Below are 144,179 nucleotides of genomic sequence, written 5' to 3' on the forward strand. Positions count from 1 at the left end.
TCTGGATCGAAAAATATTTCTTGGAAGTGGAAATAAATCGTCTGAACTCTTTTAAAAGTTTACTTAAAACATTTAAGGACGACAAGGCGGTATACAATACTATACTTAGAGTAAGTCGGTAATAAGCACACATATCTATTGTTCCTACACACAATACTTCATAGTGTTTCACGTTGTATAAATTAGAATCATTTTATAATTCCAATACTAAATATCACTGTAGGCATTATACACAGCTCCACCGCGTAGAGTGAAGAATGAAGATACTAACACCAGCAGTAGTGACCACGCCCTCTTCCCGAGGACACCCACATTACATACTCTTTTCATAAATATTCTATATTTAATGTAATCATGCAGTATATTTCAAGCATTATCTAGTATTCTTATTTGACTGAATGAAAGGATCATTATAATTATAAACAGGGGAGCGGTCACAGAAGGTCCCAAGGGCGTGGTGACTGGCAGTAGCGGTATCGTGACCCCGCCGAATATATAAGAGCAGCGTCTTCCTACCATCTGTACATTAGCTCACACACCGACCCCAGACATGAAGGTTCTCGTAAGTGCCTCTCTAGTTTTGTCTAGTGAACATGTGAACAGTCTTCCTGACAGTGCTGCCATTTCGCTTTATGAAATACTGTACAGCTTTGATCTTATTCACAAGTCGGGAATCGTTACCACCGCGCCACAAGGACAACAAAAGCAATCTTACTGTTTTATTTCACACAAAGTCTGTTTATTAGTTTTTTTTAAGCAACGTGAACCTCCATCGGGCAGTCCCCGATTGTTTGTACACGCAAAATATGTTTCAGAGAAGCTGCAAGATATTCGCAGGTTTTTACACTAAAAATTGTACCATCTGTCCAGTATACACTAAAACGGTGGAAGTATGCCACGTCGTAGGAGTACGTGTTTTACAGGAGTACATTAGTCTGGGGGGTCCAGGTGTTTGGACTCAACAAGGAAGATGTCGCTCAGATAAACATTTCCATAGCCTAATATTATTGAGCTAGCACATGTGTATACAACCATACCAGTGGTCAAATAATATTAATTTTAAAAAGAACTCCAGTTCAGTCTTGCCTTCTGTTGCAGTCCACCCCCCCTCCCCCCGTTTACACGAACACGATGCGATGGTTAGTTAATAAGTTTAATTACCATTCATTTAAGGTTTTCTTTCGTCGCTATCCATATTTATACCGAACAGCGTTTGTAGGTTTTCGTGATCTCTGGCAATTTTCGAAAACAGTAAGCCAAAATTTAACATGGAGATCGGGATGCACCACGTACGTCTTCCCCATTTAAAATGGATAGTATAGTAAAGTACTGTAATGTAGATGATATTCTACCTGCAAAGGGAGCCAAAACGTCGATCACACCCCAATTTCTAGTAGATTGCAGCACAGAAAAGCCGGTAGCCAACAGTTGGTGCACGATCTGTTATGTTAAGGGATCATAAGTCACCCACTTTTTTATAGCATCACATCAGTAAGGTAACCATAGTGGTTTGAATTAATGATTTTGTTTTTATTACAGGAGTGGCGGGAGATGGTAAATCTAGTTAGGGAGCCTGGAAAAAGTAGTTCACCTTACTTAGTATGGCCACCACTGGTCCAGTGTACTGGGTTCCCCAGATAGTAACAATAAAAGACATTGGTCTTAACATGTATCATCAGAGTATCATACAAATGACTTGTATCTTCAGGTACTCATTGCTTTGGTGGGCGCCGCGTGCGCCGCCGCTCTTCCTGCGGATGCTCCGGTCCCCGTGACAGACACTGAGGAAGTGATGAAAGCCAAAGCAGAGTTCAAGGCAGCCTTCGAGGCCGCCGCCGCCGCTGCTGCTGCTGACGAGGTCCCACAGGTGATTCTTCCCGAAGGCGCTCCCCTCCCTGTTGAAGACACTGCAGAAGTCGCTGCTGCCAAGGCTAACTTCCAGGCTGCTTTTGACGCCGCTGCAGCTCGTGCTGAAGCCGCCCCCGACACCGACCTGGATGGTAAAATCTCCACCTACACCGGCCTCCTCTCCACCATCGACGGCAGACTGTCTCCCCTCTACACCAACACCTTCCCATACGGTGCCTACGGTCTTCACGCTCCTGCACTTGCTGGAGCCCCTTTGGCCTACAGCGGTCTTGGCTTCCCAGGTTATGGCCTCCACGGTGGTTATGGTAATAGCCTCTTCGGTGGTTATGGCCTCCAAGGTGGCTATGGCCTCCAGGGATATCCTTTCATCAAGTTTGCAGCTGATGAGGCATAGACCTCCTCTACTTGGTTACCTTGTCACTGTGTGAGATTTTTGTCTTGTATATAACCTTCCTTTGTAAATATCACTGCATTGTAAAATCACTTCTTAAACAGCATGAAAAACAAACATTATTCAAATGAAAATTTTGTACTAAATTTCTTCAAATTAAAGCTGCAAACGTTTTATTTTCGTATTCCATCACCCTGATGCTCTATGTTTTAACGGTATTCAAGTACTTTAAATATGAAAATCCTTTTCGAATTTTAACATTTATCTTTATTACTTTTAAGTCACTGCAGGGTTGACATTATACTACAGCAGTTTATTAACTATTAATTGTCAGGAAAGTGACTTAAGATTATCTCTCATGTTATTTGTATAGGCGGATATCAATACAGTACATCTGACCAGTCATTATCCATCAATTACACTTTGTTTACACTTAACGTGAGTAACAATTGTACAACTGTTCCCTGGTGTCAGTCTCCACACTGACGAGAAGACAAACATTTAGGTAACTCGTGTTGTCTTGTCAATACGTTGCTTGTCAGTGTTGTGTCAACCTAAAGATCGTATTGCTATATAGTATTCCTCTTTTTGGGAAACTTCTGGCCGTCAACGATAATGCAAGTCATCATGATACATTTAAATGTAAATATGAATAGTTTCATTTAATGAAAACCTACCCAAACGTAACCTACTGTAGAAATAATCTGTCTATCTTATGGTGAAAAAAAAGTAGGTCCCATAGGCATGACTGCCCGTTAGGGACAGTTTGGATACAGCACATTATACTAAGCCTTCAGTTCACAAGGAGGCAGCATGGCCGGTACTGCACTCAACCGCATTCACTTCTAGTTATAAACTTGGGTACCCATTTACAGCTGGGTGAACTGGGAGCGCCCAGGAATCGAACAACTGACCCCTGGAACGGGAGGCGAGCGTTATCCACTAGACCGCCGCGTTCATCTTATGATCGTAAACGACTTTAAAAGAAGCAAGAGCACATTTTACCATGTAACAATTAATTTCCACAAGTTATATAAAAAACAATAAAAAATTATACCATATTTGACGAAAACGCCGTTTGTTTTTTAAAGCTTAGTCGACGATTATCTCTTATCTACCCGTGGGTTATAGCATACGAGATATGATGAAATTTACATCATCAAGAGTAGCTTGACCGCCAAGAGTGTACTCCATAGGGAACTGCAAATTAACAGATCAGCCAACAAGCGCCTTACTGTTGTTTTAGAGTCTAGATGGGTGGCAAACAGGTGGAGGGATTACACCTGTGCTTGACCCTAAAATCCACCCCTCAGCAGGTGGCAAACTGAAGAAAAACAGGTGGTGTCAGGGTGCAGGACCCAGATCAACAAATATTATTTTGTCCTGATTAGCTTTAAGACTGGGGGCGCTAAAGCTCTGAACTTCCTGAATGAACTGGGCTTCACACTTACTGAAGTCACTAAATACCCCAAAGTTAGCAGTTACATATTACAGCACCTCAGCCCCGTGATGTAGAAGTGGAAGGCCTCTTACATACTTAACTACAGGGAATCTTTGAACTATGATGCTTCTTTTAAAAGTTATTTCGTGACTTGCCACAACAAATAAATAAATGTAAAAAATGTATGATTAACAAAATGTATATGCAAAGTGAACCATAAACGACAAACTTGTATAAATTACTAACGCTGCATCTTGTTTAACTACTATATATACAGTTTAGTATATTCCGTACTGTAGAAAAGTTGGAATATTTAAATCTGTCTTTGTACTGTTCTTTTAGTTGTTCAGATTATGTTTCAATTTCCATGTTTTAATATAAGTGGGCAATTGTATAGTGATATTTCATCTACTATATATATATATATATATATATATATATATATATATATATATATATATATATATATATATATATATATATATATATATATATATATATACATACATACATACATACATACATACATGTATATCACTCATCCGATTATGCATTAATAATTAAAATCACCTCACATATTACATTCTTGCCAAATATGAACAACTATAATTTATTGGAAATCAGTGTATATACCTGTACGAAAATTTGATTTTTTAAGTTGCAGTTTATTGCAAACAAATTACGCCTAAAAAGGGTAAGATTACATTAGCTTAATAATAATACTATCAATTTAGAGTGTTACTAGTATTCTTATCTACAAGATTGTCCTAACAAACGAATCAGTTTCAATTATCAAAGAAAATACATATACAGTACAGCATGGAGAAATTATCACTACTCCGCAACTGTTCCTGTTTATAATGAAATCCACACCGGAGAGAGCGTAAAAGACTTAGTTCTACGCCAGGAGGAGCTCCTTACTCTGGCTTTCTTAACTCGGATCAGCACCGTTAACTCACCACAACCACCACTGATCGCGACAAGAACAGTCCCCTTCCAGCCATTGTTAAAATAATCAGCGTTTAGTAAATAAATTGTGCCTGCAGTCCTCGCCTATTTCTATTTATTGTAACTTCGCTGAAATCTGTTAAGCGATTCTCCCCTATGTGAGTACGTTAAAAATGTACCACAAGTGTATCTTAATTTTCAGTTTATAGCCGAAATAAATTTCAATAAACAATTCATTTTATTATTATTATTTATTATTATAAAAAAGCCACGTTTAGGAGAAACTCTTGCCTACAAGTGGTATACATGATCAAAGTAAATTCGTAAATGGTCCAGGTGAGGCTATGGTTGTGGTGTTCCTGAACTGAACGACATTTCTATCGTCTAGTGTGGAAATACAACGCTGAAGTTCTGGGTGTTAAATTCTAAAATATGAGTCCGAGAAACTGATATTTAAAATTGAATTGAGGAAGGTGACTACTTTACAGTTATTAAAAACAATTGAATGGCATTTTCAACTCCCTAATTCGATTTTTTTACCAAGACAAATAGAATATTTAAAAATCACTTTCGATTTTTTTAACCGAGGCGAATAGAAATATTAAATTCTAGAGATAAATTCTGGATCGAAAAATATTTCTTGGAAGTGGAAATAAATCGTCTGAACTCTTTTAAAAGTTTACTTAAAACATTTAAGGACGACAAGGCGGTATACAATACTATACTTAGAGTAAGTCGGTAATAAGCACACATATCTATTGTTCCTACACACAATACTTCATAGTGTTTCACGTTGTATAAATTAGAATCATTTTATAATTCCAATACTAAATATCACTGTAGGCATTATACACAGCTCCACCGCGTAGAGTGAAGAATGAAGATACTAACACCAGCAGTAGTGACCACGCCCTCTTCCCGAGGACACCCACATAACATACTCTTTTCATAAATATTCTATATTTAATGTAATCATGCAGTATATTTCAAGCATTATCTAGTATTCTTATTTGACTGAATGAAAGGATCATTATAATTATAAACAGGGGAGCGATCACAGAAGGTCCCAAGGGCGTGGTGACTGGCAGTAGCGGTATCGTGGCCCCGCCGAATATATAAGAAGAGCAGCGTCTTCCTACCATCTGTACATTAGCTCACACACCGACCCCAGACATGAAGGTTCTCGTAAGTGCCTCTCTAGTTTTGTCTAGTGAACATGTGAACAGTCTTCCTGACAGTGCTGCCATTTCGCTTTATGAAATACTGTACAGCTTTGATCTTATTCACAAGTCGGGAATCGTTACCACCGCGCCACAAGGACAACAAAAGCAATCTTACTGTTTTATTTCACACAAAGTCTGTTTATTAGTTTTTTTTAAGCAACGTGAACCTCCATCGGGCAGTCCCCGATTGTTTGTACACGCAAAATATGTTTCAGAGAAGCTGCAAGATATTCGCAGGTTTTTACACTAAAAATTGTACCATCTGTCCAGTATACACTAAAACGGTGGAAGTATGCCACGTCGTAGGAGTACGTGTTTTACAGGAGTACATTAGTCTGGGGGGTCCAGGTGTTTGGACTCAACAAGGAAGATGTCGCTCAGATAAACATTTCCATAGCCTAATATTATTGAGCTAGCACATGTGTATACAACCATACCAGTGGTCAAATAATATTAATTTTAAAAAGAACTCCAGTTCAGTCTTGCCTTCTGTTGCAGTCCACCCCCCCTCCCCCCGTTTACACGAACACGATGCGATGGTTAGTTAATAAGTTTAATTACCATTCATTTAAGGTTTTCTTTCGTCGCTATCCATATTTATACCGAACAGCGTTTGTATGTTTTCGTGATCTCTGGCAATTTTCGAAAACAGTAAGCCGAAATTTAACATGGAGATGGGGATGCACCACGTACGTCTTCCCCATCTAAAATGGATAGTATAGTAAAGTACTGTAATGTAGATGATATTCTACCTGCAAAGGGAGCCAAAACGTCGATCACACCCCAATTTCTAGTAGATTGCAGCACAGAAAAGCCGGTAGCCAACAGTTGGTGCACGATCTGTTATGTTAAGGGATCATTAGTCACCCACTTTTTTTATAGCATCACATCAGTAAGGTAACCATAGTGGTTGGAATTAATGATTTTGTTCTTATTACAGGAGTGGCGGGAGATGGTGAATCTAGTTAGGGAGCCTGGAAGAAGTAGTTCACCTTACTTAGTATGGCCACCACTGGTCCAGTGTACTGGGTTCCCCAGATAGTAACAATAAAAGACATTGGTCTTAACATGTATCATCAGAGTATCATACAAATGACTTGTATCTTCAGGTACTCATTGCTTTGGTGGGCGCCGCGTGCGCCGCCGCTCTTCCTGCGGATGCTCCGGTCCCCGTGACAGACACTGAGGAAGTGATGAAAGCCAAAGCAGAGTTCAAGGCAGCCTTCGAGGCCGCCGCCGCCGCTGCTGCTGCTGACGAGGTCCCACAGGTGATTCTTCCCGAAGGAGCTCCCCTCCCTGTTGAAGACACTGCAGAAGTCGCTGCTGCCAAGGCTAACTTCCAGGCTGCTTTTGACGCCGCTGCAGCTCGTGCTGAAGCCGCCCCCGACACCGACCTGGATGGTAAAATCTCCACCTACACCGGCCTCCTCTCCACCATCGACGGCAGACTGTCTCCCCTCTACACCAACACCTTCCCATACGGTGCCTACGGTCTTCACGCTCCTGCACTTGCTGGAGCCCCTTTGGCCTACAGCAGTCTTGGCTTCCCAGGCTATGGCCTCCACGGTGGTTATGGCCTCCAGGGATATCCTTTCATCATGTTTGCAGCTGCTGAGGCATAGACCTCCTCTTCTTGGTTACCTTGTCACTGTGTGAGATTTTTGTCTTGTATATAACTTTTCTTTGCATATAATACCGAACTGTAATATAAGATCACTTCTTAAACAGATTCATAAAAAAACATTCAAATAAAAACTGATAAAATTCTTCTAATTAAAAACAGCCAAAATATTTAGGTTACTTTATTTTTGCATTCCACCACGTATCTTTAACCTTTATGTACTGTTTTTGAATGGTATGCACTAGTTCTATAAATATGAAATATCTTGCCTGTGAATTACCGTCTCTATTACCGACAGTAAGAGTAGTAACTATGGTAAACTCGTGGTCTTTAAACTTTACCTTCTGCTAACTATTAGACCAGTGAAGGTTGACACTATGCTTTAGTACCGGTTTAAATATTAATATCGCTACTATACAGTACGTATCATCCGATAACTCCCTCAATGCTCATAAGAACATACGAATGGAGGAAACGACAGCGGGTCTATTGGCCCATACTGACCAGACCAGTTTACACCCAACCCCCGATTTAGTTCGGTAACTTGTTCCATTCATCCACTACTCTTATTTCCAAACCAGTGCTTACCTACTTCGTGCCCAAATTTAAATTTATCCAATTTAAAACCATTGCTACAAATTCGTTCCTTGTTGAATAATTTAAGTACCTTTGTTATTTCACCTTTGTTTAACCGGACAAACGCGAACAAAATACTAAATTCCTCGGAGTTATTGTTTATGAGAAACTTAACTGGAGAAACCACATACAAGCCATTCACAGTGAAGTCAATAAACAGTGCAGTATCATGTATCCCACTCGACAGCCACTCATTCTCACAGCAATGAAAGAAATCTATCATGATCTTGTTTACTAACACCTGATACACTGTCACACACTATGGGGCCCATGGCTCTTCAAAAACACATTATCTGGTTACTGCACAAAAGAGAGTTGTGTGGACAATGACCTACTTGAAAAAAAGGGATCACACAAAACGAATAATTTGCTAAATTGAAAATGTTAAAACTCGAAGATACTAACACCTACTGCTGTGCCCTCTTTGTTTGCAAATCTATCAATCACTTGCTTGACAATAATTATTTCCAGTTCCGGAGTAATCAGAGATACAACTTAAGGCACCCAGAGCTACTAAGACCACCCCCCCATGCGCTCCTCTCAGTCCCAGACCTACATAAAATATCACGGTGTGAAGGTGTGGAACAACTTACCCCCACCCACCCGAGCAAAGACTACGCTCCCTTCCTTTAAATCATCATTTAAAAATATCTCTTGTCGAAGTATCAATATTTCTTGTATTACCTACTATATTTACAGTACCTGCTTTTATTGTACCATCAAACCTGTTTTATCGGAAATTATCATGTAAATAGATAAGAAATTACCATTGCAATACACATAATTGCCAACTAGACATAATCCTGACAGCTCTGTTCTCTTGTTCAACCTTAATACTGTACAACCCATGTTGTACTGCTCCCCCATTATACTTATGTTTTTTTAATTCCACTGTAATTTATGTATATACTTATAATATAACTAAAATAAAAATTAAACTAAAAAAGAAAATATAATAAATAAATAAAATAAATAAATATTGAAGTGATAACCGTGGTAACATTATGAGATGATCTTATTACCACCATGCTATTGTACTATTCCAGATGTTTCTAAATGTTGCATAATACTTCCTTGAGATAGACGTATAGTATATATCAGGTTCCTAAAAGAGAGTTCAGGTTCTCAACTGGCTCAGCCATGTTAATATTGTTATTCTTATTATCCACTTTGTATCTGTGTTTTTCAGGCTAAATAAACTGTTTCAATTCAATTCGATCTAACTGACTCTCACCATATGATGGAATCACTTATTTCTTACCTTACTGGCCTGGTTCTCGTTCGTCGTTGGATTCTGAGATTAGTACAAGTTGCTGACGCTGATTCTCGTTTAACGGGGCGTATAAGCAGGCAGCTTGCACTTTGGACACTTTACTGAGGTCGGGAGAACACCATGAGATCGAAAAAATGCTATAGTTTCTTTGTGTTTTTTCTTTCCCTCAAACTCGCAATCAGCTCCATATAATTGAAATGACACCCAAAAATACTGCGAATTAAACCACAAATCATTTTAACTAGTTGCTAAAAATAAAACGCTTTTGATTGACAGAGTGACGTGTACGGAACGCATACTCGTGATGATTTATGAAGGAGACACAGTGTGGGAGGTGAGGTAGGCGATAATGGCGAAAGATTAATGGAAGAAAATAGAGATAGTTTTGGATACGCTATCTCGGTTATTATACATTTGCGACGGTAGGGTAAGAGAAAAAAATTATCTTGTAATTAGACGTCTTATTCGAATATTATAACATATTACGGGTAAGAATGTGTGCGGAAATACAATAATACCTAATATTCTTGGTAATATATCTAATTAAAATACTCTAACTATTTTAATTTCCGACGGAAATGCCATAGAAGAAAAGGGTCGCAGAATAATTTGAAATATGTGATAACGTATTTACAGAAAAAGGAAACCTGGCTACTATCAAATTGACCAAGTTCCCTTTTATATGTTTTTCTTTGAGTGGCTCCGCAACACGAATAGTAGTTGTAAACTACTGTACTACCCGCAATACAGTCGAGCGAGATTTCGTATTCTGTACATATAACCCTGTAACTAATAGTGAATATCACATTTCATTACAAAAATAAGGTAAATAACTATTACCACAAACTTCTTAACTAAGGTTCGTGTGGGTCAGTATTTCCTCGAGGAATGACAACCAATAAAGTTTAGGCGTTGCGCAAAACACCCGCGAAGTGTAGGACAACTCAAGCTCCCTCTACCATCTTGACGTGTGATGGGTGGCTTCATGAATTATTTATCATGAGTTTTATCATCAGTAAAAGGGAAATAATTATGGAAACTGAGAACATAATGTAAGATCATTATTCATTTACCGTTTTTTAAAAGATTTTTGAAATCCTTAAAAGTAATTACAGTACAGTATATCTACGATTTTCACAGAGCCATTTTCTTATTCCTCGTGACGCTCAGATTATAAAACTTGTGAACGGATAGACATGGCGAAGTCTTTGTGATATTAAGAGACAATACAATAACAAAAACAGTGAATGAACATATGAGTACGGCAAAGTTCAGTTAGAAATCTAGAGTAATAAATTGGCCAAATTGGCAATTCTAAATACTTTGGCAATAAAGCCGGCAACCTATTCAATTAAGTAAATCCTTAACCTTTGAATTTGTTTTTATGAGTTATATAACCCAATTATGGCATTATTCACTAAACTTTTTTTCACGCAGTTGTTATGTTGTAGAAATTTTCAAATTAGTTTTCGGCAGAGCACTTCCCGACACAAAGTAATGTTATTAGATGGGTGGCTTATGGCAGACTGGCGGCGCTGGCGTATCCGCGTGTAGCGTCGGCCGAGTCTAAAGATCCGATTTCATGAACTACTTCGTAAACCATCAGTTCGGAGATTCACCCATCACGTAGTGCGTTGTCTCATTAAATTCTCATGACTTTCTTCATATTTAGGACTACATATCCAAGCTATAAGGTGAACATATTTGCACTTAATTACGCAACAGGGTTCCATGGCTCCATGGTGATACGTTACGTAAGGAAGAACATTAATATTCTGATTTCAGTATCTTATATTTTGGATTTCATAAGAAGTGATACGAATCGAACACGAGACAAGTTTGGCCACCAAACCCTTCTTCGGATCCAAAGCCTTACGTGACGTCACTGACATGTGTTTCAAACTGTTTTACGTATTTCGGAAATCAATCAACTCAAGTTTACTTTTGTAATAAGTATGTTTCAATAATATGAATATATTACAATAATTTCTTCGTCATTGAAGTGTATCCATTTTTAAGTTAGTTATAGACGGATTTGGATATAGAACAGCATGAATAAATTTACAATAGCTTTGTATTGGAAAAGAGAGTAATATTTTATGGTTAAGACGTAATTAAACAAAACCTAATTATAGCTAAATTGCCAGACGATTTAATTATGTATGATATTTGATTAAAGAAAGCCGAATTCTTCCATATTAAATGTAAGAGATCGACGTAAATATGTCCAAAAACATTTTAATATAGCCTGTAGATTGCATCATCCCTCCTCAACATGGTCTCAAGTCAAGTCATGAAATACTGTACTGTATTGCCAACAATATTTTGAACCCAAAAATAATTTCACTAACACGTTGTTTTATCGACCCCTGACCGAATTAATAGTGAAATAACATAGTGGATTATGCAACATTTTACACCACACCTGCAACAGGGGTAAACCTTTGTATGATCCAATTAGAGTTAAGATGTTTAATGTGTGAGTTTTTGTACTGATGAAGAATTAAGCCAATTAAAGGTTACTGAGTCTGTCTAACTAACAGGTCACCGTTCCATAACTTCATTCAGTGAGTAAGTCTCGTGACATGTGATAAAATGGTATAAAGACAATATTATTCGCTCAAAAGTAGACAATACACGCGTTGTTTCTCTTATATACAGTACTTTACAAGTCACAGACCCGACGCTTAAGGGTAAGAGTCGAGCGCAATGATAGAGCCAAAGACGTGGCCCTTGATCTGAAGCAGAGACTGGGAGAAAAGATATTATGGTTGTGTGTGTGTGTGCTGGAGGACTGAGTCTCACCCCAGTGCGTGTGCATAAAGACATCGAGGCCAATGCGAGCGGTCCAGTCAAGAAGGTCAATATAGAGACCGGTCCACTATACCCAGGAGGGGGTGTGGGCAGTAACAAGAGCAAGGCGCTGGATTCACTATTATAAAAGAGTACACGCTCTTCTGTTAATTAGTATCTCAGCAACTGGTAAGGGACTCAACCAGCTCTAATAGTTCATACCAATAGTCCCATTTACTCATCTAAAGTAAACCTGAACGTGTTTTTCGCATTCCTCCTTTTTTTTCGCAAAACTCCAATTTCTCATTTTGTTTACCAGGGCCATTTTCCCCCCGTACATACGCGCTCAATAAGACATGAAAGTCACCTACAAATTCAATTTCCACAAGAAAGAATGCCCGAACTTCCCTACAATTTCACTCAAATTCTAAGATTCGCTCTTAAATTGTAGTGTTTAAGTAAAGTCGTGTTTTTTAGTTATGTCCATCTTGTTATTTGTGGTCTGAAGTGGAGAACGTTGTCATCCTTGTTCTCATATTTACCTGTCAACAGCCTTGAAAATTTAAGGTTACTTGCAAAGATCAGGTGTAGGTCACAAGAGTTTTGCCGGGAATCACTTCCGCATTATTTTGGCTTGCTGGATTCTCTAAGTACCTGATGATACATTCAGTATTTAATGTCATTTGTAAAGGCCACAGGTCATAGCGGTGTCAGACTCGTGCATAAACAGCCAGGAACACAACAGTGACACTGTAAATTTTGGTTGGGTGTTGCACAAACCTGGTGTCTTAGCTCATGCCCATACGAAAAAAAAAAAATAACACACAACTGAACACAGCAGCATGACATTCCTTCAGATATTAGGCTGTGATTCCACTGTACGACCAACACACTCCACTGTACGACCAACACACTCCACTGTACGACCAACACATTCCACTGTACGACCAACACACTCCACTGTACGACCAACACACTCCACTGTACGAGCAACACACTCCATTGTACGACCAAAACATTCCACTGTACGACCAACACACTCCACTGTACGACCAACACACTCCATTGTACGACCAACACACTCCACTGTACGACCAACACACTCCACTGTACGACCAACACACTTCACTGGACGATCAACACACTCTACTTCCACTGTACGACCAACACACTTCACTGTACGACCAACACACTCCACTGCGACCAACACACCTCCACACGACCACACTTCACTGGACGACCAACACACTCCACTGTACGACCAACACACTTCACTGTACGACCAACACACTCCACTGTACGACCAACACACTCCATTGTACGACCAACACACTCCACTGTACGACCAACACACTCCACTGTACGACCAACACACTTCACTGGACGATCAACACACTCTACTTCCACTGTACGACCAACACACTTCACTGTACGACCAACACACTCCACTGTACGACCAACACACTTCACCGTACGACCAACACACTTCACTGTACGACCAACACACTCCACTGTACGACCAACACACTTCACTGGACGATCACACACTCTACTTCCACTGTACGACCAACACACTTCACTGTACGACCAACACACTCCACTGTACGACCAACACACTTCACTGGACGATCAACACTTACTTCCACTGTACGACCAACACACTCCACTGTATGACCAACACACTTCACTGGACGATCAACACACTCCACTGTATGACCAACACACCACTGTACGACCAACACACTTCAATGTACAACCAACACACTCCACTGTACGACCAACACACTTCACTGTACGACCAACACACTCTAGTGTACGACCAACACACTTCACTGGACGATCAACACACTCCACTGTACAACCAACACACTTCACTGTACGATCAACACACTCCACTGTACGACCAACACACTCCACTGTACGACCAACACACTTCAATGTACAACCAACACACTCCACTGTACGACCAACACACTTCACTGTACGACCAACTCACTCCACTGTACGACCAATACACTCCACTGTACGACCAACACACTTCACTGTACGACCAATACACTCCACTGGACGATCAACACACTCTACGGCATTTTAATATGCCTTAAAAACTAAAATACCAACTATCTGAGGCATCTAAAATACCAAGTAAATGGTATTTGTATTTCTAGAGTTTAAGTTTTATCCGCCAAAAGATATATCGGTACTCTCATTACTTTTTACTTAAAGAAATGTTGTTTTCCCAGAGTTTGGTCATTACAGGAAAATGTGATAATGAGCTGATAATGTTATTCTTGTACTGTATGAGGAACAACAAGGTAACCCAGACTACTCTCTCTCTTTCTCTCTCTCGTTGCGTAAGTCATAAAGGGTGATGATATGAATCAGCAAGTTGATTTACAAGAATTACTGCTTGTGGCTCAAAAATCAGTTATTTTGAAACTGAGAATGGTTAAAAAAAATGTGAGAAAAATTTTTAAATTCTAAAAGACTTTTTTTTTAGTACAAATAGTTTTGTCTTGAAATAGGAACTAAATGTTCTTTAATCCTTTAAGATTTTAATTATAACATATGACGGCGAAAAAGACGGTATACGATACTTACAGGAAATGAGTCATTAACAATTTTTGTTTCTGTTATTTTATATTAAATAATTCTTTATGATATAACCCTCATGATATTGACTATCACTGTAGAGTATATGCATAACTCACAGCCTCACCACGTCGAACGAAAAACAAAGTGAAGATTCACCGTTAGTAGGGTGGGTCAGGAGATGCCCCGACAGTTTTCGCCACAAAAACTGCACCACCAGCAGTGACCACGCCCGTCTACCAAGGACGCCCGCATTAGATACCTTCTTTCCGATTTTTTCTATATTTAACTGTACACGGTATATTTCATAAAGATGATACATTGTTTTCAAATGCATTAGTGATAGGTCCTTCAAATGCCCGCAGGCAGGGCAGGAGGAAGCACTATGGGCGTGGTGTTGGCGACAGTTTTTTCCCTGAAAAACAGAAGCAGCGGTGTCGTGGTGCCGGTGGTCCTTCTGGATATTTAAAGCCTGCGTCGCTTCTCTCATCCGTACATTAGCTCACACACCGACTCCCGACATGAAGGTTCTCGTAAGTACCTCCCAATACAGTACCACGTCCTCTCGTTGTCTTCAGTGCTGCCTTGACCTCTTCTAGAATTAAGAACTTATTGTATAAATCTTCTATCTATTTCACTCAGCTGTGAGAATATCCAAAGTGTTTTAGTCTGTTGATGTCACAAGATTTAAATTTAAGCAAAGTTGATATAGATTTATGCTGATGTTTATCTGTCCGTTCGACTGTTAGTGAGTCAGTAATTCATCTCTGCCAGCTAACTTTATTTGAAATTGTCCAAAAACTAATATATCCAGCCTTACCAGAACTTCTGAGATAATTTTGTACTATTTGGGAAAATTTAGAATTGTTTTCATAATTTTTCCTTTTAAGTCTTCGACGTTTTGCAGTCAGTCTTCATTTTACAAACAGTTTTAAGTTATTTTGTTCTCCCGTATCATTAATTATCTGAGGTATGGTGAACACTATTGACCAGCTGTTTACTCAGAACTAAGTGTAATTTATTTATCGTGATTCAGATTAATTCTCGTTCTGAAATAGTTTTTATCTATAATGACGATTTCAATGTAATAATTTCAGTAATTAGTTATTTAACAGGAATCAAATAGTAGTTACTAATATTTTGGGTTATGATGGAAGAATGGCTACAACGCTCCTCCCTTCTTGTCCTATAGGGTGTTGGTTCAATTTCGGGCTACTTCTAATCCCCCAACTATAAATGGGTACTTAACAATTGGGGAAGTGAAGACTGCCCAGCGCAGTGCCGGCCATGCTGGCTCCCTAGCACTGTGTATATTATACACACTGTCCTAACAGGCCATCATGACTCAGGGACCCACATTCACTTCTTCGTCAAAAATACTCTGTCGTTAATCATGTCAGTGTTTCAAATAACAAGTCTTCTGGTATTTTCAGGTGATTCTTGCGTTGGTGGGTGCCGCGTGCGCCGCTGCCCTTCCTGTTGAAGAAGCGGCTCCTGTTGAGACAGCAGATCTTGTGGCGGACCCAGTACCCGTGGCAGATACTGAAGAAGTTGTACAAGCCAAAGCTGAATTCAAGACAGCCTTCGCGGCCGCCGCCGCCGCTGCTGCTGCTGACGAGGTCCCTGAAGTGGTTGTTCCCGAAGGTGCTCCCCTCCCAGTGGAAGACACTGCAGAAGTCGCTGCTGCCAAGGTTAAATTCCAGGCCGCTTTTGACGCCGCTGCAGCTCGTGCTGAAGCCGCCCCCGACACCGACCTGGATGGTAAAATCTCCACCTACACCGGCTTCCTCTCCTCCATCGACGGCAAACTGTCTCCTTTCTACACCAACAGCCTCCCATACGGTGCCTACGGTATCCACGCCCCCGTATTTGCTGGTGGAGCCCCAGTGGTTGTTGGAAACAAGATAGTTGCTGGAACACCAACAGCTGCAGGAACCCCACTGACCTACAGCGGTCTTGGACTCTCAGCAGCCCATGGTTTCCCTGGTGCCTATGGTTTCCCTGGAGCTTATAGTTTCCCTGGTGCCTATGGTTTCCCTGGTGCCTATGGTTTCCCTGGTGCCTTTGGTTTTCCTGGTGCCTACGGTTTCCCTGGTTTTCCCTTCGTACAGGCCCCTGAGGCCAAAGAGTAAAGACCTCGTCTACTTTACTATGTTAGGTACCTGTGTATGAGATTTTTGTACAGCAAATAACATTCCCTCAAGACATCAACCTCCTGTAAAACCCTACATCTCTCTGAAATTGAATTATTGAAACAACTCTATGTAAAAATCATCCTTCTTAATAAAATTTATGAGCGTGTTGAAAATTTTATTACAATAGTTTACCCTGTTAAGCATAAGTAACGACCTACCAGCTGAGGAAGGAAATAAGAGAAGACCGGAGAGAGAGAGAGAGGGGGAGAGAGAGAGAGAGAGAGAGAGAGAGAGAGAGAGAGAGTAAGAGAGAGTCGTTTAAGAAGAGTAAATCACCTAGAAATTTAAGCCGTATAATTCTTACCTATAAACTACAGGAACTACAGACAACAAGACTCACACGCAAACACTCAAGCCAGAAAGATCACAACAGGTTCATCAGCTGCCAAAGTTATTATATACCACAGTTATACAAACCATAACTCGCTGCAACAGACAATAGATACCTGTTGACCAAGGCTTCTATAGGGGCGATATAGCCGTTATTGCTGAAACACTTTTCAAAACTACAACAACAGTAATCAACAGTGACCAGTTTTATTACAGTCATGAAATAAATGTGTATATTTACTTAGCACAGGCCAACCCTTGATGGTTGTCCTTCGTATTCTCAAGGCAAAGATGTCAGTTAGGCTCATGTACCCAGTTCTTCATCCGAGCTTAACCAGTTCTAACCAAATTTAACTTTACCTAACTAAACCTAACCTAACTTAATATTAACCTAATATAACCTAATCATCAGTACCCGAGACAAGGAGGCAACACCTGGCCCACTACCGGATCTGGTTAAGGCTGGAGTGAGGTGGTCCAAGGTAGTCAGTTTTGTTAGCTAATCGGCATCCTGGCTTGACTGACCAGATTATAAATTAAGTCGAACTGGATTCAAACTAGAATCAAACTGTAATCAAACTGTAGTTAACTGTATTAATACTGTAGTCAATGGTAGAGTCGAAGCGACAAACAACAAATATTGGTAACATAACACATGAGAATGGTATAGTATGTGACACGCGACAATACTAACTGACACAGGAGAATGTTATGTATAGCTATATGACAACTCTATATGACACGACAACACTAGAGGTCACAGGAGAATGGTATGTAGTAGATGACACCAGTATATGACACGTGACAAACGTGACAACACCGATGAGAGCAAGAACACGAAGAATCTGTTTTTCTCTCTCCTCTAATCCAACCTCTACCAACCGATATAAAACAAATGGGCTGAAAGTGGTGTCTAAGCGCCTTGTCCACTTCAGACCTCGTGGTTATGGGTAATTAATATGTAAAGCGAGTCTTCGGAGGGATGCGTCATCCGGACCAACATTCTGAGTCAACCAATTATAACGTGAGCAGGGCCGGTGCAAGATGATTTGGCGCCCTAGGCAAGCCTTTAGATGTGCGCCCCCTTGAAAGTTTTGATAAGCTAATGTAGGTACAGTAACCCATGACTACATTGTTTTCATCTTGTGGCTTTATTACTTCACCCATGCAAATAACCAATTATTGTTATTACATTAAGTCAATAAATTCTTGACATAAACTTCAGAGGTCAGGTAACCTTGCCTCATCCCGACAAAGACAGGGAAGGGGCGGCTCAGCCACCCTGGCAGTAAGGGAGGGGAGGGGGTGGTGGGGTTGGGAGAAGGGTTCCTCAGATGTCAGCCTTCAGGTCACTGCTCGACAGATCTCCAGGCCGCCAAAGATAAGGACCCGGGTTAGTCCCTCCGGGGGGTTAACGAATAATATTAAAAAAGAAAACACAGTCGGCTACCGTCTACCTACCCTCGCCTCCCTCCGACCCCCCACCCTTCTAACATCCTGCTCCGACCCTCCACGGCTCCACCACAGTGTCCACCACAGTTTTCCCTTCATTTTTAATTTTATCCAAGTTTGCCCTGAATTTGTGGCGCCCCCAGATGTTGGCGCCCTAGGCGATCGCCTAGTTCGCCTAGTGGGTAGCGCCGGCCCTGCGCGTGAGTCAAAGAGAGAGAGAGGGGTAGGGGGCATTAGTAGGGTGTGGTCAGGGCAAGGGGCAGCAAGCAGACTGTGGTGAGCAACTTCGTACAGTAACCGAGCACCACACGCCAGGGTCAAGGGTACACTTACCATTTATTTTTAACCGAACCTTACTGACTCACCTGCTGAATGGAGCAAGGAATTAAAAATATTCTTATCTCTTACCATATAACATTAAAGAAAAAATACGTGTTTGTGGCGAGAGGGACAGCGATTTTTGTTGTCTAAAAATAAATTGTTAGTGAATGTTTTGGTATTATGCAGAGATGAATAGAGAACCTCCAACATAATTCATTGAATATAAAAGCTACAGACGGTGAAAAACATGCGAATATAGAAATGGTTAACCCAAATAGTTGTAGTGATAGTAAATAGCACTACTGTTAATAAATGATGTAGTTTATACCTGTACCTGCACTACGTACACTGCATACCTGCACTTTTTATGTGTTGCACATTGTATGCCTACAATGTGTATGTGTATATATTGTACATTGTATACCTGAACTGTCTATGTACATTGTAAACCTATACTGTGTATGTACAGTTGCCAGCAAAAGTTCTCCCACAGCCCTGTGTAGCAAGTTGTGGGGGGACTTTTGCTGGCAACTGTACATTGTATACCTGTACCGTTTATGCACAATATTTGTATACCTACACTCCCTTTGTTTATGCCGAATTAATGTGAACTTGTATGACGATCTTACTGTCTGTCTGTCTATCAAGACAGACGCCACCAGACCACCAGACGTGAGCTAAGAACAAGAAGGTAACGCCCGTGAACCCTTATTGGGCGGGAGTGAGTGAGTCACACGTGTTGACTTAACCTGCCAAACCATTTTCAGAAGATTCAGACGGCCGATCTAAACTTTATAGCATTTGCATATACACACATTAACATCAAATAATAATCCGATAAAAAGGTGTTGGAGATTAATATTAATACAATGCTAATAACATACAACCTTATAATTATTACTCATAACTAATTTATACGAACATCTCTTCATACATGTACAGAATTCGTCAGTCACACCAGCCAACCGCATCTGTTTGTTTGTTACATTTCTACCCCTCCATTATATTTTTAACTCCCATAATTTTCGTATTTGTATACTTCCCATCATCGTTATAATTGTACCTCCTATCATTAATATTTTTGTACCCTTGTCGAAACAAAAGATATACTCGTACAGTTATAACCAAACATCCATATTAACTAAATAAAGAATAATTACGAAAAAATAAAAGGGTAGAAAAGCGTCATTAATTATCCCTCTAAATTAGGATTCGGTGAACTTCATCATCACGAAATTCAACTCTGGGAGGTTCTGATAAGGCTTACAAAGTCAGGAAGGGAGAGGGATGGAAAAACAGAGATAGATGATGAAAGGGTGGACCAGAGAGAGGCAGAGATAGAGGTACTGTAGAATCTAGAGTAGATGGTGGAAGGGTGGACCGGAGAGAGAGAGAGAGAGAGAGAGAGAGAGATGAAGGAAAATTGGACCAGTGGATGGAGAGCGTGGGAAGGAGGGGCAGTAGGCGATGTCTCTTCCCTTAAGGTGTGACCACTCAAGGTTACTTCTCCAGGCTGAGACAACACCCCAAAGGAACAGTGTACTTAACCTAGCCTAACCTACCCACACATAAGTAACTAGAAAGATAGTCGTCGCAACACAGGTTACAACCCTGAGGCAGCACTTTGACCTTGACCTAAAACGTTCTCTTTAAACGTATTTGTTCATTGGCCAACCCTCAATCGATCTACCAGGTTCCTTCAGAATCGGTCAAACTGTCTGTGAAATATTTTGCTCAGTCACACAGTCAACTGACCTTCACCTTTAAATGAAACAAAAAGACACTTAAAGTCGAACATGCGATATATCTTCGAACGCACTTTATAACTCCAAAGGTTTACGCTCTTAAGCCCACACAACATTCACCAAGTAGTGGTGTGTGAAAGGAAAATTCATGAAATAGAAGAAATTACAAGATTTTAATCAGATTTTACCTAATACGGTCACCTCCGAGAGCTTGGAGGATGAATGGACAGACTCAGTTTCAAGAAATTTTATAAACTTTTGCTACACAGACACAGACGAATAAATTATAATAACCTCTTCATTTATTGCATCAAACGAAGACTGTGATATGTAAGCAAACTGCATACAGATATATTTAGTCTCACACACACACACTTTACAACAAAACACGCCCGTGATAAAACAAAAGATGACCATCGCCCTCCTCTATTTTCCTTCACGGGGGCGACAAACACCTGTCGCTGACTGCCGTACACCTTTATACGACGTAGTGCGTCATTCATCCTCACGTCCTAGGGCGTCTTATTGTAATTGCAGCACATCCTAGGACGCGGTAGGATAAACATCGGATTCCAACTTTGCTTTCAATGCATATTAACTTATCACACATCTTTTCTTCTATTAATGCTATTAATTTATAACAAATATGTGATTTTATGTCGTACGATTTATAGAATTAATAGACATACATTTCTTTAGCAGGATAAATAAGGTAAGAACAGAGCAAGTGGCACCTCCTGTTGACCGTCCAGGATGCCCTATATATATATTCGAGAGCATCTTGCTGAAAAGTAAATCTTCCCTGGTGACGAGAGATGAAGGGCCTGGTAAGTGATCCAAAGTTTCTTTCCTAACATTTGTATATGCACTGTACGTGATGACTAGAATTTGTCTGCAGATGGCTTTCATCTCTGAAAATAAATCCCGAGTACAGACAGCAAAAGATAGTGAAGTGTTTTTGTGATAGTCTCGGAAAGATGTGGGATGTGCTGTGATACTCTAGGATAGATGTGGGATGTGGTGCGTAGTTGTTGACAGCAAAGGTTTTAAAGAATAGTTTTCAGTGGTATTGTCATCGTTTTACAGTGTAAAGAATAAGAGTTGATGTTATCAGATATTCTAAATGCAGGAATGATTTAAGAATATAGGCTTTCCGTATTCAGTTTTACTCTATCGAACTACCGTATGTTGATTTTAATCCAAAATTTGGTTTTTTTAAGAATATAACGAAGCACTACAAAAACATGTACCATAGGTTTTAAGGGCAAACACAAGTTTTCAATCACAAATCTTATTTATGTGTTTAATTAATTCAAGTCTGCAAAAGGCAGAGCTTGAAAGTGAGTTCTATTATTGTTAAAACACTTTGTCCCCGCAGGTGTTGCTGGTTGTAGTCTGCGCCGCCTACGCAGCTCCTGCGGCAGTGGCTCCTTATGCGAGTGCCCTGGTGGCCGCGCCCTCACCTGCCCACCTGCCTGCCCACGCCCTTCCTCCTGTCACGTACATATCCCGTTACCACGCCCAGGATGAGCTAGGCCAAGTCAACTATGGTTTTGCTCATCCTGGTCAGGCCAAGAACGAAATCCGCGATGCCTTTGGTAATGTGGCCGGCACCTACACCTACATCGACGCCGACAACAACCCCGTGCACGTGGAGTATACGGCCGGCGTTGACGGCTTCCAGGTAAGGAGCAACAACCTCCCCGTGGGTCCTGACGCCTCGCACGCCCCCGGGCCTGTGATGGATACACCCGAGGTCACTGCTGCCAAGCTCAAGTTTGTGGAGGCCTACAATGCCGCTGCCATCGCAGCAGCCACAGATTCTGAGGAAATTGCCGCTGGAATTGCTACGATTGTTGGTCCGGAACCCGTCTTAGACACGCCCAAGGTCACTGCCGCTAAACTGGACTTCATGGAAGCGTATAATGCTGCCGCTATCGCTGCTGCTCTTGCCCCTGACGATGAATTGGTCATTAAGACTAAGAGTGGCGTTGATGATGAGATGTTTATGAGTGAGACAGATGAGATCCCTAGTACAACACAACTTGGAGTCGTATCTGATGACTCCTCAGCTGTGACTACCAAAGCTCCAAAAAAGACTGGTGAAGAGATTCCCGTTTTGCCGGCGGTGGCGGACATTCATGAAGTGAAACAAGTCCCCAAACCTATAAGAGAAGAATCACAGTCCACTGGTACCGATAATGCTGCTGATACTGGTGATAAGGCCCCTGTTGAAGTTATCGGGGAAGAAAAGGTTCCTCAAACTGATGGCGCCCACCAAGAGAAAGAAATTACCGATGAAGTAGAGATTTCTGAGATGCCTGAAACTACAACACCGGCCCCTGACGACGCTGCCAAGGAAACATTAAGCGTAAGCCATCGGACAGCTGGGCAAATTGTGGGGGAAATTCAAAATGTTGAATCCATTCAAGAGCTCAAATTCCCGGTGGAAGTTTCCCCGGGGCTAGAATCTTCTCCCGCAGTTGTCCTGGACATCAACGAGGTGGGTGCTATAGAAGAAGAGTCCCAGGCCGCTGACGAAGCCTCTGCTGCTGAGGCCCCGGACTCTGATTTAAGTATTACTCTCTCCCCATTCTCTAAATACCCGACTTCCGTAAACGGAGCTCTGTCCCCACTACACGTCAAGGCTTTCCCGTACAGTGCTTACAACTTCCATTTACCAAACCCGATACTATTCAACGTGCCAGCACCCTCAAGAGAAATTTCCCACAAACCTGTTACACCGTACTACCATTTTGTTCATCAAAACAGTCTCAACTACCCATTTCACTACGCCCCTCATTTTGTTAAATACCAGTACGTTTCTGCCTAAGAATGTGAATCTTGTTAGTAACCTTACTCTTTTGTGAATCTCTGTGACAACATTGATTTCCTAGGGAAGAGAAACAAGGGTATATTTTTTTCTTGTGTTAGTCGGAAAGTTTGGGTCCGGAAAATAAGAAATTTTCCCTTGAAAGCGCAGGCGATGCTCTTGTAACGTCCGCATTAGAGGTGAGGTCTAATAATGGCACAAACTCGTTTTACGAGTATATGCATTCTGTTTAACGCTCTGTAACTTTTGTACTTGGTGTAACAGCATACAATAAAATTAATTAAAACAATACGTATTTTTCTTTACTATTATAGAAAAATCCTATAAACGACGGAACTACGTATGCATTTATTTAGTATGACTTTAATTTCTTGTGTAAGGCACCTGTGGTATGTGATAATCTTGTTAACACATGTGGCTTCGTACAAACACCGTCCACATCCTTGTAAGATGGGCGTCCTTCACGGCACCAGGGTGAGCATTCGTGGTGTATGGTCCACTTCACGGTGTGTCATGTATGTGTGTGTGTGTGTGTGTATGGCACTATGGCAGGTCTACTTCAAGGTGTGTGTGTGTGTCACTATGGCGAGTCTATTTCAAGATGTGTGCGGCACTATGGCAGGTCAACTTCACGGTGTGTGTGTGTCACTATGGCAGGTCTACTTCATGATATATGTGGTACTATGGCAGGTCTACTCATGAGGTATGTGGCACTGTGGTAGGTCTACTTCAAAGTGTGTGGCACTATGGCTGGTCTACTTCATGATAGGTGGCACTATGGCAGGTCTACTTCAAGGTAGGTGTGTGTGTGTGTGTGTGTGTGGCACTATGGCGGGTCTACTTCACGGTGTGTGTGTGTGTGTGTGTGTGTGGCACTATGGCGGGTCTACTTCATGATGTAGTTATTTCTGCTACAACGCGATAGTTGCGTTCTTGTGAAACCTCGCGCAATAGAAATAACAGGGCTTATGGAGAAAATAACTTTAGGTGCAGATTACTTGAAATTGAAACAAATATAGTAGTTGGCCTAACACAAAAGATAGCACAGTCTAAATAAATGTTAAATTAATTTCTAATAATTAAATAATACAGTAAATGTAACACTTTACCTTGAAAAAATATGAAGATAACTTGATGGAGGAGAAGGGTGATTTTGAGGTTGATATGTCATGCAGACAGGGGCTGAGAGTCGTCATCATCAGGTGCAGTTGTGGTTGCATGGTTTGGACGAAAAAACTTTTAATTCCAGAAGTGGATGGCTGTGGTTCGATGTCTTCAGACTGTTTCTTCGGGGGTGCATTAAAAAAGACAGCTAATGTTTGCTACTTTGCCACTTTTCTTCTTTCATAAAGAAGTTGTTCATAAGGTGCCAAATAAGATCCTACACCACGAACTGCAATCCTGCTTCGTTTTGCATTATAGTCATTAACTTCCAAGAGCTGCAACTGTTTCTCAACTTCCCTCAGGATAGAAAACAAAAGAGAAGTGGGAAGCTCTTGTGATTTTGCATCCTGAACTTCATCCTCTTCTATTTCCCCAGCAGCAACAAGTTGTTGTAGATCAGCTGTAGAGAAGTTTTCACAATGGGACTCCAGCAGGTCCTCAACATCTTCACTCTCCACTTCTTCAAAGCTAACTTGCTTTGCAAGAGCAAAACAATTTTTTTTTATTTTTGGGAGCTCCTTTGATGCATCAAAGCCTTGAAAATCATGAATGAAATCTGGGAAAAGCCTCCACCATACTCCATGCAAACAGTCCTTACTGACTTCACCCCAGGCCTCCACAATGATGTCAATTGCATACTTGATATTAAAACGCTTCCAATATTGAAGAACACTGGCCTTATCATCCCCCTCCTCAGTAGCTGTATCAGCTTCGTAAATGTGCGCCTTAAATAATAGGCTTTCAAAGATACTATTACACCTTGGTCCATTGGTTGAAGGAGAGATGTTTTACTCAGAGATAGAAAGAGCACTTTTATATTGTCAGAAAGCTCAGCAATGGTGGGAGGGCGGCTTGATGCATTATCTAAAATGAGGAGAATCTTGAAATCTATAGTCTTCTTCTTGCACTATCTTTTAAAAATGTTTTTGAAAACATCCACAAAGCCAGAAAAAATTTTCCCCATCATCCAACCTTTTTTGCTTAACCTAAAGTAAATACCTAGAGTAGATTTTAGGTAACCTTTTAAAGCTTGAGGGTTGGCAGAGTGATACACCACCACAGGCCTAAGTTTTAAGTCTCCACTAGCATTGCCACCCAACAGCACTGTCATACGATCCTTCGCAGCCTTAAAGCCTGGAGCATGTGCTTAACTCTTAGAAATGTAAGTTCTTGATGGCATTCGCTTCCAGTATAATCCGGTTTCATCCAAATTAAAAATATGGTCTAAGGTGTAGCCTTCTTCCTCGATCAATTTCTTCACTATGGGAGGAAGTGTCATCACCACTCCTTCATCGGCACTGGCTGCTTCGCCGCATAACTTTACATTATGAAAAGCATAGCGGTTCTTAAAACCAGAAAACCATCCACTACTAGCAGTAAAGGCAATCACATCAGCAGGATTTTCAGCCTTTTTTTTTAGGTCTTCGTAAATTGATGGTGAGAAAGCTGGTCCCATATCGCTTTTTCGTTTGATCTTCTATCCAAACACTTGGAAGCCGTTCCATCTCCTTAAGTTCCTTTGGCCGTGATTTCACAGATTTGCAAGCACTCAAGCTTGTTCCAGCAATAAAGCTTGCTTTAATCTTTTCTACATTCTCTAATGGTGCATAACGTAGACTCCTTTATTCCTGTTGCACAGTTCAAAATGCTTAATAACATCGAGCTTCTCTTCAAGTGTTATAGCCTTTCTTTTACATTCACCACCGGCAATTCGATCACCAGAACGCTTCTTGGAAACATTCTTCTTACCTTGTCTTTCCATATTCATGGCTAACACAACAAAATTGGAGAAAACAGCAAAAATCACGGAGGACACTTCAAAGATAATTCAACAGATCACGTGATGTAAACAGAGAGTGCTGGTGTATACCGTTATTAGTCCGCACTGCGAAACATTCTTTTTACTTATTTATGGGTAACAGCTAAATTTGCAAAAAAATAAAATAAATAAATTTATAGAGTACCTCTCAAAAAACACTTCACAAACAAAACACAGGAATCAATTGAACATGTGATGTCGAACGTGAACTGTAAACATTGCATAACCCCGCGCCACGCTACACTTAAAATGTTGAAGATGGAATTGCGTTATAGCCAACATTCGTATGCAAAAGTTCACGTTTTACAAACAGCGTTGCCCTATTCATCAATTGCATTACTGTATTACCAAATCGCGTTGACAAAGCATGCGTTATAGCAAAAATGACTATGTGGCACTATGGCAGCTCTACTTCACGGTGTGTGTGTGTGGAACTATGGCGGGTCTACTTCAAGGTGTGTGTGTGTGTGGCACTATGGCTGGTCTACCTCAAGGTGTGTGTGTGCCACTATAGTGGGTCTACTTCATGATGTACGTGACACTATGGCAGGTCTACTTCATGATAGGTGGCACTTTGGCAGGTCTACTTAATGATGTATGTGGCACTATGGAACGTCTACTTCACGGTGTGTGTGTGACACTATGGCAGGTCTACTTCATGATGTGTGTGGCACTATGACAGGTCTACTTCATGGTGTGTGTGTGTGGCCCTATGGCAGGTCTACTTCATGGTGTGTGTGTGTGTGGCCCTATGGCAGGTCTACTTCATGGTGTGTGTGGGGCACTATGGCAGGTCTACATCAAGGTGTGTGTGTGTGGTACTATGGTAGGTCTACTTCATGATGTATGTGGCACTATGGTAGGTCTACTTCATGGTGTGTGGCACTATGGCAGGTCTATAACAAGGTGTGTGTGTGGTACTATGGTTGGTCTACTTCAAGGTGTGTGGGAGGCACTATGGCAGGTCTTCTCTATGGTGTATGGTACTGTACTATGGTGGGATCAAACAGTGATGAGCCTGTCAGGGTCAACAGAAGATCACAGTACCTTCATCAGGGGTGTAATAAAATATGTCTCAGTCAGTGCAGCAGCTGGTTAATAGCTCAGAATCATGGTTGACACTTTATTTCATTTTACAGCAATCACATTATACCATCACCCTCAGTTATGCAAACATTTTAACATTCTCCTTTCTGTATACTCACTGATGACACCAGTGGAAACAATGTGCTGAATGTTATGGTAAAGTAATTATGGTAATGATTCCGTCCATTAATTTAACTGCATTAATTTGTACAGGAAAATACATACCACGAGAAATTGTAAGTTAGCACCATAAGGAATATTTGATTAGTGATTAATTTCTACAGGGATTGATATTGATACAATTACATTGGTCTACATAAACAGTACACTAAAACATTGTATTTCAATGGGGCCACTTGAAATAATATACACGTATAAGTACAGCAATGGTAAAATATAATTATAGCTTGATGAGCAAATACTCTACACACACAAATATTAAGTACTAAACAAGCATGAAATAAACCCCTTGTTAAATTTGTTAAGTGAGTACAACAGTGAAGTAGATTACATGGTTCAGTAAAATATAACAAGATCACTAAATGGATACTGTTAACAAATGAAATACTGTATCTGAAAAGTTGTTTAGGTACACATTCCACTGAGTAAGTCTGGCATAAAAAGCTTCCAGATGAGAGGCTACAAATGACCCTGTCAGCTGGGGCACATGACACAGAGTATAGGTGTAGAGGATTACATGCCCCTAAAATGTCAATGTTATTATTGCACAGTGTATGACTGAGGTAGAATAAGAGCTACCGATAATTAATGTACAGTACTATAGTATTTATATCAACTTGCTAATTTTGAATCCTTTATGTACTTTTAGAGTTTATCAATCAATCAATATTTGAAAAGCATTAAAATCTTAAGAGGGGATAAATTGAGAATTTGTCAAGGAACAGTTTTTGGTCGTTTTAATTCTCCATTGTAAATACATGCTGTAACACATCTTACATTCTTTAAAGCTTGATTTGCTAAACAGCAGCCATCCAAGTAGCTCTAGCATACAGTATATAAGGGAGCGATTTGTCAAACCTAATTATACACAGCAAACATTATCACAACCCATGGTGTACAGTACTGATATTATAAATTTATGCACCAATGATTGAAGTGCATTTTATCTTCATGGGACACATTCAATAAAAGTTTAGGTATTGCTTACTGATTTTGCACATTTAATATCAGGGGTTTATTTAATAAACTTAGTGAGCAAAGTAAAGTTTTGAAATATTATGTAGCATTGAAATTTGATTCATTGCATCACTCTATAGGAGAAAAAAATAAATCAGAGGCTTGATACATGATGCAAATGTATCATCCTCTTAGTTAAAGAATGGAATGAGATTAACAGTGGTGGATCATTCTGTATCTTATTGAAGGCTTTAATTTATGCATAACATACCTAACATGAAAGATGCTTGCATGTTTAATAAATAATTTAATATGTAACAATACACAAAAAACCTTCAGATTTATTTACTAATGATAATCATCATCAAACAACACACAAATTTAGTTGATACTGTAATCACATGAATCAAAAGGTCAACATCAAACAGATTTATTTTTTATTAACCTCAAACTTTCCATATGGATTGTTTCAAAACTTATCAGCAACCATGGCAACTCCTTTCAATCCACAAAATGTGTGAAAAAATTTAAATTTCCCCTTTCAACTGCTGAATTCAACAGTGCTTACACAAAAAACCTTCAGATTTATTTACTAATGATAATCATCATCAAACAACACACAAATTTAGTTGATACTGTAATCACATGAATCAAAAGGTCAACATCAAACAGATTTATTTTTTATTAACCTCAAACTTTCCATATGGGTTGTTTCAAAACTTATCAGCAACCATGGCAACTCCTTTCAATCAACAAAATGTGTGAAAAAATTAAAATTTCTCCTTTCAACTGCTGAATTCAACAGTGCTTACATTTTAATCACATTGATTTTCAGTCCAACACTAAAAACTGTACTCACTCTGGTGCAAATGAGGACATTTCTGTTTTCACCTGATATGAGTGTTTTATTTTATACTGTACAGTACAGTACTAGTATACAGTATTTACTTCTTGTCTGGTTATCACACATTAAAGTTGGAAAGGATAAGGATGAAAATATTACATAAAAAAAAAGAAAAACGTACAACTACAGTATGTGAAGGTGGTGTAATAACTCCAGAAACTCAGTGGATAAACTTCTATTATAGTTATTAATTAATCGCAAAGCATCAACTTTATAACCGACTCTTCATCTCTTGTTATTTACGTTATGTTAACCATATACAGTACAGTACAGTAGTGTAGAGTATTGTATTCATATCACTTAAAAACATCAGAGAAATCAACATTACTGAATGAGTAATTATTGTATATTTCATCTAGTTCAACCTGTAAGTACCGTACTGAATATTTAACTAAATTTCTTGGCATAGTTTAATGATTTAATTATAGCTGATGCCTGTCAGTTTTGCCTAGATCCCAAGCTGGACAATTTTTGCCAAGGAAAATAATGGAACAAAAACAAAGAAGTTGACTGAGTGTGAGCCCAGTGGGTGCTGCTTTTGTTCAAGTGTACTATGCCATCATATCAGCCAACATCTTTACTCAATATAGCTATTGATAAAGACTTCAGCCACAGTAGACCAAACAAGAGACAGCCATGTTTTTTTTTTTTAATTCAACAGGTTGACAAGAAAAAATTCCTAATCATGTTACTTCCTTGGTACTATTTATCAATACTAGTTTTTGCCAAAAATATGAAAGAAAGAAAAGCTGTGCCATGATTTGAAAGAGAAAGATTAATATGAAGTGAAAGGTGAGAAAATTATACTCTTGCTGGATATAACAGTTCCAAACATATAACCTTGTAGGATTATTACAGGCTATTAAAAGTAAGAAAACACTCTCGAGGAAGTACAACAGGTTAAAAGGTCATGGATTTGGTAGTGATAAAAGAACATCAGGGGGAAGACTAAGAATGCTAAGAATTATATGAATTAATTTTTCTAACCCTGGTTGATCAAACTGGCTTTATGTTTGTAAAGGATTCTTAATTAGTTATAATCAATTACATGTTTTAAACTTAACTGGAAGCCTTTCCTGCCTCGGAGAGGTTTATGAAGAAACATAGGAAAGATTTTGACTTTAGAACAAAATCTATGTTGCCAACCAAATCACTCCTTGCTTTGTGTTAACACACCTGCCATTATGGCATGAAAACCTTCACCCAACACCTTTTTTAAGTGGAGGAAGAATACAATGATGTGCTACAACAATTAATACAAACAATCCGCATGATGTTAACAAGATGGAAAATTTATAAAATAACACTTTGCATCTTCAACCAATTACAACATTAATGTTATCTTCAGATAATCCACTACAGGGCAAAGGGAACAATATCTCACACAATTGAAGGTTATAAAATTCTTTATTTAAACTAAAAAAAAATACTAATGATAAAGAAACTGCTGTATCCAGGATGAGTCTTTGTGAGGGGGGAATGAATTTTACTTTTTTCTTTTTCATTTCTAGACTGATCAGTTGGGTGTAGGATAAACACTTTAGCTCAATGATTTCCTGATTACTATTCCACTTTCTTCTTCTCTTTATTTTCCACTTAAAAGTATACCTCTCAGCTATTGGTATTCATGCTGTAGCCTATTATGATTATGCCAGCAGTAAGAACACAAATACATTCAGCAACAGCCAAATTAAAATATTCAGCCTCTGCTAGTACGTATTCATGTTACGTAATGATTAAAGACCTCATAATCCTTGCTTTGGAGTATAATTTTTAGCAAAAGAGTCTACAGCACTTGTTTATTGGCTAGATATGTCATTACCTTAATTGGACTAACTTAAGGCAACAGCCCTATTGGACTTCTTGATGATAAGCATTGCAACATCCAAGGCATTCCCTAATCTCAAGCATCAGCTCTTATTTAACCTTAAGAGCACATACAGCATATACATGCCATCAAGCTTAGGGATTTGAGACAAGTAGTAACAAAACCTGTATTGATTTTTATTTCTCAGCTGAGGATTAACACATATACAGTACCTCTTATATACTGTAGTACTGTACAGTATTTTAGAAATATCCCAGGTGTTCAGATATCCACTGACACATTACCTCCAATGCCATCACTGTATACATAGTGTACAAGACATTATGTATGGAAAAAAGGGAACAAATACTTCATTTAATTTTATTTTACCAAAGTTGATTATTGCCAAATCAATATATCACACTGAAATAAACTTTAAAATCTACCAATGAAAACTATCAAACACAGTAATACTAACAATAATTGAAAAAAGAAGATATACCCCTGTATGTAAGCTACGGGATGTCCGATTGGTTAAAACACAAATTTATAAATTATACTATATATTGTCTGTTACCAAATTAATATTGGTCACTAAAGGAAATTGTACTTTATTTCATATACTGTATTTGAATAACTTGAATAATATAAGATAATTTTCTGTTAACCTCAGACACTGTAGTTATATTTTTCCAAAGCATTTCCCAAACTGTATGAAACAAAAAAGCAGTATAAGTACAGGAAACACTTATACAATACAGTAAATGGAAAAATTACCACCAGTATCTGAAAAGTACTGTATTGGCATTAAAAAAGATATGTATTTTACATTCACTTACATGAAGTAAAATACTTTAGGGAAACCCAAACTTCGAAACAAATGCCTTTGTAACTTCGAAAAGTGACTCTGAACAAAAATCAGTTATTTCATGTAATATTAGGACAGGGGAAATGGGTAATAAGAGGGTAAAATATTAGGCTTTGAAATTATTACTATATAAGACAGAAATACTGATTCCTGCACAAAGCCACTTGACAAGAGATGTTACAGCTGTCGAGTGCCTACACTACAGTGGAAGCTAATAGTGGGATATGATCAGCTTTTCTTCTTGTTGAGCGCCTTAGCCATTTGATCTCTCTTCGCAGTTGCTGCTGCCTCACGGGCTGCAAAAGAAATAACAGTTCTCACTTTGTACTATGACAACAAACACCACAGAAAATTAGTGACTACTAATGCATCAATATCTTGACCTAACAGTGATGGGCACCAAGTACACCAAAGGCAATACACCCTGTCAAACTTTTATGACAAGATTCGATTTGCATTTCACAAAATGGTTAGTAAAGAAAATTACCATCCAAGTTATTATCAATGTATAATTGATCCATTTCTAATCTAGTCCAAGTGACATACTCATACAAATTACCTTTTCAAACATAAAAATCACTCATGTGCCAGACTGCCAATCCATTCCAGTGCTAAAGGGCTAATGATCCTCCATAAGAAATTGCCAAGAAAATGGTAAATATTTTCAAAACAGGTAAAAAATATCAGCAGGTCACAAATGGGATTAAAAATGTGATAATGAAATATGAAAATGCTGTATGTACAGCATTAAGTACAAGATGTTGAGAGATGGAGAGCATGGGTTAATGCTGAATGAGTGAGAGCATTAATGAGAGTCAATATATAAAAGAATTTAATAGAGGCAATCTTATTAGTCTGTATCATTTATAACTTGCTCCATCCATTTAGGCAATCATTGCCACAGCTAAAATAGACAAGGTAATAGAAGTACAGGAAAGCCTCCGATAACGACGGTTCTACTAACGATGATTCTTATTTAAGACCCTGGTTAATTTAGGACCCAATTCAATTTACACCATTATTTTCTTTGTATTTATGACAAAAATATAATAAAATTATATTTTCATTTAAATAATAACTAAATGCATGTGGAGGCTGCCGGGCTTGTGAGTGGTGACGCCAGCATCACTAGTATAAACAGTGGCAGCTTGGCGGGCCTTTTGTTTTCATGTATCTGAACAGGAAAAGGAAAAAATTATCTGATTTTTATGGCATTTTTGCATCCCTATTCAACATGAGCAAGAGAGCAAGTGACTGTAGTGATGGTTCAAAAGCTAAAAGAAAGTGTAAAAGCTTAGCCGAGAAACTAGATGTGTTAAAACTATACGGTATGAAAAGGGTGAGAGGTCTGTGGATATTATATGGAGCAAGCAATAAACATATTTTCTGAAGTGGATCCATTAACAGAACAAAGCCTTAAAATTAACACGGATGTGAAACACGCATATGACCTCTACATAAAGATGTATAATGAGAAAAGAAAGCAGCTGTGCAAGGTTTAGCTTTATTATTCGAAGGCCTAAACCATCAACTTCAGCTACACCATCAAATTCAGCATCATAAGTAGCTTCAGCAACAACTTCAGGTTCAGAAGCAGCTTCAGCAACAACTTCAGGTTCAGTAACAGTTTCAGCAACAGCTATGACATCTTTATGAAAAGCTACAGCTTCAGCCAGAGTTGAACCTGTTCGCACAATATTCATTGGCTGTCCTTATATTTTAGACTTTACCACATTGGTGAGTAGAATTTTGTATTACTTTAGTAAGTATTATTTCAAACATATATGAACAGTAACAAGTGTTTGCTTTCATATTCTTATGTAGAGAAATGATGCTATGTTTTCACATGTACAGTCAGCCAAAGATGCAATTTTACCTGGCAATACTTGAAGGAAAGAAGGCTGTATGTAATGGGGATTGTGATTGGTGGATTTATTTTTGGCTGTATCACTGTTAGGATAAATATTAAACAATCCAAAAGTAGCAGTTTTACAATAATAAATTATTCATCATTATTTAAGATCATGACAGGTTTCCAAATATTTGCATAATTGCTTAAGTAATTAAGAAATTAATGTATATCAATGAATTGGCAACACAACTACAACCAGGGCTGCCACGAGATTCTCACATCAAATTTCAAGAATATACAGTATGTTCTACATTTAATCTTGAGTGTTTCATGAAGGAATTGATTGGCTTTACAATGTGAGCATTACATAATATATTTTGACATAAGTTAGAGAGCAGACACTGTAATACCCCTGTACATTCATTTGTCAGTCAAGACATTGTATCTTCGTATATTATAGTTCTCGGTCAGTGTGTGTGTGTAAATAAATTACATTCGTAATTATGGCAATTATAAGGCCTGACACCGCTGTGACCATGCTCTTTCTACACAGTGCCACCAGCAAACAACACCTCCTCCTCCGCGCCAGCCTGGCGGCTGCCGTTCCCGCCAGTGACCTTGGCATCCCTCAAGCCGCGTGTCCCTCCTCTGGGCACCCTCACCACCCAGCTCTCTCTACTCAACGCTTATAACGCTTATTACCATGCTACCTACTCAGCAACAAGCTGCATTGTACATCCAATACAATATGTATACAGTGAGCACATTGTGAGTTTCCTTTCTCCAACCCATCCTGAGTGTGAACCAATATCTCATAACCCCACAAATGGTCACTCCGGGGTCACCATTTGTAGGGGTATGTGATATTGGTTCACACTCAGGATGGGATGGAGAAAGGAAACTCACAATGTGCTCACTGTATACGTATTGTATTGGATGTACAATGCAGCTTGTTGCTGGGTAGGTAGCATGGTAATAAGCATTGAGTAGAGAGAGCTGGGTGGTGAGGGTGCCCAGAGTGAGGGCACGCAGCTTGAAGGAAACCTAGGTCACCGGCGGGAGCGGGAGCTGCCAGGCTGGCGCGGAGAAGGTGGTGTTGCTTGCTGGTGGCACTGGGTAGAAAAGAGGCTGGTCACAGCGGTGACAGGCCTTATAAGGCAGGGGTAGGCGTGGGTAGATAGTTGACCCCCGCTCCGTGGGCAGCGCTGGAGGCGTAGGCTGGGGAATTCGAGAAGGTTCAGTGCTTGTAGGGGAGGAATCCACTACAAGGTCGTGTTTCTCACTTTTGGTCTTTTTTTCATTCTTGTATTTATTATTATTATTGCTGTTGTTATTTTATTATTATTATTGCTATTATTATTGTTCTTATTATCATTATTATTTTATTGTGTATTTTTTATTATAAATTTTATTAACCATGAATTATTATTATTATTACTATTATTACTACATCTTAGGCCCCCCCAGGCTCCAATGTGGGTCGGTGACCTGTGCCCGGATGGGCTGATCCTGTAGGGGGGGGGGAAATGAGGGTGGGGTGTGTGATTCACCACGAAAAAACTTTTGGTTTTCGGAATTTCGGATAAGGGATTATCAACCTGTAGTAATTAATGATTCATGATACAATGATTTACCTTACAGTGCAATATTGGAGGACATATTACTGTACCATACTTATTTGAGGCATTACTGTAATGTAATATTTTTCAGTGCAACTTACCAATGTTGACAACTACAGAAAATTATGCTTCATGCCACTGTATCCAGTCATTTGAACTCTTCACTCTAATGACACAGTCTTATAGAAAATACATATCCAAGCATGGCAAACTTGCATGTGGATGGTGGAACATAAGACTTAACGGTTTTGATGTAATTTGGGATGTACAGTTGTGGACAAAAAAAAATTGGCAGGGAGGGAGGTTATGGGAGGGTAAGGGTGTAGGTGGAGACTTAAAAAACCACTGCATTAGGGTGGCAGTGAAGTCTCCTTAAACATTCAGCTTTTATGGCTTTTTGTGAGGTTTTGGTGCACTGCATTGAGTTATTTACAGCATATTGTTAGTGTAAGGTGCACCTGACTCATAATTAGTAAAAAAAATATATATTTAATGAAGTGAAAAAAAAATTGTGACTTTTAATTGCCACCTCTATGCAATGGTGGTAAGTCTTCACCTACCCTTATCCTCCTATACACCTATTCCCTCCCTCCCTGCCAGATTCTTTTTGTTCACAACCGTACATTCAAAAGATTAAAAATGAAAAATATGAATACTAAAAAGAAAATATTTAATTCAACTATGTGCAAATGTAATCAATGAATCATCTTGCCCGAAAGAGAACGTTAATGATATTAGGAATTCATGGTAAAGATGGCTATCATTTTCCCAAATGATACCACAAACAGTGATTTAAATGGTGATAAAGAAGATTATGGAATAGTGTGAGTGATAATTACACTAGCCAATATAAATTAGTAGAAAACATGAAAATATTGCGATGTTATATCACCAAATTGAACAAAGTTGAAGAAGGAAGATTGGCATTTTATAAAAAACAAAAAATCTTAATCTTACTGGTGCAATGAAAATGATATATTAATAAACCTTGTCACAACCTCAGGTCTTCTTTCCCATTAAATTTCCAGATGAGGACTCTTAACTACTGCACTGTATTTTTCATATGAAACAAATGCATAATCAACTATAAAGTTGATAATGAAGACACAGCAGGGAAAAAAACAGAGGAGGAGGGGTGGAGCTCCATAAGTTGTGTTACAGGTAGATGATTCTATTGTTAAAAAGGAAGAACAGGGGAAAGAATCTGGGAATATTGTACAGTATGCAGTATTTTCTCAATTTAATAAACTAATTCGAGGCATCCCTTTCTGTTAAATTAAAATTTCCGCTAAACTGAGCGTGATTCTATTCAATTCTGCACCGCTTAGTGCACGGGTTTTGTTTACATCCACTCAGTCTGTGTCCTGCTGCCACTGGTCAACTAACTACTGCGCTTAGACATCATGCCAAAAGTCTCTCAGAAGTCTCAGAATGGAAGTGGAGTGGAGGAGAGTCAAAAGAGTGCAGCTATCAATTTGAAAAAAGTTTGGAAATAATAGAAAAAATACAAACACACTGAACACCCTAGTTTAAAGTTAGCCATGAATAATGTTTCTATGTACTATCGTGCACAAAAGTCGTGTCCACTACCCAGCCACAGTTAGGGTTCGAATGACCTGTTTGAAGTTTCGAAACAGCTGGGGGAAATGCTATGGTCAGCCAACAGATGTCGCCCACTGTAGTGTGTGTGTGTGTGTGTGTGTGTGGGGGGAGGAATAGGAGGTGGGGGCTGGATGAGAGGCAGGTTGTGTGAGAGTGGAGCATTATCACGAACCCTATACACGGTAATGATAAGTAAGAAATGTGACAGAAATGGTTTATATTACTGATAAGATTGAATTATATAAGTTGTAATGCAGTGTTACCGAAAGATAAAACGAGGCTCAAGCAGCATAATTAGTATAGTCCTGTAGAACAAATATTACTGCACGTAGCAGTATCTCATGTGTTAGAACAGCAGTATAGAAAACGTTATTTTCTGTGGAAATGTGCGACAAAGCTCCCTGGGCCCCAGCGTTTCACCTCCCCACATTATTCCCTATGATGTCACTCGGACATGCATGCTTCTACAACTGTGCGGCATATGCGACGTCTTATGACGAGCATTCATATACAGTATTTGGCATTGTCACTGACACTGATGGCTGCAGTAAATTTAGGGAAAAGCTGTGATTTCTTGTAATTGGAAGATTATGGACTCTGGGGTGCAAGACCCTTTGGAGGGTAGGATGGCTGGGGTTTGGGATTATGCATAAGAAGAAAAAGTTACAAACATGAATAAAGGCTAAGGAAAAAGAACCGTCTGGCCTCAACCAAACTGCTACATGATATATGGTCTTAAATTGTTCACTAAAGAGTGGTTTATTTATTATTTATACCACCATAATTTCAAGCTGCATTTTTAACTACGTTTTGTCTTAAAGTTGTTTCTTTATGGTTACAAATTCATTGAACAGGTGCAGTGCCCTGGGTGCTTATTGCCGCTCAGGTCACAATGATACTTTTAAAGAATGGAATATAGTAAGGATAAAAGTGAAATATGCAAGGATCAGGGTGAAGGGCCTTGGTCAGCTACTTTTACTCAGCGACCACGTCACAATTTTGTTGTTATTCTGACAAAGAGATTATGGTAATATATTATTTATATTCCACCCATCCTTTGCTTAATAAATATTTGTGATAATATGTAATATTATATAATTACAGTAGTACAGTCAGTTCTGCTATAACGCATTTGTTGTGTTCTTGTAAAACATCGTGTTATAGAAATTCGCGCAATAGAAATAACAGGGCTTATGGAGAAAATAGGGTTAGGTGCAGATTACACGAAATCGAAAAAAATTTAGTAGTTAGCCTAACACAAAGGATAGCACAGTCTAAATAAATGTTACATTCATATCTAATAATGAAATCATACAGTAAATGTAACACATTACCTTGAAAAAATATAAATATAACTTGATGGTGGAGAAGGGTGATTTTGAGGTTGATAACATCGAGCTTCTCTTCAAGTGTTATAGCCTTTCTTTTACGATCACCACCGGGAATGCGATCACCAGAACGCTTCTTGGAGATATTCTTCTTTACCATATTCACAGTTAATACCACAAAATTGGAGAAATAGTAAGCAAAAATCACGTTACAGCAAACAAGCGTTCGCGTTTTACAAATATCGTTCCTCTATTCATAAATCGCGATAAGAGCCAATTCGCGTTGTCAAAACGTGCGTTATATCAGAACTCACTGTACCCCGATTTACGCGGTCAATTGAACCCACGGGGTACCATGTAAAACAAGAACCGCGTAAATGGAATAACAGAACATATGGGATTAATTCCAATAGAGACTGGCCCGACCCCCAAACTCCACTTCTTCAGACACAATACCTACGTTATAGTAAAAATAACATCTTAATTTTATGATGGTATGCACACACAATTAATAATTAAGAGAAATAACAATAATATTAGGTTTTTAACACTTACATTAATAGAAAAGATGGCTGGGCACATGGGGATGGGGGGCTGGTTCCGAGGCAGAGGGCAGATTATTGGCCCTCACTTGTATCAATTGTATCACTATCCACCACAGAGGCTTGCAGGGCCTCTTTGTCAAACCCCTCAAAGTCCATTTCCTCACTATCACTGACTTGGGTAGGCTGTGGTGGGTGAAGAACTCGGTAATGTTTTGATGACTGGGCGACCTTGTGCACATCCTGCCCACGCCGCTTCCCACGTATATGATCCCGCGTATATGAGTAGATGCACCGCGTAAAATGAAATTCCGGTTCTGGCGAGGTACCACGTAAATGTAGAATCACGTAAACAAGAACCGCGTAAATCAGGGTATTACTGTATATACTTACAGTATGTTAAAAAGAGTGGAGTGAAAAAGTTATCAGTATTGTAAAATAGTATTCAGACTTAATCTAGGCGACTGTTCCAATTCTTCCAAGTTCCAACCACTGCCCCTCATGACCTTGAAAGCCTCTGTGTGTGTGTGTGTGTGTGTGGGGGGGGGGGGAGCAGGTGCGAGGACTGGCCGCCCGTCACAACACACACCCAACTACAGCAAAACTCAGTGACCCACATCGAATCCATGTGAACTTTGTTTCGGGTTACCGTCGCCTCGACGTATTCTATACATCCTATTCTCAGCTCTTGCTGATAGAGAAGAATAAGGCTTTGGCCAATCTCTCCTCTCGTAAGGGAACGTGAGGCGGCCGTGGCAGCATTATTCATGGTCTTGCATGGGTTCTCCTCAACCCATAACTGGAACACCCACAGTGAAGACCCAGGAGTTAGACAACTCGTCATTATGTCTCCAGTGTTTAAACACCCCACCACAATATGCAAGCTTCATATATTTTGGAGTGTGCTCAGTTACCATTAATATTGTGTGCTGAAAATCATGAGCATTTCAATGATGGTAGCAATTGTAACGATATAATTATATTGTGTTATAAGACAACATATTCCACGAAGTGTCAACAGATCTTTGTATACCACACAATACATAATTTGTGGCTGTTAAGTTGCTTTGTTATGAATTTTCATGCGAGATAGTTCAAGACATCATTAAGGACATGGATTTAAGATAACACTGTAGGTGAGTTAATATATATTAATTGTATTTACAAACAATACTAAAATCAAAACAATACACCAATACACACATCTTAGTATTTGGTCCAGCCACCCATTGCATTCAGGACTACATCAAGGCGATTAGGGATGGAGTCGACCAGCTTCGGGCACACCCCTGGTCGTCGACGTATACTCTCCCACACGGCGTAAGCATTGGCCTCTATTGCTGCACAGGTTCGCTGCTCCCCAATATCCCAATCACGTTTCAACATGGCCCAAATATGTTCAATCGGATTAATATCACATCCTAGTGTTGGCCAGTCGATGACCTCAATTTCAGGGTGATCCTGGAGGTAGTCCTTCACTATGTTGCTGGTATGAATGGGACTGTTGTCATGAACCAGCCTGATAGTGTGGGGGGCTGGAACTGCCATAGCCCAGACTGTAGGAATTAGCACTTGCTCCAGGATGTCTACATACTGCTCACCAGTGAAACGGCCATTGATCATGACCAGTTCACCTGGCCCATGTGCCCACATCCACCCCCAGAATGACACTAACACCCTACCACTCACTGGGCGATGTTGTCTTTCTCATGGTAGCATGTGTTGGGAGACCGCCAGCACTGCCTTGCTTCGGCTCCCACTGACCTGAACACCGTTTCATCGGTAAATATAATGGTTCTCCAGGATTCTTATCTATGTGGAAGGTGTTCCAATGCAAAGCCGAGTCAACACTCCTTGTGAGTAGGTGTTAGCCACCCTTTGTGAACTAGAATATGGCAGTCGATCCCGGCTTCATGAAGTCGGCGTCTCGTCGTCATGTGATGGCAGTTGAGGCCCAGATTTCTTGTATGCTCCACTGATGTTCGCATTGGATATGCCGTTGCAGCTGCCACGAGCATGGCGTCCATCCTTGCCGACGTTACTCGTGGCCTCCCACTTCGAGGTTTCGTCTCCAATGAGCCCTCTTCCTCCCACCGGCGGATCCACCTCCTAATCGTCTTGGTGCTCCTCCCCACTTCGAGAGCAATGTCCGGCACAGTTGCCCCGGCTCTCCACATCCCGATGATTTGGCCTCGCTCAGCAATCACTGCCGACGAATTTGCTCGTCCTGCAGGCATATCTGAAATGGCAGAGTAATATTATGCTGCAGTAACTGATGCAGGCTTTTATATACAGTGGTCCCTCGGTTAACGAGCATAATTCGTTCTTGAAGGTTGCTCGTTAACCGAAACCATTGTTTCAATGGGTTTTTGGGCAATTGGTTCCAGCTCACTGAAAATTGCCTAAGGTCAACAAAAAAGGTAGTAAAGTACACTTACTTTGAGGTGTTGGATGATGATGCTGATGTGAATTTGAAGTGGCAGGTGGAGGAGGAGAAGGGAGAAGAGAAGGAAGTGGAGGTGGAGGAGAAGAATTTTACTGCTTCTTGGAAGGCGAGTCACCTTCCATGAAAATGTCAGGAACCTCTGGACTGACAGATTCTCCAGCAGGAACATCCTCTCTCCTTCTTGAAGTGGAAGACTGAGAGCTAGCATCTTGTTCCCACTGCCTTTTAGTAAAGAAACTGCCAATTTTTGTCTGTGGGGCATCTCCGCTCCTCATCATTAACTGATGTTTGAAGGAGACCACTGTGTCCTCAACATTACACAAAGCTAGTTCTGATTTTTCCACATCTGGGTGCCTTGAAGCCAGTTTCCTGAACTTCTCCCAGTGGTCAACAACATCTTTCAACTCTGAAGTTGACATTTGGTCATCACTTTCCTTTTCCTCCTCACCACTGTCAGCCTCTAACATCTCATCCAGTTGCTGCAAGTCTTCAGGAGTAAGTTCCTGCACATGAGACATCACAAGCTCTTCTACATCATCCTCCTCCACTTCAAGGCCCAATGACTGACCAATGGACACAATCTCCTGGTCCAACTGTGCTTCTTCCTGAAATCCCTCAAAATCATGGACTACTGATGGCAACAGTGCTTTCCATGAAGAATTGAGGGATCTAGTGGAGACTTCTTGCCATGAGGACACAATCAATTTTACAGCCTCCAGGATGTTAAACTGTCTTTTCCAGAACTGTGCCAGTGTTAGATCAGGATCAGTGGTAGTTGCCTGATGACACCTCCTGAACATTTTCTTCATGTACAGCTTCTTAAAGTTGCTGATCACATTCTGGTCCATTGGTTGTATGATTGATGTAGTGTTGGGAGGCAAAAACAACAATTTCACGAAGTCAAATTGAGACTCCAAAGTGCTGGCAAGTTAAGGGTCATGACCAAGGGCATTATCCATAAGGAGAAGAGCCTTTAAAGTGAGTTTATTGGTGGTTAGGTAGCTCTTCACAAAACGGCAAAACACCTCAACAGCCCATTCATAAAAGAGCTGTCTTGTTACCCATGCCTTACGGTTGGAATTCCAATAAACTCCAAGCCGTCCTCTACCACTTTTTGTTGCTTGAACTCCACATTGAACACTTGCTGTGGAAGATAATTTTCTGTAATCCACCAGTTCTTTAAATTCCACTAAAAATTTTGCTGCCCCTTCCTTTTCAGCACTGGCAGCCTCACCATGCCTAACAACACTAAAAATATCACTTCTTTTCTTAAATTTTTCAAACCACCCCTTGCTGGCCCTAAACTTTTCAGAGTCTGTGCCTGAAGAACCAGGTTGATCTACCTTTAAATGTTCGTATATTTCCCTGGCTCTTTCACAAATAAATTCAGTAGAAACTGAATCACCTTTCATCTGTTTTTCCCTAATCCAAATGAGAAGTAACCTCTCTGTTTCTGTTATTAGGGATCAACCTTTGAACACTCTGGTAGATTTGTCTCTCAATTTCTCTTCCTTGAATTTGTCTTTGTGAAAGAATTGTCGACACAGTTGATGTCGACATGCCATATTCTTTGCTAAGCACACTTGTTCTAATGCCTTCTTCATGTTTCTTAATAATTTCCTGTTTCACCTGGATTGAAATCGCTTTTCTTGATTTCTTGGGACCCATGTTGGATTCAAAAACAATTTCAACATGTGATATTTTAAGTTTAATTGCTGTAAATAAAGAATATTTTCTTTAAATCAATACTGCACTGCGCTATATATCATCAATATGTAAAATAAATTTCAAAATAACCAATAATTTGACTGGAAAAACAGAAAAATATCGTTTATGTTGAAGAGAGTCCGAAGCAAGATGTTACCTCCACTAAAAATACACAGAGACTGACGCCTGTATGGTGTGTTGACAGGCTGTTTGGGGCGCTAAAAACTAGTTTCCCTGTACTTAAATTGTTAAATAATTGTTAAAATTACTAAAAATTTTAATACAAGACTTTTAAAATTATTGAATAGTACAAACTTCTTGATATTTACGAAAACAGTAAGGAATTTAAGCCCTAGAACCGATTACTGTATTGGCGGACTAATATGACAGCTAGTGTGCAAGCGAAAACATGTTGAGGGGCGCTCATAAGGAATTCGTTAATCGAGGGATTGCTCGTTAACCGAAATTAAGAATCTTATGGAAGGTAATTCATTAACCGAGGCGCTCGTTAACCGAGGGATCACTGTATCTTCATGACATTCTTTGTTTTCAGTGATTGCGGAATTCACGATGTTATGCTCCACCTACATACAGCCTGTTACTAGACTAACCCCCACCTCCTGCTCCCTCCCCTCTCCATGCCCCACATCCCCATCCACACAACACAGGGCGACATCTATTGGCCGACCATAGCATTTCCCCCAGCTGTTTCAAAACTTCAGACTCAGGCTATTCGAACCCTAACTGTGGCTGGGTAGTGAACACAACTTTTGTGCACGATAGTACATATCATGCATCTGAGGTGTCTCCGTAGGTGTGAGTGTATTAACGGAATTAATCTCGATTTAGGTAACTACTGTAGTTCACTAAATTGAGGGAAAAATAACGGACAAAAATTCCTTCAGCTAAATAGAGAGTAAAGTGTAGTTGCCCCTAAACCTACATTCTTTTGCCTTACATGGTTTACTTATACAATATGCATTTTTTCAATAACAGTTGAATTGCCAGAAACCGTAATGTACAACAATATATTGAAAAATGCAGCAAACCAATGATGCTTATGCATTGCTGTAATGTGTAATCCCTTGCGAATTGAGAAGAGAATATTTTAGTTACTTATCATTGGGGAGTACAGGAATTAAAAAAATAAAATAAAAATAAAATAAAAATTCTGAATACAGTATGCCCTTAAAAATCGTAGGAGATAATTCTCAAAATGGCCACAAATAGCCAAATCTGCAAATAACATTTGCTGACCGGGAGAAGGCGGCAGTTACATTTTTACTCGTGTACAAAGAATGTATATTCCCTTATGTGTTTGCCCTTAGGACAATTATTTCTTTTAACTGTATTGTATATATGTGTGTATGTGTAGACACACACACACACACACACAAAACACATACAAATAAATAATAAGGGTAAAAATAGCTTTATTAACAAAGCACAGAGTTGACCTGAGGGTGGACTCACATTTTTAATACATTTTATTGTCTTGTTTCTGACTATTTGCAATAGGATTTTCCCATTATTATTTATCTTTATGTGTTTTGTGCCCGTGTGTCTACAAGCACACACAGACGTCTTCTCTCAACTCCACCCAACAACGTCAGCTAGAGAAGGTAAAGAAAAGGGCCTGCAGAATCATGCTCGGCGCAGAATACTCCGGCTACACCAACGCTCTCTCCACCCTGGAAATGCCATCCCTCAGTGACCTCCACCACCAAGCACTGGAAAGGTTTGGCCGTGGACTACTGCACCACCCTCGCCATTGCCACCTCCTGCAGCCCCCCACCCAACTCGCGCAGTCCGCCACTACAACAAAATTCAGCCCATAAGAGCCCGCACTGATAGATATAAGAACAGCACCATCCCATCTATTGCTAAAATAATAAACAACTCATGATTTATGTACTGTACAGCCCTGTAAATGCATTCAATGCATATTATATCATGTCTAAATCAAATGTAAGTCTGTATATTTTCAGCCACAGGCTGCAACTCTATTAATAAACCGTTTATTATTATTATTATTATTACATACAATACAGATAAAAAAAATTACTGTCTCTGGAATGAATAGCTCCCTGCCCCAGCTGCAAAAAAGCCAGCAACTCTAAAACTACCCTTAGACATTCTTGGGTACATCCAGGGTGTAATCCGTGAATAATCGAGATCCGCGGATTAAAAATCCGTGAATTGTCAAGGCCTTCTGTATTGAAATGTATGTAGCGAACTACAGTTCTGATGATAATAAGAAAGAGCAGTAAATAATAGCTATAGGTAGCAAGGTTTATCAGAATTAGTGCAACATTCCGGTCAATGCCAGAGGAGTGCAAATCAATAATGTACTGTACCAGGACAGAAGTGAGGATTGAAATGCAGTAGAACTACACTGATGATAATAAGAAAGAGCAGTAAATAATAGCTATAGGTAGCAAGGTTTATCAGAATTAGTGCAACATTCCGGTCAATGCCAGAGGAGTGCAAATCAATAATGTACTGTACCAGGACAGAAGTGAGGATTCAAACAGCAGACACTACAAATGGGACTATACAGCCCCCTACAAATGGGACTATACAGCCCCCACAAATGGGACTATACAGCACTTACGAACTGCCTCAGTCATACCCAAATTTTGTCAAATTACGTATTTCGAGTCCCAACGTCAGTACAGACAAAATTTTTGTTTGTAATTCACTTTAAAATGGCTGGCAAGCTTAAAAGTGAGAGTTTTGTGGTGCTGAGAAGAAAAAGAGACAACCATTTTAGATTTTCTATGTACAGGGTATTATTTAAGCATTTTCGACTTACGACCTGGATTTGGGTCCCTAACCCCGTTGTTAAGTCGGGGAGGAGCTGTAATCGCACGCAAAAATTAAAAATAAAACCAACCTTCAAAGAAAAGCAATATTCATACAGTACAGTATATACCTTTCCTCTCATCCTCCTTTTTTTTAGCAGCATCTTCACGTTGTTGTCGAATAAGCGCTAAACGAGCAAGATCAGCTCGAGCCTCATCAGTCTTGCCTTCTGCATGCAATTTTCGGTAATGAGCTGTTGCCCTTTGTTTCTCAATCTCTTCCCTGGAAAATAAACAAACCGCATAATATCATTTGCATACTTATAAAATTTTCATACAGTTCTGTATTATAAAAAAACCCTCCTTATTTACTGTGCATGTATATAGTGAATAGTTGAGCAATAAAGAATAAAACTGTTGCAAACACAGTTCATTAGAGGAGAGCAGTGTGGGTTCAGAAAGGGGATGTGTCCCAAAGAAAGGAAAGATTTTGATTGTGGCATTTTGGGATCTGGAAAATGCTTATGATGGAGAAGAAAGAAATATGATGTGGGAAGTCCTGAAAATTTAAGATGTAAATGGTGAATTATTGAATTCGGTCTACAGTTTTTAATGTGAGTGAGACATATTGTAGTGTCAGAAAAAGGCAAACTGGTTCTCAGTGATAGTAGGACTATGTCAAAGATTTATAAAACAGCTGTTGTTGTTTAATATTTTCAAGGATGGGAAGTATAGACAAGTAAAAGCAAGAATAGTGAAAAGGGTAGATATGTGGTAGATAGTGATATGGGATCCAAATGGATGGGGAGTCACCAGCTATTTGTTGATGATACTGCTCTCATGAACAGTTCAGGCGAGTTAGAAATGTTAGTGCATTAACAGTACTAAGAGGAAATTAAAATTGAGTGTAATAACGGGAAAAGTGAATGATAGTCTAAATGGTGAAAAAGGGAGAATGTGAAGGCCATCATGTCTGGGAGCAAACGTGTCAGTGATGAATTAAATCGCAGAGTAATGGAAGAAAACAAAGTACTGTACAGTAAAATAGACCTTTAATCGAGAAGAAACCCTTTAGAGTCCAATTCAATAGTGCCAGCTTCTAATGTGCTTGCACAATATTAAGTGATGCTTCTTATTTCTAAGATATTCCATCTGTTAAGAGACTGGGTGCTGGCCACTTTGAGTAAAACTACTACTACATCTGAAGCAGCACAACCCCAAATTCACAATGACAATCCACTTCACACAATAACATATACAGTACTGTACTATAAACATGAATGACGTAGTTATGCAAATTTATAAATACAATTTTTGTCAACATAATGATAATACAGTACAGTACACACAGTTTACTGTCTTTCAGCTTATTACCTCTCACGTCGAGATAGATGAGGTTTGGCAGTACTAGAAGCACCACCTGAACCAGTAGCAGTAGTATTAATGGTGGTCACCTTTTTAGGTTTACTGGCAACTCTGTTGGGGTTTTCACATTCTATCAAACCCCCAACACCCTTTGCCTTCAGCTCCTTTACCTCTCCTTCTTCACTACTACTTTCCTCAGAAGAGGAACTACTCCCTGATTTCTCCTTTTCTTCATCACTGTCTGTCTCCTCCCCCTGCTCTTTCTGCAAAATTCAAAAGGTAAATGCATTAATCCTAACAAAATATTGAAATGTATGTTTTTGTAAACTCCAGACCTCCTTTATAATCTAATAGAGATTAAATCTCTCAAATTTGGCAACCTAGGGACCTGACAATAGCCAATTATGAAATTATCCAGTTTAAGGGAGTGAGAATGTAGGCCAGGTAAAAATTACTTATAAACCACAACTCCAATTAAGTAAACCACTAGTGTACCATATTACAGTACAGTAATACTCAGAGCTGTAATAGTGTATTTTTTTTGCACTAAGTACAGTGAGTTCTGCTATAACGCGTGTTTTGATAACGCGAATTTGCTCTAACGCGATTTATGAATTAGGAACGATATTTGTATAACGCGAACGCTTGTTTGCTATAACGTGATTTTTGCTTACTATTTCTCCAATTTTGTCGTACAGTATTAACTGTGAATATAGTAAAGAAGAATATCAACAAGAAGCGTTCTGGTGATAGAATTCCCGGTAATGATCGTAAAAGAAAGGATATAACACTTGAAGAGAAGCTCGATTTTATCAACCTCAAAATCACCCTTCTCCCCCATCAAGTAAAGTGTTACATTTACTGTATGATTTCATTATTAGATATGAATGTAACATTTATTTAGACTGTGCTATCCTTTGTGTTAGGCTAACTACTAAATTTTTTCGATTTCGAGTAATCTGCACCTAACCCTATTTTCTCCATAAGTCCTGTTATTTCTATTACGCGATTTTCTATAACACGATATTTTACAAGAACACAATTATCGCGTTATAGCAGAACTACCTGTACAGCATTTAGCACTTTATGTAAAAAAACTATATGAATTTGTTACTTTGTCAATGTTACAACATGGTTAGGAGTAACATTTTATGCTGTACAAGAAAAGTTGAAAAGTCTTAGTTTGAGAATCAATCTTAATCATCATCAGAGGCCATTTTGGTAAACTTATATATATACTGTATATATATATCCCCCCCCCCTGTATATTACAGTATTTTATACTGTATAACAAACCAGTGAATTAAATTTCTTTAAACTGTAAAGCCTAGCCTCGATATACAATTTTTTTTTTAACTCACTCTCCACTGACGTTCCTTCTCCTCCTTCTTCTTCTGTGCCTCCATCGCCTCAAAGTTGGTGAACTGGCGCCGGCCTCCCTTATGCTTTCCTGAAAATATTGTTTTCAATTTTATTGATCAATGTACACATTGATAATAACTGTACTATTTGAAACTTTATCACTTTCATTAGAGGTTCAACAATATAAGTACAGTACAGTTACAGTAGTATCTAATCAGTGAATAATCTGCCATCTTATAAAAGAGTAACAAGGCTTCAGTTCCTACATGGGTAGTCAATTATGAATAATGCTGCATTAATAGCTTGTATCACACGAAAAACGTCTATACATAGTCAAAATAAATCAACATCAAAAGTGCTTCTAAAGTCAAATGGGTCAATATCATTTTTCATTCCCCCTACAAATGTTAGGTTTGGTTAGCTTTGGGTAGTTAGTATCATCTAATTTAAGAAATGTTTAATGCCATAGGCAGACAAACATGTAAACAGATGAAATATTGACATTTCTAGGAATATTTTACATATAATTTTCTTAAGATTGGTCACAGTTTTCCTTGCTCCCATACCACATTAAAATTTCATGCAAGGAAACGAACATGTCAGTGAGGTTCCTTTATGCTCTACTTATGAATTTGAGGTGCTACTATTTCATAGCTCCTCATACTGTGCTCGAAAGAAAACACCATACAAGGGGCCCCCCAAATTCGTGGGGGTGTTAGGTTCTCAAAATGGCCGCGAATCGCCAATTCTGCGAATAACATTTTTACTTGTGTACAAAGAAATGTTCATTCCCATTATGTGTTTACCCTTAGGACAATTATTTTTTTACCTGTATTGTATATACGTGTAGACACACACACACAAAACACATACAAATAAATAAAAATGGTTAAATACTCTCATAAATAACCAGAAACAAATTAATTAAAAATGTGAGTCTGCCCTCAAGTCCGTGCTTTACTAATAAAACACAGACACAGACTAATAAAGCACGGACTTGAGGGTAGACTCACAATTTTAATAAACTTGTTTCTGATTATTTGCGAGAGAATTTTCCCAATATTATTTATTTGTACGTGTTTTGTGTGTGTGTCAACACACACACACACACATTTACAATGCGGTACAGGTAAATGAAATGACTGTCTCTAGAAAGAATGGCTCCCTGTCCCAGCTGCAAAAATGACAGCAACTTTCAAGTTACCCACAGACATTCTTGGGTACACCCAGAGTGTCGTCCGTGAATAATAGAGGACCACAAAATAAAAATCTGCAAATTTGGGGAGCCCCCTGTACCGGGTCATTCTATCGCGAGGTTCGTTACATTTGAAGAAAACTTATTCATGTATTCCCAGTTATATTACAGTACTAAAGTAAACTGTATGATCAAATGCCTCTTATAGTATATACTGTACAGTGTTACCAACACTCAGTTACATTATGCCATTAAAAAGAATGTCCCTGTTATAATATGATTTTATTATTAATTTCAAAGCTACTGGGAGGGCTATTACCCATCAAGTTAATTCCACTTGTTAATTTCATAATATCTGTGAAATGACTGGTTCAATCAAAGAGTGCTTCATATCAGTAGTAAGTCAATGAATAAGGTTCATGACCATACTGGCAAATTAGATTATTTAATGCGACTGTGAGGTTTGTTACAGGAAAATGTGAGGGTCATTAACGTGAAATTACCATTTCTTTTATATGAATTTTAGCCAAGAATAACTTATAAATACACTATAACAGTATAAATATTGAATATCTGAGAAGAGTTTCGGCACACAAATCTGTCACATTTGTAGACTGAAATTTTCAATCATGGCAATAAGACTTTGACATGTGAAGAATTCTATTACCGTATCATGTTTTAAATTATGCCTCAAAGACATAGACATGGAAAGCTTTTTTATTTTCACAATAACACAAGATACTACTGAGGTCCCAATGATCAAAATTCAGTTTCTTTTAAATATTTTTCGAGAAACTGCAAACAGAACATGATATAAATACAGTGGAAATGTTAGCAATGTGTGTGAGGGTTGTTACCACTGCATCAGTAATAACACCTCACACTGAACATGTAACATGTAGCAAAGCCCCAGAAAGAACCTTCCAGGGTCTCGTTAGTAAGCTACTGTATACAGTATTAAATCATTTATGAAAACCAACACATGAATTAACAAACCTTAACCTAACCTCATTTAGTTATAAATTAAGAGTATTAGGAATAATTAAAGGTAAATTTGCAATTTTGTACAACCACAAAATTTTTATAGAAATAGTATTTTTATGAGACCAACACAACACAAGTGGTTTGCAATAGAAACCTGAGTAAAAATTGCTAGAATTGCAATGAAAAACCTCGGTAAACCACACTTAATCAAACCTAATCCTAACAGTGGTTTCTCAGGAATTCAACAGCTGCCTCATTATTGCCGTGGTACTGTACTTTGCAATGAAAGAACAGTTATCAGCAGTACACAATGGTTCCATGTTCAAACTAATTTAAATTTGCATTCGTAGGCCAGTGTCATCTCCAACAGATCGCTGATTGGCCGGAAGCAGCAGAAGCGTTGTTAGAAGACCTCACCAACCTAATCAAACAAACCTACCCAACCTTACCCAATTTCCCCCCAGTATATTAAACAGAAAGAACTTACCATATGATATGATATAATTTTACGTTTTTTGTGGACGTGAGAGCAGCCACCCAAAACCAAATGGTTCATAAGCATACATTGAGCATCGGCGTTGATCAAAATCATCAAGCCCGGTCGCCAGAATGTTTTGAAATATGTCAATATGAACGGCTGTTTACATCCTGGGATGAGATGTCCACCACATTACCGCCGAGAAGACTAAGTAGTGCGCGCCTAGGCACCTAATTATCTACCAAACGAAGCATTTGCACAAGAAATGATTATCATATTAGAACTCACTGTCGACAATTTCTCTTCCCTTTCTCTTCGCCGCAATGTTGCTTCACTCTCTCTCTTTTACAGGTACTTTAACGGGCAATGTTCGGTGGATTTGGCATCCTGTGTACCGCCGGCAAGGCCATGGACTCGTAACACACATCTTGCCCGTGGTACCCACCGTTTCTCTGTGGATGTCGGTCACACGAGAATAACCCGTTATAGTGCCTCCTTCTTTCCTCATACAGCCAAACTGTGGAATGCTCTGCCTTCTTCTGTGTTTCCATACTTATACAATGTCTCACTTTAAAAAGCTGGTTTTCCGGCATCTTCGTGGTGTAGATTAACACAGTATTACCTTTTTCTGGTATTATTTTCTTTACACACCGTTCATTCCTACCACTAATCTATTATCATATTCGAATAAGACGTCTAATTATAAGATAATTTTCATCTATTACATTACCGGCGGAAATGTAAAATAACGGAGATAGCTTTTCCAAAATATTTTCTATTTTCTTCCATTAACATTCAGCCATTATTGTCTGCCTCTCCTCCAACACCGCTTGTCTCCTGCGTCTCCTTCATAAATCATCCTGCGCATGCGTTGCTACACACGTCACGCGGCCAATCAAAAGCCTTTTTGCTTTTGGAACCAATTAAAATGGTTTTGGGTTTAATTCAGAGTATATTTGGCCCAATCAAAATCGAGTTTTATTTTGGGTCTCATATTTTGAAATTCAAGTTCAGTTCCGACCATGGAAGTCTGCGATGGATGTCACTTAAAGTATATGGAGCTGATTGCGAGTTTTTGGAAAAAAAAAAACGTAGAAACTATAGCATTTTTTGGATCGCATGGTGTTCTTCCAACCTCAGTAAAGTGTACTAAGAGTAAGACTGAATGTAAATATCGCAAAGACCAACATGTGTGGCGTTGTGTAAGAATCCCAGAATGCAACGACGAACAAGAACCAGGCCAATCAGGTAAGAAATAGGCGATTCCATCATATGGTGAGAGTCAGTTAAGCTAAGTTAGGTTAGGTTTGGTTTGGTCATTGTTTTTCTAGTGTTTTTTTGTGTGTATTTTTTAGTCGCTTAGCCAATTTTTTCTCGGAAAACGTCAAACGAAAAAAAATCGCTTAAAAAAAAACGGCTAATTTCCGCCAAAAAGGAAGGTCATATTCGGTTTCAACACACACAATTACACTAGAAAAATATATATTTTAACTTGCTAAAAATGAACGGAGTGACAAGAAAAATTTACCCTTTTTCTTCTCTATTTTCAATTTCTGTCTGTTCTTTTTTTTCGCCCTCCAGGCCCTGTTGTGGGTCGTTTGACCTGTGCCCAGGTGGGCTAATTCCCGTAAAAAAAAAGTCTTAATATTAACCGCTTCTATACGACCTTTTGACACACATATGTGCAATTTTGGTGCCATGCGAAATTTCCGGAAAACGCACTATAATTCCCTATTTTGCAATCTACATTTAGGAAATTCTGGATTGTAAGTACTGTACACTGTTGCATCATCTCAGAAAAGCAGCTAGACATCAACTTGACTTTTTACTCCTCAAAAACTTTAACGAGCCAAATATAACCCAACCTAACCAACCTTATACGCATAAAATTACAATAATTATGCTTTTAAAAAGTACTCGGTATCTGTACATATAAGCCACTAACATATGACACATGCTATTGATTTTAATTATTAACTCATATATATGGAGTTACCAACAACAGGCTATCACTACTCAAATCATTATTTCTTTCAATCACTGCCTAAAATAACACATCAGAGACAGAAATTAAGAGAAGTACATTACATTGTGCAACTCCTCGGAAAAAGCATCTGGTATGACCATTTCTAATATTTTTCCCCACACATCACACTAAAACTACCTCCCAGTATACTATAAATACAACTAATAAATCACACAGTAGTATATACAACACAAAGAGAGATATGTTATTTACCTTTAGGCATGATGTATGACGTTTAATGAAGAAAACTGACAAAGGCAATACTTCCCAACGCTGAAGATCCAACACTGACTGGTAGAAGTCTGGCTCGGTCTACACATGGCTCATCATATTCATTAACCATATATAAATATTTCTTTAAAAACACCCATTAAACTAAAAAAAATATACCTTTAAATTGACTCTTTTTCACTGATTTTGATATATTGAGTGGTATTTTTTTTTGTTAGAGGGAAATGTACAATACACTGGTTTGTTCCGGTATTACTAGGAGAGGAAGACAAGCATGGCCGCCCCCAGCGAGGAGATCGAGATAGAGGAGACCCAGGAAGAAATAGTACCTGAGATTAGACCATGCAAGCCTGCTAGGTCCAATATAAGTGATATTAAGAATAAAAACAAGAGGAAAAAATTATGTATAGAGTTGAAACGGAAGAAGAGAACGGTAGGTGACTGTTTGGTGGGGTGGTAAGAATTGTCTGAATATTGTTTTTTGATATGAATTTGTGAGTAAATATTTATGCAGTACATATACAGTATAGTCATTTACCGAGGATAACACGAAGTATTTACCAGTGCTTATTTCCAATGTGTTAAACAAATCCCAGGTGATTTATTAGGCCACTATGATTAAAGTTCAACAATAACACGTGGTAATATTTGGTAGTTAGAGTTATGGTGTTCAGTGTATTGCAGCGTCATGTCACTCATTTAAATTATGAAAAACCTATCCAGCATAAGTTTACAAGACATTCACTATTAATATGAAGTTGTGGAATGGAATCTGGCTAATTCTGGAGTAACCCACAATGTGTTAATGGGTACTTTAGGAATTCCTATATTGTAGGTAAAGGGCAATTCTGGAATTAGGCTGGGTAAAGTTTTACTTTCGGTCATCCGGGGAATCTTACCATAATAATTATATTATTGGAATCAATCGTTTGCAAGGGAAATGTCATAGAAGAAAAGTGTCTTACTGGTAGAATTATTTAAGCTACTTATTCCATTAGTTAAATTCCTAAGATCACCTAACCAAAAATAATACCATATGCTGTGCATTACAAGAAATTGTGGCCATTTTGAGGACCTACCTTGTATTCCCGTTGTGGCAGGTCAAATTATAGTAAGCGGAGGCAAGAAAAAGCGTACTGGAAAATTCTATAATGAGGCCTGGTTAATCCTAAAATGACACCGTGTGAATTCCAATACATTAATACCAAGAATGTTTCCAGAATTGGCCAGATTCCAATATTATGCAGAAATTAAATGCTGTGGATATTTTGTCTGGTTGTCATCAGAGGTAATAAGTTTTGGAAAGTCCAGATATACCTCTCAAATAACCACTAATGAAATCAGTATACATAAGAAAATAAGGAGTCTGCAATAGGCCAGTTGGCCTGTGCATGGCAGCTCCTGTCTAGAGTTACAATCACTCTCTATCATCCATGAATCTATCTAACCTCCTTTTAAAACTTTCCAGCATTCCAACACTTGGTAAAATAGCGTAAGTAGGAACTTAGCTGGTCACAGCAAAATATCCACAGCCTAATATATTAGGAATATAAAAATAATGTTCTTATACTGTATAGTGTTCTGTTATAATGTTCTAATGGTGTTGATACATTATTGTATCCTTAACATAGTGTCTGGACATTATAATAATACTCCTTAGAAAAATACAATTCAGTTAGTAGGCTACATTGAAGGGTTAATATATGTCTCACCCATTCCTCTTCTAGTTTTTCTGACTTATCCAAATATAATTTTTTTTTAATTCTGAATCAATGTTTAAGAGTAATGTTTCTTGTGCAACTGTTTAGTTTTTAATATATTTACCCTCAAACATCGACCTGCTTTCATCTCCGCCAAGGTGATTTGGCAGTCCACCAGAGTGGGTAGGCCATGACGTCATGGTAGGTTAGGTTAGGTAGAATTATAAGTTTACCTTTGGTCCAGGTTAGCAACAATGCAGTCATGGTTAGCAGCAATTCTGTCGGCAAAGGTAGGTTAGGTGAGGTTAAGTTAGGTTACCTTCTTCTGTTATGAGAAATTATTTTTCTGATGTATTTTGGTAAGTTTTAATCAAATATGACCTTGATTTCTTGTAAAAATTGCTGTTTTGGGGGGTTGCCAATTTTCTAGAAAAGGTGGCTCGTTTGCACAAGAAATGAAGGTCATATTTGACTAAAACACACCAAAATACAATAGAAACAAAATACAATAGAAAACAATTTCAAAACAAAATAAGGGAATGGGCAAAAAATTTATAATTACCCAATTAAGATCTTATGCATTACTGTACTGTAGTTCATTATGAGTTATACTGTAGCTACATTATTTACAAGGTACACAATACCTGTACCAGAACAACCTCCAGTATTTTTTAGGCATTTAAATTAAATACATTTTCAAAACACAAATTTATTTACATACATATTCATGAGTATACATTACAATAATAGCTATATAGTAAGCCCTTGTTTAATGTCGTGGTTCTGTTCCTGAAAACCGCAACGTTAACGGAATCAATTTTCCCCATAAGAAATAGATAAAATACAGGAGTTACGTTCCCCAGCCTCCATTTGCCCCATAAAATACATTACATATACATAAATTCAAAGGCATTTTTATAGAAAATATTATATATAAATAAACTAAATCATTTTGTATTGCATTCACTGATGGGCGGAGGTGGAGCGAGTGTGTGGTGGGTAGTGGAGAGGAGGAGGGTGCCGAGTCACTGAGACCTGGCGGGTTGCTCCTCCTCCCGCTTTGACTGGGTTTCCTCCTCCATTTTTATAGCAAGGCTAATGGTCTTATGTTGCTTCTTCACAACACTAGCATCAGTAGCACTTGATGGGCGCTTGGAAGCCATTTCGAATGGTTAGAGTACGTACAGTATTTAGAGCAAAAACACTTAAACACGCACGAATGCTGTGGAAGCCTAACAAAGACTGGTTACGCTTGGGGACGCTGTGACGCTCTGCGAGAAAAGGTGTCGCGCTAAGATGAGAGAGGGTGATATGCCATACAAAGTAGTCCATGACGACGTTATACTGAATCGGCGGGACGTAGTCCGAATCATGGGTGTCTAAAGAATAGCGACGTTATAACGAAACAACGTTTCAGGGGGACAACATTAAACGAGGACTTTTCTTTACATTACAAATGCAGTACAGTACAATTAAGATGTGCATTACTGTACTGTAGTTTGTTATGAGTTATACTGTAGCTACATTATTTACAAGATACACGATACCAGAACCTAAAATAAGGCATGTAATTAAATCTGATGAGAATTTGGCAAAACTACAGGAAGATCAAAACAAATTTTTCTCATGGTCTGAAAATGGCAGATGAAATTAATTTTGAAAAAATATAAAGTACTTAGCTTAGGAGATGTAAATATAGAAACCAGATATCAGACGAACAACATTGATACTCTACAGTATAGAGAAATTAAACGGAAAGATTTAGGGGTAATGATAAGTAGGAATCTTAAAACAAGACAACAGTGTGTGTTTGCTCGAACCAAGACTAACAAACTACCGTACTTGGGTTCGTACAAAGTAGTGTTAGTGACAAGTGAGTTTATCCTAAGACTATATCTTGCACTTGTGAGACCTCACTTGGGTTATGTGATTCAGTTTTGGTCACATTACTACAGAATGGATATCTAATCCCTAGAAAGCATACAGAGGAGGATGGCAAGGCTAATCTTGGGCATTAGGAGCCTTGAGTGTAGAGGCAGATTAAAGCATCTGAATTTGCACTCCCTCGAGAGACGTAAAGTGAGGGGGCAATATGATCTAGGTGTATAAATCCGCCTTATTTTTACCTAGGTTTATGATTGCCGCCAATTATTTTCCATCATAAATAATGGGTTACATAATTGTTGTAATTCCTCTTTTCAGGAAAAGATAAAGGAAAAAAAGGATAGGAAGAAAGAAGCTAAAAGACTTGGAGATGATGCCCCTCCAAAAAAACAGCCCCACACTATTGAGTCTTTACGTGAGAAAGACGAGACTATGGTCGATGATGAAGACGATGAATTGGAGCAAGAGGAAGCAACAGATACCTTTGCTTCTTATTTTTCCAAGTCTTATGTCCCAAAGGTTCTTGTAACATGCAGTGACAACCCACATACAGTAAGGAGTTGTGTTTTCATCTTATAATGTGCAAGGTGTAATAACTTAGCAAGATATTCAAAAAGAATAAACTTTTTGTAAAAGTAGATTTTTTTATATAAATCGTACTTAATTTACCAGTTATAAAACTCACTTTAGAGTGAATAATTTATATAAAAAAATTCAGAAAAGTTAAACTTAGAATTACTGTATTTTGTGTTCAGAAGTTAAAAGTCTGTGTTTACACCTTCAATCTCAATTACAGTAAATGTGATTTTTCCCCAGCTTCAGCATCATTAGAAAAATAAGCTTTACATCTGCATTGTGTAATACATATACTTCGGTATGTTTACTGTCTCACACAAACCTGTAATCTTTCTAACAATTTCAGAAAAGTATAGCATTTATTCGTGAGCTGTGTCGTATGATTCCCAATTCCCAACCAATGTGGAGGAAGAGGTCTAGTATTAATAAGATGATCAAAAGGGCAACAGCGAATGGCTTCACTGATGTGGTCATTGTTAATGAGGACAAAAGAATACCAAGTAGGATATTTGACTTGCTAGACTAAGTATAACAGTTTCCTATCCCAAATATAATTGAATTTAGCTTCTTTCAACAAAGCTTTTAGTATGGTATGGCAGTTTATTTTTTTTTATTTTTTTTTATTGAGAAGCAGATGTCTTAGATCTTTATTTGATTGGCAGTTTCTAGAGTTCTGTAAAACAAATGCTATTACTGTACAATATTGCCCGATCACCTTATCTTGATTTTCGAGTAAGCAGTTTGCCTGAAGGTACTGGTATTAAATAGGTTTTCAAGATCAGTCCATCTTTTTTTCATAGTGTTTCTCATGAAATCTAAATGTTCTATCTAAATGAAAATTGGTGAAGGTTTCATGCTCTTCAATTTTATTGTAGCCCCATTATTCCTAAAGTTTTGTACTATTTTAAGCTGGTGTTTATTTTTGTTGAGTGTTCATTAGTTGTGAAATTATATTTATCTGTACAAGATATATTTGAAATAAGACCAATTTTATTTTTTGTTGGTGAAACCCTGATAGAGGAATGTGAATTTTTATTTACAGATGGCCTCCTAGTTGTTCACTTACCAGAGGGACCCACAGCACTTTTCAGGCTAAGCAATCCAAAACTTTGTAAAGAAATCCATAGAGACCACAAAGAAATATCAGGGCATAGGTAAGATAAGTAGCTATTACTGTACAAAAAGATGTGTAATTTGTAAATATAGGAAGCTTTAACTATTTTTTTATCCATACTTAACTGTATGCATAAGGATCTGTAAACTCTAATTCTATTTACTCCATCTTGCCTCATTTGGTTTGAAAACGTATTGCTGCTCATATTGCTGATTTTTCCCCCTCAATTCCACTCCAAAAAAGTGTTACTTGGAGTAATTGTTACACTATTATGAGTTGCTAATTCTCATTTATTCTTTTTATGGATACAAATAATAAATTTTACTAACAACAAGCCCCAGGTAATTCTTAATAAAATCTCAATGTCAACAGACCCGAGGTAATTCTCAATAACTTCAAGACTAGGCTGGGACGAGTTGTGGCTCGAATGCTGGGTGCCCTCTTCCATTATGAACCAGAGTTTAAGGGGCGAAGAGCATGTACCTTCCATAACCAGAGAGATTATATATTCTTCCGCCACCATAGGTAAGTTTATTGTTCAGTTTTATACAGTGTGTGTCATATTCAAAGTAGATGGTGTTGTGGACTACATCCATTGACCATTTGTAAGTACAAATGTCAATGATGCTTCACTATTCCAGAAAATAATTGCCCAGTTTATTAATGGTTTTGCTGAATCATAGTTGCCTGCATGCACCACACACTTTAGTATACTAACTTTTACTCAGGCTTAATAAGCTTTAGAAACCAATTATATATAGTAACTATGGTGCTGCCTTACTATCTTCAGATGTAGAATAACCAGCTACCGATTATGTTATTCAGATAGGTTTTGGAGAGGAGGGGATGGGGAGATTCTTCCTTCAAGAAAACATACTTGAGTGTTTAAAGGCCTTGATACTTTCTATAATTGACTATGGTAGATTATTTGAGCTTGGTCATCAATTACAGTAGTGTAATGTGACAAGTCTTGTTTCTCCTGTCACTATTCTTGAGTAACGTTCTTCCTTGGAGTACAGTATATTTTGTGAGCTTGGCACAAAACATGCCTGCACTTGACATGTCTGAAGCAGTAATTTTCAATAAATGTAATTTTTTTGCTTAAATTTATAATTTTGTCTTCATTTAATTTTTATTGTTCCATCTGGCATCAGTCATTCTGCATGGATTTACATATATTTACATATTTTCTTCATAGCAAACAAGTAGGTGTAACTTCACTTAAGAAACCAAACTAATAAACAAGACTTCTTTAACCAAATTTTATAAATTATTTTGGTGCTGCAACTCAGAGGTTCACCCCTTTGCTACTGGGATGCCACTTTTAATATTCATATGGTTAATGCTAGATGATTTTATTAAGCAGAGAGGGGCTCCCATACACAATTGAAGTAGAGTATGAATAAGAAATTGATGTGCTACCAGTTGACTACTGAAGGATATATAATACCTGTAATGGGTATTCAGTAAAACCTCCATTATGCAACACAGTAAGGGTTCTACCTCCTCTGGGATAAGGCAAAATCCAACTTATGATCAATGGTTAGAGCATTGTACTATACTGGTTATCTTCACCTCAAATTTTTATTATTATGTTCTTATGCTGGTTTACCCTAATCTTAGCTGGAATACTTTATAATTAATATCTTTCTTTAAACCAGGTATGAATTTAAGAACCAAGAGAGAGTAAAATTGCGAGAGATGGGTCCAAGATTTACCTTACGACTGCAGTGGTTACAGCAAGGGGCCTTTGAAGGAGATTATGAATGGGCTCTCAAGAGACATGAAATGGAAACTTCCAGAAGAAAATTTTTCCTTTAATTAGGATATCTAGTATTCTTTCCAATCATTGTTTTGTTATTAAATTGCAGAAAATTTGGTATTCAATAATTATATATTGGAATACATCACTTTAAACATGTAAAAAATCCAGAGTTTTTGCACATGAATCCACAATAAATTTCTTGAGCCTTCTATCTTTATAGTATTGTACCTTCTTATAAAGTGGTTATCTTTTGGTACTTCATGTGTTGAAGGATATGATTGTTGAGTTTAATAAATTTTTAGATCTCTGTCATAAGCTTGCTTTTTTTTTTCCCCGTGGTTGAATTTCTAACTTTTTTTCTGCCAAAAAGTAATTCATAAAAAAGATTATACTCAATACTTGTGTTGATTTTTTTACAAGGTGCAGGTATCCTTCGAGATATGAAAATTCACTTGTACGAATTTCCTAAATTGACACCACTGTTTTGGGTCACAAAATCTTTCCCTGCTTATATGAATTTGGGTCCAGGCAAACATTCAAATTGTGCTTCCCTGGGAGTCAGCGAGGGTGACCACACACACTAGTGCTCTCCCTACCTGGCTGAGGTAGGAGTTATGGTTATTTTTCAAATCATAATTTTGGGTATAGAAACATAACTTCATATTTGTTGTCATTCAATTATATGCACACACAATCCTGCATACAGAATGTGAAAAAAATAAATAAAAACTATAAGGTCAATAACATAAGGGAATAAATATTTCTTAGTGCACCAGCAAGAGTTAGTAGGATGAGGTGGGGGGGGGGGGTTTATGTTATGATTATTTTCAATTTGTAGTTTCAGATAGATAAAATAAGCTTTCTTCACTTTTTTATTCAGTTATATGCACACAATCATACATAATGTGCAAAAAAGTAAATGAAATAACTATCATAAGGTCAAAAACATTTAGGGATGAACATTTCTTAGGCCTCCAAGAATTGTGGGAGAGACAGTATCTCAGCCTCCTGCCAAGCCTAGTTTTGTTACTATATTGTTATTTTTCAACTCGTATTTACTGGTAGGTAAACAAAATGTTCGTTCTTTTTTTTTTTTTTTTTTTGCACACACAAGTTCATACAGAATGTGCAAAAGAAAATAATTATCAAAGGTCAAAAACATAAAGGGATTAAGCATTATATGTGGGAGCTAGCACAGAGGGAATGGTGTTCTCAAGCTATGCTATTGACAAGATTGCCGAATGCTAACGCATGGTACAGTACTGTATATTTTATTTTATTTATTCCTCGCATTTACTGGTACAGTATACATTTTATGTACAAAGAATAGCTTCCATATGCAAATCATCCTCTAGGCTGTGTGACACATTCAACTGCCTGAGGGAGGCCATACATGAAACAGCCAGTATCTATGCAATCACGTAGCACCACTGGCAGCCGTGTTAAACTTTGATTTAGCCTTTCCTTAATAGTTTTAGCTGCATATTTACATCTAGATCATACTTTCTTAATGTGTTAAAGTAAATTACAGTAATTGTGTTCTATTTATCATTAGATTTTTCTTGTTTGTGAACTGTTTGTGTGTTTTTGGTTTATGATAGTGGGCATTTTTGTCATTGAGGAACCAAGCCCTATTTTTCCCTCATGTTTCACCAAAGGAATGCCCCCCCCTTTTTTAGCTAACCTATTCATATCTCAAGGTTACCTGTACACACACAAAATCTGCTTTCGTCCCAGATAACCCATTTGTATCAAGGGTTACCTAAAAAAAAAAAAACACTTAACTGCCCACCTTGGACTGATGTGTTTGTAAATGAACACAATGTACAGCAGTTTCGTTTCTGTTTTCAAGGATTCACAAATAGTGATCAGAATTATTAGTCCTTTGTGTCATTGTATCAATGAGAGAAGGGGGCAGGGTTTTTTTTTATACAGTACCCGTACATAGAGTATAATACACCCAAGTGAAAAATCAAAATTTTAGCAATTAAAGTAAATTGCAGGAAATCATTGATAAATTAAAATATATTTGTTTTGGTGACTTTTTCCAAGTCTTTTCTTGCATATTGCAAGGTACCATGCAGATGCAAAGTGGTTTAACAATGAATGAATCTAATCTCCATGAGGTTGAAATTTTGGCATTTGCCAGTTGGGGAGATTTTGCGTTAGAATGAGGTGTAAAAAAAAACATTTCAATAGGAAAAAAGTATGGATAATTTTCTTATGAAATTAACGTTACTGTATTGAGCATTGTAATAAAATAGAGATTGCTGTACAGTATATTTTAACTATAAATGTTACCCCAGTCTTGACTTGAATAATACAGATGCACTTATTTAGAAAGATTTCAGCAATGGCACCTTTTAGTTTTTTGAAGGAAGACCTGCTAAGAATATGGAAAAACCATTCTGTATACTGTAACACCTTCCCCAGTTTACGGGTATTTTGAAATACACTATACAGTACAGTATATTTCTCAGTTTGAGATCCCAGTATTGTAATAGAGTATTGAGAAGATAAGAATAAATCTGTAATGCTTTTACATAAAGGAGTGCAGGAAGGATACACTATTACTGTACCAAAGAGACTGTGGTACCTGATGGCTGAATGGGGTGGTTTAGAGTGGCTACCCCATACCCTCTTAGGTATTTTCCGGGATTTTTTTTTTCTTTAAATCTTTGTCTGGGAGGAATATTTATATTGGTTAAAAAGTCCAGGATTGCTGCCTTCATAATTTTTCCCTGTGAAAAATGTACCTTTTGAGAAAAATTAAAAGTGTTAAACGTGTGAGAGAAAGAGAGAGCTTCGTTCAGTTTTCATCCTGGAAAGGAACGTTTGTATTTTGGTCTGCAGCAGAAAGGCCAGTTCAGTGATTATGAAGCTAGATGTATCAGTATTCATTTATATTTAGCAACACATCTACAACTACCGATATAAAATAAAGAAGTGTTTAAGACATTCTTATAATTTTTTTATGATTTCCTTATATTTCCCTGATAAGTCTTGTCATTTTTGGTGGAAATTGTTTTAATATTCCAGTGACTTGTAAGAGCAAATAGGCCTACAGCGGTTAGAGATATTAGAAATTAAAATTGTCAACTCTTTTTATCCTTTGCAATTGCAGTGAGGCCAAGTTCGGTGCATAGCGTTACAGAGAGCAGAGCATTGCAGTAGTTCCTGTAAACTCAAAAGCTCAATATTTTTGCTTGTAGCATACTGCCCTCAAACATAATTCCAAAACGGAAAATGCAAATTCACTGCATATTTATAAAACAAACTCCCTTTGTGGTAGAGAAGAATGTTTGGTCTGTAAACCAGGAACTTATGTTTCTGTGGTAAATAAAGGCATTAATGATTTACAAACATATGTAAACTCAGACAAGCACAAAGAAGCAGTTCGAGGAGAGAACTCATCACGAAAGCCGAGATTATTTTGTAAAACCAGGTTGTAAATTAGAAGATGCTGTTGCTGCTGTAGAGGATATTCATGCATTTCACATTGTTAAGCATCACACTACAGTAGTTTCAAATAAATCGGTTCACAAACATGAAAAAACCTAATAATAAATAGAACACAACTACTGTAATTTACTACCTAACTCATTCAGTATTAAGAAAGTACTATCGAGATGATAGTATGCAGCTAAAACTATTAACGAAAGCTAAATCAACGTTCAACACCGCCTCCAGCAGTGCCATTTGCATAGATACTGGCTGCTTCATGCATGGCTGTCCTCAAGCAGTTGAATGGAAGATTTTTAATGAAATTTTTCTCAATGCTAATCACTACTCGTCAACTAATAATATTAATTTTTACAATGGTTGGAACTGGGTACGTTCTCGTATGGACTGTTTGTGGTGTCGAACAGCTATTGGTTTCCCAGGTGATTGGTTGGTGTTATGTTCTTAATTACTGTAGTTAATCCCACCAAATTTCAAGTCCGAGAGAAAATCATCTCTGGGTAAAAATACGCTTAAGGGTCCCCTTTTCAGGGCCGAAAAAAATCGTGATATATGCGATTTTGTTCAAAATCTCAGTACTACAGTACAGTACAGTACAGTGCAGGCAGTCTTGAGCATGCCGATTCCGAATCTAAGCTCGACAGTTCGGTTGCAGAGCAATTAAAGGTTATAATGACGCTTGGAAGATTTTTATGACATTTTACTCAATGCTAATTACAGAACTGGCCAACTATTGGTTTCCGAGGTGATTTGATTGGTGTTTTTATGTTCTTCTGGATGTACTTAATGTGAAAATTAACTATTAGGTGACCAAACGTAACAATTACAATGGTATAATATTTGAGAACTGAGCCAATGCATCACTTGCATAGATTAAGTACATATCCACGTATCTGTCGGTTCCACAAGCCTACTACAGGCATCTACAATAATTGTGTTGAAGAACCGCACGCCGGGTAAACCCCTCACCGTTCATACAGGTGGGCGGCCACACACCACCATAAGGCGCCTTGCACGGCTCTTAAAAAAAAAAAAACTAAGTCTAAGATACTAAGGGTGAATACCGCTGATGTAATGACTTACAGCCATTGACGCCATCATTATTATCGCAGACGCTGTTGGTTTATGTGCTGCTCTGTAGAATGGAGTCAGTGGAGACATGTTCCCCTATCAAAAATATAATGAAAAGGCATTAATAAAATAAATAACGGATATTTTGTTTGCAAGATGGTCTTGAAACCCATGATTTATGATAATTATGTAAAATATGTTTTTACTGTTAAGATGCAGTTAAGTAGATTTGTTTATATAATTGTTTTTTCTAGCAAGAAACAGGCTTTGAAGTTTTGTTTATATTTTGACTGAATTTCATCTCGCGAGATCACTTCATTTCCCGTTTTCTCTTGCCTCAGCTGGTGATGGGACTGGGAGCCTCTCGGTCCCGATGACGGACTTACGGTGAGCCTGGTTAGTCAGTCACACAGGTGTAAGAGAGGAGTGAGGAGGTAGTTCTGCCTCGTGATACTCGTTCCTATTTAAGGATAGTGCTTCACAAAACTCCGCAAGAATGAGTAAGTATATGATTGGTCCAGTTCCGTCATGTCATGGATAAAATGGGGAAGTTTTCAGAGTGCAAGAGACCTCTGGTTCATGGAGATTTGGGTGCGTCTACGTAGTGATCCTATTGCTAAATAAGACGACTCAAGGTTCACAGCCGACCCATGAACTTTGAAATCGCCCGTGTTCATGTAGTTATAGATAACGCAACCTTCTAAGATCTGTCGACTATAAGTGGAATACCATATCCTCGAACGAAATGGCTAAAACTAGCTACGGTTGTATATAAAAGATTGGAGTGTGGGCATAGGGGTTGGTGCTTCCTGCTGGGGTGAGTGTGGTGGTGTGGGCGACTGGCCTTGTCGGGTCCCGTCCTGTTACGTTGCCCCATTGCTGTGTGGTGGTGGTGGTTTGGGTAAGGGTGGGGTTTGTGTGTGTGGTCGGATGGGTTTGTGATGGGGGTAGGGGGTTTGTGTGGGAAGATGGACGGGTTTGCGTCGAGTTTGTGTGTGTGTATGTAGGCAGGCTACTGGATATGTGCAAGTGCGTGACGAGTTTTTAATAGTAGGTGGATGAGGTAAGGATCTTGAGTGTTTGTCTATATGTGAAAGGATTTAGATGAATTGGTTAATTGAGAAGCTTATCTAACACTTGTGTAGTGATAAATGAACGACCATTCAAATCGGACTTGAAATTTTCTAATTGCAATTAAGTCTCAGGTCTGTACAGTTAGCCTACCACAGATAGCGAGGAGGTTGTGATATGAGTGGGCAGTAGTGGACGAGTGTCCAGTGTAGTGCGACGTGGGTGGTAGTGAATTATTAGTGTCAAAGTGTATTATGGGGTTGTCATGGGTGGTAGTGCATGATAAGTGTCAAGCTTAGTGTGACGTTGGCGTGGGTAGTAGTGAATGGTAGTGTCAAGTGCAGGGTGAAGTGGTCGTGGGTGGTAGTGCATGATAGTGTCGAAGTGCAGCGTGGCGTTCGCGTAAGCAACAGCGCATGATAGTTAGGTGTAGAATAGTGTAGTTTGGTGAACAGGGGCGTGAACCTGTGTATTAGTAGAGGATGGCATACGGCGCGTAAAACTTAGGCGTGGGCGGCTATGCAAATTAACGCCAGGTGGGTGGATCACTCCGTCCTTGACGATGCAGCCTGGTAGAGGAGCGGCAGCCATGCCCAGTGATAGGTATTTAAAATTTCCTTTCAAGACCCAGCCAGTGTTTCAAGGCCGACCTGTGCTTGTGAACTGCCTCGGCTCTTGAGAAAATGTCATGTGTAAGCACTCTTCATTTTCTCAACCAGTTCACGGTATCCTTTACAAATGTATACGCCCACGCTCCTCTGTAATATGCTGCACTGCCCCCCATGCCCCTCTGTAACATGCTGCACTGCTACCTACGCCCTTCTGTAACATGCTGCCCTGCCGCCAGCCACCCATGCCCCTCTGTGCCAAGCTACACTGCTGCCCATGCCCTTCTGTGCCTTGTACCAATGCCACCCTGATATTGGAGGAAATAAAAAAAAACTTTAAAATTAATCTAAAGCTAGTTTTTCTTGGCCAAGACTGTTGCTGGCCTCTGCAACTCTCAACCAGAAAGGGTAATAAAGTTCAAAATCTTTTAACATATACAGACTTTGCCGACCTTCCACCAATTCGCGACACTAGTTTCGAACAGATCGGGACAATCAAGGTCTACTGTATGTGGATGGGGGCAATGCTGCTGTCTTCTCCGCGCACGCCGTTTTTCTCTTGTCTTCGCTGATTTCTTCTCTACTTCAACACTTCCCAAAGTGTTTCTATTTTTAGGTATATATAAAGCCCCATACATTTATAGCGGAATAAGGGTATTGTCATCCACTTTCTTCATTTCGGGTCGAACTGTGGTCCCTATGCCAACTAGAAACTCACCACCAGCTGATGCTCTGCCGTCTGAACCACAACGACAAACTAGATGGTAGTCACTTTGCACCAGATAACGTGAATTTAACAGTCTACCCATCATGTCTTTACAAAATATATGACATACATTTGCAGGAGTAAATGCTACATACGTTTTGCAAAGAAAATAAATCGTACTTTCCTTAAAATTGACACATTATCGTTTCAAAATATAAAAGTTATGTCGTGTACAAAGGAAACATTTCACTCTCACAAAACTTGTACCACTCACCATAAGTTTCGTTCCTTCAATAGCATCGGCCATGATCTCTTGAACCTCACTTTATTCTCCGGGGAGGTTTTAAACCAGTGTAATCGTCGAAGGTAATACCAAATTTTCCGTGCTCAAGCACTGGCAATTGTCCGGCGGTAATGACAGCAGTTTCCTCTCACTGGATCACTGGGCTGGAAGCGTGCGCCGTCAGCCGCTTACAGTCTCCCGAGTCCAGCGTCACAACATTTACTTGGAACTCACTACCTAGTAGTTTTTGTTGGCCTTTACAACTTTTCATCTGCATCTTTTAGTTCAATGATTTAAAATCTGATTAATTTGTATGTTGTGTTACCTATATGTGCTTTATCTTTGTTTTATTTTTCGTTTGTTTTCTTTCCATCATAATTATGATGATGGGATGGAGAGAAGAGAGCCATTAGCTCAGGAAGGAGGAGGACGGTGTAGGAGGAAGGTAAGGTTAGGAAGTGGAAAATAAAGAGGGAGATTGATAGCAGGTGGGCGACGCAAAGTGAGCTGTTTTACTGTGCACTTGTCTTTGTCAGTCGTTTTGTCTTCCTGTTTATCTGCCTGTCAGCTATCTTCTCTTCCCGTTTGTCAGTCGTTTTGGCTTCATCCTTTCTCTCAGTCGTTTCATCTTTCTTCCTTGTATCTGTTTCTTTATGTTTGTCTGTCAGTCGTTAGTTCTTTCTTCCTGTGTCTGCTTCTCTCTCAGTGGGTTTGTCGATCTCTTTATGTCTGTCCACAAGGCTACCGGGTTTTCAAAGCTTCGTTCGTTATATTTTGTATCTGACTGACTGTCATAATTTTAAACCAAAACACAAAGAGACCGTCCAATATGCTAATATAATTACTCTGAGACTGCACCTAACTACTTTCACTTTGCATCAGTTGCATAAGTTAAATTTCCTCTTACGTGGAGAAGGAAATTTTTCTAACTGGCGGGATTTAAGCCAAAGCACAAAAATTACATAAAATATGACATCAGAATTACATAAAGGCTACTTAACTACCTCTATTTACCACCAGTTACATACGTTAAAATAATTTTTAAATGTATCTGGATGACATAAGAAGCCAAAGCACAAAAATAACGTACACCGTGACATTAAAATTACACCGAGACTCGCCTTTAACTAGATACTTTCACTTAGCATCACATAGGTTTCATTTCCTGAACCATAACGCTATCACCAGGCTTCTTCCACTATCAAAGAACGGTAATAATGATGTTGACTTTTACTTTTCCAAATTTGTAAAAGTTCTCTCCCATTAAAATAAATAAAGACGTGCTTGGTGCGTAATGACCCAAGCAGTTGAGGCCTGTACGTATACTAAAATATTAACAATAACAACGGCCATTGTCTATCATAAACCAAACTAAGGACGGAGACAGCTATGAGGACTTTCTAAATGGTTCGTTGTTGTGTGTTGCTAAGTGAATGTAGTTCCAGGTGTACGAGTTTGTGTTTATTTTAAGGTTTTATGTATGTTTTATGTATTAAACGTATAATTTCATTTGCACTTATCTCGAAACAAATAGATGAACGAATAAACGAATGAGTTGATCAGTAAGTGAATATATACATAGAATAAATATATAAATAAATACATAAATAAGCAATCATGAAAAAACTTATTGGTATCATTCTTGTAACGAGCAGGAGATAATAATCTTCAAGCGAGGGCAGTTTGGTAATTTATGCGTTATCATTCTACAGTATATAAGTTAATTTACTTCACTACGACTATGCCTTTTATATTACCCAGTAATCATTTCAAAGCAACGCGATAATTCAGTTTCTTTTTAAGTATCTTGGAGAGGAACTGATGGTTCAAGCCTGCATAGAAAATAATAGTTCTTATCACGTTCTCTCTCGGCCACAATGACAGCAGTTTCGTGGCTTTAAATTCTGTATTGGTATTTCCCATGATTATGCAGTAGATTGCCTAGGCTGGCTTTTAGTCCAATCTCAGGCCAGGAACATTTCGGTTTCGAAATTTTTTCACTAAAGTCGCAATATTTATTTCGAAATTGTACTAAACAGCTCTATGAATGCTAATTTTGACTTACGGACAGAGTTTGACAACTCACGACAACTTTCTTGAGTGTTACCGTGTTGTTTTACCTATTAGTTTATAAAATTACCATTGATATTACCCAAAGGAATCTATGTAATTATTGAAAGAGAAGCCTTTTGAGATAATTGACAAATCGGCGGGTCTCTTCTCCAGGTCCTAAAAAGTTTAATGTTTGTCATATTATATCAGATATAACTTGCAACATTTTCATCACCATCAGTCAGTCTCTAAACATTTCTTAATAAAGGTCTTTCTACCATTATTACCGTTTTTCATTTCAGTAGGTATAAATACATAAATACCGAGCAGAGAAACATACTGTACTGTACTGTACTCGAACCTCACAATCTCCGCGTGGGAGAAAATATCGAGTTAGTTTTCATGTAGGAGGCCCGCTTTCTCGAGTCTGACTGGCTGGATGACTACGTGACCATCTCTGTTTTATCAGGTTGGTGTACTAGATGTTATTAGGCTGGTATACGTATTATAGTTTTAACAGTGGTTATATCATAATTATATAAGTTATATCAGGCCGGTTATTATCTTATTTATGCGAGGCTATTATATTCTCACAGGTTATAGTATAAAATATTAGGCTGTCTTAGGTTCTCGAAGAAGTTTACTAAACACACACACAGCTTCCGTACATACACAAATACATGCACACACAATGAACGTTGTCTTTCTATTTATATCAGTCTATATAACAGTATACTGTAGATCATCTTTGTAATAAATAAACTGCAAATTAATCCAGAGCTTTAACCTACAAGCACTGAAGCACCCGAACAGCCAATGACGACATTAGTGAAGTAAGGCTTATCAAAGGGTAATTCCACTACAATAGTGATTCAATTGTCCGTATATCTACCTCTAACAAAATTATTGCAGATCTATTGAGGGACTGGATCACAGTGGTGATGCTATCAAACCGCAAACTCCGCACAAAAATTGCTTCCCACACTACTTATCTGCCAAATTAGGCTCACCAATTGCTGCTGTTTGCTGTAATGATAACGATAACGAATAGTTTGTCTGTAAACTGCATCGGAGTTCATCAGTAAGGCAAGTACAGGAGTGAGAGTGGAGGCCTGAGGCAGGTAAGTGTGGTGTGGGAGGCACAGTGGCCACTTGTAGGTCAGCGAGTGAAACCTTCCCCACACCGACGCTACCCTCCACTCAGCCCGCGCCCTCTGCTTGCCTCCTCGCTTATTACCAATCGAGCTGCAATTAGAGCTTATTTTTACAGTCAAGGTTGTAATATATTTTAAGGGGGTATGATAAGTAATTTAGTTAATGGTGTAACCTATATTAAGTACGCCCGGGAGAGCATTTCTTGGTGACAGCAGTGGCTAGACAAGGTTTTAACAGAATGGTGTGTTGTCTGATTTCTCCGCCTTTACTTTTTATCCCGAGCCGGGGTACTGTGGACTCTTGGTACTACAATGTTTATATCAAAATTTACCAGAAACATACTAACGTTTCTATCATGTCAAGGCTCATGAATTCATCACCATATGTGAATTTCGTTAATCTACCTGTACAGTACTTTATACCTAAACCCCCTTTTTTTTCTGGGCAAATTTCTGAATATGAACCTGGTTATAGTATCTGGATATCTTTAAAACCCTCCTCTACTGTACACAAAGCGATACCTATGTACAGTGGGAGTGACTCATGTCTCGGGTACTTGAGAGTAACGATTGTATCTTGCACAGAATGTAGATATAAATCGTTGCTGTGATATGGAGCATTATTATATTATTATTATTATTATTACCGGTTTAATTTCATCATCCTTTTAACTTCGAATTTTGTCATCATGTATTTGTCACAGTCAAAACATTCTCTTATTAATCAATATATAACAGTTTCATCTATCTATACGTGAGGGTTGCAATACTCCTGTCATCAGTGGAGCCAAGCCAATATTATACATACACCCACCACCCACACGATCATCACGCTCTCTGACTTCTACACCCACCACACCCACACCCACCATCACACGCTGACTACCGACATCCACCATCCAAACCAACATCACGTGCTTACTGTACATGTAATGTTGTATTTACTGAACAAAATCACGGAAATTGACTGCGTATTTTTTTTTTTTGGCTCGCAAGGTAAGCAGCCAGGGTACTTTTTTTTTCCAATTCCTTACACGGACATGTTGCCAGGGCTGGATGTCTCCTTGACTAGTTGTGAAAGTGAACTTGAAGCTACTTGGAAACAACAGTACAGTCGGTACAGGCACATTAATCACCATAAGATGTCATTAATATAGTGTCATTATAGTAATTCCCAGTTATGACTTAGAGCAATTACAACTCAATATCTAAACGCATCTAACAGACTAAAGCAATAAATAATAAATACTTTCATATACAAATAATAAAATTCAAAATAAACCATCGCACCTAACAACAAAATAAAAAGGCTGATAACCAAGGTAAGTGACAGTGCAAATGTCAAGTTTACTTTGTAGGAAATTTGAGTTTTTGTTGTCTTAAGAAATTTAATGTGCTTCAAATGTCAGGTTCTTCAAGCACCGTACACAAATTCAGTTTCTAAACGATAATAAACCTTGAAAATAAAAAATGGTACTCCGAAATCCGAGTTCTTGTACAGTTCACAATTAATACTTTAAAGCTGGTGAACTAAGTCTCTTCATAATCTAGAGTCTAGATTATGAAGAGACTTAATTATTGTCTAGGTTCTAGACAATAACCATTTGATGTTATCTATCTATATAAAACAAAGAAGTCTTTCTGTCTGTCTGTTTGTGTGTCCGCACGAGAATCTCCGAAACTACTTTAATGATCTGTAGTGATGATCGATGGTGTTATATGTAGTGATGATGGATGGTGTTATATGTAGTGATGATGGATGGTGTTATATGTAGTGATGATCGATGGTGTTATATGTAGTGATGATGGATGATGTTATATGTAGTGATGATTAGACAATAAAATAATAACAGTTTAATGCAAAAAAAAATATACTTTGCTGTACCGTTAATGAACTATTGATGGAAGAAGAAGTTTTGGGGACTGAACAGTGAGACAATGTGGAGCCTCCCTGAGGGTGGCGTCCTACCGTGGTCTAGCGAATGAGCCGCCCGGAGGGCGGCGTTTCTGCTAATAATGAATAAACGTACTTCAAATTATAAAAAAAATTAGGAGATATACTTTCTATTGATTTTGGGTCACAAGCAGGGTCGTGTTGCATAGGGACCCTGGGAACACCACTCACATCTGGGGACGGCCAAAACTTGTTTTAGGTCACAGCTGTTGGGGGATTACTCAATAACAACACATGTTGCCTCTATGTCGATGTGCAACGCCAAACTGAACTCATTATTCTAAATTCCATAAATACATATATCTCTAAAGATGATTCCCCTTGAAAATAAAACGTAGATAATATTTTTTTAAATTGGAATTCTAACTATTGATCGCTTGTTTCTATTAAGTTTATTCATACGTTACGGGAAGATGCATACATTACCACGGTGATAAAAGATCACAGGCACTAAAATATTATTATTGGTTGTATTATTATTATTATTTAAATACGTGAAGCGATCACTCTTCACGTCTTTACCTCCATCGGAAATCATTAGCTGGCGTTTCAGATTAAAACACAGGTTGTGCCACACCAAAAATAATATTTACACACTTTTATTTCGTAAATATATATATATATATATATATATATATATATATATATATATATATATATATATATATATATATATATATATATATATATATATATGTGTGTGTGAGCGAGCATGATGACTACTATCTTCTAGGACTGAAGGGTGGCTCTCCAAGTGATCTTAATGACAACGCAAGCAACGAAAATAAATTTACTGAATAAGGCAAAACTATAAACATCTATGCCCCCCCCCAAAAAAAAAATAAAAAAAAAATCCTATTTGCAGTTAGATATTTGCAGCAACTAATTATGTCTAATACACAACTACACGGTGACTGTATATGAGAGAGAGAGAGAGAGAGAGAGAGAGAGAGAGAGAGAGAGAGAGAGAGCCGAGTATCAATAACAAAATGAAAAAGTATCGTTTCGTAGTTTTCATTCATATTGTCATTAAGGTTGGAATAGGTGGGTGTGAATTAAATTTAGTGGCAGGTGTGTTGGGAAGATTTGGTTTGATAAAATTAGTTTTGTTTTATATTTTATGAAGTAAATATAGAATTGTACTTTGTCAGTATACATCTTTAGAATTGTCCTTGTGAACTATGAATGTACTTTTTAACATTTTGGTTTGACTTCTACTGAGGATTATCTTGAAAGCGCAAATAAAATATACATAATAACTCATAATGTTTAAGTAGGCCGGCCAACAGTGAGAAGCAGCTGCGAAAATAACGAAAATATAGCGGGAAAACAAAGCATCGTAAACGTAAATACCCACGACTGGCTGCAACAAGGCCACACCTGACTACGTTGTTCCTCGAACACTTTTACAGATTAGGACCCAAATTCGCCGCAAACAGAGAGAAGCTCGGGAAACAGCCATCCCCCTGGACTCCCTGCCCACCTGGTACGATGTCCTCCGTAAACTTCCTGACCTCTCGTACGTCTACGGGAAAGGGTCGCGGAAAGGGGACGTGATTGCTGCCCGTATCATCATTGGGTATGACTTTGCTTGGGAGATTGGTATCCCTGCATTCCCTGAGCAACGCTCTTGTGCATTATGCAGAAGACCCGACAACCGCACCCTTATCCACTACCTCCTAAGATGTCCCCACACACAACGCTTCCGTGACGCCTGCTGGACCACCACTCCACGACCCCCTGACGGAGACACGATGATCCTCCCCATACTGGCCAGATATTTTGTAAATAATATTGATTATGTGTTAAAGGAATATCCTTCCTTCCTTAGGCTTTAGTAAGCCCCTTTATAATATTTATACTGCATATACTTGTCACACTTGCCAGACGCTTCTGGTGTCATTGTACAGGGGTACCTAGTGACAGCACTAGGATCCCGCTTACTCTATCAAGGAATAAACAATTGAAAATGAAATTGAAACGTAAATATGCGGCAAAGTCTGCAAATTGTGGTGTGAACATGACCGTGTTGTTGTTTTTGTGTGTAGTGTGTACATATCACACGCTTGGAGAGTACGGTACCATCACGAGGTATCGACCTTGACTCATGCTGGTGTAGTGAGACCAGACCAGTCATTACCTATACATATACTCCCATGTGAACGTCATACTTCGGAAGTTCCCTCACGCACTCCTTTGTCAAGTGTGTGTCGTACTCATGGTGGCCAGCTGACGCACACACGAACTAACACACTCAAACAGCTGTGGCCTGAACCTAATATAGTGTATGCTAAGAAAAATAATATACATAACTCAATATAGTATCACATAAGAAAAAAAACCCACAATACCTATACAAAAAATATACCAATGAGAGAAAATATACGTTTTACTGTACATATATTAAAGAGAATCCATACATCACTAAAAGCTTACTAATAACAATCCCAACTTTTCATCATCACTATTATCGCCTGGTTTCTTGCCAGGTTAACTCATCATCCCTTATAATTCTAGTAAAGAGTATCGCAGTACATGAAGTTGGTTTTATGAACGTGAGGGAGAGGGCCATGATCCCTTGAGCCCGTGAGACTTGAATGACGAATCCACTTTCAGACGTATCCGCTAGCGAGTTATGACTGCCAGATACCCCTATTAACTGATGCCACCACGACGGAAATATTCTTCCTCCAGTGTCTATGAATGTTTTTTGTGTTTAAAAGGTGTTAATCTAGAGGGGATTCGATACGTGAGCATCAGTTTACCTCTGAGCTCTGGCACAAAAGTTTGTGTGTGTGTGACTGCCTGAAGGTAGTCGTATACTCCAGTGAACTGTTCTAATTCCAGTAGTCATTGCCCAGTTTCAGGAATAAATGACACTCTGCTGAACTAAACATTGTAATCATTAAAGAACTTGTGACGTAAAATGCGATTGTGTCGCTGTGGTGGTGACTGGTGGGGTTTGTAGAGGTGAGGGAGTCAACACAACTGTAAAACTGCGCTGTACTAATTACTGTAATCGGTGAACAGTTTGTGGAATGAAATGTACGACTATATCAGGCCAGGTAAACTCCAGGTGCTGGGGAAGGAGGTTAAGGTGGTGGTGGAGGAGTCAACAGAGCGAGTTTCGCCGGGGGCCATCTGGAGACCTGCCTGGCGGGGTCACGGACCGAGCAACATGAACCTCCCCATCACCTTCACGTACTACCACGACTCACGTTACGCTGTACACTGAAATACGGACGGCGCAAAGCAACTCTCATTCACCTAAACAACGCAAAGACAATGCATGCTTCAGCAATAAGGGAGGAGGAGAGATATTGGTGGGTGTGAGGGAGTAGGATGGGGGTGGAGATGGGAGCTGTGGCGTCCGGGTCCTTCACGCCTCAGGTGAACCACAGTGAGAACATCGCATCAGACTGTCACTCACCCCAGGATACTCACCTACACCCCGCCCGACTGTCACTCACCCCGGGATACTCACCTACACCCCCCCCCCCGACTGTCACTCACCCCAGGAAACGCCTCACCCTACACTCTTCACACCCCCAGACCGCCACTCACCCCAGGATACCCTACACACCTCCCCAGACTGTCACTCACCCCAGGAGATACTTTTCCTATACACCCCCCCCCCCAGACTGTCACTCGGCTTACATCCCCAAGTGAAAGGAAACATTGCGGGTCATGGGAAAGATGTTGACCTGTACTGGGGCCAACTCGTACAACCAACCTTCAGTGTTCTCATCTTCCTCTAAGATCGTGTTCGTCGTGATCACAGACCTCCTTCTGAACTACAACTGAAGAATAATAATTTTTAGCATGACTCGACTGTCGTAAAGGAAACAGACACAGCCTATTTAGAGGAAATAATCAAGTTTCCTGTAATCATTAGTGTATAATTTTAGTTTATAGAAAGTCTTTGACGTATGTTTTTTATTTATGAAATATTATCGAGAAGTGCCCTATATCAGGATAAATGTAGGTCAGGGTAAAAGCCGAGATGTACAGACATTTTTTGCTAATTTCTCGAACAACATAATGAACTAATACTTAAAGTAATCCCAAATAAAATTTTTTTTTTAAGTTTTGATTCCCAGAATGGAAGGGACATGTATTCTTGTCACAGTGTACGTGAGGTGTCCGTGTGTCTGGGTGAGCGTCCTCCACGCCTCGTGACCACCACCCATGATGTCAGTGGCCGGTAGACGCTGGAGGGAGGGATGAGGAGGAGGGGGGGGGGGTTGCGTGACAGTAGTGTAGTAGGACAGTGTGTGTGTGTGTGTGTGTGTGTGTCCGACCATCCCCTTGTTTACTCATATCTCCAAGTTAACTCCCGCGGTTTATAGATAATCTCACACAAGAGAATACAAACTTTTCTTTATTAAAGATTTAGTTAGTTTTCCTCTACCTACTTAAAAAAGTTTAGATAATCATTGCCTCGACATTGTGTGAGCCAAGGCAGAGGAAGTAATACCTATATTTACGTGTGCTGTGTTTGTGTCAAAATGGACACCTTATAAACATGTGTACCTCCATCTTGGGTACCTGTAGGGGGGCAGAGGTTGGAACCTGGGTAAAGATGCTATGACTTTCTCACACTACCTGTCTCTCATCTCCCGGAGGTTATAAGGTGACCATGTCTTATAGACGTCTCTCTTCCCACTGGCGCATACATAAGCTTTCAACCAATACAGACCACTTAACTACACCACTTTATAACTCTCGATTCTTACTCATAATGCTATCGAATTTTAAAGAGTTTGAAGTTGAGAGGACACCAGAAGTACAGCGATGACAGACGAGTCTTGTTTACGTGTAGTTCTTCTCATGGCCACTTAGCGCCTCTCACCACTGATTGGCTGAAGTAGACCACAGTCACAAACAAAGGGTAATACTGTATAACGGGTAGCGACATACCATCTATACGGCGTAACTGAAGCGGACCACATGAACCAATTAAATATTTTTGGTTTGGTTCGTTGGTTCCAGTCTGTGGGAAAAACTTTAGATTTTTGCTACGAATATCATAGATCGATTCTTTAAAGCATTATATTGTAAATTATATCAAGCCTTTGTTATTATCTAAATATTCTATATTTTTGATAAGTATGAAAAATCAACACAACATTGATATACAGTATAAATATAAGATTTGCTTATTCATTCATTTGTGCATGCACGTATGTGGACGTGCACTGTACGTACGTTTATATTTCTGCTGCTTGTTTCGTTACGGCGGTGTGTGTGTGTGTGTGTGTATAGATGTTTACGCACGTGTCTATATAACAGCTAGTGACTGAAGGGTGGGGAAGAGGGGGTTATACACACAGTTACACTCACGTCTACTATGGAGAGGAAGAAAAGTTTACACACTGCACCACACGAAGTAAAGAAAGACATTATGAGACCCATAAACACTGACGATGATGTGGGGAGGAAGAAGGGAAGTGAGTTCATACACTGTAACAGCTACAAACACAAGAGGTGAACGGGGGGGGGGTGGAGGTAGTTCACGCATCGTAACAGCCTCAGGTAACTGGAGGAGGTAACACAATAGAGAGAACGGTAGTGGTGGTGGGGGAGGTAGTGGTCGAGTGGAGTGAGGCAGGGCGGTAGTTGGCGGGGGCCGGGCGGAAGGCGGGTGGTGGGAATGTGTATGTCGGCCCGTCTAGCATCTCACAGATAAACAACGTCTAGGAAATGAATCGCTTCACATCATTGTTTGTGCTCCGGTGAGGTATTTCCTGGTGTTTTGTTCCTAATTCTCACAGAAGATTGGCAGGTTGTTACGTCAGTGTCATTATTATTTTCGGGTTACCTGAGGATTAGGGCACCCCATTTTTGTTTCACCTAAAGATAAACTACTCTAAAGCTACCTGCGAGGGTTAGGTAACAGGTTAGGTTTGGTTATATTATGTTATATTAGGTTCGATTGTAGATTATATTAGATTGAATAAGATTGTTAGGTTAGGTTAGGTTAGAGGAGGTTAAGTAAGGTTAGCGTTATGGTGGTTAACCATCAGGTGGAAAAAAAAAGCTGGGGTGCTTAATCTTCAGACAGGTAATCCCATCAACGTAATCCTTTTCTTATTTTCTAAATTGAGAGTAAGAGAACACCTCAAACTTCTCTCAATTTTTAGGGCAATTTCAAGTCCAGTTTTAGACGTCATGTACAGTGCGGAGAGAGAGAGAGCCATCCTCACCACCTGCATTATGTTTACCGTTGCCGAGGTTAGCCAATGAGATAACACACCTGTATATCCAGTAAGGCTAAGATGTTAGAGGGATCAATTTAGCGTAACAATAGCAGATACACCCGGTTACTTCAACACGAGTTACCTGCTGCCGTAAATGATGGTATACACAGGTAGGTAGTCTGATGTTCTTAAGTTTAGGTAAAATATTAATAATGTTAGAGACATTATTAAAAATTTATCCACACAGCGGATATGATGTTTATGTTTACTTTATTCAAGACTTTTCTATTCGCGCTGGGCTGCCGCTTTCTTCTTGCGGAAGGTATCAGCTTTGATTCGAGACTGCCAGTCAGTTAAAGCAGCACGACGAGTACATTGATTTCCGGGTCATTTTCATCAAACCAGTCCTGGTGTATTCTTTCGATCTGACAAATGGTCTCTGCAGGTTTTGTCATCACACACACACACACACACTAGGAGGATACCGAGAGCTACGGGGGATATGCAAACACCTTAACTAATGTATAATAATTGTAGTCTGTTACTCCGACCCGCCCACGCCCGTCCTATACCTATGCTCATCTCTCTTCCTCTCTGTCCGCCTTACACGCTCGTCCGTTCCTCTTCTTTCATCAGCCGTCTCGCAAGCAGCTCCTCCCTCCCTACCCCCCCTCTCTCCCACACATGATGATTTAGAACCCACCTTCATCGACAACGCCCTAAATAATTATTAATTCACTGACTGTTAAGTCTCTAGCGTCCCTCCCGCATCTCTCTCTCTCTCTGCCACCCACACGACGACTCCAGGTAGCTTAAGGGACAAATTACTACTAATTAATTCTAGCCTGAGTTAACCTAGCATAGTTTAACCTAATCTACTCAATCTTAACCTAACCGTTGTTAATCTAATCTTAACCAACTCAAACCTAAGGTAACCTAGCCTATAGCCTTACCTATAGCCCGTAGCCTACCTTAACATCTCTTTAAATAAGATAACCTAACCTTATCTCATCAAGCCTATTCTCAGAGTTAAACGGAACCTAATCTCATCCTTAGCTTAACCAAACTTAACCGACCTTCACAGGAGTCCTAGCACAGGGTATAACTCGAGTTGGTGGAATTCTCTCCAGTTTAGGATATTTATGATGGGATTTTGACCAAAAGGAAGTTAACTGGTGTGGATTTAGCCCAGAGGATTATTATTGTCTGCCCATCTCCCATAAACCACCAGAGTAACACCCGTCTGCCAGTTCATCCATCATCCAAATGACATCCACATACCAGATACTTTGATTTCCACACACCATCCACATACAACCTCCTTTTTAGCCACAACCTGTTTGTTGTATCCTCACTCTATATCCACATCCCACCTGTTTACCATCTATCCACGTACCAGCTTACCATCACCTGCACATCCACACACCAACACACAGGACCAACCCCTTCACCCACCACCCATTCTAGATACACCCTGTAATTCATCCACTTATTATCTACAAAAACCACCTCCATCCACCTAAACAGCCTCGCCCGCCCACCACCTGCCTCCTTCACACTGCTTGTGGGAATGTGTGGGTTTTCTCAGCAGACATCCTTCTGTTATTTTATAATGTCATTGCACGGTGTTGAAAGGTCCGTTGCTCCTGTTGAAATGCTCGTCAAGTCAATATTGGTTAGAGGTGGGAGTCCCGTTAGAGAGAGAGAGAGAGAGAGAGAGAGAGAGAGAGAGAGAGAGAAATATATTTTTATTATTGTATCTGAAAACAATTTGATAACGTGGTAATTTTTCTTTGATCCATATTTTAAGCTGTACTAAATTGCATATAACAATGTCAGTTTTAAATGAAGATTAATAATAACAAACACTGAATGTTATTTGTGATAAAAGAGTTGTCCGGGGCTGAAATGTTTGCGTTACGTGTTACCGAAAATAGATACGTGGTCATGTGTTACTGAGGATGGCCTCCACGTCAACGTTGTTTACCATCTGGTGTTGTTCCTCCCGCCTCATCTTTACCGAGAGGATGGGAGTTGGTGGTAGGGAGGGATCACCTGAAGAAGAGACACTCCAGTTTATTTCACCTGATGATTAGACATCCCAGCTTAAGTCATCTGTAGATTAGACACCCTAGTTTATTTCACGTGATGATTAAGAACGTCAGTTTATTTTATCAGATTAAGCACCGTCAGGGCAAGGTTGCGATCGACAGCCTTCCTCAGTTTCTCCCGCCACAGCCCACAAACCCCGGGTAAATCTTCAGCCTTGACCGTAAACTAAAATATGCGACAGTGATACAGCAATAAAAACAAAAACGTGTTGATATTTTGAATCCAAAATTTTCCTCGCATGAGTGTCGAGGAAAGCTATAGCAATTTCTTGTCCTTAAGCAATTTAGGACAATCATAATAGGATATTTTCAGGTTTTTGACTATTGTTTGAATAATTATTCTCTTTGTACAGCATCACACAATCACGGGAAGTTAATTGTTATAATTACAAGGTCACACATAAAGGGAAAGAAACACACATTACTATACTAAAGAGATTTGGCCCTAATGCTGCAAAAACAGAGACTCATCGAAACTCAACCACACCTAACCTAACCTGTTTAAAACACCCCCCCCCCACACACCCAAAACTGTCCAGGCTATCCGGGCCTCACGACCTTGGTAGACAGGCCCCCCCAAGGCCGTGGAGAGAATGCCAAGACCACACGTAGGTTTCCACTCACGTCGCCAACACCGAAATCCACAACAGCTTCTCTTAACTGATCAGAAGAACAGTTTAACATCTTCCTCAGAACAGGATCCGTCAGTTTTGTTATTGTATTGCAGCAGTTAATGGTCTCAGGTAACGACAGTGATCACCGTGTGGTAGTTACCAATGCAATATTGAGTTGTGGTGAGCAGTCGACCACAGACCCGCCCTAACTAGACGTCCCGAGGCATAGTTCTTTACACTCTTGCCTTATTTTGGTTGTGTTGATTTAAGAAAATACCGATTCAACTTTTTTTTGCATCAAAGACAAATATGCAATATATGCGATAAAGTTATTTACTCCTTCATGCCAGGCGAAAGGTTTTATAAGAATTTTAATTGTAGAAATACTTTTACCGACCTCGTGAAATACATTATACAGGATGCTAATAATCAATTAATTTTTAGTAAATCATATATGGGACGATATATGTATATTTTCTTTGTGAACTTGCAATAGTCACAAAAAACTACAGTAATTCGAAAATTGGGTAAATTAATGTAATCCAGGTAAAATGGGTGTACTGTACGTTGATCCTCGTCAAATTGTAGCCATCACCAAGGTGACTCCTGAGGGTGATAATGACCCTGACAGTTCCAGACACTTACACACAATGATGGAGATGGGCGGAGGGACACTCATCTCTTGCCATCAGTCATTATTGTCACTATCAAGGACGTCATTCTCTTATTATATATGCAGTCATAAACCTTGAGTCTGGGAATATGACTTTGGTTTTTGGTTATATTTATTCACCCATATAGACATAATCCCTTCTGTTGGAAGAGTTTAGTTTGTATTTATATATATGTATGTCTATGTATTATATTTCGTTGTTATTATGAAGCATCAAACATTTTATCTATTTCACTGGTTTAGGAAACTCTCGATGCAACTCTATAAAACTTAGCTCACGAAAATCCAATGAATCACGCTTTATTATTCATGAAAAAAAACAATTAATATTTTTACCGGAACTGTATTAACCCTCGACATTTTCTGCTCTTTTCAGACAAGCTGTGTTTGGCTGTTGTCTTGGCGCTGGTGAGTGGAAGGTCAAGGTGGCGGTGACAATACAAGTCACTCTGGCCTTTTACACCCCTTTCTCACCCTCTGGCACACGTAAACTGAGTCACAGGAACGAGAGACAGACCAGCGGTTTGTGTGTGTGTGTGTGTGTGTGTGGTGGTGACGCAGGAGGTAGTGAGAACGTTACAATGGATTCTTATGTTATCAGTCTTTAAAAATAATATGTAGCACAGTTACCATTCTGTCTTTATGAACCACTCCAGGTACAATCACTAACCCATTGTTTATATATGGTTCATGTCCGCTATAATTTCCTTCTCTTCCATATAATTTATTGCTTATGAACCTTTCTGTGGAATGCTCCTTTGGTAATTTCAAGTCCTTCCTTTCCCAGCTATTTGTAATTTTCAGTCTCTCTCTCTCTCTCTCTCTCTCTCTCTCTCTCGTGGTCCACCGCCCTCAGTGATCACCTCCTGCCTCCCAACCTCTGCCCACCCCACCAAAGCCCCACCGTATTAGTCATAACATTCCTTCACCGGGTCATCACTTCCCCGAGTAGCGGTGTTGACCCCTCCTCTCTCCATCCTCCCTCCTACCCACACGCCTGCCACCCGCTCTCCCTCATCCTCACGTCCCTGCCACCCGCTCTCCCTCATCCTCAAGTCCCTGCCACCCGCTCTCCCTTCTCCTCGACCCTTCCACCCCTCTCCTTCTCCTCGACCCTTCCACCCACTCTCCCTTCTCTCACGTCCCTTCACCCTCTCCCACTCCACCCATTCTCCCATCTCCTCACCCCTCCACCCACTCTCCCATCTCCTCACGCCCCTCACCCACTCTCTATCTCCTCACGCCCCTCCACCACTCTCCCTTCTCCTCACGCCCCCTCCACCCACTCTCATGACTCCTTACGTCATTACGTCCTTGGAAGAAGGGGTGGGGAAGTGGAAACTTCAACATTTTTACTTCTCTTTCTTCTCTGTGAACGATAAAACACTAAGTTTCTCGACATCTCTCCACCCGTAATCTGTGGTAATTATTTTAAGTCTTCGTCCCTGCTCTCACTCACCCTCAGCCCCATTTACTCACAAAAGAGGTGACTCCATCTTCTCTAGGTTCCATCTCGTGGCCAGAGGGAAGGAGGGAAGGAGGGGGTTCCTTGGCTTGGTACATCTCCATTGTCTATTCTAACACACCCCTGGTGGTGGTGACGTCCTTGTTGAGTCAGTGAGGATGACTTCATGCGGGTCTTGCTATTTATCTCCCCTGCTTCCTTGTTGGTTCTGTGTGTGTGTGTGTGTGTGTGTGTGTGTGTGTTCTTGAAAATATTTATGACCCATTACTCTCTCAAGACTAATACAGAATAACTAAAACATACCTACATTTGTGTTTACATCTTAATTAAACCAGTAATATCCAACATCAACATAATGATATATAATAATGATGTAACAGCGTGTCATAACCTCCCAACAACTTATATTAACATTGTAACATCTCCTAAGAACTCCGTAATGGTTCGTAATAATCAAGACCAAGTTAAATTAACCCGTTATAAAATTTCGTACTGTTGCAGCAGGTAATGAGGGAGAGACGTGTCCTCGCTTATGTATACACACTGCAGTTGGGTTTCTTCGTTTTCTGGCACACACACACACACACACACACACACACACACACACACTTGTCCTTCTGGTTCGTGTATGACAGTCATATCGTGATTTCTTTAATGCTGACAAAGTTACGGTATCTTGTAACCTGTTGTAATTACTTCCGTGACAACAGGTACTATAAGAAACAGACTACCACTGCCATCCCTACCACCAGTACTATCATCTTTACCTTCTTCGCTACAACTACCACCATCTTGATTACGTTTACGACTGCAGTAATAACTACCACCACAAACACGACCATCACGACCACCTCAGATTCATCTACAACCACTACGACCATAGCTACCACCATTACCACGCACACAACCATAACTATCACCACTCTCACGACCATCACGGTGCCCGAGGCGCTGCTCCGGGGTCGAGAAAGTCAACTGCAATTGGGGCGTCACTTTCCACTACTTACTGTGTTACGATGCAGTAACACAGGGAGCCGAGGGGGGGGGGGTGGTAGTGGGGAAATAGAGAGTTTTGTTAGACCATGTAACTTACTCCATAAAGTATCTTTAAGGAGAGATCCGATGATTTTGAAATGACCACTGCGACTCCCGTTGTCTCGGTGGGGTTGTCAAAATCCTTTGTCTGTTGTGTCATACTTTCACAAAATCGCAAAGATATTTTTTTAGAGTGGGTTACACTAAGCCTTCAATAGGGTGCTGTAGATATCAGAGAGACCAAAATTAAACTTTTTAACACTACTGTCAATTTAGGACCGAATTTCTGTCAAGTGACCAGAAATTAATAAGCCTTGGGTTACTTACCTTACATAAGAGAACAGTAAAAGAATACCTCATTCTTCTGCGAGACTGAGTCGGTTTTGGTTATTGGCAGGTCGGGGCGTCGTTGGCTGGCGATATGATGAGGAAATCTATTGTGTTTGACAAGGCGACGCCCGAGGTCTTCTACTGCCCCCTCGACAAGCCCACCTCCTTCGAGAAGATGTTCGTCCGCTCCAGACCTCTCGACAAGCTCTGCGAGTTCGATGGCACAGGGGTAAGTGGTTGAAGGCATCAGAAGCTGGCCAGGAATTGAAAAAAAAGTGATGTTAGGTGTAAGGAAGACTCATGGGAACTGAGAAATTGGTATTAGGTGATTGAAATTTGGAAATACATTATAAAAAACCCGGAATGGTTGGTTCGAAGTCCTACCCTGAAACTGAATAACTGTCGGGGATAAACAGAGGAAAGCTTTGACCAAGATATAAACAGTTAGGTGTAAGACATAGCTAGGAACTGAACAAAGGGGGCAACATGTAACTACAAGTCCCTGTTATTAGGTGAACAAATTAGTTATGTTAATGAATACACCCAAAAACATTCAATTCCCTCTCATAGATTCAAAAGCTTAATACAGGAGATTCGAAAGATAGGAAATATGCATTGAAACATTCTAACTGACGGGAAAACCGAGAAACTGAGCCTTGAAAGGGAGACTCTCAAAAACGAGAACAAAGCTAATCTTACATTATCAATCAATTCACTAGAGCACTGATTTCATATCAATATTTTATATCTAGATTCACTTAAAGAATACCAAATCCCATACACTGGAAATGTCACTATACTGACTGGTTAGTGGAGAAGCATATAGATATAGATAAATAGATCTATAGATAGATGGGGATAGATAGATAGATATATAGCAAACGCGTTTATATCCTTCCTACCCCCCCCACCCCCTATGGCTCGCAGCCTTATAACACCTTCATGTCCCGACAGCTACCCGAGGACTACAAGAGCGATTGTTACAACGACGTGGACGAGAGCGAGTACGCCTGCAAGGAGAAGAAGCGCATCTTGGTATGACTTCCATCGCCTCTGTCCTTCCCACGCTTCTTATCCCCCACGCCCATCATTCTCACGCTCACATCTCTGCTTCACCACACTCACACGACTCTACTACCCCCACACCCACTCTTTTACTACCCCCACACCTCTACTACACCCACATCTCTACTACACCCACTTCTCTACTACACCCACACCTCTACTACACCCACACCCATACCTCTACTACCCCTACACCCACACCTCTCATACACCCACACCTCTACTACACCCACATCTCTACTACACCCACACCCACCTCTACTACCCCCACACCCATACCTCTACTACCCCACACCCACACTACACCCACATCTCCTACACCACACCCCACCCACTTCTCACACCTACTTCTCTACTACCCCCCACACCCACATCTCTACCCCCACACCCACATCTACTACTACCCCACACCCACACCTCTACTACCCCCACATTTTACTCCCCCACACGTCTACTCCCCTCCCCTCCCCCCGCTCACTCCTCTACGCCAATTTTTAGATTACAAAAAAATTTCAGTAGTAACCATTTTAAGTCTTGATAATCTGTAGCATTCAGATAATCAGTAAAAATTTTCACCCTTACGAACTTTGATAATTAACAGTAATTTAGATTTACTAATGTTTACCGATAATTTAATTAGTGATAGAGTAAACCTTTTTATTTACTAAACGTACCTAATGATAAAATAATACCTGTATAGTAATTAAGGAAAGGGTTAACTTTTTTAAACAATAACGTAGAGTTTTACGCAATATATATTAATAACTGTGGAATAATATACAAGTTATATTTATAGATTAAAATACTAATTACTGTATGAATTATATTAAGAAAAATTATTAAGTAATTAAAATTAATATATCTGGATGAATTAATAAGAATAATAACGCAACAGTGGAGTGATTAATATCAATAATCAGGGAAATATATAGTAATTAATGATTAATTATCACAACCACCATGACAGGTACTGATATGCTAATATAATTATCTATTGTCAACAGGTGTCTTTTACTTTACAATTAATTATCTATCCTTGAAGTCTAACCTGGTTTTCGTATCTTCAAATCCACTATTTTTATTCATTGTATATTTGGGTTCAGAATCTTCCCCATTATACTTCCATAATGGGATATAGTTCAGTCTATTTTTTCTGTCTCTATTGGAGTATATTTCCTATGTCCTCACAGAGAAGTATATATTCCATGACTAGCTGTTGTACATTATATTTCTGGCCTCCTGATATGGTGAACTATATTATCTACTTCTACTGATTGTATATTACTTTTCTACCATTACTCAACCTTCCGGACCTGAGAATTTTCACTGGATTCGAAAATCGTCGAGTTTTTTTTTTTTCACGTTCAAAATATTAAGTCTCTGTGAATCATGTAAATCTTATGAGAGAAATTAATATACGTGAATGTAAATAGTTAAAATAAATCAGTTATTTTTAGTTTACAGTATTCACAAAATCATAACGGCATTGATTTGAATTTACGTCCTCAGAATTGATCAGAAATTACCAATAGGGAACTGAAGACCCGTTGGCTTCTGATCTTTCGCGGGTTTGTAAGGCCTCGGGTTTAAGAGTTTAATCCTAATTCTTATTCTCAGGTCTGATTTTATAACCCCGGTTTAATTTTAATTAACATGCAAAAATACTCCCCATTATCTTCATATAGTCCTATCTGTTATCTTTCGTTATTGCATTGTTATTTCATTGTCTTCGTAAATGACATCATACCTTTCATTATAATATTATCGTATACAGTTCTCATGTTATCTTACACTGTTATAAATCGTGTGTTCCTCCAGTGTAAAGAAAGTCCAAGCTCATACTCAAGTTCTTAGGAGTTCCTGAAGTCTCCAATCATGCTGGGATTTACTTTATATTCCCTACCATCTAAATATAAACACATCCACACCCACCAGGATCCTACTTTTCATCAGTCAAGTCTTTTATGAATGGTTCGCTAAATCAGTTTCATCCGTGGACAACATCTTTTAAACAATAAGGGTTCTATAAGTCAGTTGATACACTAGACAATAATTTGTATAATAAAAGATATTTTGAATCTTTTACACACAAACTACCTCCCTTCTTCCTGGTGAAGTCTGGTGGTACTGAACATTAATTTTCCAACGATCACTTTGCTGCTGTTGATCGGTTGCTTTAGCGCTGTTCTACAAGGCTTCTGGCGTTTATTTCATCTGTTTATTTGTATTTTGTTGCAGAATAGTAATTTCCTTCAGTTTATTAATATTTCACATGTGTACTTAGGGATACGTATTTTTCACTTAACTGGGCTATCACAACTGTTGCTTTTTAACCTCTCTACTTTAATTATAATAACAGTGTTTATATATACTACTTTTTATCACTGGGGGTAGTTATGTTTTTTTTTTTAAGTAAACAAAAAAATGGAAAGGACGAGATTTCTGGGGAGCCTTTTGAAAGGGTTTGAAGTCTTCCGATTGATCGATTTACATGATACGGTCTCATAGCTTAATTTTGGTTTTGGTGTTGCAAGCGGGAACTGAGAGGAAGATCTTAACCTACTTTAACCAATCCCAGCTTAAAACAATAACAGCTCCCCTCCAACAATGCTTGGTCAGCTGATACTGTGGCAACAACAAAACACCGTGACGTCATGAAGATCAACCAATCAGATGTTTTGATATTGTTTTCGTGTATGGCAAGAATATAACCCAAAGCCTTTTATTTTTATCTTATTCCACCGCTCGCTTGTATGTTCTCACACCAGCATTAACAGGTCTAAGCTTACTGATAGATCTAAGCTTACTGATAACACCTGAACTACAAACTCTCCTCTTCCATGTAGATGCAATGACGAAATCCCAAGAAAAAATATTCACTAACTTGTAACGACTTGTAAATACAGGTAAATGACTAGTAGATGATGACCTAACAAAACAGCCGTACATTATTTTTGAAGCACTTCATTACCTGTTGACTTACCTTGATCTAAGTCATTACCTGCTGACTTTCTTTGATAAACTTCATCCCTTGCTGACACACCATGACATACAGGACCCCATCCCTTGCTGACACACCCTGACATACAGTACCCCATCCCTTGCTGACACACCATGACATACAGTACCCCCATCCCTTGCTGACACACCCTGACATACAGTACCCCCCATCCCTTGCTGACACACCATGACATACAGTACCCCATCCCTTGCTGACACACCATCCCTTGCTGACACCCCCATCCCTGACACACCATGATACAGTACCCCCATCCCTTGCTGCATGAGTACCCCCACCTTGCTGACACACATACAGTACCCCATCCCTTGCTGACACACCATCATACACCCTGACATACCCCATCCCTTGCTGACACACCTGACACCCCCCATCCCCTTGCTGACGCACCCTATACATCCCATCCTTGCTGACACACCCTGACATACCACCCATCCCTTGCTGACACACCCTGACATACCCCACCCATCCCTTGCTGACACACCCTGACATACCACCCATCCTTGCTGACACACCTGACATACCACCCATCCCTTGCTGACACATCCTGACAAAACCCATCCCTTACTGACACATCCTGACAAAACCCATCCCTTACTGACACATCCTGCCCCCCACACTCAGATCACCCACCCCCGAGAAATCCATTCCTTAAGTCAGACGAGGAACGAAAAATTCTAATATATCTCCTGAACTATATGACTAACCCTAAACAGTACCTAATCTATTTTTAAAAATCTAATTCTTTCAGTAACTTTTAAACCAATAACACTAAATTCTGTGAAATTCTTGTAACCTCGTAACCATAAATATTGATCTTATTTAATATTTATGTTCACTAAATTTACGTGAATATCTTTATAATCTTCCAAAAGCTTGTCAGTCATGTGATTCTATTCTTTGCATTTATGCTTTGAATTCTTTGAGCTTGTGTAAATTTGCCCTCAAAGTTTTTCAATAATGTGTTAGTCATGTAATTATAAATAGAAATGTAGTCTTACTTTTTCGTTTATATCCTATTGCCTAGCAGCTTAACTCAAGGTTCCTACTATTAATTAGACGTGACCAGGTGACTTAAGCCTTAATCTACCTGTCCCCCGAACGTCTGCATGACCTTTACTTGACCCAGAGGGACCCCCTTCATCCCCCTACCCCCATGACCTGCAGTGAACTAATATTACAGATGCGAATGAAGGAGGCGGAGGAAGAACTGGCCGAAGCTGAGGCTACACAAATGCCTAACACCAACAACAGCGAGTAAGGCACACTAACTCCCGGCCCCCCACCCACCGGACACAGGTTAACTCACGCTCTTAATTAACGTACAAGAAGTGTTAGTCACGTACGGGAAGCACTAATCACGTACGGGATATGGAAGTAGTAAAAAAAATAGTTTAGGATACAGACATCTTGGGAAATGACGTCGGTTAGACTGATTCTCACCCAGAATTGTGTTTATGGCAGCGTTTTTGAATATCCAGGCAAGAACGTCTTTGGGATTTATCGACAATAACTAATATATATATATATATATATATATATATATATATATATATATATATATATATATATATATATATATATATATATATATAATTTTATTTTTTGCCATTAATGAGATTATGAAGTAATGCTAAGAGGGGGTTGCTGAAGTACACAGTAGTTAAACCTGGGTGATGATAAGCTGCCTCAGCGTCGTCCCCAAGATGGCATGTATGTGCTTGGTACACGACCCCATGCAACACTGTCACTGGTCCACCATCAACAATGCAGTGTAGTAGTAAACTGCTTGCATGTTATGGAATCTTTTAATTACCATTATTCAACAAAATTTTCTAAATTCCTCAATATCGCAATGATATACATAATTAAAATATGATTTAGTAAATTATTTCAAGTGCTGATGACAACATGCATGCAATAGCAAGTCTTGGTAATATGTCAAGCAGTAGAACAATTAGCTCCGTGGAATTACATGATAAACATCTGTGGTTTTTAACCATTACTTAAGTAAATAATATTAGAACCACACAGTAACTACCCGTGAGAAACTTAGTTTGATGTTGATGTACCTGGTGCATGTCTTGGTTGTTAGCCGTCAGAAGTCCCAGTCAGCCAGACCGTGACACACGGTGGGCCGCCTCGCCTCACCCATCATCTCTCTCCCCCGCCAGATGCGCCTCAACCCACCAGGCAGCGAAAACGCCATCAAGAAGCCGTCAAGACTACGCAGCAAAGGATAAATTTATCGCATCAGACAGATAATTAAACATATATACATTTATTACATGTTAATTTGGTAGGGAGGGGAGGATAAATTATGAAGAAAAAATATTAGCCTTGTATATTTTGGGATTTAAACCTGAAATAACTGATTAAAGAAAAATAGTCTGAATTGGTTATTTTATTGTTTTGTTATATATTGTTTATTATATGCATAGCAACCATTATTTTATTTATGATCATTTATAAATACTGTAGTAGTCCTTATAATTAACTGTACTTATCAAATGTAATATATTAAATGTTTAGATCATGTTATGGATGGTGGTGTGGAGGGTCAACAACAACTGAGTGATTACTGTCATCTAGGAAGCCAAAGTTAATTTATCATGTTACTTGAGGTTGTCATCTCAAGCTAAATGAGCCAAAAATTAGTTACTTTGGATTAGTAATTTTTTTGTATGTAAGGGTAAATTTTGTGTAGAATGACCACACTTTATACAAACATAAATTCCAACATTAGGACTTTATAATAAGGTTGTTTGTACTTTGCAATTGTAACTGCAGTACTGTATGGAAATATTTCCAGTGATCTGAAACCATTTGACGAGATGATCAGTGAGCTGTATCATGATCCTCCGAGCTCTTTCTTTTACGTGAAAATGAAGAAAAAAAACATGGAATATCAGCTGTGACCTCAATACGCGGCTGCTTCAAATCTTGTTGGGGAAATTTTTTGCACTACAATGCCTACAGCACATCATCTACGTAAAAAATGTCACGTAGCAAAAGCGCTATAATGCACACAGGTCAGGTCGAATATTCTAAAACAATGTAGCTTATATCTACTGTAGACCAACGAAATAATTGCTATCCACAAAAGAGTTTAAAAATAACTATTCATAATCTCTATCGAACTGTCCACGGTTGAGGGAACAACAGTGCACTGCGTCAGCTCGTCAAATGGTGAGGTGTTCTCGCGCCGCTCCAGCTTGTGTGTTGTGTGTGGGGCCGCGTGACTGCCACCTGCTGTCCTTACTGGTACTCCACAAGTCCGATCTTGACCAATGGCTTCTTTATCAATGATTCCTAACGCTCATTTTTTTTTTTTAGTAGTTTTAACAATTTCAATTTAACATTACATTTTGTCGACGTATAGTCCAGCGCTTAACGAAACGGCTTGTTACATAGGAGTCACAAGCTTTAAAACTGACGGTTTAGGATAAACTATTCACATAACACATACTCATTAAAATTAGGAGGAATCCGTCATTTACAGTAATATTTAGCCAAAAGCTTATCAGAATAACGATTCTTTGCCAGATTTTAGTATTACAAATTCGATGATTTTTTTTTAATATTGTCCATACCAGTTTAACTACGATTTTTGTCCTTATATAACAAAATTCTCAACACTGCACAGCGGTCTTGTTTTAAATCTGGTAAACATCTTAAGGTAAACATACACACATCTCTTGTTAACTACAGGAGTCGGCCTTTGCTCCAGGATAATACCTAAACAACTTGCCATATTCACAGTGTACTTAATTTCATAACTGGATAACAGAAATAACTCAAGAAACATGTGTATATCTTTAAGCTCTCGTGTGTAATGATAACAATATATGTTTTGCACTTCTTGAGGACATCAGCCGAAGTCCTTCACGTGTATTTCTTGAATTGCTGCTGATAAGCAATATGCCATACTAAATATTTCTTGTAAAATAATAAACAATTACACAATATTATGGTTCTTTTTCTTTTTTCCTATCAATAAGCTTACTGCGAGACTCGTAACGGAGATTCTTGTTGTTCCGATGTTTCTACCTCAAATCTTGTTACATCTCACTTGCGGAAGTTTTTAAAATGTGCAAGATGAGAATACTGAATATGTGCCTGTAAATGTTTCATATACCACAAATGATATTCTCACCCCTCTAATAATTTCAAGATCATCATTCCTCATATTTTTTAGTACAGTCGGTAGTAGTGGTGGTGGTGGTGGTGGTGGTAGTAGTAGTAGTAGTAGGTAGTAGTAGTAGTAGTAGTAGTAGTAGTGGTGGTGGTGGTGGTGGTGGTGGTGGTAGTGGTGGGGTGTGTGTGTGTGTGGTGGTGGCGGTAGTAATGATGGTGGTGGTGGTGCGCAGGTCTTGTACACGGGGCGGAGGTGAAGGGGTCGGTACCACACCCAGCCTTTCCCTACTCACCTGTAACAGCTGCTCCTACGTCCACCACACCTGTTGTTGCTGTTCTTACATCTCCTCCGTCCATACCTGCAACTGCTGCTTTTCCACACCTGTTACCGTTCCCACACCACCTTCTGCCTCCATACCTGCTACTGTTCCCACACCTCCTCCTCCTACCTCCTACTGTTCCCACACCTACCTCCTCCTACCTCCATACCTGCTACTGTTCCCACACCTCCTACCTCCATACCTGCTACTGTTCCCACACCTCCTCCTACCTCCAGACCTGCTACTGTTCCCACATCTCCTCCTCCTACCTCCATACCTGCTACTGTTCCCACACCTCCTCCTACCTCCAGACCTGCTACTGTTCCCACATCTCCTCCTCCTACCTCCATACCTGCTACTGTTCCCACGCCTCCTTCTCCTACCTCCATACCTCCTACTGTTCCCACACCTCCTCCTCCTACCTCCATACCTGCTACTGTTCCCACACCTCCCCCTCCTACCTCCAGACCTGCTACTGTTCCCACACCTCCTCGCTGGATTACTACCCACTGAATCATCCTGGAAAAGGTTATATCACATTTATTTCCAGTTTTATAGTTGTTGCTGTTTGCTGTAATAATATTGCTGTGACTGCTGCTGTATCGTGTGACTGTCAATTATCACTTTAACTGTTACTTTAATTTCACTTATGCAATGTCACTAATCTCTATTAATTTGTTCATAAGATATTATTCATTTCACTGCAATTTTGCTGTACAATGTTGCTATCACTGTTTTGTTTGTCTCTGCTCTTATCATTGTCATGTTTCTCAATTACACTTTTATTCACGTATTAATAATTACTCTCTATCATTTTCACCCCATGTCAAGTCTTGTTTATACGTTTCATCCAAATGTTTACTTTCATTGTCAGTGTTTAGTGATGTTATTAAAGCGTTTTACAGGTGTAGTGTTTAAGTTACTTCATACACTATATATCAACACTTAATGAACGTTACTGTGGTGAAATCGTGACGTTAACAGTTGTCGTGTTTAATGGTGAAGTTATTTATTCCTGGTGATGAAATTACTCCACTGAAATACTTGGCTGTAACACTGATAACGTCAATTATTCCACTAAAGTGAATAGATGGTGAAGTTAATTACTCCTCTGATATGATTGGTCTGTGCAATGGTGACGTAATGATTCCACTAAAATGAATGGTTGATGCACTGATGACGTTATTTACCTCACTGATGTGATTGGCTGGTGCATTGATGATATTAACTCCACTGAAATAATTGGTTGGTGCATTGTTGGCGTTCATTACGTCAATGAAATGATAGGCTGGTGCATTGGTGACGTCAATTATACCACTGATATGATTGGCTGTCATTTACTGCTGCTGTGTTATCATAAGATTATTTGTGCACCTATTTCCTCACATACAAGATGGTCGAAAAGTCCTTGTGCACCTACTATACTATAGCGTTATAAGTAGAACAAGGTAAGTAGTTATATTGTTAACTACTTCAAGTGCACATAAAATTTTCGACCAACTGTACAATGACCATGTTTATAGAGAAATGCTTATTGTTTCTGTAAATATATATCTTGTTCCAGTCTTCTGTTTCACTTAATGCACACACACACACACACACACACACACACACACACACACACACACACACACACATTCATTTGCGTGTGCAGGGGCGGATCCAGGGAGTCCGGACCTTCCCTTTTCATAAAAAAATTACAATACTTTTTCTTCAATGCAGTATTGTACTCAGGTGTTTTTATATAGCAAAAAGTAATTACCATTGACCTCAGAATATCTCCTAATATGTACAGTCTCGTTCAAGATTCTTCGAACACTGCTGGAGACAGCTGGCAACTCAAGGCCGTTTGTTTACTATAGTATGTAGTAAAAATTATGAAGAAATGTAAAAGTGATCGGTGATTGGTTACTTAGTTCCCCGTTCCTTAATTTAATGGTTGGGCTTTTTTGTTTCGTATTATATTATACTACGTACTATAGTAAACAAACGGCCTTGAGTTGCCAGCTGTCTCCAGCAGTGTTCGAAGAATCTTGAACAAGACTGTACATGGCCTCCAAATGCCACCCCCTTGATATTCCTGGGTCCGCCCCTGGTGTGTTATTGTTACTGGATTTGGGAAGGGCTTCACCAGATAAGGTAGGTGTGTGTGTGTGTGTGTGTGTGTGTGTGTGTGTGTGTGTGTAAATCCTTTTCAAAGAACTATTCACGGTGTTAAACAAACCACCGACACACAGATAACGACATTCATTACCAATTGTTGTAGCCAATAGCCAGGGTCATCTTGGTGATGATGGTCAAGTCAGAACAGCAGACAGTAATAGTCAGGTCAAGGCAGAACAGTAGACAGTGATGGTCAGGTCGTCACGTCAGTAGACAGTAATGGTCAAGTCAGGTCAGCAGACAGTAATGGTCAAGTCAGCAGACAGTAATGGTCAAGGCAAGTAAGGTCAGCAGACAGTAATGGTCACGTCAGGTCATTAGACAGTAATGGTCACATCAGGTCATTAGACAGTAATGGCCAACTCAGGTCATTAGACAGTAATGGTCAAGTCAGGTCATTAGACAGTAATGGTCAAGTCAGGTCATTAGACAGTAATGGTCACGTCAGGTCATTAGACAGTAAGTGGTCAAGTCAGGTCATTAGACGTAAGTCATTAGACAGTAATGGTCAAGTCAGGTCATTAGACAGTAATGGTCAAGTCAGGTCATTAGACAGTAATGGTCACGTCAGGTCATTAGACAGTAATGGTCAAGTCAGGTCATTAGACAGTAATGGTCAAGTAAGTAGACAACAACAAGACATAATGCTCAGGGTTGAACTGTATCGACCAACTGGTAATATTTCATAAACCTCTCAAATTAATTCTGGATTCCTTCCCTACACCATCTTAGTCTCATTGCAAACAGTATACCGTATAGAAGAGACAGAGAGAGAGAGAGAGAGAGAGAGAGAGAGAGAGAGAGAGAGAGAGAGATCAAACGTAACCTACGATTCACAATAACGGGAAGCAATGGAGGTGTTCTTACAAGTCGGTAATCTGTAGTCTTCAATAGCTTATGATTTGTAAAGGTGGTCACGAGGGGTGGAATTTGATCCCCCTATATAATATTAGTTTGGGTTTCAACTCTCAAAACTTGAAGTGAAAGTATCTATATTTTTCTTTCTTGTTTCTTCTATACTTTCTTTTGTTTTCCTCTCTCTCTCTCTCTCAATTTTCTTCTTTCAATTTTCTCCTCTATAAACTTTTCCATCTTGTTTCTCACCTATCTCTCTCTCCCTCTCTCTATTCTTCTCTCCACCCACTATATCTCCTTTCCTCTCTAAATTAAATGACCTCAGATTTCAGCTAAATATCGGTACATTGAAAAAACAAATTCCCATGCAAAAGAAATCTAACCTAATCTAACCAAACTTAACTTAACTTAACCTAACCAAGAGTAACCAAACCTAACCTATCTAAACCTACACTAACCCAAGCTACCCTAACTTAACCTAACCAAACCTAACTTACTCTAACCAACAGTAACCAAACCTACAGTAACCCAAGTTAACCTAACCTAACCTAACCTAACCTAACCTAACCTAACCTAACCTAAACTAACCTAACCTACCCTAACCTAATTTCCACGAAAAAAGTACAACACCATTACAGACAACAATAAACAATGATTAATTAACTAGCCAGATTAATCAGCAGGTGTTCGAGGTTCACCCGAGTTAAAAAAATCCAATTATTAAAAAAAACCATCAAATTTTAAGACCAAATTATTTTTAAAAGTTCAAATATTTCAAGAATAATACTTATTTTTTGTTTAAGAAGATCCAACTCTTTTTAGACAAAGTATCTGATCCACTTTAAGACCACCTGTTTAAGCTTTACTCACCTGTGTATCGCTCCCATCGTGGAGGTAATCTCTGTAATTAGTCATGACCAGTAACAATTAGCCCAATTAGACCTACTTAAGGGTAATAATGACTCGGGGGTATGAACGAGGTCAGGGCGAAAGCGGGGGGCTGGAGGGAAGAGGAGGAGGAGTAGGGGTGGTAAGTCAATGTGGTGCAATGGCAAGTATGGGAGGAGGTGGTGGGGTGAGAGAGAGGTTAGGAGGGTGAGAGAGAGGTTAGGAGGTGAGAGAGGTTAGGAGGGTGAGAGGGAGGTAGGAGGTGAGGGACGAGGTAGTGGTGGTCAGGTGAAGGGGGGGGTATTCGTGGAGTAAGGGGAAGGAGGAGTAAGGAGGAGGAGGGAAGGAGGCAAGAAGGCGGCCTTGGATCTCATGTAAGAAGCCGCACCCAAATGCCAATATTCTGATTTAAGTAATTAACCTCCATAAATAGACAGACCACCACTGGCTAGTCGATCCTACACTCTCACACACACGATCACCATCTCAGATTATCACCACAGCACCTTCCTCTAAATGGGCAACTCTGGGTTCTTAAGTCCGCCTATTTTTTTTTTCTTCACAATCCAGGTCATCATGTGAGAGGATTTCAATCTCAGACAACAGAGGCGGTGACAGGCGACATGTTCAAGAGGCGGCGTCAAGGAAGTGGTGGTGATGGCGGATGTGTGAGGAGGTGTAGGGGTGTGTGGAGGTGTGGTGGTGTGTGGCGGTGTGGTGGACGACCTACCACAGTGGTCGTCCTCAGTGTGGTGGTGTTGCTGCTGACCCTCCTACTCCTCCCTACACCTGGTGAGTAAACTGCTCCTCCAACACTCCTCCTCACCTCACTCTTATTTGTTTTTCCTTTATGTCTGGTAATATTCAAGTTGGTTATCGATTATATAATTCTTCCTGACAATCCATCCATCTATCCATCCATCTCCATTCAAACACCCATCCCCCTCACTCCCTATACCGTACAGGTGAGGGTGTGGTCGGGGTGGTGCTGGGTGGCTTCAACTCCTCCTACTGCCAGTATGAGGTACCGCACATCCTGGACGACTACACCATATGTGCCGCTCTCTCCCCCGCTCTCCCTACCCCAGGTCAACAGAGGAACCACACGCAGAAGCAGCAGCACCAGGAGGAACCGAACGCCGTCATATTCACCCTCAAAGTCAGGGAGAGTCTTATGACCGCCAGTGAGTGTCGGGTCGCGGTGTAGGTCAGAGTAGGTCAGGTCGTCATGATTATGTAGTGTTGAGAGTTAATTCAATTGATTATGATTATATGTCTAATCAGTCGAGATTATATGCCACTTTTATAATCATATATCAGTTACAGATGATTCCCATCCAGTTAAATATAATGGCCGTAAGTTGATAATAATCGTCTACTATATATTTTACAGTACTCCAGACTAACAAACTTAACGTAACACTGAAATAGACAAAATGTAAAAAAGAAAAAAGGAATATTTAAGTAAGACAACTATCAGCTCTTTTATGAACATGGACGTACCAGGAGTATAAAATGTAAACTCCTCTCTCGAATCTTAATCAAAGGTGTGACGGAGTCGTGGCATCTGCAGGTGGAGTACCTGGGCTGGAGTTATACCTTCGACGACGTCCTCCCCCCGGGCACCTGGCGGACCCTTTGTCTTAAGTACCGACACGATTGGGGCACAGTAAGTCACCCCCGATGCTCTTTTGTCTAGTGTGGTCATAATGCTACAACAAATCCTTTATGTATATTTTTTTCATAGATTTTTTTTTCTTAGCTATAACGATCTTAAAATTTACAGCTAGTGAAATCTAGAGAAGTAATATTAAATAACTTAAGGCCGGGAAGGGGTGGGGGTTACAACGAGGCGCTGCAGGGACAATTGAGGGGGGGGGGTAGGGAGGTGTACCGAGGCGATGATTTGTGTGTCCATGACGTTGATGTGGTCTTGTATGGAAAGAATTATGTAGGTGGTTTGTTTATGGATTTAACGGTGACTGTTATTGTTCTGATGGCTTTGTTTTACGTTTTATATAGATATGTGTAGAGGAAATAAACGAGAATCAATAATGAAGCAGAAGTTAAACTTAACAATCAATACTATGCTGTTAGATGTTAGTCTAGCAATCACTCTTACCAAGGAAACATAATTTCCCGGCAGATGACGGCCTACATTCGTGAGCGGAAAACAGTTCTGGTGAAGTAGACGTGATCAACTACGATAACCAGGAGCTGTGTGATGACTTGTACACCCAGGTAGCTCTCAAGGTTGTTGGAGGACATGACACAATGCTAAAGAAATGTCATTTGCTTGGAGGAAGGTTCCCGCTGGTGAGTGAGATACAGACAAAGGCTTTCCGAGTATCCGCCAGGCTGCCGGAGATCTGTAACACACATGGTGAATTTTTGTCGTGGCTGGGACTGAGGAACGACACGAGCAAAGGGTTGTGGTCAGAGTGTTCTGTACTGTTAACAGACGGTAGTGTTGGGGAGCGGTACTGTATCACTGAACTCGAGTGCAGCATCTGTCTGGTACCGACCGCTCTCCAGTTTACTCTCTACGGTCCAATACACAATATGGATCGTTTTTACACCTTACGTTCCTCACCCGACTGGAAAATGTATCTAAGGGGTAAAGGAGCTTCAGAAATCCAGGATACCGGTAATTCGTGGCTCCTACAATCAAATCTTCACGCCCAGAGGTTAAGGCTGGAGGACGCTTCGTTACCAGTGGGGCGACACTACTGGACGACGCCAGGAAAGAGAGACCAACTCACTCTAACCCCCTGTGGAGCTGCCCAATTTTCCTGTGATGACGGCACCTGTGTCCCACGCAACCAGAAATGTGACGGAATAGAACAATGTCCAGATCACAGTGACGAGGTCTACTGCAACCTGATGGTAAGGGCCAGCGGCTACAACAAGTACATCAGCCCCGTCAAGAGTAAGAATAGTAATCAGGCCGTTGGTGTTCAAAGTCACAGCAAACTCACATTCTCTGTCGGTGTTCACTCCATCGGGCCCATCAACACTCTGGACGGTGAAGCGACCATAGAAATGAGCTTCGTGTTTGAATGGTATGAGGACCGCATGACCTACTGGGAGCTGACGGAGGAACCTAACTTCATGGACTGTAAAGAGATCTGGGTGCCGGAGCTGACGGTGATGGCGGGAGACACGCAAGGGATGGGCTATGACCTGGATGTTTACCACGCCAGCTGCTACGTGGAGAAGCTTCAAGGTGTACCTCAACATCGTGACATGGAGGATCCTAACATGGGTCAGTTGTAAGGTCTGGGGTGTTTATTTTCTTCTCATCAGTATTGTTATTCTCCTAAGCTTGACTAATGGAAAAAGGCATAATAATTATTTCTTCTCTTATTTCATCACTGTGTTCTCCCTACCATTATACCATTCTGTTCTTATCTTTTGTATTTCTGATTCCATATATCCTGCCGATTGTATATTCCATCTCGTTTTACGTCTATAAAATTAAACTCGTCTTTACATCAGTCAATAATGATAAAAGACAAACAGACACATACATGTAATAAATTGTAACATGTTGTGTCGCGTTGTTTATAATGGAAGATCAATCACTACGACAGGTTACAAGAAGACTTTATAGTAAGATAATGTTATCGTCTCCTCAGGTCAGTATTTCGACGGGTGGGAACAGCCGCTCAAGTACGAGATGAAGTTCCGCATGACCATCCCGTGTAACTTTAAGCTCCACCGGTACCCGTTTGGCTCCCAGGTGTGTCTAGGTACCTTCTATGTACTCAACGGCGGCCAACCCAGCATGGTGTTCCACTCGGTGTCCAGGAGAAACACCGTCGACTACAGCGGCAACCACGACCTCCTCGAGTACAAGCTGCTGGACATCACTTACAACTACGACGCCAGTAACATCGTCGTCAAGCTCCACCTCAAGAGCCTCTACGACTACCATGTGTTGAATAGCTTCGTGCCCAGCGCCATCGTCTTCCTCATCTCCCTGACGACGCTGTTCTTCCCTCTCAGTGACTTCAACGAGAGGATCATGGTATCTCTGACGGTGCTGGTGGTGCTGGCTGCTCTCTTTACCCAGGCTAGCAGCGCCTCCGTCAAAACACCTTACTTCAAGCTCCTGGACGTCTGGTACACCGCACTTATAGCTCTCTGCTTCGTTGTGGTCGTCGTCAATACGATCGTTCACGCTCTACTCAACATGAAGAAGAAACATTCTGTGAGTCTCGTCATGCCAAAGGAACACGGCATATATCCTCGTCGTGTTGAGAAGAACAAGAACATGGCTTTGAGATTTAACTGTTGTGCAATACTCATAATGTTCAGCATCTTCTTCTGTCTTGTGTTCGCCTATGTGTTGCTGGCGGCCGACGTACTGTGACGAGCAGCAAGAAATATCAGTATAGATGCCTTGGAGTATGTTGCACTAAATGTTTATGGAGCTGATCCGACCGAGTCTTTTGCTGAGTGTCGGCTGTTTGTTTACATTTGGAAAAATACAGCGGCTTTTTACACCTATCAAATGTGTAAAAATAGTTCGGAAGGCAAGTACCCATGACTGTGTCATGTATGGGAAAGACGAGAATTACAACCATCTGAAAGTCCACCGTTTTTCCAGGGATAAAAAATGAAGGCAAGTTAATATCAACTTATAAGGGTTTTGTGGAAATTAAGTTATATAACCATATTCAGTGACCTTGAAATGAAGGTTTGAATCCCACAAAACGCAGTTATTTGCACCAGAAAAAACAGCTTTTATGCCAAGGTCCAGGCCTGTTGGTCATGTTCTAAAACAAATAATTCCCCAGTGTTGTACAATACTTAGATAGTTTCTCAAAACTAATCTCTGTTTGTGCTATATATAATGTTATTTATCATAAATTTTTAACAAGTGCTTATTTTAGTGAGTATGTACAGTACGTATGCATGTATGTACAGTATGTGTGTATATGTATGTATGTATATGTATGCATGTACAGTGTGTGTGTGTGTGTGTGTGTGTGTGTTTGTGTGATATACTGTATATATATATATATATATATATATATATATATATATATATATATATATATATATATATATATATATATATATATATATATATATATATATATATACTTTTCAACACGGGAAGCTGTGATTGATGGATGCCTCTGTATTTGCATGATAAAGGTTCACTTTGTGTATATAATGAACGGGTGGACTGCAGTAGCTACTGGTGTGACGCATTTCCAAAATAACTCTGTTGAACTAGATATATATTCTGGTCCAGTTGTTTATAAATATATTCTATCTTCATTCTAACCACAAAAATACACTCCGGTTGTAATAGTCATAAATAATGGTGTGGTAAGGTGGAAGTCAGTGTGAAAGTTAAAGAAATAAAACTGACCGGATTTATGCGATTGATTCATAAATAAGAGAACTTGTAATACCACTTAGTTAATAAAGAGAAGTTTCTATCGACATATATCCTCAAATACTCTCATAACTTTATATATAAACACTACATATGTCAATGAATATTTACATAAGAGTGTACACAAATTAATCCTAAGGTTCTCAAAGCACAAAAATTAACGATAATAACAATAGCATCACAATTACCCAGGAAACTCTACCTTAACTAAACACATGTTCACCCTAGTTGTTGAAGCACACAACAAGAACAACAGTCAATCAAACCAGCAGGTATATTATTATTATACAGTCTCGTTCAAGATTCTTCGAACACTGCTGGAGACAGCTGACAACTCAAGGCCGTTTGTTTATTATAGTACGTAGTTAAAATTATGAATAAATGTAAAAGTGATCGGTTACTTAGTTCCCCGTTAATTCAGAAGTATATTGGAAAACATTAAAATGGTTGTGGCTTGTGAGTTGCATTGATGGACTAAACGAGTCTTGGAAGGGAAAAAATAACGAATATTTATATTTTTGTGGTTAAGCATCAAATACTATCTTTCCTTCAGGTAATACATAACTATATAAACGATGAAATTACAGTACAGCAAGAGAGGCTATTTCCAATTTATTAATATACTATTAATGTACTAAGATAAGTCAGTGTAAAAATTAACATAACAGTAGTCACTTAGATGTTCTGAGTAATCTTCTTAAGTCTACTGTAACTAAATGGTCATCATAACTCCATTCAATCAATTTGTCGTCACATTAGAACTGTCATTGGTAAGAAACCTCGCAATCATGGAGTTCTTGTCATGTTCTATGTTATTCATGTTGATTAAGTGCGAATTAGTGTGACTAGATGACCCGAATAAACATACATGTAATCTGTATGCCTATCTGGATAACGATCTGATCAGTGGCGAAGAGGATAAAAGTAAAAGGATGGGTGGCTGTAGAGCTGCGGAACAGTGACATACAGTACAATAGTTTACCTTTAATAGACTGGTGATCCCGTTTTCTCTGTATCCTAGTAAGGGAGTTCATGCCTAACTAAAGTAATTATGACAAGTTAGTAATTTAATTGATTATTTCGTTTCATGTGAAGTTAATAAACAAAAAATAAAACTTCAGTATTACTAATTATGTCCTCTCGTTTGTACCAGGTATACGAATTTCTTTATCACAGTTCTCTCGTCTATTTTGCGTTTCTAAACTTCGCGGAAGAAACCGGATTGAAACTTCAACCAGTCACTCTACCTTTAGATTCATTCTTTTGTTGTGATATTCAGCTGCAAACTTACCCACTTCCCTGTTACCTTTTCTTATGTATACATCTCCCATCACCTGTAGAATCTCCACCCCAGCTTATTTCACCTTATGATTAACCAACCTAACGGTAACCTAACTTAACCTAACCTAACCTCATCCAACCCCATATCAGGGTGTGGTTAATCTTTACGTGAAATAACCTGGGGTGGAGATTCTACAGGTCTCTCTCTCTCTCTCTGGAATTCTTATTAATGTTATTTAAGTTTGATGGAAATAAACCTTATTGCACAAACATATAATGATGGATAAGACGACAAATTGACACGTTATGGCAACAATGGATAGTGCATTTTAACATAACAGTAGTGCATTTTAACACAGACGAAAAACACCTTTACTAAAAATGCCGCTAAAACAGTAATCTATTTACTTGGCATGTCAACCATTTGTGGGGTGAAAATGGTTATATCTTATAAAAAAATGTTGAGGCAATTTCACCCTTGACAACATTTGCATAACCGTATTATGTTCCAAACCGCACTCGTTGTTGTGATGCGGGGGTAGGGGGTCTTGTGTCAGTTTATTCTCAGTTGTGTCAGGTTCCGTTTTAGTTTCTCAGTTGTGTTAAGCTCCAGTGTCAGTTTATTTTCAGTTGTGTCAGGCTCAGTGTCAGTTTATTCTCAGTTGTGTCAGGCTCCAGTGTCAGTTTATTCTCAGTTGTAGCCTAGTGTCAGTTTATTCTCTGTGTCAGGCTCAGTGTCAGTTTATTCTCAGTTTGTCAGGCTCGTGTCAGTTTATTCTCAGTTGTGTCAGGCTCCAGTGTCAGTTTATTCTCAGTTGTGGCAGCTCCAGTGTCAGTTTATTCTCAGTTGTGTCAGCTCCAGTGTCAGTTTATTCTCGTTGTTCAGGTTCCGTTTTGTTTCTCGTTGTGGCAGGCTCCAGTGTCAGTTTATTCTCAGTTTGTCAGGCTCCAGTGTCAGTTTATTCTCAGTTGTGGCAGGCTCCAGTGTCAGTTTATTCTCAGTTGTGTCAGGTTCCCGTTTAGTTTCTCAGTTGGCAGGCTCCAGTGTCAGTTTATTCTCAGTTATATAAAGTTCCCGTCGCTAGATATTCTCAGATTTTAAAACACACACCGTATGCATCGCAGCGTGTGGGCGGGGATGCATAACAAGGTCTATTTTGGTCGTTAGTGAGAGTCATACATACAAACAAGATTACTTCATCCATTCCTTGCTCCCATTTTCTCCTCAAATTGGAAACATCTGAGCTTAGGAGTGGAGGAGCAGGTCTTCAGGAGTGGAGAGAGGAGTCCATTACCCCCATCCTTCACCACCCTCATCCTCCACGACCTTCATCCTCCAGCGCCCTCCATCACCCTCACCCTCCATCACCTACTCATATTTATTCAGGTTGTTAGACTCGACCTTTTCGGACAACTTAAGAAGACCAGAGAAAATTCATTAAAGAAATTAAAAAGACTGAGAAAAATGATCCTGTGATTCAAGGCTGCGCTGTGTCCCGTATGTGTGTAGCGCCACCGCCCTTGTAAGTGTGTAGAGCGCGGTGCCCCGTGGGCGTGCAGAGCGCGGTGCCCCGTGGGCGTGCAGAGCGCGGTGCCCCGTGGGCGTGCAGAGCGCGGTGCCCCGTGGGCGTGCAGAGCGCGGTGCCCCGTGGGCGTGCAGAGCGCGGTGCCCCGTGGGCGTGCAGAGCGCGGTGCCCCGTGGGCGTGCAGAGCGCGGTGCCCGTGGGCGTGCAGAGCGCGGTGCCCCGTGGGCGTGCAGGCGCGGTGCCCGTGGGCGTGCAGGCGCGGTGCCCCGTGGGCGTGCAGAGCGCGGTGCCCCGTGGGCGTGCAGAGCGCGGTGCCCCGTGGGCGTGCAGAGCGCGGTGCCCCGTGGGCGTGCAGAGCGCGGTGCCCGTGGCGTGCAGAGCGCGGTGCCCCGTGGGCGTGCAGAGCGCGGTGCCCCGTGGGCGTGCAGAGCGCGGTGCCCCGTGGGCGTGTGTGTGTGCGTAGAGCGCCGTGCCTAGTTTGGGACCTATCACGCATACATTAATAATCATTATCATTTCTCTATTCAAATTTCCTCAAATAATCATCATCGTTCATCATCATTATTGTCAGTCTTCGTATCCTAAAAGTAATTATTGTTATCATATCATTATTATCGTTTAAATAAGTATAGGGGAAGTTTAATTAATGGTTCAGTAATGTATGGAGCACTTAAGGTGAGGACTGAGAAGCAATCCATCAATGGGGAGTATCATCAATAATCTTTTCTTCCTTTATATATACGTCGATGGGGAGAGAGTGTGTGTGTGTGTGTGTGTGTGTGTGTGTGTGTGTGTGTGTGAGAGAGAAACAGGAAGTGTGGTTGTATGAATAAATAAATTAGTTATAAATGAATAGCTTAATAATTAAACAAATAAAAACTAACAACAACAAAAAATCTATATACTGTAAATCAACAAAAGCTTACGATTCTTAGGTTCAGATTCACAATAATTTATATTACAAAATCTCTCAATATTTTACAGGGGATACGAGAACCCATCTACGGGTAAAACAAAAAGTCCCTGTGCACTTCTAATAACAAACACCATGTATGTTCAATGTTATAAGTAGAACAAGGTGCACAAGGACTTTTCGATCACTTTAAGTTACGAATTTCGACACCCAACTTTTTAACCAATTGGATCGTAGTTTAAACGAGCCATCTAGGTCCTTTCTCATATTTCCAGCTAAGAAAATAAATATAAAATAATCTAAGAATTTTTAAAAGGTCTTGAAAGTAAAATTTGTTGCAATTAATAAAGACAGGAGTGTGTGTGTGTGTAGGAGGTGGGAGGAGAGAGGAGGAGGAGGGGGGGGGGCGGCAAGTCAGTTTAGGGGTTGGCTTACTTATCAAGTTCTCGTTTGCAATAGTTCGTACCCGCAAGCCTCCACTAATCATTTTCTCGCTATGTGATGATAAAGTTGTCAGAAATTCATAAGACAAGCTGACGAGTCGACGCGAATTCAGAGTTGATTATTTTGAGTGTGTGATGTTTTACAGAGTTTTAGTTAACGAGGAGATCATGATTGGACGTCCTGTGCTGGCTAAATTATCTTAAAGCAACAGGTGTACTGTATATTCTCTCCTTGGTTCAACATTATTTAATTCTCAACCATAAAATAAAATAATGTAGGATTTATTTCTGTTAGTCGTCTAGAGTAAATATTATATAACTATTTGGACCAAGGAATTACTCTATGTAACATTATTATTGTTAATATTATTTTCACCGAGAGTTGAAAGTTATGGTCAGTGCCTTCGGTGATATGAGAGTGCTTGAGTGACATCTCCATAACACTTTTGGCTTTTCCCCTATTGACACACACACACACACACACACAATACCCAACCTTCTAAAAATAACCAAACCCAACCTAACCCAACCCAACCCAACCCAACCCAACCCAACCTATGATATCTCTTCCTACACTACCCTCATTCATACTAACACCCACCTTCCACACAGCCCACTGAACTTGCTGCAAAATCAAGGACCTCTCGAATCAGTGGCGCCTGAAGACTGAGGGTGGTGGTAAGAGAGAGGGGTGGGGTGGGGTGGGGGGATGGGAGCGGACGATTGATGGTTGGAAGGGCAAGACTAATGGCTGGCTGTCCAAGATTGATTGCTGGTGGTTGGAAATTGAAGAGCCCGGGGTAGGTGACGAATGGGGGTTTAATAGACGAAAGCTGTAATTGTTAGAATGATTTGCTGAAACTTATGGAGAGGAAAATGGGATGAAACTATGGAAATAATGGGGGAAGTTATGGGACTGACGGGCGAAACTGTGGGATTGACGGGCGAAACTGTGGGACTGACGGGCGAAATGCTGGGATTGACGGGCGAAACTGTGGGATTGACGGGCGAAACTGTGGGATTGACGGCGAAACTGTGGGACTGACGGGCGAAACTGTGGGACTGACAGGCGAAACTGTGGGATTGACGGGCGAAACTGTGGGACTGACGGGTGAAACTGTGGGACTGACGGGCAGAAACTGGAATTGACGGGCGAAACTGTGGGACTGACGGGCGAAACTGTGGGACTGACGGGCGAAACTGTGGGACTGACGGGCGGAAACTGTGGGACTGACGGGTGAAACTATGGGACTGACGGGCGAAACTGTGGGACTGACGGGCGAAACTGTGGGTCTGACGGGCGAAACACCAACAACATTCTGAATAATAATAATAATAATAATAAATAATAATAATAATAATAAATAAATAAATAAATAAATAATAATTACAATAATAATAATAAACAAATAATAATTACAATAATAATAATAATAAAGATAATTATAATAGTATACAATTGCTGCCCATGAAACAAAGAGCACTCAATTTTATTTCCATCATTCATATTAAATATATGCACAAAATTAATCTCATTACACTAAAACTTTAAATTGAAATCAACAAACCACGTATTCATTCGCCCAAATGTGATTTTTCTCTCAGACTTGACATTTGGGAGATTAACTATAGTAATAAAGTACACCCAGAAGCATAACACCAACCAATCACCTGGGAAACCAATAGTTGGCGATTACAGTAATTAGCATTGAGAAAAATCATTAAAATCTTCCAAGCGTCATTACGACCACTAATTACCCCGCAATCGAAGTGTCGACCATAGATTCGGAATCGTTATGCTCAGAAGTACCTATACTGAGAGTTTGAACAAAATCCCAGTCCAAACCTAACCCCCTCTCCAGTATCTGAGCTGGGTAAAGCCTTCGTGTGATAAATACAAAGGTAATCGAATTGTCCCTGGAGTTAAATAATAATATCGTTTTAACTAATTATTGTTTCATTGTTATTCACATTGCTCTACTTACAGTCACAATGGGAAATGGTATCCATCTTCATCAGGAAAAAATAATTAATGAAAAACTATATTGCTAAGGAGTTCAGGTGCAAAGGAACTTTTCGATCACCTTGTATAAAGTTGTGTAAGAATATTAATTAATTTCAGCAAAGTAATGAGAGGCAGTTATATACTGTACAGATTGGCTCATAAGTCACTTTACCGAAGAATAATGAAATTATTTATAACGCCGTCAAGTTTGTCAATAACACACACACACACACACACACTTGAGACCATGATGTAGGTGGTTAGAGAGGGGAACCAGGTATGACTTCTCGTAGTTCCCGTTCAGTCATATCAATAACATTATTACTGCCCGTCGTGTGTAACCAAACCAGCGGGGCGGACGAGGAGGCAGATGTGAAGCCAGGTAGTGCCAGCTGGAGGCGTGAGGAGGGCCAGGGTTAGTGCCACCACAACTTAGTTACACCCAGCCAACAGTATTATCCTCTCCACCTCCTGTTGTAATTAAGTCAGCCCTAAAGTTGTCCCGTGTCCTACCTGCTGCTGTGCTACTGTGACTTACTCTACAGTGTGTGTGTGTGTGTGTGTTTAGGGCACCTTGACCGATTGACGACAACACACCAATCACACTATGCTAAAAAATATTTCCAAATTACTAATCACTGGCAAAATCATAAAAGAAACGTTCGAAAATAATGCTAAAACAAATTTACACATCATAAAAAAAAATCATACCATACTGTTAAAAATATGTCTGGATAAAAGTGGGCAAAAACTGACAGAAAACACGAAAATAATAACAGCAAGAAATCGTTTGGGTAATGCTGAAATATTGGCATTTTATCTGTCAACAAGAAGTTATCCAGGACATAACACTAAGTAGAATCCCCGTCAACTCTGGCGTGAAAACTTGTTGTAGCGCCCCACTAATTAAGCTTCTCGCCAACTCTCCATCCTCTCCTGGCAAACTATTTCTGCCCGTTTTTCTTCCCTTGGATGAGGAGGAAGAGTACTGGGGCAGAGTAGACACCCCCCCTCTCTCTCTCTCTCTTCCATCTTCCTCCTATTCCTCCATCTTCCTCTTTCCTCCTCTTCCTACTCCTTCACCCTCTTCTTCTTCCTCCTCCTTCACCCCTCCTCTTCTTCCATCCCTCCTCTTCCTCCTTCTCCTCCTCCTCCTCCTCCTCAGGTCAACACATCAACTCTTAAGTGAAGCTCCTGACCCGTGAAATGTGGTGGAATGAAGGAGGAACTGCGTAGGTTGTGTCGAGGGTTAGGTTAGGTTAGATTATAGGTTGGTTAGGTTAGGTTAGCTTAGGTTATAGGTTGGTAAGGTTTGGTTAGCTGGATTTAATCGTGTTGGTCTATAATGGATTAGATTATTATAGTCTGCGCAAAGTCTTCAAGAGGGTTCGAATCCATCTTAGAATCAGATATTCTTCACTAGTCAGAAATATACACTCAGGTCATTGCCACTCTGGGACTACAACTACTATCACCACTGGGACTACAACTACTATCACTACTGCCATCACCATCACTACCACCACTACTACCACCCTGGAACCAACACTGTGGGGCTGGTTGGGGTTAATTGTCTCAGCCAGCAGTAGCAAGCCGGCCAGGCAGGGAGTAATAATCAAGCAAACAGACACAGATAATAGTGGTGGCAGGTGGTGGTGGTGGCAGGTGGTGGAGTGGCAGGTGGTGTCTGGTGGTTGTGGTATGTGGTGGTAGTGGCAGGTGGTGGTAGTGGCAGGTGGTGGTGGTTGTGGTAGAAGAGATGATGGTGGTGGTGGTGGTAATGTAGGTAGTAATAGTAGTCACTTCAGTAGGGATGTATACCAAGCCTTGACCAAGATGGAGACGCCAGTATAGACTCACCTCACCAGCACTTAACACACATACAGGGGGGAGGAAAAGCCTGCATATATACACGTGTGAATATAGTGAAGAGAGTGAGTCGTGTGGATGATTCTGAGGAGTTTTGCTTTACAGGCATATTAGGTAAATAAAGGAGTTTATTCTCTCTCTCTCTCTCTCTCTCTCTCTCTCTCTCCTCTCTCTCTCTCTCTCTCTCTCTCTCTCTCTAAAGCTACGTTCTTACGGCCCAAATTTCAAGGTGTTTCTCCTGTTCTTTCATTACTTTCAATTAGTGTTGACACAGGAAAGTTTCATCCTGTCTGGGGGTGGCGGAGAGAGAGAGAGAACAGAGATGACAGGGAGAGTAGGGGCGACAGAGGGGTAAGGAGTGACAGCAGGGGGTAGGGTGACAGCGGGGGTAGGGGTGACAGCGGGGTAGGGTGACAGCAGGGGGTAAGGGTGACAGCGGGGTAAGGGCGACAGCGGAAGGGCGACAGCGGGGAAGGGGCGACAGGGGAAGGGTGACAGCGGGGGAAGGGGCGACAGCGGGGGAAGGGTGACAGCAGGGGGTAAGGGTGACAGCGGGGTAAAGAGGTGACAGCAGGGGTAAGGGTGACAGCAGGGGGTAAGGGTGACAGCAGGGAGTGGAGGGGTGACAGCAGGGGGTAAGGGGTGACAGCAGGGGTAAGGGGTGACAGCGGGTAAGGGTGACAGCAGGATGGGGGTGACAGCGGGTGGGGGTGACAGGGGGTAAGGGTGACAGCAGGGGTAAGGGTGACAGGGGGTAAAAGGTGACAGGGGGTAAGAGTGACAGGAGGATGAGGTGACAGCAGGGGGAGTGGGGTGACAGCGGGGGAGTGGGGTGACAGCGGGGGGAAGGGTGACAGCAGAAGGGTGACAGCGGGGTAAGGGTGGCAGGGAGTAAGGGTGACAGCGGGGGTAAGGGTGACAGCGGGAGTGGGGTGACAGGGGAGTAAGGGTGACAGCAGGGAGTAAGGGTGACATGGGGTAAGGGTGACAGGGGGTAAGGTGGCATGCAGAGTAGTGGTGGGTTAGTAGGCATTTAGGGGTGTAAGAAGGGTAGGGTGACAGGAGGTTGGGAGTGGCAGGGAGAGTAAGTGTGGCAGGCAGAGTAGGAATGGTGGGGCAATAAGTATTGTTGGGGTGGCAGGAGGAGGTGTGTGTGTAGAGTGACAGGGAGAGTAGGGGTGGCAGGGAGTCAGGTGTGTAGAGTGGCAGGGGGAAAAAGGAAGAGGAAAAATGACAAACAGAAGAAAAAGAAAAGAACAAGAAACAACAACGATAAACTCCACAACAACAACAACAGAATAGCTTATTTACTCCCCAATTTTATTATTTATCACTTTCTTTTATAATTCTTCGGGAAAAAACAAAACTGTTTTCTTGTGTACGGAAAAAACCCTCAGAAAACGATACTTAAAGAAACCTTGACAGTCGAAGAATAAAAATAAAACAATAATAATAATAATAATACAATCCTGATAACGCTTCACGCCCTTCTTGGTTAATTTGGGTTCGACGTTGAGAGACGACTGGACAAGCGTTGGGTAGACTCCGATACAAATGCCTCACAAATAATACTAAAGATATGAAGTCCTTGAGAAGAGATACCTATGGCCCTTGATCAATCTGGGTTAGGTTAGTTTAGTTTAAAGTTACTTATGACTAACCTTCAAAAATGATACCATATTTCTTACCTTGATTTTGATGTTCATTACACAAAAACAATGTTGTTGTCTGGTTCTTGTTTCGTCTCGGTGATGGAAGATGATTTCAGGTTCCTCGTGATCTGGGTGAGAGAAAGGAGAGGTGAGTGGTGAGGAGGGAAAAGTGAGTGGTGAGGAAGGAAAAAGTGAGTGGTGAGGAGAGAAAAGTGAGTGGTGAGGAGGGAAAGTGAGTGGTGAGGAGAGAAAAGTGAGTGGTGGGAGGGAAAAGGTGGGAGGAAAAGTGAGTGGTGGGGAGGGAGAAAATTGAGTGGTGAGGAGAGAAAAGTGAGTGGTGAGGGAGGAAAAGTGAGGGTGGGAGAGAAAAGTGAGTGGTGGGGAGGAAAAGTGGTGGTGAGGGAGAGAAAAGTGAGTGGTGGGGGGGAAAAGTGGTGGTGAGGAGAAAAAGGAGTGGTGGGAGGAAAAGTGAGTGGTGAGATGTGTGGGAAGTGAGGTTAAGAGAGAGGAAGGGTGGTGTATGGTGAGGAGAGTGAGGTGAGAGGTACCTGTATGTGGTGAGGCTGTCTTGTGCACCTCACTCCCGCTCGCTCTTGATTGTTGCCAGCTGCTACCCACAGGAGGTAAGGTGAGGTGGGGGTGATGGTGGGGTTAGAATGGGTGATAAGGGAAAAGGGAGCGTGGTGGAGAAAATAATGGAGGTGAGAGGAAAATGGCGTGATGATGGGAGTGATGGTGGGGAATAATGATGGCAGGTAAAAAGTGGAGAGGAGGGAGAGGAGGTATAATTAATTTTCACCATGTTGACTAATGACCCTACCAAAATATAATATAATCTTCATTATATATATATATATATATATATATATATATATATATATATATATATATATATATATATATATATATATATATATATATATATATATATATATATTTTTTTTTTTTTTTTTTTTTTTTTTTTAATGCTAGATTTTAATTGTCAATATTCTCACTAAAGTCAAACTAACAATCTTCTCATGTTCAACACTCAATTGCAGAAGGATCAATTTTCAACTGCTATATCTACGACATCAAAACACAAACCAAAAAAAAGAAAGAAAAAAGGCCCCACGGTAGGGACGTCATTTTCTCTCCCTCTTTCATCTGTTATTCACCTCACCTCACCGTGGTACTCTGCTTCGGCGGTGTGTAGTAACGTGAAACTCTTAAAATCTATAAAATTACTGTATATATTCTTTAAAAAGGTACGGGATGAGTCTCTCTCTCTCTCTCTGATTACGTATGATTCCCCTTTCTCTCTCGCTTTCTCTGGTCTAATCAAAACATTACATTTGGCAGCATCATCACCTTCTGCCAGCTAGACCAACACACGTTCTCTCAACACGTCTATATAAGTTACAGGTGACCGCTCCGTTTATTTACCCGAAGCTCCTTTACCTGGTCACCTTGTGTTTTTTATTTAAACTTCACGTAAGTTATGAAACCTTGACATAGTTGCCTTGATATCCATTGCTACTCATCCCATATCTACGTCGCCATGTTGCCTGGAGTTTCATCAGGTTCTCTCAGTCTATCAGTGCAATGCCAACTAGATTTCTCATATCCTGAGCGAGTATCACCGTGTGTCCGGCTCGTGTGAACATGAGGGACACTGCTGCTGGTCCTCACGACATGTACAGTTGGGAATTTCTACACCTGCACCAGTCACTATTAGAAGCTTTGTCATAAGGCTTTGTCGTGAGGTACTGTGGTCTATGGACCTTCCGTTACTCCTGTTAATGGTTCATGGATTGAAATCATATTAACACAACTTCAGCTATATTCCAAAGTTGTTTTTTTTTCATGTCAATTATATAAATCAGACCATAAAACATCCCTGTGTTAGGAATTATAGACACGAACTAAAACACAAGTCTACATCAATATCCCTCATAAGTTTCAACATAATGTGTGAGTTTTGTGTTAGTTGAGCGCGAGACACAATCAACGCCTGGTGAGACGAAAAAGAGTGAAGTGTCCCTCGAGTTCTCTTCATCTCTTTATAAGTCACAAGTTTCTTCACCAGCCCCAAGACATCCGGGTGACTGTTGTGTGTACTTGTGGTCAGTGTCGAGATACAGATTGTCGGCCTCGTGTAAAAATTCCTATCTGGTTTATCCTACCAACCCCACAACCTCACTCCATCCTGACATAGTGGCGAGACAGGAACACTGAACCTCACAGGAACGACATTATATAGTATCTAACTCCCCCACCATATGTGTCTCCCCAACCTCCCAAGTTAAATAGACATGTCATCGTTCCTCGTCCACAGGTGTCACCTACAGCTGCCTCGTTCGTTAAGTTGTAACAATGGGTCAATATCCTCTCCTCCATCACAGTCTGGTTCCTCCATCCTTAACTACGTCGGCAGCAGAAGGATCCATCAACAGTGTGTCTCAAACCTGGACTAAGTTGTTAGACACACACACACGATCACTACACTGTTACCTCCAGCACTAGATGCCACCTTCATCAACGCCCATGTCACCACCACCACCAGCAGCGGCAACAGAATCCTTCCCAATGTATCTGTATCAACCTGTCTCTGAGCTTCAATTATATTATGTATATATATATATATATATATATATATATATATATATATATATATATATATATATATATATATATATATATATATATATATATATATACTGCCTCTGAGTTACAGTAGACCTTTGTTATTATTCGTCTGTCTGTCTGTCTGTGCTCTGAATACTTCATTTTTATCTCTTCGTAAACAAGGGCCAATCTATCTATATTCGAGGCTTGAAAATATTAAAGAATTTATTGAAGGAACCAGTGGTGATTCATGTCAACATCACTGTACACTCCGGGTATTACCATCAAGGAAGTGAGTGGTGATAGTAGCTGTACTTCACACTGTTCTTAAATGGCCTTAATATATGCGTTAGTTATACACACAAGTAAACAGAGAAATACACATATACTAATATTCGTACATACACATATGAACGCAGACTCACTACAAGTACAGTACACACACATGCACGTAAATGTACACAGAAACATACGCACATATGCATATACATACCAGTACAGTATATAGATATACATAACACAACAACATACAGAGTGTTACATGTGTATGTGTTTACATATTAAGATGCGTGCTGTTTATTCATTTTGTATTAGTCACCATTACAAGAGCAGTTTTCTATGAACCAACCATTAACGAAAGGTGTATGAATTTTGTTGTAATTAGTTAATTTTTTGCATTGGATGTGAATTATTTTGGTTCTATGTAATTCTTAATATTTTGTAATAACATAATATTTTGTATTTGTATTAAGTTTAAGTTACTATTTTAATTATTATGAAAGATGTACTGCTGTTGCCCTTCTTGAAGCTCGCTCTCTCTCTCTCTGGCCAGACGCAGGGTGTGAACCAGGACCCAGGAATGTGTGACTATCTTATTTCATCCATAGTGTTTCTCATGTTTTAGTATCAATTTGCTCACCAGTGTTAAGGGTGAATATTGGGTGATACTTTGTGGACGGAGGGGGAGCCATATTTTGGAATTAAGGCAGGACCATGCCGTACTATTGTCTGTACTCTTGTTTATCGTAAATATATTAAGTGTTAGTTGTTATAAGCTGGTGTTACTTTGAACCCCGATTACACGATTTAAGGAACAGTGTCCTTGGATGCATGTTCACAATGTAACTGTATGGAAATATCTTCAATTGTCAGCTGGAGGTTAGCAAAGGTTTGTCTGCATGACTCTGGTCTGTGAACCAAAGCTGTTATTTCAAAACGTGAGTCTAACTAATGGGCCTAGGGGTTGAAGCACTGCTGGAAGATGAAGAATATTCAGTAGTGGCCGTGACAACACACAAACTGACCCCCTACAACACACAAACACACACCCACTTATTCCTCTCCCTCACACACAGACGACACCCACTTATTCCTCTCCCCCTCACACACAGACGCGCACACACACACACACTAATAGACACCCACCTCTCTCTCTCTCTCTCTCTCTCTATCTCTCTCTCACACACCTCGACTACAAGTGACGCAGAAACAAAAATATCGAGGGTTGGTAACTTTAAAAACAAACACTTAACTATTGAGCAGCGCCGCTACCCCTCACCCGAGTCGGCCAGTTCTGTATACAACATTAGTCTCTCTCTCTCTCTCTCTCTCTCTCTCTCTCTCTCTCTCTCCCTCCCTGTCTTTAACCCCTTTCTCTTTCTCTTTGTCCGCCTGTCTCTGTTCGTTTGGTATTTACGTGTGAAGAAAAAACGGTGACGTAATTGAGTGTTGTCGGTGGTGGGTGTGAGTGAGAGGGGAGTGTGGTGAGATGGAGAGGGGAACTAGAGCGAGTGTGGCGAGAGGGGAAGTAGTGTGAGTGTGGTGATTGGGAGGGAGAGGAACTAGATTGAGTGTGGTGAGTGAGAGAAGAGGGGAACTAGAGTATGGTGAGACGTAGAGAAGAATAGAGTGAACTATGAGTACAGTAGAGCGAGTGTGGCGAGAGGGAGAGGATAAGAGTGAAGTAGAGTAGGGAAAGGTAAGGGCAAGATAATTTAGATCTCAAAAATTGAACTTAATTTTCCCGATAATGTAAAGGACATTAATTGTCAATATTGGTATGACGAGTTATGCCTCAAAAACATATTCTAGATACATAATCTTTCATAATGTGTGTGTGTGTGTGTGTGTGTAGGTGTGTGTGTGTGTGTGTGTGTGTGTGTGTGCGTCGCTGGCTAGCCCTCGTGGCGAACAGGGAAGCAACTTGCATAAGTCCTCCCCTGCCAGTACACAGCCTCTTCACCATCAAGACTCCTGCTGTGCCTCCTCACGGCAACACAGGGTAACTGGGTACCTCGTGGGCCCAGGCTAGACCAGCATGGGATTTCGGAGCAGCAGCAGTGGACCCCGGAGACGGCGCATAGGCCCACCGGCATGTGGACACGTACTGACGCCTACCAACCATTGCCCCGAACGAAAAATCTGCTATGGAACCCTATCAGGCAGACATGCTTACAAAGCTCCAACAAGACCCCAACGGCAGTATAGGCGGAAGAATGACAAACATGGGAACCCAACGACTACACCGGCGGATGAAGGCAATGCATGATGTGCAAGCTACTAAGGCGAAACCCAACAAACTGGGCTATCGGCAGTCCATTACAACTCCCCCTCTCCCCAGTCGTTGCAACACTTACCCCACTGGATCAGGAAAAAGGAGAACCAAGTTGTGTGGTTGCAGCCTGAGCTTCAGCCTTACCACATAAATCAACTCACGTGCAGCCATCAGCCAGCTCATCATACTTATCATCATCAAAACCCCTATACCCCCAAAGTCCTATGGCGACGAACGAGTGACGACGGGGACAGGCAGAGATGACTGCCTGGAGTCTCGTCACAACTCTGCACATGGACGGCACAGGTAAGATGGTCGTTTATGCACTGGGATCTAGGCAGCAGTGCAATCTGGTCCTGTCTGTGCGACTGAGCAGCCCTTTCGAGGAGCCACTGCCTAAAGAAACAACCTGACTGGGCAACCGCACCCAATAAGGTCATCCTTATGCGGTCGAAAACGCAATCATAATCACAGCTCAAAACAAAAACAAACTATACAACCTCTTATGGTCTCTGCATGGAAATTTCAGAACCATTCTGGATACTGGCACAAATGAGCATCTTCAAAGAAGAACCGCCCTTGTGGCAAAAGAGCTGGCTAAGTGTAACATCGACATAGCAGCCATTAGCGAGTCCCGATTCGCAGACGAGGGTTGACTTACAGAACGGGGGTCTGCCATTTACCTTCTTCTGCCTTCTACTGTCAGGACAAAAACCTGCAGAGAGACCCTCGGCCAGATCGAAGAATACACCAGAACTGGTTTGATGAAAATGATCCGGATATCGACATACTCGTCGATGATAAATGTGCTGCTTTAACTGAATGGCAGAACAACCCTCAGTCTTGGATCAAAGCTGACACCTTCCACAAGAAGAAAGCCGCAGCCCAGCACGAACTTCGCAATCTAAAGAACGACTGGCTTAAAAATAAAGCATGTGAAACGCAAAAATGTGCAGATCAACACAAGATGCGCGAATTTTTCAACTCCACTAAAACATTGTATGAATGTATGGGCCAATCACCCATGGCGCAGCCCCCCCCCCCCCCTCTCATCAGACGGTAACTCCCTAATTAAGAAAAAGAAGGCATCCTTCAGTGCTGGAAAGAGCACTACCATTTGCTGCTCAACAGAAACACCGATGTGGATGTACTGACTACCCAGCAGGTCACCCAGTAGGTCCCTCAGCACCCAGAGCTGAACCACCTCAGCTATCCTTCATCCCTGGATGAGGTAACTACTGCCATCAAACAGATGAAAAATAACAGTCTCAGGGCCTGAAGTGTGTGTGTGGGGGAGACAGCGAATTTTGAGTTTTGTCACCTACAGAGGTTAGTTTATTGGATCCACTTTTTTTGCACTCGGTAGATAAGTCAATTCCCATGTGGGTGGGTGGGTGGGTGAGGTACTCCCAGTCACCTCTTACCTGTCCTAACTAACTCGGCTCTTACCTGGAAAAGTTAACACAGCCCGGGAGACGAAAATGTTTCGAGTCAACAGAAGAACTATGTATAACTAATTTCTACGTGAGAGAGAGAGAGAGAGAGAGAGAGAGAGAGAGAGAGAGAGAGAGAGAGTTTAATTTAAAGTGTAACATGCTAACAAATAATTCGTTTCAGCTTTGCAATGTTGGAAGAGATGGTGGCAGTGTTAAAAGAGATGGTTTAAGTGTTGGAACAGATGATGAAGGTAGTTACGGGGAAAAATAATGGCACGGTGTCAAATGTTGGAGCAAATGGGGGCAGCATTGGAAGAAATGGTGGCAGTGTTGGAAGAGATGATGGCAGCGTTCAGCGTAAGAGACCTGGATTTCATCTGTGTAAATATGCTTGGTATGGATGGGCCGGCGGGTGGGAGGTGGGGGGGGGTCAGGGAGGCGAAGAAGATGAGGGAGGTGAAGGAGGTGAGAGGGTTGAGGTAGGTGAAGGAGGTAAGGGAGGTAAGGCAGGGCGAGGGAGGCGAAAGAGGTTGGGGAGAAGGAGGTAAGAAGGGTGAGGGAGGTGAGAGAGGGTGGGGAGAAGGAGGTGAGGGAGGTAAGAAGGGTGAGGGAGGTGAGGGAGACGTGAGAGGGGTAAGGGCGGTGAGGGAGGGTAAAGGGAGGGCGCGAGGCATGAATGAACCTGAATTATGAACCGACATTTTTGCTAACTGGGCCAGATCTTGTTCTGAGTCCGAGGTATGTATGTGTCACCAGTGAGGGTTGGACAATAACAAACTGCTTATATTGAGAACCCAGGTCACAGAGAGGTCATGGTTGGTGAACACAGAGCTTCCTAAACATGTGTTACTTCCTAAACTTTATCAACACGACCACACCAACACACATACGGCATAACTCTCTGGAGGGTCACTGAGAGAGGAGTGGGTGGGGAGGGGAGTGGGTGGGGAGGGGAGTGGGTGGGGAGGAGGGGGATTGGGAAATGGTATATTGGTATCGTGTATATAAGGAACAACTTACTGCCTCAGGAGTACATCCTCACTACCTAGGTAAGTTCGCCCTCCAGTGTGTCAGAAAATCTCAGAAATGTGATATTGAATCGAAAAACGGGAGAGATATCCCAGGAGACGGACTATTGTCCACATTTTGACGACTCGCATATTATTTCTCATCATCCGGAAAAAGAAAAATTTTACCCATGATATAAAAAACTAAATTATATCCTCTCCTGTTCTCTACTTTTCTTGATATTGCAATTTAAGTAAAAGGGTAATACATGGAAAGTTTAGACCAAGAGGCTTCAGGTTGTAATATAAACGAGAGAGGGAGACGGCAATAGGATAATACAGATACATTCTTACCTCCTCCTCCTCCTCCAGATGCAATATCTCGTGCTCAGATATAAAGATGCATCATGGCTGAGTGTGTGTGTGGAGAAGGGGGATCCTCTTGGGGTGAGCCAGAGGAGCGTTGGTCCGCCATTACTGCCACAATTCCACAATAAACCTTAGCGGGAATGAAGGTGGCGAGGAGAGAGACTCACTGAGATCCGCCAGCCGCTCCCCCCTCCCTCCCTCCCTCCCTACCTACCTCCCTTCCTTCCTCCGTCGCTTCCTACACCTCCTTACGGATTCACAAGGACCTGGTGGCTTGGGTCTAGGACGCTACGAAACAGGATAATGACGTTTCCTAATGCATCTTAATCTCACCATCTTTCGTAAACAAAAACAAAAGTTCGCCAATTAAAAACATCTCGTTGCTCCGACCACTAAAAATTCTTACGGTCGTCTAACTTAAAAATGCATCTGTTTACATCAACGTGAAGAAGTCTGTACAAGCTCTTCAGTACACCGTGTGAGTGGCTGTGATACGAGCAACACCCCCAACAGGTACAGGTAAACAAACCCGGCGCACCTGAGAATACCGGAACACCTGTCTGAAGTGCTGAGTAATTATTGGCGTTCATCTGAAGCATAGTTATTATGTTACACTCCTCTGAAGTATAGACGAATAAATAACATTCTTCTGAAGTATAAACGAATGAATAACACTCTGAAGTATGAACAAGTACAAAACAATGACGAGAGAGAAAGAGACGTAGCTACGACTCTCTGTTCGTTACCATTATCGGCCCAGACTAACCCACGTATGGTTATTGTCCCTTACACATGTATATTGTGTTTCCAGTGGTGGAATACTTACAGATATACATACAGATATGAGAGAGAGAGGATGCGCCACACTCCCAGCTCCACGCTCTGTTATACCCCCTGATTTCTGGGTGACTAAAGAAGCCAGCTTCTTGACTAAGTACAAGCTAGAGCATGAAATAGAACCCGATAATTTTGTGATTTTTTTTTCTTCCCAATTAAGCCCCTGAAGGTTAATATCTGGAAAATTAGCTGCACCACCCAGGGTGAATACCCGTCATCGCTGCCATGTTGTTTACATCAGTTACCTCAGTCGTTCAGAACAGATCTTTTTGCCGACTTTTCTCGACTTCTTTACTGTTTCCATTCTTTTCCTTTTTGCCCTCTTCTACTTTAGTACTGCTCCAGCCTCTGGAGGACCTGCAGGGATAACTCACCCCTGGGTTAATTAACACCATTCAGCCTCCCGTCGGATGACATACCTTCCCCCACACTCCTCCCGGACACAATAAAAGACGAGGCTGGCGCCGCACACAAACCTCCTGACCTCGCTAAAGCGAACATACATCTCCATCGCGGATTAACCATGGTGGAGCTACGCAACCTCAAGCTGCCACAGACGACTGTGAACTGCACTCATGGCCAGTGATAGTAGCAGTGTAACATCCGTCCGTGAGCACCGTAAAGTTAAAAGGATAGAGGGTATTAGTGGGCACGCACCCTCCTGCTGCAATGTGTTGACTTGCTACTAAAAAAAAGCTCCTACACAAACTGTACTGAGGAACATTATCCTAACCTCTACCACTTATTCTGTAAGCATCCTGACCAGGAGTTTTGCTGCTCTCAGATAGAGGTCTGAAGGACTCTAGGTGGCCTTACTCATCCAGTGGAGTACGATATACCAACAGATCAGCCCGTGGCGCAGGTACAGGACCACAGTCTCCTTGACCTCCTGTCACAAGGGCATTCACATCGATCTTAAAAATACAGAGGACCTCCTAGTTAGAATCAGAGACCTTGAGTCGGCTCTCTCTCACACAACTAATGAACCAACATCCCTAACGGCCAGAAACACTGACAGCACATCCTCGCAATTGCCGATGAAAAAAATCTCTAAAGCAGCTTCAAATAGCCATTGCTGTGGCCACTGACAGCCTGGGAGAGGGTATGTCCAGATGCAAGTCAATCAGTGTCTCAGCTGTTCCTAACGCAATTGACGAAACCTACGAGGAGACGACTCAACTGTCCCCTACAGTGAAGACTTAGTGGGACACCTCGAAGCTTGGAGCGAGGGTGAAGAGAAGATACGCTGCCAGAAACTACAGCAGCACAACCCACGCGTGACCTACTAGCCACTCCCCAAGGTCAGGCTGCTCCCACTTTGGAAAACTGGACAAAATATAGAAGCGAGCCCTGCGACTGATGGATTATGCCCATAACATCGTCACCACCGTGGACTCTCTGGAGCACAGGAGAGGAGCACGAGAACTGTGCTGGCGAGCGACCAGCTGGTGGAGGTCACGAACCAGTCAGCCATCAGAGGACCTTCATGGCCAGAGTGTCATTACTGTGGAACCTCCTCACGGCGGCCGTAGCGGATGTCGGGAAGATGACTACCCAACAGGTCAAGATGGCCGCTGATTCTTCTGCGAACCTGACTTACTCGTCTCTCCACAGCACGTCAATTGAGGTCTACAATTTTTACTGTGTATTACTATGTATTTTTTTTCTAAAATATTATCTACTGTTTACATAATTATATGTTATTAGTGGTTTTAAATAGTCCAATGTCCTTAACTATGTACTTTATGGGTTATTTTTTTGTAACGATTCTGGGCAAGGATAGTGTTTACCCAATTGTTCTTGAAACCAGTTATCATGTGATTAGGCTAGAGCCTTGTCAGTGATCCCCATGTAATCAACTGTAAAAAAAAAAAAAAATGTTTGTTAAAATCACTTCTCAAGTTGTCAAAGAAAGGTTAATCTTGAGTCTTATTTTCTTACAATAAAACAGATCCCCTGAAGATTAAGCACCCCACTTATCTCACCTGATGAGTAAACACCTAATGCTACCTGGAGGGTGTCGTGATTAGTAATGTTACCATTAGGGTGTTTAATCATCAGGTGAAATAAACAAGCATGGATAATCTTCAGGTGAACCAAGACCACCATAAGAAAAGGTATATTTTTTCCCTCATCAACAGTAACGAGTTTTTTTTCTTCTTTCTTCCTCGTAAAGTGAAATCAACGTATCTATTATTACACCAGCTTAGGACTTCATTGAAACTCCTGCTGGTGGGATTATCGAGAAACGATTCGAGTCGGGAGCTAAGCTATCAAGTATAGGCGGTCATAAGCTGTTACCAATAATAGTGTTAAAACGCCAAGGTAATACTGTAAATGGAGATCATATTATTTTTACCTGGGAGTCCAAAGAAAAAGGTGTGTGTGTGTGTGTGTGTGTGTGTGTGTGTCTGTGTCTGTGTGTCTGTGTGTGTGTGTGTGTGTCTGTGTGTGTAAAAAGAATATTGTTCCATTTACAAGAAGAAAAGAAAAAGTCTAAAAAAAATCCCACATATGAACAGAGGAAATATTTACCAACTTGAAAAAAAAATAAAAAAAATAAATCATTTTTCAACTTATTAGCAAAACCAAACAAAAAAGTTTCCCACCTATGAAAAAAAAAAAAATATTTACCACTGAGAATTAGTTCAAAGACTCACCAGAATTAGTGTAGTTACCTGAGAATTAGTTTAAACTCCCGAGAATTAGACTAGGTAACTGAGAATTAGTTTAAACGCCTGATAATTAAGTGTACGTAACAGAAAATTTGTTTAAACATCAGAATTAGTGGTTGCAGCTCAGAATTAGTATAGGTGCCTGAGAATTAATTTCAAGACTTCCCAAAATTAGTAACTGGGAATTATTTTAGACTTCCAGAATTAGTGATAATAACTCGGAATTAGTTCAGGAGAGCCATAATTACTGTGGCTGACTCCAAGTTTCGGTTAGCTGTGTAATGGGACTGTCTCAGAGTTCTAATTGGTTGATGTCGTGTCAGTGATACGGTCGAAGGGCTTAGGGAGAGCTAATGTAAGTGTACCCAGGTCAAGTGAAAGTTTGGTCGAGTGAAAGTTTGGTCGAGTGAAAATTGGTTGAATGAAAGTTTGTTGAATGAAGGTTGGTTTAATGAAAACAGGTCTAAAGGTATCTTCTCTAGTGAAAGTTGGTCGAGTGAAAATTGATTGAATGAAAATTGGTTGAGTGAAAATTGGTTGGCTGAAAGTTGATTGAGTAAACTTTGGTTTAGTAAAAGTTGATACAATGAAGGTTAGTTTAATGAGAAAAATATTTGAGAGGGGATTTGAAGAAAGTTGGCCGAAAGAAAGTTGGATGATAAAAACGACTTGGAAAGGAGTAGATTGGAGAAAGTTGGTTCATAGAGAAAGTATGCCAGAGAAAGTTGGTTTATAGTGAAAGTAAGCCAGGGTGAAGTTGGTTTATAGTGAAAGTAAGCCAGGGAGAAGTTGGTTTATGGTTAAAGTATGCCAGGGAAAGTTGGTTTATAGTGAAAGTATGCCAGAGAAAGTTGGTTTATAGTGAAAGTAAGCCAGGGTGAAGTTGGTTTATAGTGAAAGTAAGCCAGGGAGAAGTTGGTTTATGGTTAAAGTATGCCCGGGAAAGATGGTTTATGGTTAAAGTATGACAGAGAAAGTTGGTTTATGGTTAAAGTATGCCAGAGAAAGTTGGTTTAGAGTGAAAGTATGCCAGAGAAAGTCAGCTTATAGTGAAAGTATGCCATAGAAAGTTCGTTTTTAGTGAAAGTATGCAATAAACAGTTGGTTTAGTGAATGTATGCCAAAGAAAGTTTGTTTATTGTGAAAGTATGCCAAAGAAAGTTGGTTTGTGAAAGTATGCCAATGAAAATTGGTTTGTGAAAGTATGCCAGAGAAAGTTGGTTTGTGAAAGTATGCCAAAGAAAGTTGGTTTATTGTGAAAGTATACCAAAGAAAGTTGGCTTATTGTAAATGCATGCCAAAGAAAGCTGGTTTGTGAAAGTATGCCAGAGAAAGTTTGTTTATTGTGAAAGTGTGCCAAAGAAAGTTGTTTTATAGTGAATATGCCAGAGAAAGTTGGTTTATTGTGAAAGTGTGCCAGAAAAAGTTGGTTTACAATGAAAGTGTGCCAGAGAAAGTTGGTTAAGTGAAAGTATGCCAGAAAAAGTTAGTTTATAGTGAAAGTAAGCCAAAGAAAGTTGCTCATAGTGAAAGCATGTGAGAGAAAGTTGACTTGTAGTGAGTGTACGAGTATGTTAAAGAAAGTTAATGTATAGAGAAAGTGGTTTTATACAGGAAACAGATACAAGGAAAACTATCAACAAAAAGGCTAGCTTAGAGAGTGAGGTAAAGTATATTGTCAAACATACCACGACCTCAATGGATCAATACTCTAAGACAAACATCGTCATTATATACAGTACATACATCTTATGAACTCTAACGCACCTTTCTGACGCCGTGTTATGTAAATATTTAATTCTGAACTACTGTAAGTAACCCTTTCCCTCAATGTTCCCTTACAATACCCTTATGATGGTATATTCAACAGAAAATGCTCTTTTAAAACAAGTTACAAAGTGTTAACCTTCATCAAAAATTAAAACAGTGATCGGATAAATTGACTAAATTTACTTTAAGATGATGAAATTTAATTATTGCTACCCCAGGTAAAGGTGTTGTGGTTTTACTGGATAAATAGAATAATGTAATAAAAACGTGAATGTTTTAGTGTACCTCAGTGTTTTGGGCGTTGAAAGTTGACTTGGCATAACGTTTTCATTTATAATTAGAGGGTAAACCATTACAGATTATGGAGTATATTATAGATCAAATAGGAGACGTTTTTAATGACTGGTGTACAGGAGGCTCTAGACCAGGCAGTTGCCAAACAGTACACAACACTCCATACAGTATTTTTACGGAGGGCTCCGAAGAATTCCAAAATGAACACTGCGACTCCTGTTGTCTCGGTAGGGTTGTCAAAATCCCTCATCCGTTCATATTATCTAACAAAATCGTGAAGATACTGTCTGGAGCGAGTACTTTTAATTACAATATTGTGTGTCAACATTCTTAAGGAAGAAGACCATGCCTAAAGTGCTTTATCTCAAGACTATGGATATTTGATTATTTATTCGACCGTGTTAATGAGAAACACCACCTCAGGTAACACTATCGATAAACTTCTTAACCAGATAGGTGTTTACTATCCTATCTTGTATCGTATAAACTATTACCATTAAAATGCAAACAACAAACCTAAGAACGATTTCTTCATTTAAAACTTAACGATAATACTGTAGCTACATATTTACATTTAGAGTATATTCACAATGGAATTAAGAATGAGAATTTTTAAATTACAAAGAAAATTGGGGTTTTGTGTGTATGTGGTAAAGATTATACAGAACTACGAGGAATTTTGGTGGAATGGAAGTGTCAAGGGGGAGGGTAGAGCCATCAACCCCAGGTCCCACAAGAGAACGACAATCACACGCGCCCACGACTTTTGATGTAGTCTGGAAACTTTGGAAATTGTCACCAGGCAAGACACCGACAGACCTTGAGGAAGTGTGCCACAACTGACACCCCTATTTTTGCCCTCCTTCACTCGGGGTGTCGCTTCTTGCCATCTGTCACCTTATTTAATGCCTCCCTTGACCATAGGTGCCACATCCTTCCTCTTCACACCCTACTTCACCCCAGGTGCCAAACAGGGAATCCTTCAGACACAGACACAGCTTACCGAGGTCTCCTATAGCATCAGAGAACCACCGGCAAGTACCACACTAAAGGAACATAACACACACGTGACTATTTCTTGTACTGGCCCAGGTAACTCAAAATGTGCTTGGTGCGTTACACAAACTTTCGGCACCATACTGTAATCTGGAGACCGATGCAAACACACTGGTAATGTTTGTTACAGACATTGATGTACACTACTTCATATACCACACTGTAACTATGTGGTAATGGCGGGGTTCCGGGATTCTGTATTGTATAATCTAAATGTCGGATAAAACACGATGGTAATGTCAATATTTGTTTTAAGTCTCTACTTTTCCTCAAGGTTGTGTTTTAGGGCATCTATAGATTATACGCAATGGCTATTCAGCCGTCACCAGTTGATAGCCTGGTGAACCAAAGCTTGACAAGACGAAACGTATTTATTCATATCTGTTGTGTAACTTGTTTCGACGGTGACGACTAAATACCCATTGCCTATATTACACGGTCACCATGGGGCCTGAAACACTTCTAATGTTTCATATTATTGGGGAATAAATCAATACTAATTACCACAGTTATTTTTTTCCTCCTATGAAGTGTCCTTTAGGTTTTTCTTTCACACAAAATCCGGCCGTGAAAAATACCAAAATTCCAGAAAAAACACAAGTTGGAGAAAGACGCCGACAACACCATTTTTCACATCAAATGACGGGGAAATCATTAGTTAAGTGAGGGAACTCCCGCCCACCACCACCACCTCCAACAACACCTCCAGCACCAACACCTCTATTACATCCTCCTCCACATCACCACCTCCCTCACCACTACCACCAAATCCAACACCACCACAAACACTATTACCACTACCACCTCCGTCCCCCACCACCACTATTACCTCACTCTCAGCTGTGTGGGAGAGTGAGTGAGAAGGATAGGAGTGAGGGGTTGTGAACGAATGGGGGATAGGAATGCGGGAGCACCACCTCCACTACCACCCTTCCCACCACCTCCAACACTGTCACCTTCCCCAACCTCACCACCACCACCGTCACCTTCCCCTCCTTCCCTCATAAAGAGAGAGAAAGAGAGAGAGAGAGAGAGAGAGAGAGAGAGAGAGAGAGAGGTATATACAAAAGAAACCCCGCCTTTAAATGTTACTTATTTGTTACCTACCTTGATCATTATTGTCCCATGCATGATAATTAGAACTCTTGAATTAAAGATCGGATAGTTAAATTTACGTAGTTCGCCACTTACGACACGGACCGGGATCAACAACACCTCCCAATGGCCTAAATTAGGTAGGAACAGGAACCTTGTAAAAGTAATTAATAATTTACTAACACAAAGCAGGTAAACAACATTAAAATTATAAAACCAAGTAACCTTAAAGTAACGATACTCTGACACGACCACACACTATAAAGGGGGGGGGGGCGAGACAGGAGTACCGAACGATCATACATAAAAAATAATGAAATAACACAACCACAATACAACATAGGTTACTTTACCACAAGGTTGTACAGGGAGGCCATCGGTGCTGCACTCGTTCGTCATTCCTATCGTGAGGACGAGAGAACTTAGAGAAGAAAGGCAAGGCCTAACACTGTCTGAGGATGAGCGTGAACTGACTGTGTGGGGGTCACGCTGCTCACGCATTGCCTAACGAACCCTCGCATCGAAGAAAATGGGAATCCGGTCAACCACCAAGTAATTTGGAACAGTGAAGCGGCAATTATGTATTATTAAAACAATCTATGACCTTAGCTAAAACTATTGTTATTTTGACTTTAAAATAAATCTCCTGTACTATAAGCACTTCATTCCCTTTCATAACTTACAATGTTTACACAACTTACATAAATAAATCAGTCACATGAACACAATAGGCCTCGAATCAACACATACACACCTGCAGCTGTGACGCAAAACATATTGTCCAGTGATAATTCCTTTCCGTCATAACAAACAACAAACGTATCAGTAGTTCAGGTAATATTAAGCAATCAACTTAATGTTAAGCTGCTTCACGACTTTCAGAGTAAAACAGGAAAAACATATACAATGGAGGAAGGAAGGTCACCTACCTGGTAAGTCCTCTCACATAACTCTTTTAAAACTTCTTTGAAATGGTCTATTAGATACGAGATCAGCGTCGCGTCGGGTCGTGCCGTGTTAAGTCCTCTCTCACTCGCAATCACTCTCACAGCTATCCAGATCCCTAGCGTGAGTCTCTCTTCAGTGGGACCCAGGTCAACTTCTCACAACCAAAACACCAAATTTATTCTAGGGTTTAAGGTCGACTTTATGGTAATCTACAGACTAGATTATACTTACAAATATTTAAGGTTTGATCACAATAGTCTGATAATATCCACATACAGAAGTGTTGGTACTGGCAAGGGAACAAAAACGTTCTTCTCGTAGTAACAATGTTATTAATGATGCAGAACACGAGGTAACATGCGTCAGGTCTCGTTTATACACACAGATGTACTTTCTTGTTTATGCCTCCAATGTGTTTATTTTTGTGAGACTTTTTTTTTATTAAGTCTTAGTTTTTGCAATATACAATAGGAAACTTTTCCAAATAATATACAACTTTGATGTATTTGGTTGTATTTTCGAGCGACTTGTATTAACAGAGCTAAAAAAAACGATAATTAAATTTAACATAAGTCTACCCTCAAATAATTAACAAATATCACGTTTTCTATGTACTGAAACACCCACCAATGTTTATAACAAAGATCACTCGATATTTTCGCCTCTGATTCTGATTGAATATATACGTTAAAATGAACTCAATATTCGCACCATTTACAGAAAATAATGATAAGTGCCACGCTTTGCTATCTCATTATTTATCTTATGTAAGTTTATGAAAAAAGGGAGAAGCGAGTATGATGTCATGTATCGAGTGCGTTGGGGAAGTTAAGTTTCATTTTCACATTGACAGGAATTGAAGAACTTGGAGAAGCAGATATCGGAATTCACTTTCAAGAAAATTATGCCACATCAGATTGCAAGACCGAGGAAATGAAAGCAGATGTTGTCAACGAGAACCCCCTCCCCAGGTGGTCATATTTTTTTTTTCTGAGGTAGAGGTTTGTTATGAGAAAAGAAGTTGATGAGTTGTATTTCTCTGAGGTAGAGGTTTATAGGGGAAGAATAGTGAGGTATAATTTGTTGAGGTAGAGATGTATTAAAGAAGTTTGTGGAGAGAGAGAGAGAGAGAGAGAGATCTTTCTAATACAAAATTAGTACAATAAATGACCTACACAAACATCAGGCTAAGACATACATACCTTCACCCCTACACAACACACACACACACACACACACACACAGACACACACACACACACACACACACACAACACACACACACACACACACACACACAGACAGAGTAAAACACAAAACATACAGACAAACAGACAAATAAACAGTTATGAAAGATAATTATACCAGTTGTGGGTTACCTTCTTCTCGTTCAGGTACAAAATGACGTCATTGGCTCACCCAAGGAGATGATTACCAATACATGGGTCAGCCTAGTGTGGGACTGTCTGGATATTAACTCAGGGCTGCTGCATAACTTGACCATAATGTTGCAAACAAACTTGAACCAGCCTCCTCCGCCTCCCCCTTCCCCCTTTCCCATTTTCTGCCTACACCTTCTTTTCACTCCTCTCTCACCTTCTTCCTCCATTTCCTGTTCCTTCTCTCCCATCTTCTTCCTCCTCCTCCTCCTCCTTTTTTTTCCTATTTGCCCATTTTCTTCTTCCGACTCCTCTTTCCTCTTCTCCCTCCCCTTCTCATTTTCTTCCTCTCCTATCTTCTTTCTCCTCCCCTCCCCTTTCTCCTTTCCTATTTTTTCTACTCCTCTTTACTCTTTCTCCTTCTACTTCTCCTCCCTCCTCAGTCTTTTAACTCCTTCTGTCCTCCTCCTCCTCCTCCTCCTCCTCTTCCCACCTTTCTCCATTTCCTCTTTCCTCCTCCTCTACCTTCCTCCTCCTCCATCTCTTCCCTCCACCACCTCGTGTAGACTATACCAATTTGGTCGAGTCTTACAGCAGTAAAAATAAACTGGGCGGTAAAATGCATTTTAATTAAATTTTGCGAACATTTAAGGCATAAAGCGTGGTAAAACGTCTACTAAACTAGATAAGGAAGCTGGGAAAAGAAGCATTTTTGTGTTTTAAAGCAGAGGGGGGGGGGTTGAGCTGTGCCTCTAATTATTAAACTTGCTTGCTGCTGCCTCCACCTAACCCCCGAACTGCTTGCTTAAGCACGCACGCGCCTGTATACACATATACGTTCTCACGCAAGTATATGCATGTATGTATGTTTGTACACATGAGCCATACACACACACACACACACACACACATACGCACATAAGCATATGCAAACAACCGCGCGCGCACACATACACACATTCGCAGAGAAGCGCACACACTCACACACACACACACACAAACACACACACACTTACAGCATATATAATACAGTACCATAAAAATATGCAAGGTATACATTCCTTATTTTCTAATACTCAATAGTGACAATAGACTGCACGTGTACAAATATCTTATGGATGTTGAATTAGTCATACAAACTACAACAAATATAATACAACAAACATAATGTACGTAGTGTAATACAATATACATAAAGCAAAATTACAAATTACATGACGCAACATTCAACAATAACAAATAGATGGACGCAAAACATTAAATGTGTCTTTTCATTTAATATATTTTGTCTTGCTTGTAATTATAACTTGTGACTCAGTGTTTCATGGCAAGACTCCAGGACTGAAGCACTGAACAAAAAATAAACACCAGTGAAACAATAATGAAACTTATTATTTTTTTTTTGAAACTTTGTCTATTGTCGGTTCTAAAGACTAAACATAAATAAAAGGTTTTGGTGTTTTTAAAATAAGTTTCTTGTTCGTTAAAAAAAAAAAAATATTATATATCTGAAACTTTGTCTTTTTTCAGTCAGTCAGTCAGTCAGTCAGTCAGTCAGTCGGTGGGTCAGTTAGTCAGTCAGTTGGTCGGTGGGTCAGTCAGTCAGTCAATCAGTCAGTCAGTCGGTCGGTCAGTCAGTCAGTCAGTCGGTCGGTCGGTCGGTCAGTCAGTCAGTAAGTGAGTCAGTCGGCCGGTGGGTCGGTCAGTTAGTCAGTCGGTCGGTGGATCAGTCAATCAGTCAGTCAGTCTCAGTTTACACAAACAGGATGGTGCATAATGTAAGAGGATTTGTGGTCAGTTTAACTCCTTGAGGATGATGGTTTAACCTCAGTGGTGATTAAAACTTATATTATCGTCCTTGAATATGTATAGGTTAAATCATCGTCCTTAAAGGCGTTAAAACATAAACCATCATCCAAAGGGGTTAAAACCTAAACCATCATCCAAGGGGTTAAAACCTAAACCATCATTCAAAGGGTTAAAACCTAAATCATCATCCAAAGGCTTAAAACCTAAACCATTATCCTCAAAGTGGTTAGAACTTAAACCATCATCCAAGGGGTTAAAACCTAAACCATCATCCAAGGGGTAAAAACCCAAACCATCATCCAAGGGGTTAAAACCTAAACCATCATCCAAGGGGTTAAAACCTAAACCTTTATCCCCAGAGTTATACCTTAAACTAGCGACCTCAAACGGATTTAGTTAAATTTTTAGGGTGAAACTAACAGCAATTTGGGCCAGTCCAGGGCAAAATATAATCCCCGGTCAATCTGTGTGTGTGTGTGTGTGTGTGTGTGTGTGTGTGTGTGTGTGTGTGTGTGTGTGTGTGTGTGTGTGACGTATCTCCCCCTCCCTCTGCCTGCTGCCAGAACCAACCAGCAGCAGTATGGACAGAGGCAATATATTGGTTGGAGAGAATTAAGTGGTCATAACCCTGGCGAGTCTTCATCACTGACAGTTTCGTGCAATATATGATGGACTTCCCTTCCCTCCTACCTACCTCCCTCCCTCCCTCTACCCCCTTCCATTTCACTCCCTCCCTTGGTTTACTGCAGCGGATGTGGAAAGGTTGAGGTTGGTGGGTGGGTGGGTGGGTGAGTGGGCGGGTGGGCGGGTGAGTGGGGTGGGGGAAGCCCTTATCTATATCTGTATTCTTTTATCTATCTGTTCATTCTTTTTTTCTTTCTTTTTTTTCTCTTGTTTACCTCTTTTTTATTTATTTTATTTCTCCTTGTTATGTTTGTCTTTCTTAGATATACCTCTCTCACTCGCTCTTTCTCTCAAACACACACCCCTTCTCTCTCTTTCTCCTCCTCTCTCGTTTCTCTCTCTCTCTCTTCCCCTCTCCCTCCCTCTGTCTTTCTCCCTCCTCTCTCCATTTCAGTGACAGTCCTTCCTCTCTCTTTCTCCACTCTCCTTCCTCTCTCACACACCCCTTCCCTCTCTCCTCTCTCTCCCTCCCTTAATTCGACACTGGTTATAGCATTTTAAGACACAGAGAAACTTCATAACACCGCCACAAAGCCCAAGTGAAGCCCCGAGCTGAAAGTCCGACTCAGGGATCGACTCCAATAATCTTAATAAGGTTTTAGACGCGGTGGTCGTATGTCAGATAGGATTCGGTGTTTCGAAGCTGATAATCCCGACGTCAATGAGGATAGCAACCCAGAACAAGGGAGGATTTTCAGTGCTTCAGTGAGTCCTTTTTTTTTTCATAAGGTTCAAACACAACAACTGGAGAAATACAGAGATAAAGTTTCGAGCTACGTAAAGAGGGTTCGAATAAGATAATGACGCTTCGAAATTATATGTATGGGTGATTCGAACTACATAAAGACATTTCGAATCACACAAACAACGTGTTAAATCTCATCAAAATCCGTATAGTCATTTTTTCTAAGACTAAACTAAATGTCAAGGTGTTTTAATCTTAACCTGTAACCTGAGACCCAACCTGTGACCTGTAACTTGTAACCTGTGACCCTACCTCTGACTTGTAACCTGTGCTATACCTTCATCCAAATCAAATAAATAACATCTTGACAAACGAATTTTACAAAGCTGAATAATAATCACCTCATCTGTCTGTGCCTCATTAGTGTTGGACGCTAGATAATACCTGGCCACTGGACCTTTATAATAGGTAACCAACACACACACACACACACACACACACACACACACACACACACACACACACACACACACACACACACACACACAAGACAACAATACTAATATGTTTTGTTTTCGAGATATTTTGTTAAGATACTGACAGAGAGTGGGAATGGGGGGGGTGGGTGGATGGGGTGGGTGGTTATGGGGAAGTGGGTGGGTTAGGGGATTGGGGTAAAGGGGGGTAAGAGGTGGGGGATGAGATGGGATAAGGGGTGGGGGAAGGAGGGGGTTTAGGGTTTTATGGCTTCTTCATGGTGGAGTCATTTCCTATCTGATCCATTTTCATGTCTCATAAGAGTCTCCATCCGCTCTTCCTCCTTCTCCCTTCCTTCTCTCCTCCTGCTTCACCCATCCTCTCAGTAGGCGGTGACATCAGAGGTTTGTCTATATAGTATTTGACTTTTGAGAGAGAGAAAGGGAGAGAAAAAAGGAGGGGAGGAGGGTTTAGTAGTCTCTCCCTCTCTTTCTTTCTGTCCTCCCTCTCTCTTTCTATCCCCTCCCCTCTCTCACTTAATCGTTCCTTTCTTTCATTACTTTATCATCGACTTTTATCCCTATACTTCTCATCCCCTCCACTAACGTGTATCTTACCTACAGACAACAACCATAGTTATCTCCTAGTCAATACTATGTCCTCCTCCATGTCTTCCCGTGTCCTCCATGCCCTTCATATCTCCACGTACCCCCTTCCCACTCTACTCCCATCTCTCTCCATCCATGTCTCCCCGTGTCCCACATGTCTCTTGTATCCCCCGTGTAGTCTCCGCTGTCTGGCATTTCCATTTCCATTTCCACGTCTCCAAATACCCCATCATCGCTGGAGCGTCTTAGGATCTCCGCTCTGACAGGTTCTGAAATGTTGCTCCAGATTTTACACCATATTCCTGACTACACATATAGTTACATACAAAGATAAATAAATATATTCTCAACAAAATTCCATAATATACTGTATTGCTTAAGTGATTTAGAGTGTTGGATTGAAATGTAAATGTATAAAAGTGTAAAAAAGTTGTTTATTTTTTTTTTATTATTAATTTTCAGCATAATAATGAATAGGTTTGTTTATTTTTCTTCGTGGTGGAGTTGTTGAGACAGACAGACAGACAGACAGACAGACATCACCACCATCGCTATCACTAAACAGTAAAATCGTCTCCTACATCATCATCATTAATATCACCACTACCGTCATCATCACCACCACCACCATCACCACAAACAATAACATCATTGTCACCACTATTAACAACATCATCACCACCTACAACATCATCACCAACACCATCATCACCACCACTACCACCAACACCATCACCACCACTACCACCATTAGTTGCTCCAGGTGTTCCTCCTCTCTGGCCAGGAAGCTGTACCCTAATCTACCATTCTGATCCTTCCTGCCGGCCACTACTTGCTAACTCCTGCTGCCTGACGTAGTAGCAGTAGAAGCAGAGGCAGCAGGTGGTGATGGTCAGCAGTTTAATCCATTGCTCTAGAGTCCAGCCGTCCTGAAGACCAACTTGTGGAGATGATTGTTGGACCATGGCAGGTGAATTACGTAGGTCTGTCATGAATTACACTGTATTGATGCGACAAGTGATTACATATCGCAGAGATAAATAAGCACCACAGGTAAATATAATCTATACAGGAAAATTAAATAAGTTGTGTATCATGTCAACACACAATGGCGGATAATGCAATACAACATATTTTATGCCCCAGCGACTGTTTCACCCTGTCTGCATGTTAAACAAGTTATGGATTGGCTGGGGGTACACACAGATTACACACACCGCAGCTGACTGTTGTGGAAAGCTACGCACCCCAGCTAACTTTTGTGGTGGTGTTGTGATAAGCTGCACACCCCAGTTAACAATGTGGTGGTGTTGTGGTAAACTACACACCCCAGCTAACAATGTGGTGGTGTTGTGGTAAGCTACACACCCCAGCTAACTGTTGTGGTGGAGTTGTGGTAAGCTACACACCCCAGCTAACTGTTGTGGTAGTGATGTGGTAAGTCACAATATACGACGATGACAACCCTACACATGGTTGGTCGAGGTCTCACTACCATACACATAGTGCCACTTGGGGTCTTAATACACTACTGTCCATCACTCTGTCTCATAAACTTCACCAGGAGTAAAAAAAAAAAGAGTCAAGAGGAGAAGTCTGAGCCTATGAAGATTAATTCGTGTGTGTGTGTGTGTGTGTGTGTGTGTGTGTGTGTGTGTGTGTGTGTGTGTGTGTGTGTGTGTGTGTGTGTGTGTGTGTGTGTGTGTGGTCCTCTCAAGTTTCGTGATTCACCTATAGATGGTTCCTGTACCTCCTCCCTCCGGCCTCCCCTCCTTCTTTCACTCCCTGCCTCCCTCGTTCCTTCACTCCCTCCATCCACGTATCCATCCCTCTTCCTTCCCTATCTGCCCCTTCCCCTTTACCTTTCCCTCTCACCCTCTACATCTTACTCACTCTCTTCCTCCTCTCTATTTCCACCTTCCTCACTTATTCTCTTTCTCCCTTTCCTCTCTACCTCACTCACTCCCTCCTTCCCTCACTTCATCTCTCAGTTACCACCATCACGAGGACACACTCTCCCGTTACCCCGGCAGAAGAGACGGTAGCGGCGGCCAGTTCTTACTCCAGTCATAAAACACGAGAATAAACAAACACTTCGGCTCAATGTAACACCGTCAGTGACTCCTACAATAGACATTACCCTCCCCACCAGGATATAGCTTAGGGGGAAGGGAGGAGGGGAAGAGGGGAAAGGGGAAGAGGAAAGTCAGTAGTGGCCCTTTGGATTTATTGGCGTAGTGAAGTTTGTGGTGTTGTGGTCTCTTTCTTGTTGATGTGTGACCGGGAAGAGTAAAAGGAGGGAGGGAGGAGGAGGAAGGAAGGAAGAGGAGGGGAGGGAGGGGAGGAAGAGGAGGGAGGGGGGAGGAGGGGTTTGATACATAGCGTCAATATGTTGGGTGGTATGTTGTGGGAGTTGTTTTGATTGTTAATGAATAATTGATACACTTTGATGGATACGAGTATAACCTGATGTTCATGTTGAAATTCACATATCTGTCTGTCTGTCCTTACATGTAGTCATTCCCATTTCCTCCTGGTTTTTTTTTTCAGTTTCTCATTCTTTGTTATTTATCAATCTTCCCCCATTTTCCGTTTCACTCTCTCTCTCTCTCTCTCTCTCTCTCTCTCTCTCTCTCTCTCTCTCTCTCTCTCTCTCTCTCTCTCTCTCTCTCTCTTTTTCTCTCTTTCATTCTATTCCTCTCCCTCCCTCATGCCCTTTTTCCTTCCCTCTCTCCATCCTTGTCTCCCTCCATCCTTCCCTCTTTCTTCCCTCCCTTCCTTCCTTCCTCCCTCCCTCTCACACACTCCTCCTACATACACAGTCCAGAGGGCGTGACACTTACAAGAGTTATTATGTCATGACAGCTCCATTTCATAAATTATTTTACTCACAGTTTAAAAATTTCATAGATTATTTATGACCAAAATCTATTTAATTATCAGTGTAGAGACCCAGCCCTTCCTGATAGATAATTAATTTGACATTTTTACCTTTATATTGATTAGATAGATTGAAGTTTTTCTATCGAGTCGATGGTGATACGCTTCTCGATTATGATTACGGATTTCTTACGCATTTTACACAGTTTTACGGATTGTTTACGCATTTAATACGCTTTTCGATTGTAATTACAGATTTTTTTACGCATTTTACACAGTTTTAAAGATTTTTTTACATATTTATTACGCTTTTCGAATATGATTACGGATTTTACGCAGTTTTTAACAATTCTCTTACCTCCACCAGACCACAAGCGGACGGGAAAATAACACCCATTTTTCGCAACCGTGTAATGATTAGACACACTGAATTTTTATTATCTGTAAAGACCTGAATAAAACCGAATTGAAACGTAATTTACAGAGTCGGTTTTAATTCGACGATGCAAACACAAAGAGATGGAGAGACATGTTGTTGTTGTTGTTGTTTGCTGCATCATGGGATCACATTTCTGCACGTTGTAATGAAGGAACTAGAAGACGTGAGAGAGAATGACAGAGAAGAGGGAAGATGAGATAAAGAGAGAAGAGAAAAATACAAATTAAAAAGAGGAAAAGAGGGAGAGGTGTTGATAAATGGAGGAGGAAGAGGGAGAGATGGAGATAGAATGTGAGAGAATAAAGGAGAAAGGAAAGAATGAAGGACAGGGGAATAAAAGATGTGAAATGAGGGGAGACGAAGATATAATGTACATGTTTACTTAATGTTGTGTGTGTGTGTGTGTGTGTGTGTGTGTGTGTGTGTGTGTGTGTGTGTGTGTGTGTGTGTGCAACCCTAACCTAACTTAACCTTACTCCTCCACCACCAGTTCCCTCCACCATCTCTACTCTCCACCACCTGTACCCTCCACCGCCACACCCTTCCGCCATCTGTACCATCTACCACTTGTCCTCTCCACCACCTGTACCCAAGTGCCCCGGCCTGGTGACAGTCGTTCATATACTCACTACCATTACTCCAACAGTGAAGAGCTAAAAAAAAGTCATAGTAAAAGTTGGTCTGGTTCTTTTGCTAGTAATGACTCAGTGAAATAAAATGGAAAGTATATTTTTTTACGGTTTTGTTTTGTACTGACGGCTAGACATGGTGATGGAATGTGTAGAGAAGATGGCTCTCTCTCTCTCTCTCTCTCTCTCTCTCTCTCTCTCTCTCTCTCTCTCTTTCTATCTCTCTTGGTCTCTTTGTATCCAATTCTATCTCTTCCCCTCTTTATTTTTCTTTCTTTAACTTCCCCCCCTCTCTCCTTTCTTTTCCATCTCTCATTCTTTCTTTAACACCTATTCTACTCTCTAGAAAAAAATAAACAAATAAAAAGACAGACCTGAGGCAGGCGTGGCCCACTACCACCAAGGTGAGGAGAATGGCGGCTCTTGCCCGGCACGAGAGCTGAGCTAAGAACCTCCTGTAACAAAGACATTCAATTCCACCCCACTGGGCCTCGAGTTCTAAAGTGGCCACTCGAGGGGCCACCTGCTGGACCTTAAATTCTGTCCTTCACCCACCCACCCCCCTCTCTCTCACAGGTTCTTCAGTGGCCACTTGAGGAGGGGGAAAGGGAAGGGGTGAAGGGCAACTGCACAATGTTGGCTTTATGGCTCGGAATTGTCCACTCTACGGTGACTCGTCGATGGAAAGTCCCGTTGGTGAGGCCTTCAAAGTTTTCTTTTCTTTAGTAGTTGTGAGAGAACGGTGAGTTATAGAGATTAATTACCCTTTGATACCAGTACGAGGATACTAGGAGTACCTGTATATAAGCAGTACCAGGATACAGGTACGACGATCACACACACACACACACACACACACACACACACACACACACACACACACACACGAGATTTACAGTAAGGTCATCTCAGTATCAGACCAACACAGGATGAAGATCAGAAAAAGAAGTTCAATTTGTCGTCGTCGGTAGAGTGAGACGCATCACATGAGGAACACAAAATATGCATCAAGCACTCGGTCTCAATTTACACACTTGTTGCAGGTGGGTGGCAGGGGGGAGGAGGGAGGGGGTTATGATGCACTGAAATGTTTGTTGTTGTGATTGTTGTTGTTGATGATGAATTGTTATTATTTATGTGTTACTTTTTAATCTAAGTTTTTGAATAATATTGATATGAAAGTGCAAATAGTATAGAGAGAGATAGATAGATAGATAGATAGATAGATAGATAGATAGATAGATAAATAGATAGATAAATAGACAGACAAAGAGAGAGAGAGAGAGAGAGTCACGTCGACGGTATAGTGGCTGTTGTGTTACCTTGTTATTGCGGTGGTTTATATTGGTCAAGTGGGTCCTGTTGTCTCGCGCCCGTCACAAGTCATGGTGGTAATGGTGGCCGGCGCCTTGTATTGAAACCTCTCTCTCTCTCTCTCTCTCTCTCTCTCTCTCTCTCTCTCTCTCTCTCTCTCTCTCTCTCTCTCTCTCTCTCTCTCTCTCTCTGTGGCTATTGCTGTTGCTGTCTGAGTTAGGAGGGAAGGTGACGGTGTAAGGGTACTGGGGTAGGTAGGAGGGAGGCAGGAAGGGGAAGGATGTCGTTCTGAGCTGTCGTATGATTAGAGAAGTAATGGTTATTTTAATTAGGGGCTACGACTTAACACGGAAGAGAACGTGTTTAGGGGGTTTGGCATCACCCGGTTACGCTAAGTCATCATCAAGGTAGAAGAATTGCCCTCCTGAGCCATACAAGTCCCAGCCACCTGACGCTAAGGTGTGTGACCCCCCCTCGTCTTAATTACCTACACTAAAGCCGCCGCCGTGACTGATCCATCTGTTGTTATTATGATTATACTATCCGGAAATTAAAAAAATATATAAATAAAAAAAAATACAGCAATATAGTACAAATTATATATGACGTTAAAATATGAAATTAGTTAGGTTCAGGTGAACATGACACTCGGAGGGAGGGGGAATATTTTATTTCTACGTTTTCTTTTTCGTCTTTACGTTTCAATTTATCTCTCTACCTTGCCTTCTTCGTCTCTACGCTTCCTTCTCCGTCTCTACGTTTTCAATTGGTTTCATATTCTCATAACTCTGTCTTCATGGTTCAGAAACACCCTCGGTTCCGACCTACTGTAACAGGACCTCCCCAAACATCTTCTCTTAGCCCACGTAACAAAACACAATTGGATATTTTATGAAGGTGGTCCAGGAAACGACAAAAAAGAAAGAAAGAAAGAAAAGGGAACATTGAACATCTGTACAGTAAATGAACAAACCACACCTGTACTGAGTTGTTCATGAAACATAAGTTCTGTAAAATAATAATAATAATAATAATAATAATAATAATAATAATAATAATAATAATAATAATAATAATAAAGACACACACTACCCTCGCAGTACACCGAACAACACAACTACCACCACTATTTCATCTGCCTTGAGGAAGTTCTTGTGTGGACGCTCCAGACACCTCGATCTATCCTCTGTTCCCACGACTCATATTTCACACACACACTGTTCCTCATCATTAAGGTATAGGAGAGACTTATCACAACTACCGTTACCCCGAAACAAAAAAATCAAACTGAAAACTGTGAGTCATTCATCTACGTCTGCCTCACGGAATTTACCTAATCTGACGGAACAACTCAAGCTTGAGAGAGAGAGAGAGAGAGAGAGAGAGAGAGAGAGAGAGAGAGAGAGAGACCCCCCAAAGCTGATACTTGGCGGCAATCAATAAGCATATCGGAGACTGACAAATGCAAGGCGACAGCGAGGTGCACTCAACATGATGATAGTCAACTGGGGTCCACAAAACAGCTCTTCGGTAATGATCTGTCGCTGATATTTGCCGGGATTATTTATAGACTGTAAGGTGGAGCTCATGTTGTCCATGCCTTGTGCTGCCTCATCACTGCCTGAATACTGAGAGAGAGAGAGAGAGAGAGAGAGAGAGAGAGAGAGAGAGAGAGAGAGAGAGAGAGAGAGAGAGAGAGAGAGAGAGAGAGAGAGAGAGAGAGAGAGAGAGAGAGAGAGAGAGAGAGAGAATTAAGTATACAATATAACATCTGACTATCAGGTTAGATGAACGCTCTGTATGATGAGGTGTGATTGAGGTAATTTTACTCGGGTTGTGAAGTTGTGTGAATGAGGACAGTGAACGATTATGTGTGTAGGCCGTGTGTAGGAGCAGTTTTTATCTATGACGTAAGAAACATCAGTGGGAGTAAACAGTATACGTCACAACCACAGTAGCTATATGTAAAAAAAATGAGATTTATCCTCGCCCAGATCTAACAGTGGCTTATGTGTTAAAAGGCTCTAAGTCTCCATAGATCGTGGCGAGGGTTCGAAACCTTTTGGTGAAAAGAAAAAAAATCACAATGGGAAATATATAATCATTCTCGTGTCACATACAGTCATGATGGCATAACGGCAGAGGCATCACACACACACACACACACACACACACACACACACACACACACACACACACGTCTCCATGCCTCATAATTCGGGGTTCGAAACACAGTATAGCGTAAAGGAAATCCTAATTATAATACACAGAAAGAAACTAATGGGACCCGAGGTGTACCTGGATACCTTGCCACTGGCTTATGTCCGCCTCGCCAACTTCAATAATTAGTCCGTGTCTCTCGTAATCTGAATCTCTTGTTTTCTAATTTCCTCTTAATGATGGATTTATCCTTCTCTTGTTACACCGTCTCCTCCACCACCTGAGGCCATTACCGACGAGTTGGTGGTTTCCGTCCGGCCAAAGTTTAGGTGAAGGATTTTTTTTCGTTTTTCTTTCTTTTTCTATTTATTTTTTTTCAGTGTGTTGATATATGACTCACGTGCAGGTGTAGCCTTTTAAGGGTGGGTGGCCATGGTGTTGGTGTGGCCATGATGTTGGTGTGGCCATGGTGCTGTGACTGTGGTGTTGGCCATTGTGCTAGTGTGGTAAAAGAGCTGGAGTTGGACTTGATGATAATTAGTATGACCGAGGTGATAATGTGGCCCTGGGTTATCTATTATAAATTTCGTTACAGTTCATAAAATACAAAAGGGTTTCGTCTTTCTGTGTGTTTGGGATAATAACAGGAACTTTAGAGTAGATTTAGCGAAATAATGCTTTAAACACACACACACACACACACACACACACACACACACACACACACACACACACACACACACACACACACACACACACACACACACACACACACACGGTTCACTTCAGTGTCCCTCCCCAGGTGTGCTCTCAGGTGGTAAAGTAGACGCCCAAACTAAGTAATTACCAGTCTTTTTATGTTGCTACACAGGTAAAAACACCAGACACTAGGACACCTTCAACACCCCTTAAGTAGCGACCTTTTAGTTACGTGTGTGTGTGTGTGTGTGTGTGTGTGTGTGTGTGTGTGTGTGTGTGTGTGTGTGTGTGTGTGTGTGTGTGTGTGTGTGTGTGTGTAGGTGAGGTAATGGGTGAAGGTTGTGGGAATAAACATGTAAGGTGGTCGACTCTCTACTCGTCCTCCTCCCTCCCCCTCAGTAGC

At 40.4% G+C, this 144,179-nt stretch overlaps 6 protein-coding genes across 9 annotated transcripts in view; 5 read left to right on the forward strand and 1 right to left on the reverse strand.

Moving 5' to 3' along the window:
- The window catches only part of LOC121861456, a 7,426-nt gene extending 4,992 nt beyond the window's left edge, over positions 1–2,434 (forward strand). The window contains exon 3 of the mRNA XM_042359192.1: positions 2,208–2,434. Coding sequence (XP_042215126.1) covers positions 2,208–2,263 — 56 coding nt within the window. The 3' untranslated portion in view covers positions 2,264–2,434. The remainder of the gene's footprint in view (positions 1–2,207) is intronic.
- A 3,367-nt stretch (positions 2,435–5,801) lies between these two features.
- On the forward strand, positions 5,802–7,633 carry LOC121861457. The gene is made up of 2 exons (XM_042359193.1): positions 5,802–5,834; positions 6,982–7,633. The coding sequence occupies exons 1-2, from the start codon at positions 5,823–5,825 to the stop codon at positions 7,492–7,494; spliced, it is 525 nt and encodes a 174-aa protein (XP_042215127.1). The 5' UTR covers positions 5,802–5,822; the 3' UTR covers positions 7,495–7,633.
- Positions 7,634–15,289: 7,656 nt separating this feature from the next.
- On the forward strand, positions 15,290–17,088 carry LOC121861455 (translation initiation factor IF-2-like). Its single transcript, XM_042359191.1, has 2 exons — positions 15,290–15,320; positions 16,221–17,088. Exons 1-2 carry the CDS (start codon positions 15,309–15,311, stop codon positions 16,917–16,919), a joined length of 711 nt encoding a protein of 236 aa, XP_042215125.1. The 5' UTR covers positions 15,290–15,308; the 3' UTR covers positions 16,920–17,088.
- Positions 17,089–27,755: 10,667 nt separating this feature from the next.
- On the reverse strand, positions 27,756–54,120 carry LOC121861460 (28 kDa heat- and acid-stable phosphoprotein-like). 2 transcript variants are annotated; one of them, XR_006088027.1, is made up of 6 exons: positions 53,972–54,120; positions 49,075–49,163; positions 47,723–47,976; positions 46,480–46,631; positions 29,447–32,744; positions 27,756–29,202 (listed from the first exon to the last, which is right to left on the reverse strand). XR_006088027.1 is itself a non-coding variant. In XM_042359195.1 (5 exons), the coding sequence occupies exons 1-5, from the start codon at positions 53,979–53,981 to the stop codon at positions 32,677–32,679; spliced, it is 573 nt and encodes a 190-aa protein (XP_042215129.1). In that variant the 5' UTR covers positions 53,982–54,120; the 3' UTR covers positions 27,756–32,676. The 2 variants fall into 2 exon arrangements, 1 of the variants encoding a protein (XP_042215129.1); XM_042359195.1 differs by having other exon boundaries at positions 27,756–32,744.
- Positions 54,121–54,235: 115 nt separating this feature from the next.
- Positions 54,236–61,343, forward strand: LOC121861459 (ribosome production factor 1-like). Its single transcript, XM_042359194.1, has 6 exons — positions 54,236–54,422; positions 57,892–58,125; positions 58,496–58,649; positions 59,192–59,303; positions 59,636–59,788; positions 60,925–61,343. The coding sequence occupies exons 1-6, from the start codon at positions 54,264–54,266 to the stop codon at positions 61,082–61,084; spliced, it is 972 nt and encodes a 323-aa protein (XP_042215128.1). The 5' UTR covers positions 54,236–54,263; the 3' UTR covers positions 61,085–61,343.
- Positions 61,344–65,942: 4,599 nt separating this feature from the next.
- On the forward strand, positions 65,943–93,869 carry LOC121861461. 3 transcript variants are annotated; one of them, XM_042359198.1, is made up of 6 exons: positions 65,943–66,061; positions 83,364–83,395; positions 85,885–86,046; positions 86,772–86,852; positions 91,085–91,200; positions 92,076–93,869. In XM_042359198.1, the coding sequence occupies exons 1-5, from the start codon at positions 66,058–66,060 to the stop codon at positions 91,160–91,162; spliced, it is 357 nt and encodes a 118-aa protein (XP_042215132.1). In that variant the 5' UTR covers positions 65,943–66,057; the 3' UTR covers positions 91,163–91,200; positions 92,076–93,869. The 3 variants fall into 3 exon arrangements, with proteins under 3 accessions (XP_042215132.1, XP_042215130.1, XP_042215133.1); XM_042359196.1 differs by having other exon boundaries at positions 91,085–93,869; XM_042359199.1 differs by lacking the exon at positions 91,085–91,200.
- The last annotated feature ends 50,310 nt before the right edge of the window (positions 93,870–144,179 follow it).

This window comes from Homarus americanus, unplaced genomic scaffold, assembly GCF_018991925.1.
Source record: "Homarus americanus isolate GMGI-L3 unplaced genomic scaffold, GMGI_Hamer_2.0 scaffold24260, whole genome shotgun sequence".
Taxonomy (NCBI): domain Eukaryota; kingdom Metazoa; phylum Arthropoda; class Malacostraca; order Decapoda; family Nephropidae; genus Homarus; species Homarus americanus.

Bases quoted from the DNA above. Each gene is read 5' to 3' on its own strand.
- LOC121861460 (XM_042359195.1), bottom strand. The intron at 47,977-49,074 runs GTGAGTTAAAAA...TGAATTTTGCAG, and splicing joins AGAAGGAACGTCAGTGGAGA to AAAGAGCAGGGGGAGGAGAC. The intron at 32,745-46,479 runs GTATATACTGTA...TTTCTTTTGCAG, and splicing joins AAAGGAGGATGAGAGGAAAG to CCCGTGAGGCAGCAGCAACT.
- LOC121861459 (XM_042359194.1), top strand. From the start codon at position 54,264: ATGGCCGCCCCCAGCGAGGAGATCGAGATAGAGGAGACCCAGGAAGAA. The intron at 58,650-59,191 runs GTAGGATATTTG...TTTTATTTACAG, and splicing joins TGAGGACAAAAGAATACCAA to ATGGCCTCCTAGTTGTTCAC. The intron at 59,304-59,635 runs GTAAGATAAGTA...CAATGTCAACAG, and splicing joins AAAGAAATATCAGGGCATAG to ACCCGAGGTAATTCTCAATA.
- LOC121861461 (XM_042359196.1), top strand. The intron at 86,047-86,771 runs GTAAGTGGTTGA...ATGTCCCGACAG, and splicing joins GCGAGTTCGATGGCACAGGG to CTACCCGAGGACTACAAGAG. The intron at 86,853-91,084 runs GTATGACTTCCA...CTAATATTACAG, and splicing joins AGGAGAAGAAGCGCATCTTG to ATGCGAATGAAGGAGGCGGA.